This window comes from Dipodomys spectabilis, unplaced genomic scaffold, assembly GCF_019054845.1.
Source record: "Dipodomys spectabilis isolate Male_0828 unplaced genomic scaffold, ASM1905484v1 ptg000038l, whole genome shotgun sequence".
In the NCBI taxonomy this organism is placed as follows: Eukaryota; Metazoa; Chordata; class Mammalia; order Rodentia; family Heteromyidae; genus Dipodomys; species Dipodomys spectabilis.
In genome coordinates, this window is record NW_024870715.1 from 220,339 (window position 1) to 364,517 (window position 144,179).

General features: G+C 36.9%; 1 protein-coding gene and 2 non-coding genes across 6 annotated transcripts; 1 reads left to right on the forward strand and 2 right to left on the reverse strand.

The window, feature by feature from the left end:
* The first annotated feature begins 7,774 nt into the window (after positions 1 to 7,774).
* Positions 7,775 to 7,881, forward strand: LOC122106140. The gene has a single exon (XR_006147126.1). It is a non-coding gene; the product is annotated as a U6 spliceosomal RNA (small nuclear RNA).
* Positions 7,882 to 8,271: 390 nt separating this feature from the next.
* Positions 8,272 to 8,378, reverse strand: LOC122106141. The gene has a single exon (XR_006147127.1). It is a non-coding gene; the product is annotated as a U6 spliceosomal RNA (small nuclear RNA).
* A 25,437-nt stretch (positions 8,379 to 33,815) lies between these two features.
* Arhgap5 (Rho GTPase activating protein 5) lies at positions 33,816 to 100,035 on the reverse strand. 4 transcript variants are annotated; one of them, XM_042677411.1, is made up of 7 exons: positions 99,975 to 100,035; positions 81,680 to 85,565; positions 57,498 to 57,645; positions 46,594 to 46,671; positions 42,614 to 42,745; positions 40,784 to 40,889; positions 33,816 to 36,456 (listed from the first exon to the last, which is right to left on the reverse strand). In XM_042677411.1, exons 2-7 carry the CDS (start codon positions 85,397 to 85,399, stop codon positions 36,129 to 36,131), a joined length of 4,512 nt encoding a protein of 1,503 aa, XP_042533345.1. In that variant the 5' UTR covers positions 85,400 to 85,565; positions 99,975 to 100,035; the 3' UTR covers positions 33,816 to 36,128. The 4 variants fall into 4 exon arrangements, with proteins under 4 accessions (XP_042533345.1, XP_042533347.1, XP_042533344.1 ...); XM_042677413.1 differs by lacking the exon at positions 99,975 to 100,035 and adding an exon at positions 99,547 to 99,713 and having other exon boundaries at positions 57,498 to 57,642; XM_042677410.1 differs by lacking the exon at positions 99,975 to 100,035 and adding an exon at positions 99,547 to 99,713.
* Positions 100,036 to 144,179: the final 44,144 nt, after the last annotated feature.

Consider the following 144,179-nt stretch of genomic DNA (forward strand, 5'->3'; position numbering starts at 1 on the left):
ACAATAGCTTTTACTGATATAAGTATCACAAATGTACATGGGCCCCTGTACCTTCCTCATCAAGTGATTCCTCATTCCTGGCAAAACTTGTTTGGGATCTGGTTTGGGAAGTCCTTTTCTCTCTAGTCTTCCATGTCTCCATTATTTCTTCTACTCATGTTTTTTTCTAAAGTGCCATGGCTTTATCTCTAAGGAAGGGAAGTTCCAATAAGCTTTCTAGTCCTTCAGAGTCTCAGAAGGACACCACCTATATCATCTTTGCATCATTATTAATACTTGACACCTTTCATAGTAGGACTTCAGTAGACTAATGGCCTGGCAGACCTTCCGCCTCTTTCATCATGTTACCAAAGAATAAAAGAACAAATAATAATGAAGAGAAAGAACAGAAGAAGCCCCTATTTTACTACAATTTTTTAAAAAAGAAAAACAAATAATTTGAAAAGGTCCCACATATACAAAAGGAGATTGATTTTTAGACCTATAGATTTTTCATTCCCTGAATTTGATGCTTTGGAATATGGAATTCCTCTAGGGAAATAGTAAATGAAAACTGTCTCTGCTCACAAAGCCTGGCTACACACTAGCTATGAGCTCTTAGCACAGCAAAATACCTCATATCAAAGAAAGGAGTGAATTATGTGCCTGTTTTTATGTAAGCAGTCTGATTTATTCCTAAAACTTTTATCTATTTCCATTTAGCATAGAGTTTACATTAGCAGGACACCAAAGAAAATTCTATTTTGCTCCTCACAAATATCATTCATGCCAGGAAACCCAAAGTCATCACAAAAATGAAGTAGGAAAAAGAAAAGAACATTAGAAAGAACTGAATTTGTCATTAGAGTGAGATTGTAATCTTTTCATATTTTGTATATTTATGTAAAGCATTTTTAACTTTTCTCTCAGACCATAACTGGAAGTTTATTATCTAGTATATAAACTTGTGATTATCTGGCCTAATTGCTAATAAAGGATTTAATAGATCTATAGGCTTCTCCTATTAAGTCCACATTTGATACAAGACTGAATTAGGAGCCTTAAAAATAAGTTCAACTACAGTCAGGCAACAGTTGCTCATGCCTGATATTCTAGCTATTCAGGAGGCTGAGATCTGAGGATCACAATTCAAAGCCAGCCCAGGTAGGAAAGTCTGTGAAACTCTTACCTCCAATTAACAACCACAAAAGCCAGAGGTGGAACTGTGGCTCAAATGGCAGAATACTAATCTTGAGCATAAAGCTTAAGGACAGCACCCAGGCCCTGAGTTCAAGCCCCGAGACTGGCACAATAATAAATAAATAAGTAAATAAGTTTAATTGTATGACTAACTGAAGGGAGTGACTAGATTCCTACTCTGCTCCTAGCTGTGTAGCTTTAGCAAATCTTTAGAGCCTCAATTTCTCATCTGTGCAATTAAGAATTTGTTTGCTATAGCTCCTCCTATCACTGAGGCTCTGGAAGGCTCATTTGGTCAGGGAAAACTCCTTTCTCCCATCAGCCCATCAAGAAAAATGGTTAATTCCATTCATAATGCCTACATACTACTAGCTCTCTTCTAACATGCCAAACAGAATCTTTTTTTTTTTTTTTTTAAGTTTCAGATGGGAACTTTATTTTTTATTAATATTAGTTATACAGGGGGTCTCATGCATGTGCCCATGTATTTACACAATGTACCTTGATTAGATTTGCCCCTTCTTCCAGTGGGGGTCCCACAATCTTCTTCTCTGGGTCTTTCACTTTTAAACATTATGCTTTTTTCCTGATGCCTGTAGTAGCTGATACAGCTCTCCCCAAGCTCCACTCTCTGAGTCTACTCTTTAACTCCTTCACAACTTCTGCAGGATCGTCATTGTTTTTGGCAATTCATAGTTATCACTAAGAAGCTACAGTTTTCTAGTTTCTTTGAAGATGTGTTTAGATTTTGTTCTTAAAATTTTTTGGTTTGTATACTTTTGGAAGAGTAGGCCTGGGGTGGGGAGAAAGTCTGGTCTGAGTAACGATGCTGTCACTGGAACCCCGCTCATGTTGTTTCATACGTTGGCTTCATTTGGAGCATGCGCAAATACAGTTCGGATTATGGACTGCTGATGGGCGCAGCAAGCCACGTGGATCTGCCCGTGCCTGAGGTTGTATGAAAACTTCTGCACTGACTTTCCCGGTTTCAGATTTGGTGTGCGGTGATTCATTTGACTGTCATTTCATTCTAGAGGATTTCCTGCATTCCCTCAGGTATTGGAACCTTTCTCTGTGCTTGTCTATCAGCCTGTGATGCGACCCTTCCTTAGCCTATAGTTTTCTGCGTGCTTGTTCATAAGTCATGGAAGGCATTGCATGAAGTCTTTGCTATACTGTGGCTCCTGAATACCTCCAAAGACCCATGGGCCAAAGGCTTGGTCACCAGCCTGTGGTGTTATTGGGAGATGGTGGGACCTTTAAAAGATGGAGCCTATTAGGAGAAAGTTAAATTGTAGAGGGAGGCATGTTCTGGATATTGCCCCCCCCCCTTTCCCTTCCATCAAACAGAATCTTAAGACTCTCTTGACTGCTTCTATCTTGCCCTGAATCTGATGCTTTAGAATATAGGACTCCACTAGGATAACAGTATATGAAAACTGTCTCTGCTCACACTGACTATGGGCTCTCAGCATAGCAAAACACCTCATATCTAATATTCCATTTGAAGATAGAAAAACAAGGTTTGAAGAACCAAGCTTACTATATATTAGCCAGGTACACCATTGAGAAAGCAATTGCTCTTAAGCCTTCCATGACTCACCTGAGCTAGTGCATGTTTAATGGATTCAACAGTTTCATCCCCCAGTTCTCCTTGGCAAGGAATGTTCATTAGGCTTGCCTAGAAAGATATTGATATTACTAGGGCTGGGAAGGTGGCTCAGTGGTAAAGCGCTTGCCTTGCATGCCTGAGGCCCTGGGTTCGATTCCTCAGCACCACATAAGCAGAAAAAGCTGGAAGTGGTGCTGTGGCTCAAGTGGTAGGTGCTAGCCTTGAGCTGAAGAGCTAAGGGACGGCACCCAGGCCCAGAGTGCAGGTTCCACAACTGACCAAAAAAAAAAAAAAAAAAAAAAAAAGATCATAATTTGCTAGTATTCTGGAAACATCCTTAGAGATTTTTGAAAGATCTCTCATAATACTATATCATAGAATTGCTGGTATTATGAGATAAGATGATACAGGTAAAATATACAAAGTACAGCATATTATTTATCTTTCCCAGTAGGAGGGAAAGATCTTAGAGGAGGTAGATGCAGGATCTTTTAGGCAGCTTATAACTGTAAACAAGTGGTAAAATGGTAGAAGAAGAAGGAAGACCGGTAGCAAAGTAGAAGAAGAAAAACGGATGTGGACTATACCATGAGCACTTTGTAGGAACATTTTCTAGAATCCAGTTTCTTAGCACCCTAGTTGCCACATGAAAACCTTCTGAGATTACTTTCGCAACCTAGAGTCTATAATCTACCTACAAATTCCCCCATTCTATTCTCTAAAGGCAGTAATGCACACACTCTGCTCCCTACTTCTTATGTGTAATTACTACATCGCCTTCCACAATACCAATAGCATCTACATATCTACATTTGATTTCTGTGGTTTAAATGGATCACCAACCACCATAGAATCTGTTTTACAAGGGGTTTGATAACCTCTATGATGTCAAGGCCCATACAAATTTAGTTTTCTAGGAATTTTAGTTAGCATTAAGAGATTGAAACTAAATTCCTCTCACTCTGTACCAAACATCAGCTCCAAATGGATCAAAAATCTTAACATAAGATCTGAAACTTTGAAAGTAGTACAGGAAAACTCTGGAACACATAGTCAAGGTAATTTTTCTGAATAGAACCTCTAATGCCCAGAAAATAAGAGCTATAATTGACAAATGCAACTGCATCAAAAAAGTTTCAACTTAGCAAAAGAAACACCACAACCAAGACTTAACCCACCGAATGGGAGAAATATTTTCCAGTTATTAAACAGATGAATAATTAATATCTAGAATAGACAATTCAAACAACCATTGAATTAATGAATGAGCAAATGAATTAAACACAGTTCTTAGAAGAAGTCAACAAATCCATCAAGAAACATGTTTTAAGTGATAGAGCGTCAGCAATGAGCAAACCAAGCTGAGTGAATGCAATGCCCTCATTAATTTCAAGCCCTACTACTAGAAAGAAAGGTAATAAATAATAAATGCTGGTGAGGATGCAGAGAAAAGGAAATTGCTGGTGGGAAAGTAAACTCATGCAACCATGATAGAAATAAAAATGGCAGCTCCCTCCCCCTCACATATACATACACATATATACACATCTATTTGTATATGTGTACAAATAGATGTGTACGTATACACATGTCTATGTATGTACATATAGACCCATATATCCTTGTGTGCATATATACATGCGTGTATATTTATGCATGTATATACACATGTACAGATACCCACATATGACCCCACCATACCACCCTTGGAAATATATCTAAAGGAGTGTAAATCAATATACAAAAAATATACTTGCTTGTGCATGTTTATCAAAGATCTCTTCACAACAACCAAGATTATGAAACTGGCCAAAGGACAAATTGTGAACCAATGCCACAGGGATACTCACAAGGGATACTCACAAGACACTATGTTGGAAATGAACTTTACAACTTGGGGAAGGAGTTGGGAGCAGGGAAAGTGGGAGAGAAATGAGAGGGATAACAATGTTCGACAAGAAATGTTATCATTCCATTACCTATGTAACTATAACCCCTCTGTACATCACCTTGACAATAAAATTAACTTTTTAAAAAAGCTGTTAATGGAGCTGTGGCTCAAGAGATGTATCATTAGCCTGGAGCAAAAAAGCCAAGGTACTGAGTTCCAGCCCCAGGAGAAGCATAAAATAAAAGAAGTAGTACTGTATTTCCTTCTTAAGAGATTGCAAATTCTCATATATTTAACCAAAGTAAAAATAATTGTTTTGTCAAAATGCAAATAAAGAATTTTAAATATTTCTGAGTGTAACAGAAGCCAGTATAGTTTAGCTGTTGCAAATACATAAAGATATGAGTCTGATATAGGATAATAAAGGCCTAACAGAAACTGGATAAACATGTTCAGTTAGTGTGATATGAACTATGAATGGGAAAGGTGCAACATGGGAAAAGAAAAACAGGAGGAAATAACTGCAGAGGAGAATTTGAAAAAAAGACACCTGTGTAACAGATAGGAGAGAATAGAGTAACAAAACCCAAAATGTTAAGTTTGAATGGCCCTGGCACAGTGTTCTAATGAATGAGGCTCTTAAGACACATACAACTTCATTGACATGCAGAAAATATTCAAAAACCCTACCTTCAAACTGAGATGAGTGCGAAGGAGAGGAGAAGCTACTTTTGCTTATTCACAAGAGTCTACAAAAAGTTTAAGAAGGAAGATGGGAAGGGATGGGAAGAGGAAACAAAGGAGGAGGCCACAATGCTTGATAAGAAATGTACTCATTATCTTGCCCATGTAATTGTAACCCCTCTGTACAGTATTTTCACAATAAAAAAAAAAGTTTAAGAACAGCAGAGTCGGGGCTGGGAAGGTAGCTCAGCGGTAGAGTGCATGCCTTGCAAGCATGAAGCCCTGGGTTCCATTCCTCAGCACCACATAAACAGAAAAAAGCCAGAAGTGGCGCTGTGGCTCCAGTGGTAGAGCGCTAGCCTTGAGCTGAAGAGCTGAGGGACAGCACCCAGGCCCAGAGTTCAGGCCCCCATGACCAGCAAAAAAAAAAAAAAAGAACAGCAGAGTCAAAGGGATGTGACCTAGAAGCCCTCTTCCTCTGGCCACCTGGTCTGGCTCTCAATGATAACCTGATCAGATTTCAGAAGAGTCTCCTCTACAGTGAAAAGACTTGCACACAACTTCACAGTTGCCTTAATAAGAAAGATAATTTGTTAACTTAAGTGACCACATTATGAAAAGCATCTGGTTGCAGGATGAAAAGATCCAGGGATGCAACATTAATTCCTCTTGTTTTTTCTTCATCCTATCCTCTTAATTCTTTGACATGGAATACAGAGGTCTTAAGGATTATCTTCTTGAAAGTCATAAACCAAGAGTTAAAACACACTATTAGAACCTCTACCTGGACAACGTTCATTATTATATTCTAAAACCACTGAGTCAAAGACTTCTGGAAAATTGGGGGGAGGGGAATGCTGGTCTCCTGGGGGTTGAATTCAAGGTTAGTAACTCTACCATGGAGCCACAGCTGTATTTCCAGGTTTTTGCTGGTTAATTGGACATAAGGGTTGTAGTACTTTTCTTCCCAACTTGGCTTTGAACTACATTCCTTAGATCTCAACCTCCGGAGTAGCTGAGATTACAAATGGGAGTCATTGCCCCTGGGTTCCTGGAAGCATTTTTTTTTTTTTTCTGTTGTAAGGCTTGAACTCAAGGCCTGGGGGCTGTCCCTCAGCTCTTTCACTCAAGGCTAGCACTCTACCAGTTTGAGCCACAACTCCACTTCCAGATTTTTGAACGTTTTATTGGAGATAAAGTCTCATGGAGGCTTTACTACCCAGACTGACTTCCAACTGCAGTCCTCAGATCCCAGCCTCCTGAGTAGTTAGGATTACAGACGTGAGCAACCAGCACCTGGCTAAGGCTAAGTGAAGCTTTTATTAAGATAGGGGTCAGGCTGATGCCATAGAACTCAAGGTCAGAGTTTGTCACCATCCTCTTGACATCTATACGTTACACGTCTACCGTTAAAATGTGAGGGGAAGTACCTCCTGCCAGTAATATATGCATTAAATATATATATATGTAAATAACCAGAAGCTCTAACCCTTAACACCTAATCAAAGTTACCCCACTAGTAAGGGGTGCATGAAGTAATTTATTAATTTGGCGCTCTCTCTCTTTCATATATATATATGATATTATGTATATATGATATATATCATATATTATATAGTATATAGTATATTATATATGTATGTATGATATACATAATATATTATATATTATATATGTATATGTCATACATATATTATATATGATATTACATATATTCTATATATAATTTCCAAAACCCAATCCCTAACACCCAAGGATAAATTTTCAAGGAATGAAGGGAATAATAAATTAAATGACAACATAAGGAGTAACTGGCTCACACGCAGAGGTCGGGCCGGCGGGGGACAATAGAGACCTAAGAGTCACCGTCCTAAGTGCAACGTGAGGCCTTGTTTGGGTTCTTAAATGCCATCGTAGAATGACGTGACATGGGAGAGTTACGCTAATTCTTCTACATGACGTAATGACGACGTGATGGCTCTTCTCTACGCTCATCACAGACGTTCTGAGCGCGGGAACGCCGCGCCGCACACAGGTCCTCGGGGCGCAGCGGCAGCCGGGGCAGGGCCGGGAGTCTCATCAGGTTCCAGAGCCAGCGACTGGAGGCGCGAGCCCGCCGTCCCGGCATGCTCCGCGGCGGAGCCTGGAGCCCTCAGCCTGCTCGGGCCCCGTACCCAACGTGCTCCGGGCTTCATTTGCATACACCACCCGATCGATAGGTAAACTTCACAGGCAGGACCTATCGATCGGCACCCCAGACACCACACCTACTGGTGTCGTCAGGAAGGTCTCACAATGTTTCCTAAACTATCTGAAATAGATACAGAGGCGGGTGGCTTAGTCACCCTGAGTAGAAGAGGGGGAGGGTTATTGACACCTTATATAGGCCTGTGTCGAAGTACCGTAACGTGCTCGCTTCGGCAGCACATATACTAAAATTGGAACGATACAGAGAAGATTAGCATGGCCCCTGCGCAAGGATGACACGCAAATTCGTGAAGCGTTCCATATTTTGCTGGGTTCCAGGAGGTCCCGTAAGATCGATCTCCTTTTCCATCTTAGGAAAGTCGCCCGCCATCCGTGCTACTCTGGAGGCGTAGATCTGAGGATCGCGGCTTGAAGCCGGGCAGGAAAGTCCCCGTGCGACTCTTCTCTCCAATGCACCCACCAAAAGCCGGGAGCGGCGCTGTGGCTCAAGTGGTAGAGAGCCAGCCTTGGGCAACGTAAGAGGCGGGAAGCAAGGGGAGAAGGGGAGGAAGGACGGAGGGAGGAAGAAAGTTGTGCTGGCCAAACCGTGGCCCGTGAGAGTCTCCACCGGATGGAGCTGCAGGAATGAAGCGTGCAGATGGGAAGGTGACCTAGGGATCTTGAACGGGAGGTTCTTGAGCTTTGCCTGTGGACTGAGCAAAATATGGAACGCTTCACGAATTTGCGTGTCATCCTTGCGCAGGGGCCATGCTAATCTTCTCTGTATCGTTCCAATTTTAGTATATGTGCTGCCGAAGCGAGCACGCTACCATGGCCGGCCACAGCCCTTATAAAGGCTGGGAGCCTCCCACCTCTTCTACTTAGGGTGACTACACCACGTGCCTTCCTATCTGCCTCCTACGCTTTAGGGACGTTGGTGGGCACGTCTGAACAAGCCGGGAGGAGTTAAGTCTGGTGTGTCGATTGACAGGTTGTGCCTTGCGGCGACAGACCTGTGACCCTCACCTGTCGGGTGAGACATGTAAATGAAGCCCAGAGCACGTTGGGTAAGAGTCCCCTACGCGGGCCCCTGGCCGAGAAAACCGAAGCCGTCGCGCTCCGCTCCGCCGCGGAGCATGCCGGGAGCCTCGCCGGCCGCGGGGGCAGGAGCTTGGGAATCTGCTGACCTGCTGATGGGTCACTGTGGTTCTGGGTCGAGCACGCTCCTCCCAGAAGAGCTAACTCGTTATTGCTATGTCACTGAGACGCAGGCTCTCAAGTCAGAGTCCAGCCCTTCAGGCGATTTTTCCTAAACGATTGATTTACTCCGTTCTGGAACATTCGACACCAAACTACCCACCAGCTCTGTGCGCTGGGCACACAGACTGGTCTAGAACCGCTCTGACCAGTCCTTTCTACGCAGGCGCCAGGAGGAGAAACGTGGAGCGACTACGCCCCTCCCCTCAGGTCACCTGTGTCCTTCTGCGCAGGCGCCAGGGGGCGGGGTCGAAGGCGGGGAATCCCGGACCTGGCGGCCACGCCTCCTCGTTGGTGTCTTTTCCTCCCCAGCACCAGCCAGGTACCCAGCCACCCAACGTCCACCACGCCAAAGAGAGCGAGGTGAAACCCACCTCGCTGGCCAGAAAGGTGGATTGAGGAGTTATACAGTTCACCAAAAGTTGAAAGGCACAATCATTCTTGTACTTTCTTCTACCTCCCTATTTAAAGGACGCAGTTCACTCAGTATGTTAATTGTCAACAGTGTACAGTGTACTCTGTGTGTGTGTGTATTTAGTTATATATATATAGTTATATATGTATAGTTATATATATAGTTTTATATATATATAAATATACACACAAGACAAAGGTGCTGGACAGACTTACCTGCAAGAAGTATAAATTAATATCAGATATTCACAGTTTTATGATCACAAAACTGTTGTGAAAAGTATATAGCCTTACCCGTCTTGTGAAATGAGGGCTAAAGGTCAAAAGCTTCATATTGATGTGGCTACTGTATCCAACGGATTGAAGTGAGGTCAAAGGTTTGCCTGAGCTGCTTGAAAATGACACCATTGATGACAAAATGGCATGTCCATAAGACAGCTAGAAGTTTGCTGCTTTTTTCTCCTTCCTGTTGTCCCGCCCTAACCCCAACGGTGAAACAATTGTTTGAAACAAGATCCACTCAATTTTTAAAATCCAATTTCCCTTATTACAAAAAGAAAATGTGTCAAATCATATAAGAATTCCTGGTATTGCTGAGATAAAGACAGGAGAACAGCAAGCCCAAAAGGACGAATGCTACACCTTTCTTTCTCTGTGTTTATGGTCGTAATTATTTCCTTCCACAGCTCTTGAAAAGTAGTAACAACATGACCTAACCGTCCCCTCCCCCTAAAAAAATTAGGCAAAGCTATTAAAAAAAATAGTAGGTTGGTGTTCAATTTTATGATTTGAGAAATATATAAAACCTCCTCATACTTATTCTCTAAAAATCTTAACAGCTAGACACTTTGTTGAATGATACATAGTTTAAAAACTATTTGGGATGATGGTCAGGGTTATGCCCTTGATATTCATACAAATTGTAAACTCCTTTAGAATCAGACTACACTTTCCAAAGTCACTTATAAACCCTTTGTATTCTGAAAAAAGAAAAAAAATTACCATATGCACAAAAAGGTCATGTAGATTAGCAGGAGGTCATGTTTATTGAGGAATGAGCAATCTTTACAAACCATTTTAAATACCAAATGTTCAGAGAAATAATGAGAGAACATTAAATTTAGAGACATGGAACTGATGAACAATATAGTGTTCAAAGAACTAGAACAGAAATTTTCACAAGTGATTTATACATGACCCCCTGTAAAGCAAGAAATTCCCCTTAGATTATGGAAATGACTTAAATAATTACTTACATATATAAACAGACCCCCCCCCATATGCTCCTTATTTTTTATAGCTGTTATACAACTCTAAAACCAAAGTAGATTTACAAATTGAATGCAAAACTAGAATACAACAAATTCACATTAGTAACAATTTATTGCAGTTTGGCCTAATGAAATCACCACTACTGAGCTTGCTAGCAGAAAGATAATAGTCTCTGGATAGTGCACACAATAATGGGATCTGAGAGTCTATGATGTAAAGAAGTTTAAGAAATGTATCTAAAATTAATGATTTTCTTATTTAGAATTATTTTTAAAGATTTCTTAATTACTAAGAAAAACCCAATGGCTTGGATTCCAGTGGTCAGATCTTTACAAGCTAGTCTGTATGAGTGTTTGGATAAGAAACAAATGACTAGATAAAAAACATAGAGTTACAAAGAAAAAGGAGAGCAGGAAATAAAGAGGTGAAAGAAGGGAAGGAGAAAAGAGAAGATCAAGCCTCTACCTTAAAACTGCCATAAGAAAGCCTCTAAGTGCCAATATATTATTTACAACTTTGAAAGCTAGATTTAACTCAACATGGAATTAGCATAACAATATAATTGAAATTAGTACTAAATAGAGCCAATGGAGTTTTGCTGAACTTTGAAATGGGAAAGATTTTTTGTTTTAGTTTCAAACCGGAGTCAACTGTCAAAGGCAAAACAGGAGCAGAGTTTCTCAATTTGGCTATATTTCAACAATTATTGGCAAGAGAAAAAAGGATTACCAGACTGAGTCTGTGTACTCAAAAATTCCCTCTTAGCCCCAAAACAAGGCAGACAGGTTCCTGTAGTGAAACTAGTTTTTACATAGGCATCATCTTCTGGTTTTTTTAAATAAGCTCAGTGTCACATCTCTGAATGAGTCTAGAAAAAGCGGAATTTCATGAAGACAATTAGATACTCAATTTGACATTGAAAGTAAGTCATTTACAATGTTTCAAAGTTAATTATAGACAAAATTTTATTACTCTTGTTTTCATTCTATTTCCAATTTTGAGTATTCAAAATAGTTAAGCTTTCATTTGTACAGCATGATCTGAAAGCATTTGGCTTTTGCTTAGTGCTGGTACATAATTTACATCATTCAATCTGCCTCTGCACAGTTCTCATTAGCCCCTGGGAAGTACTACCTGACTTGGTTGAATGCAGTTTTCATGGTGTAAAATCAGAGGTTTGAGTTGTTAAAAAATATAAGAAACATAAGTCATTTTGACAAAGAAAAGAAGTTTTGCTTCCATGGACAAGTCATTCAACATGAGGACTGGCAGACACTGACTATTGCTATCCTTTAGATAGTAGGATATACCAACAACCTGTTAAAAAAAGAACTGTCACATTTTTGTCCTTTAGTTCAGTATGATGACCTAGAAAGTATACAAACAGACTCATATGGAAATCTTATCATGAGAGTTATATATCCAGATGTTTCAGATTCCGTTTCACACACACACACTTTTTTTTTCTCTTGGTGGTACTATGATTTGAAGTCAAACATGCTAAGCAAGTGCTCTACCACATAAATCACAACAAAGCCCTAAATGTCTTAATATCTTTAAGATTATTATCCCAATAAAAACTCTAAAAATATCCCTTAATGGAACTGGATGTGTTGCTAAAGTGATAAAGTGCCAGCTGTGAGCAAAAAAGGGAAGTGAGAACTCAGGGAACAACTTCCTGAGTTCAAGCTCCAGTACATATACACACAGTATGCATACACCCTGTGTGTATATATGTGTCCCTTAAGAAAACCCTGGCTATTACGAATTTATCTGAACACTTCAATGGGTTTCAGGTCCTGGATTGAGAAATACTCTATGAGCTGATATAAAAAAATTTAATTTCAGTGTTTATGTATGTATATATATGCATATATACATATATATTCTTTTCTGAAAAGAATGGCTCAAGAATTAAAAACAGAAAAAAAGTTGTATGGCACAGTGAGATCTGAGGAGGATTTTCTTAGAAGAGGACCACAAAGGCATAATAACTATGTGTATCTGATAATATAAAATAATATTTATGAAAATGAACTCCAGGAAATGGAAACAAGAGGGTTTTTTTTCTTTGTTGCTGTTTTTGTCTCCTTTTCTTTTTGTCTTATTTGTTCATTCATCATTTGGAAGGGCTAGGGGAGGGCACAGGGTTTTTTTCTTTGTTGCTGTTTTTGTCTCCTTTTCTTTTTATCTTGTTTGTTCATTCATCATTTGGAAGGGCTAGGGGAGGGCACAGAAATGGTGGGACAAAGGGTGAACAAATGCAGCAGTGATACTCACTAGACACTATGTTGAAAATGAACTATATAACTTGTGGGTGGGGACAGGAAGGAAAAAGTGGGCAAGAGTGAGGGAAATGTACTCTTTATCTGATTTATGTAACTGTAACTCTCTGTACATCACCTTTACAATAACAATTTTAAAATGTTGTGTGGGGAGGAAATAGCAAGAACTAATATTTATCAAGAACTGACTACTTAATAAGCATTTTACCTGCAAGATTACTATACAGTTTACCTACAAGATTATTACATAGCAATGAAAAGAAATATATTACTGGCATATATGGCATGAATGAACTTCATAGATACTGCCCAAAAGGAGTCAAAATTTTAAAAGTACATAAACTATAGCTCCATTGTTATAAGTTATCAACAGCAATGGTAATCTAATGGTGACAGAAATCAGAACAGCAATGCTTGGAAGGGTAAAATGGAGACTTGAATAGAAAATGGTAAAATAACTTTCTTGAATGTCATAAAATTCTATATATTGATCAGCATGTAGATTGCATCTAAGTTGTATTTATTTGTCAAAACACACCAAGTATATATTTGATATCTTAGTATCACCATTGTAAATTATACTGCACAAAAAGAATTCTTAAATAAAAAGAAGAAGGCCTGAGGAAAAAAATAATAAAACAACTGCTGAAGTCTAATAATGAAGAATTTGCTGTTTCTAGCCAGTGTACCATGTTTTCTGGAACTTTATACACATTTCTACTCATTTATTACATAGTTATCCTGTTTGACAAACAAGTCATTTTAGCTGGTAAATGTTGCACTTGTAGAAGTTACTAAATATTTTTCAATTTATGTTAATTATTTTGTTTAGTAAGTATTGACCAACTATATACGTACAAGGAAAGGGTCTTGGCACCAGATGTACTGCAATAACCAAAACTTTATACACTTGGTCTCACAGAGTTTTACTTGAGTAGAGAAAAGGCAAAGGTGTCCAAATAAAAGATCATCTTAAGATGGTGACCAATGAAAAGTAAATATTTAGAAAATAAAATATGCAACAACATTTTACTCACTTCAAAGAATGGATGTGTGAATCACACATGTTAAATTACATTATATTCAACTCCACTATGATTTCAAGATCAATTCTCACATATTTAATCACTACGTGATTAAAACACCATTTGATCTGGTACTGGTGGCTCACATCCTTTAGCTACTAAATAGGCTGAGATATAAAGATCTCGGTTTGAAGCCAACCAGGCAAGAAAGTCCATGAGACACTTATCTCCAATAAACCACCAAAAAATCAGAAATGGAGCTCTGGTTTAAGTGGCAAAGTACCACCCTTGACCTAAGTCCTAATATATGCACCAAACAACAATAACAAAAAATTGAAAACATGAGAACATAAAGTCATATTTCACCCATGCACATTTATAAACCTATTATTCTTTAAAAAAAAAAAAACAGAGATTAACATATGCCAGATCATTACAGACAAATAAGAGTATGTTTAAAGAAAGTATACTAACCTGTTAAGATCTACCATGATCACTCAGTGTCCTCAAGGCTTGAATATCAGTCACTGACTGAGAATTGACTCATGAAAATCAGGCTATATATCATCCCCTCATTAGTCATGTCATGCACAACACAGGAAGCAAAAGTTCTAGATTAAAACTCTTGTAAGCACCTAGTACATGGAGTTCTTTAAGCCATATAATTAACACCATTTCACCAGCTTTTAAGCATCTGTTACTACACAATGTTTATGTTGGTTCTCATCAGTAAAGGGACGAAAGTAGATTCTAGCCATTAGTATTATCTATATTTGGCATCAACAAAAAGCTAAAATTGTAGTAATCTCAAATATTGACTAAAACAGTGTCCTCATGCCCAAGAAGAACCCTACAAGGTAAAATATGAGAAATGAAATTATTTCCTATAATTTTTGTTCCTACTCTGGATTATACCATTTTGAGAAAACAGTATTGTCTTTCATTAGTAACCTTTTTTTCCTTAGCACTCCAAGGATGACACAAGTAACAGGCATGAGTCATTGCCTGCTTGGAAACAGAAACCCTGTAAGCAGGCAACAGATTTTGCAAAGGAGAATAGAAATTAAGCCAAAGAGTACTAAGTTGCCCTGTCTGAAGGAACCAGCTATCTCCTCTACACCATATGCTGATGTCAGCTGAGTCTATTTATGAGGAAAGTCCATATTCCTGTTCGTTTGCCTTGCGAAGTAATGGTGAAAATAGTGAGAAACCATGGATCCAGGGGCTGGGAAGGTGGCTCAGTGGTAAAGCGCTTGCCTTGCATGCCTGAGGCCCTGGGTTCCATTCCTCAGCACCACGTAAGAAAAAAAGCCGGAAGTGGCGCTGTGGCTCAAGTGGTAGAGCACTAGCCTTGAGCTGAAGAGCTGAGGGACAGCGCTCAGGCCCAGAGTTCAGGCCCCACAACCGGACCCCCCCCAAAAAAAAGAAACCGTGGAACTAGTAGACAAATGAGGGAAAGCAGTTCAAATTGAGGACTGGGGCTACATAGTCATTTGAGCAAAAAGAAAAAGAAAAAGGAAACTAAGAACAAAATGTTCATTTATTTAAATTATAATACTAATAAGAAAAATGGCTCCCCTATTACTTTATGCTGTAAGGCTGTTTTATTTTCTTCTACTTCATGAAAATGTATTAAAAGACTTAGTACTCATGTGAATAATAAAACTCAATTAGTTGTATCTTTTGTTTTTTGTTTTTTGTCCTTCCTGGGACTAGGACTTGAAATCAGGGCCTGGGCACTGTCTCTTAGTTTTTTTGCTCAAAGCTGGCTGGTGGTTAATTGGAGATAAGAATCTCACAGACTGTTCTATCCAGGCTGGCTTTGAACCAGAAGCTCGGATTACTGGCACCCAGCTGCTTGTACCATTTAAAGCCAGAGTTTGAGGCTGATGACAAGGGTAGAGAAATGCCTTTTGTCCTATGTCAAGCTAAGAAAAGTCTCACTCCAGCTTAGGAAAAGAATTCCACTTCACCATTGAATGTTACACAAATATACTGATATTTAAAATCATTTTAGCTGGGAGTTGGTGGCTCACACCTATAGTCTTAGCAACTTGGGAGTCTGAGATCTGAGGATTGCGGTTTGAAGCCAGTCCCAGTAGGAAAGTCTGTGAGATTCTTATTTCCAATTAAATCACAGAAAAAGCCAGAAGCGGCGCTGTTGCTCAAGTGGTAGAGTGGTAGAGTGCTATTCTTGAGCAAAAGGACAACGCCCTGGTGGACTTCTCGCCTCAGGACGAGCCAAAAAAAAAAAAAAAAAAAAGTTTTTTCTAGAATAAAGACATTCAGGTCAAAAAAAAAAAGTTTTACCTTTTTTTCCTTCATCACTCTCAGAAAATCAGTAATGATCTCCTGAGTTGGAAATGAAGCTCAATGGTAGAGTGTTTGCCTAATACACGTGAAATCCTATATTCAATCTCGAGCACCAACAAACAAATAACAACCGCAACAAAAACACCTCTTCGTTCAGCTCACATGACTTTTTCTACTATGAGGTTGCTGGAATCATGTTTTGGAACAAGACGTACCTGGAGTGGGATCTTAACTACTATAATCCTGGGTTCTTTGTTCTTGCTCGCCATTTCTTGAACTAAGAATCAAACCTACTTCATACTGTTGATGAAAAGTTAGAATGGTGCATGAACCTTGGCTCAGGCCGAAATTTTCTGAATAGAGACCCGGAAACACAACAAATCAAAGAAAGGCTGGACAAATGGGATTGTATAAGGTTGCAGAGCTTCTGCAGGGCAAATGACATAGCTAGCAAGATCAATAGAAAGCCCACGGACTGGGAGAAGATCTTTACTAGCCATACAACGGACAAGGGTCTCATATCTAAAATATACTTGGAACTCAAAAAATTAAACCACCCAACAACAAATCCTCAAAGAAACAACTGCCCAATAAGTAAGTGGGCGAAAGACTTAAAGAGAAGCTTCTCTGAAGAAGAAAGAAGGATGGCCAATAGACACATGAAGAAATGTTCAACATCCCTAGCCATAAAAGAAATGCAAATCAAAACAACATTGAGATATCACCTCACTCCAGTTAGAACAGCAAAAATCAAGAACTCTAACAACAGATGCTGGAGGGGATGTGGACAGAAAGGAACCTTACTCCACTGTTGGTGGGAATGTAAACTTGTTCAACCACTTTGGAAAGCAGTATGGAGGTTCCTCAAAAGACTCCACATAGAGCTCCCCAATGACCCAGCAATCCCACTTTTGGGCATTTACCCAAATGATCACAAACAAGGCCACACTAAAGCTACCAGCACAACTATGTTTATTGCAGCATTATTTACCATAGCTAAGACATGGAACCAACCCAGATGCCCCTCAGTAGATGAATGGATCAAGAAGATGTGGTATATATACACAATGGAATTCTATGCCTCCATTAGAAAGAATGACATTTCCCCATTTGTTAGGAAATGGAAAGGCTTGGAAAAAATTATATTAAGTGAAGTAAGCCAGGCCCAAAGAAACATAGGTCCCATGGTTTCCCTTATTTGCAATATCTAGTATAGGTATGAGTCAAGCGGAAAAAGTCAGATAATGTGATGTTAGGAAAACGAAACCTCAAATATGTATTTTAATGTTTTTGTTTCTTTCATGCATGTATTTCTAACGCATTTATAAGATTATTTCTTTGTTGCTTTGTATGTCCCTCCCCCACAGTGTAACCCCCGCTTTCACTATATTTGATGTCAGTATAACATGTGGAGGAGATGGGGACAAACAAGTCGTTTAAGGATTCAGGTGGACCTGTTGCAACAATGAGAAGTACAAAATGTCATGTCAAAACCAGCTTTACAATGTCGGTGGGGGGGGGGGGGTATGATTGGGTGGGAGGAAGGGGGGAGGCTGGGAAGGGAGGTGAAGGGTAAACAAAGGAGGAGGCTGCAATGCTTGGTAAGAAATGTATGCATTATCCTGCCCATGTAATTGTAACCCCTCTGTACAGTATGTTCTCAAATAAAATAAAATAAAATTTAAAAAAAAAAAAAAAAAGAATGGTGCATGATACATCCCTGGCTTGTGAAAGATACTCAAATAACTATTCTTTCCCTTCCCCACCATTTCTCATAGTTCTTATCATGCAGTGCCTGGTATCATTAGTTTTCTGGGTATGTTTTATCTTTGCCCCTCATTAGACTACTTCTATAATGATTAAAATGGTAGCTCACTTATGTGTTTGTTTATTCATTTACTATCTCCAGGAGCCCTCCAGACATAGTGCTCTAGACTGAGTAGGCACTTGGAAACGATGTATTGAATATTATTTCTTGTAACTCAGCATACATGTAGCAATTTAGTGAAATGAAATGCTCAGTAATATCTCCTTACTCCAATAAATTGGCTGCTTTTATTTTTAGAAGTGTCATTCTGGAACATTCACTGAAACTGATGTCCTTTTCCGTCAGCAGGATTGATTAGTCTGTTTTCATGATTCTGCTGAGGCTTTGCTTTTGTTCTGAATTAGTTTGTGACATGTGTGTTTAGATGAGCCCAGGGAAAAAGCAGCCACATTTTCCTACCATCTGTGAACTGGGCATCTATTACAAGTAACAACAGATTTCTAGAATATATTGTCCAGTCATGTGACTTAACATTCCAGTCAATGGCAGGCCACAAAAACAATGGTGATCTTAGAAGACCAAAGTGGAACTGGAAGAGGACTCATGGCTGAAGAAGAACCAAGGATGAGAAAATTGCAAAAGAAGAAAAAAGAGGAACTCCCAAGAAAATTCTGAGAAGAGTTTAACAAAAGCTTTTACAGACCTCAGGGAGCTCCTTTAAAAAGTTAGAAAATATGATTCCAACTTTTAAGAGTCACTAATAAAGAAGGATATTGGAGTATTATCTTCTTACAAGCAATCTATAATGGAAAAACAATATGTCCCCAAGAAAACCCCAGTGGACATATTTCTGAAGTGACACCTCCTTAGCAAGAGCTTCAGGCTGGTCCTTCAGGGAGTATTACCAAAGGTCTTGTCACAGGAGATGACAGCATGATATTACACTGAAGACTTTTGTATTCCACAGAGGTGGAATACAGTGAAACTAATAATCCAGATTCTGTATAGGCCTATGTTAATATGTATATTTCTTGTCATTTTTAACAAAAGCAGGTTAAAATGCAAAAAGAATTAATTTATTATTTCATGCAAGTGTAGGGCTTGAATTAGGGGCTTTGCACTCTTACTTAGCTTCTTTGCTCATGAATCATACCTCTACTACTTGAGTCAGACCTCCATTTATAGCTTTTTTCTGGCTAATTGGAGAGAAGAATCTCTCCAGTATGGCTTTGAACTACAATCCCCAGATCTCAGCCTTCTGATTGGCTAAGATTATATGCATGAGCCACTGGCGCGTGGCAATAAAGAGAATTTAATTATAGAATCAGGACCTAAAGGAAGAAAATATTTTTGGACAGGTGTACAATGTGTTGGTTTTAAGCTAACCATATTCCAAAAGAGCAAAGAAACAACTTATAAAGTAAAAGAGTTATGAAAGCTATAGCTTTTGAAGAGCAAAAAAGATGAATAAATTAAATGCAGTGAACATTGTTTATAAAAATTCCACACTATTGTAGAGTAATGTCCTTCACCATCACATTCACTCACAGTTCACTCACTTACAGCAAGCCCACAGCATACCCTGAGAGCTTCATTCATGGGACGTGCCCTAGAGAGGTTACTGCTATTTCTTTTTTACAATGTATTTTCACAAGTACATTTTTCTAACCACAAATACTTGTCAGTGTTACAGTCTTCAGAAATATAACAAGTTTGTAGCCTATAAGCAATAGCATATACAATATAGCCCGATGTGTAGTAGGCTATACCATCCAGTGCACACTGTGATGTTTGCACAGAAAATCAATATATTTCTCACAACATATCTTTATTATTGTGATAGCATATCTATATCTATTTATGTTATATGTAACAAAATAATAGGTTTCATTTTGACATTTCATACATGAAAATTTCATTATTTGACCATATCCACCCTCTATTCAGAAGTAAGTATGTATATATCACTCCTAAGAATTTTAGGGAACTCAGCCAGGTATCAGTGGCTCACATCTATAACCCTAGCTACTTCCGAAGCTGAGATCTGTGAACTATGGTTTGAAGCAAGCCCAGGATGACAAATCCTTGAGATTCTTGTCTACAATTAATCATCAAAAAGCAAAAGTGACTCAAGTGGCAAATTGCCAGCCAGCCAAGCAAGAGTTCAGGGCCCTAACTTCAAGCATCAATACTGGCACAGAGAAATAAACAAAATAAAATGAGATGCTAAACATTAATGAAGAGTGCAAACAATGAAGAAGTAGAAAAATAACACAGAAACTCAAAGCAAGTAGAAAGAAGAAAACACCAGGGATAAAAATAGAAATGAATGAAGCAGTAAACAAAGACTAGTAGAAAGACCCAATACAGTAAAAGATTGATTTTTTTAAACATTAATAAAATATAAAATGCCTGGCAAAATGAATCAAGACAAAGAGAATAAATGCAAGAATCAAATGGAAAATAGAAACTTCGAACTACTTTTTGCCAATAAATTTGAAAACATAGGTGATAGAAATTCATAGAAAATATTACCAATCACATCAGATTAATATATTGCAGAATGTTACATTGTAAGTTCACTAAGAGTTTCCACACTCAATCAAAGGAATCTTCCAAGGAGAATTGGCTGAATTACCAAATGTCATATGAAACTTAGTTCTAATGGTATAGTAAAAGGAAAATATCTGAGGAGTGATGTAAAAAAAGGAATATTGTTTACAAATAGCACCTTTCTCAACCATAGAAGGCCATATATGTCATGGAAGAGCACCTCTCATTTTTATTACTTTATACAACCTCAGAAATCCAGCAGTTTTTGGTTTGGGGGATAGACTTATACCAATTTGATCAAAACTGAAAGAACAGCAGTGTTCAAGTTTACCTCCAAGAACCCAGGATTTGGAGCCTGGCGCTGGTGGCTCAAGCCTGTAATCCTAGCTACTCAGGAGGCTGAGATCTGAGGATCACAGTTCAAAGCCAGCCCGGGCAGGAGAGACAGTGAGACTCCTATCTCCAATAAACCACCAGAAAACCGGAAGTGGCGCTGTAGCTCAAGTGGTAGAGCGCTCGCCTTGAGCTGAAGAGCTGAGGGACAGCGCCCAGGCCCAGAGTTCAAGCCCCACGACCGACCAAAAAAAAAAAAAAAAGAACACAGGATTTGGAATCAGAAAAACAAGATTTCACCCACTGTGTGTTTTGTGTAGTGGGTTTGAAATCTATGAGACAAGAATGTTCACAGAATTACTAAGTTCAATACAGAAAACAGAAAATAGCCGGAAGGAGCTCTATAGTAAGTTCCTGTCCCCTGCTCCTTCTCAGTGTGTCAAAATCACACGTAATGGAAATGCTTCTCCTAAGGTCTGGAAGTTAGGAAACTGGGAAGTTCCAAACTTCACATATGTAATAATCCTACTATGAGGACCAAATGCTTCAGTTTTAGGAGATTTGCCTTTGGGATTATAGAAGAAGTCAATATAAGAAGACAGACCATCAGTGAAGATGATTGGCTGCCAGCTCCCAAATATCTGCCCATCTAGTGAATCAATGTGTGGAAAGATACTTTCATAGACTGGCCTGCTTTATACCTTTAAAGATATATTTCCCCCAGTGAGAAATATATTTTTACCCTGACCAATTATCTTGTAATAAATAGTTCATATTTTGAAAATTAATCTCAAATGTTCATATGGCTATCAAACCACTTTTAGACTTGAGAATTTATTAGGCCTATAATTCTCAAATTTTATATATATATATATATATATCCTACAATTTATATAGATAAATATATAAAAATTTATATATATAAATATATATAAATTGTAGGATCTAAGCTGCTACTGAGTTCTGAAATCTGCTGAGGAGCTACAACTATCACCAGACAATTATGAGGAATACTAAACAAAAAAAAGTCTAGAGAAAATATTGGAAAACAATATTTTTTTACTGTGGGTTCTGTTCAAATAAGAATGAAAGCTGTTGTTCCTTGTAGAAAAACTAGTACTGTTCAGTATGGGGCCAGAGAGGCAATTGTCTCCAATGTTTACAAAATGTGACAGCCCATAACACATTCCTCCACAAAGTGGGTGGTTTCCAATGTTACCATTGTTCAAGTTTGTAAGTCACTTTTTCATACATATGAAAATAGTCTGTAAAAGCCTCCAATGTACTGCCCCAATAGTACTCAATACTCCTAGAACCATGTATAATCATATTCCATAGGAATAACTGACCTTCCAATGATTTTAGTTAAGGTGTCACATCTCTAGTCTGAGATACCTCAGGGATGAAATGAAGAGAATCTTTAAGGTTTCTTCAAACTTCGTAGTACGATGGTCTCATGTCTCCCTTTATTGTCCTATCATTGTCCTCATAATGGATTAAGGAGTGTGGGTTGAAGGTAGAACACTGGCTTACTTACTACATTAGCTACGAGGCGCTTTTACATACACTCCTACTCTCTTCGCTTTTTATTATTCCAGAAAAATCCTGAGATTTTTTTTTTTAGGGCCAAAATAAAATGTATCTCTGCCTCCAAAAAACATAGTGCCAAACAAACAGAAGAATCAATTTTGCCAAAATACTATGATATACTTTTGGGGGTATTGGGGCTTATACATTTATTTGTATTTGACTAGAATGGTTCTGGTTTGAGAAAATGAACATTAAAGTGCCAGGTATCAAGATTTGAAATTTTCTGTTAGAAGAAATTGGAAAGGCTAAAAGGGGTGGAGATACAAGCAAAAAAGATGAAGGAAAACTCTGCCAACACTCCAGTCTGGTTGATATTTCCTGCTAGAAAGCAGATGGTTGTAAAGAGATACTATGCTTTCCAAACGCAAGACTGAAAATTCATTCTGATTTGGCCACAGCTTCACTGCTGTAGATGAATTTTGAATTGAGTTCCTTATAAACTTGTGTCCTAGAATCCAGAATTGATTTTCCTAGAAGTGTCTCAGCTTCTACTGTCATAGAATAGGTGTGATTAGTTCTTGTAACAATGAAAGAAAACTGCAATATTTGTCACTAGTGTTTATTAAAGATATGTCCAGGGTCAGTTAGCTTTTTCCTGCAGGTTTAATGTTACATCACATCCAAGGACAAGTGAATAAAGGAATCCTATCAACGGATGTACGGAAGCTCTGAATTAAACCAAATTGTCCTATCCTAAACTCCACTGTTTCTAGAAATTAGGGCAATGCACTGTCCATTGTGATGAATTCTCTGCCTAAATCCCGACTTTCAGATCTACGTAACTGTTGCATCATTTGCTTCCTTTTTTTTTCTTCTCCTATTTTGTGGCTTGAGTCTTATCCTCAGTAATACTCTAAAGTACTAGAATCATATTCCTGAATTTCAGACCAGTGGCTTCATCCTTTTGTAGAAATCTGTATGACCTGCTTCATCAGATCACGACTTATAATCATTCTCTCTCTCTAAGTGCATCTTCCCTAGGTATCACCTCAAAATGCCTGCACTTTGATGTACTTGGAGTTAATTTTTGTTCAGGATAAGAGATAGGACTCTTAGTTTCAGTCTACTACATTTACATGATCAGTTTTCCCAGAACCATTGTTGAAGAGACTGGTTTTTTTTCTCCAGGGTATGCTTTTGACTATTTTGTCAAAGTTCAGGTGGTTGTAGTAGTTTTATTTCTGGATATAATATTTTATTTCAATGGTATTCGTGTCTATTTTTGCTCCAGTACTATGTTAATTATATATTACATATAATTATATATTAATATAATTTTAAGTCTGGTATTGTGTTACCTCCAGCAATACATTTTGTTCAGGATTGCTTTTACTATTCACAGTTTTTATGTTTTCATATGATTTTTAGGATTGATTTTCCTATTTCTACAAAGAATGGAACTGGAAGTTTGATAGGCATTGCTTTGAATCTATAAGTTGCTTTGGTAGTATGCTCATTTTCTTTTCTTTTTTTTTTTTTTTTGGGGGGGGGGGGGTCCAGTCGTAGGGCCTGAACTCTGGGCCTGGGCGCTGTCCCTCAGCTCTTCAGCTCAAGGCTAGCACTCTACCACTTGAGCCACAGCATCACTTCTGGCTTTTTTTTCTTTTTGCTTATGTGGTGCTGAGGAATCGAACCCAGGGCCTCAGGCATGCAAGGCAAGCACTCTACCACTGAACCACCTTCCCAGCCTCAGTATGGTCATTTTCATGATATTCATTCTGCTAATCGATGAACATGGTGGGTGTCTTGCCAACTGCTGATGTCATCTTTCTTTCTTCAAGGTTTTAGTTGTAGAAATCTTTCACATCTTTGATTATGTTTATATCTAATTTTATTTTTCTTTTGAGGCTATTATGAAATTGTTTTCCTAATTTGTTTCAGCCTGTTCAAGTTCAGTAAATAGAAAAGTTAATGATTTTTTGTATGTTACTTGTATCTTGCTCGTGTTTACCAGATCTAATTTTTTTTGGTGGAATCTTTAGGGATCTTTAAATATAGAACCCTATAATCTATGAATAGGGATAATTTGGTATCTTCCTTATTGGACATTAAAAAATTCTTTCAGTTGTTATATTTGTCATAATTCTAGTAGTATGTTGAATAGGAGTGAGGCAAGTGACACCCAGGTTTTGTTCTTGACTTTAGTGGAAATGATTCCAATTTTTCCCCCTTTAAAGAGGGGTTTATTAGGCTATAGGTTTAACTTTATAGTTTTTATTATGTTAAAGCACATTAAACCTATTTCTAATTTCTTCAGCACTTTTATCATAGAAGAATGTTGACTTTTGTCAAAGATTTTTCTGCATCAATTGAGATGATCATCTGATTTTTGTCCTTGGTCTCTTTCTAAGCTGGATTATATTATTAACTTACTTATATTCTGTGATTTGTTTTGCTGATGCATTATATCTCAATTGTGGTCATCTAGAATAGAGGGTATTTTTTGTACAATTTCTAAGACTTGCTTTATATCCTAAATTATAATCTATTTTGGAGAAAGTTCTTTGGCGAGCTGAGAAGAATGTTTACTGTGCAGCTGCTGAATGAAATCTTCTATATGTCTGTTAAATTGAGTTGTTCAGTGGTGTCATTTAATTGTAAGGTTTTATTTGTTGATACTTTGTCTGCATGGCCTACATGGCCTATCTAGTGGTAAGAATGGAGTATTGAAACTTCCCACTATTGTTGTGTTGTGGTCTATGAGTACTTTTAATTTTAGTAGTATGTTAAGGAAGGTGGGTACATCATCATTCGGAATATATGTTAACAATTGTTATTTCCTTTTTTTCTATTTTCTCTTGAAGGACTGTTTCCTTTATTAATATGAAATGACTTTGTTTCTTCTAATTTTGATTTTAAGTCTATCAGATATTATATAGCTATACCAGCATACTTTTGGAGTGCACTTTATCAGACACCTTTTTCTATACTTCTGTCCTAATGTTTATTTTTGTCAGAAAGATGTGTTCTTTTTTTGTAGACAATAAATGATTGGCTCTTAATTTTTTTTTTTTTTAAATCTGTCGTAGGGCTTGAACTCTGGGCCTGGGCACTGTCCCTCAGCTCTTCAGCTCAAGGCAAGCACTCTACCACTGAGCCATAGCACCACTTCCGGCTTTTTTTTTTTTTTGCTTACGTGGTGCTGAGGAATCAAACCCAGGGCCTCACGTATGCAAGGCAAGCACTCTACCATTGAGCCACCTTCCCAGCCCTTGGGTCTTAAATTTTAATTCAACTTGCTATTCTATGTCTTTTGATTGGAGATTGAAATTATTAACATTCACTGCTATTATTGAAAGGCATTTTTTCCTTTTTTTAAATTTACATTCTTGTCTGGTGAGATTTATCTTCTTCTTTGTGTTTGTTTTCTGTTTTTGTGCTGGTACTGGGGCACACTCAGGGTCAGAGTGTTCTTGCTTGTTTTATACTACTGGCTTTTTCTTGTCTAATTTAGAGATAAGAGCCACATGGACTTTTCTGCCTGGACTGACTTCAAACCATGATCTTCAGATCTTAGCCTCCTTAGCTAGGATCACAGGTGTAAACCACTATTACCCAACCATCTTCTTCCTTATTTTAATGATTACATTTCTCTTCCTTTTCTGTGTGAAGGATACCTTTAAGTATCTTTGGCAATGCTGGCTTAGTAGTCATAATTTAGTTTTTGGTTATCACAGAAGGTTTTTATTTGTCCTTTAGTATGAACCATAGCTTTGTAGGTTAGAATAATCTGAGTTGGTAACTATTTTCATTTAGCACTTGAAATACATCACCTTATGCCTTCTTTGCTTTTAAGTTTTTTGGTAAGTAGTCAGCTGTTATTCTGATAGCTTTGCCATGATATGTAACTTAGCACTTTTCATTCTTTCCTTATTCTGGACACTTCGTGTTTTAACTATGATATTAAATCATGATGTGGTAATTCTTTGCTGTTCTAGTGTATTTGGCATACTAAAAGCTGCTTCCTTCTCAATATATTTTATTTTTTTCTCCTATTATTTTATCAAATATGTTTTCTATCTCTTTAACTTGCAAGGCTTCTTCTTAGTGCCATGATTCTTGGGTTCGGTCTTTTCATAATGTCCTAGAAGTTTTACATATTTTACTAGTATTTTGCCTGTTCTAATTCAACTATCTTTTCCTTGAGCCCTAATCATCTGTCTTCAATTTGATCCAATTTATTGAAGAGAATTTCTACCGTTATTTTTAAGTTGAGCTTTACATTTCGAGAATTTCAGATTGATTTTCACCCACATCTTCATTGAATTCCTCTTTCATAGTTTGAATTGTCTTATTTCGTCCAGTGTTAAACTTGTATTTCCTTTGAATTCTATAGCTGTTTATTTCTAGTATCTTTAGACTAATTCATCATTTTATTCATGTCTTCTTTCATTTCATTCATCATTTTATAATCATGTTTTTGAGTTCTGTGGCCTTACCTGGCTATCCTTAACATCTACTGTGGCATTGTTTGGTCTTTGGAGATGTCATTCTGCCTTGTTTTATCGTATTTCTTGGGATTTATTTATCTGAGGCCAATTTGTTTGTTGGAGATTGTAATCATTTGAAGGTTTGCAGTCAAAGTGTTTACAATTCGGAGGCAGGATTGTGTACTGGGAGGATTTCAGTGTATCTTCTCCCCACAGAACCAAGAGTATAGGTAAGCTTCTGCCCATATGCTTAGGGCACCAGGCCTGTTCCCTCAGCACCACTTGAATAGAGAACTGGTTGGGGTCTCTTGTTTATCCTTGTGTTTGAGTTCTTTTGAGTCGAGTCAGTTTTCTACTTTTGTTCTTCCACTTTGGGAGATTACCTTTTTTGTTTGCATCTAGAAGCCACTGCTGGTAGCACAGTTCTTTTTAATCTGTTGACTTGTCACTCTCCCACTTGCTGCACCGGTCATTCTGTTGTGCCAACTGAGGTAGGGTATAGACCATTTAGCAGGTCCTCTTACTGTGCCTGAAAGTTGGAGGAATAACTCACTGAGTTCTTGTGGAGAACTGACTCAAGACATCCCATCTGTATATCTCAGTTCTTTAGACCCTGCACAACAGTCATTGTATGGGAAAGCTGAGGTTGGGGTGTATTTTATGCTATAGGTCTCAGCCCCACATAACAGCAACTTCCAGTCCCTTTACTACTTGAACTCGTTTGAAATCTCAGCTTGCCTAAGTCTAAACTTCCCCTCCTCTCCTTGACCACTTTTTGTAGCTATGCTTTGATGACTATTCCTTATTTTCCAAACTCCCAGGGTATAGCAGCTCTTGAAATCAGAAATGGCCCTCAGGCAGTGAAGTTGCTGTCATAGGCAGGATGAGACCACCCACTGCTGAGTCCCATCTGAAGACTATCTCTCCATATATGACCATGGTGGCTGCTGGTATACCAGGAGACACTAATCACCAATTATTTGTTTCCATGCTCATGGTTGTATCTGTCTCAAGGCCTGTCATGCAGCTAATGTAATCTATCTCCCAAGCAGCTCCATATCCAGCAGGAAACCCTCTCTCAAGATGGCAGCTCACTACATCTTCAAGAAATAGGGAAGTAATTCGTTATTCTTATTCCAATACTTGCAGGTACAGATTTGTCTCATAGTTAGCTTTGTTTGTCTGTTAGAGGCCACCAGGTTTACCTAGGGGTAATGGTTTCAATTTCTCCTCCTCTACCAGAAGCGCCAGGGTTGAAGCTGAAAACTGTTCACTAATTCTGTTGCCTTTTGTTTTGCCTCTTTTCAGCTCCCTTACTCCTTTCGTGTGGTTCTCAGTGCAAGATCTTCTTCAGCTTTGCTTTTCTGAATGTTGTCTCGTTACCCAGACTCTTCTCTTTCACAATCAGGTAAGAGAAAGGTACTCCATCATCTTTTAACATTCCAATTTCTTGTTAATTCTGAGTGGTGGTACAATGAACATGGGATGCCAATGTTTGACAAACTGGTTTGATTTCATCAGAAATGTTTTTCTATTGTTCAACATTTGTGTCTGTGTGCCTGTACTGGGGCTTGAACTCAGGGGCCCAGCTGGGTGCCCTTAGCTTTTTTGTTCAAATTGGCGCTCTACCTCTTGAGCCATTAACTCCACTTACAGATTTTGGGTGGTTAATTGCAGATGTCTCTTGGACTTCATTAGCTAAGCTGGTTTCAAACTATGATCCTCAGAACTCAGCTTCTTGTTTAACTAGGATTATAAGCATGAGCCACCAGAGCTGGGCTTTTAAGAGTTCCTTGTATTTTCTGGGTATTAACTGGTCTAAGTATTTCTCCTTCTTCTGAGGCCTTTCACTGTATTGTTTCCTTCACTATGCAGTGCATTCTAATTTCAGCTAATATGTTGGCTCTGAAACTTCTCTGGAAGTATGCCTTATTATATGGTAGATATCTAAACTGAAAAACTAAACAATTTGCAAGGCCTTAAATGCTAATTCTTGTCCACCTGTATGTGAAGATATACTTGAGCTCTTTTCCAGAATTCTCAAGTCTCAATTTAAAAATAGGAACCCAAGGAAAGTGTTCCCAAAGCCAAGTTCCTCTGCCTGGGCCTTTTAGTTCTTCCCCATGCCCTGGCTGTAATTCTGTACCACCTTACTAGCTTTGCGGTGGTTTCCAAATTGACTTTTCCAAGCAATTCTCCTTTCCCCCTCTAGATGTCTCAGTTGGGAGGTTGGCCCAGATTATTTAACAAGGAAAAATCTCTTCCTGTTAAAGTCATTTAAAATTGTTAACTGTACAAGCATCTGGCTATTAAGATCTATAGTTCAAGAAGGGTATAGAATCCTAGGAAACGTGGGTTTAGATTTTGTTATTTTAAAGAAGTTGTGAAACTGCTGGCTTAATTTTAATTACATTGGAGCTTAATGTTAGAATATGCTTGTGTACACACAGACCAATCTTGGTAAAATGAAGTAGGGAGTATTTAAGGATATGAATATATGGAATTGGGATCTTTAGAAGACACAGACATCCCAGAGGCTGGCCATAATTCAATAAACAAGATCTTCCATGTATTCCATGGTCAGTCCATTCATATAGCCAGTGAATCTCAGATGTACAAACTCCAAGGCTGACATTATGGTGGGCAGACCAATCTGATTCTTTAGTGACACTCTGTATTTAACACTTTCTATACTTAGGGCAAGTAACAGGTGTAACTTTAGGAATTCTCAACAATACATGCCTTCTGAAAGAAGTCCTGATTACCACTGTGACACTACTATTTCTCTCCATATGAACTTTTCAAAGGAACCCACGTACTTTTTATGTAAGGCCAACATGTGGGAAAGAGTATTCATTAAATAACTGTCAGACTTTTAGACTCACTATGAACATGATTTTTGACTTTTAAGGTAACGTGTTTGTGGCTTCATTAATCTATGTAGAATTCACAGAAATACGCTGTAGGAAAGAATCATGTATAGTATGTGAAGATCCAACTACCTTCAAAGATTTTTAACCCATCCTTTAGAAATGGCCTGTGAAAATAATTCAATAAATACTAATACATACAATTGCGCGTGTCATATATTCTAACATATATACATCAATAGTTTGAACTTTGTGCTTCCAGGGTTTCATTGCAGTCAGGGCTGCACTGTTGCTTGACTTTTTTGCTCACAACCAGAATCATGCCTCCAGTTCCAGCTTTTTGCTGGTTAGTTGGATTTTTCTGCACAAGGTGACTTCAAATTAATTCTCTAGGGTTTAGCCTCCTGGTCCATCTATGATTACACACATGAGCCACCAGGGCTCAGCTTTTTTAAGTCCCAAGTACTGGGGGGGGGGGGGGGGGCTTAAATTCAAGGCCTTGAACTCTTTGTCCATTTTGCTCAAGGCTTGCACTGTATCACTTAAACCACAGCTCCACTTTCAGCTTTTTGGTAGTTAATTGGCGTTAAGGGTCTCACAGACTTTCCAGCCTAAGCTGGCTTCAAACTGTGATCCTCGAATGTTAGCCTCCCCAGTAGCTAGGACTACAGTAGGCATGAGCCACCAGCACTCAGCTAAGATCTTAAAACAAACAACAAAACCTTCCAAATAGTGATTTCTTAACAAAACAAAAAGTCCTTTGGAGAAGTGTCAGAATAAAGGGTACTATGGTTTTGTCAAATTTTAGTCCACTACATACCATCTTGAATTGTTAAAACTATCCCATGTTGATAAAAATTAGCTTTCAAGTATACTAAACCTGTCAGGGACCAGCAGACTATGATCTGTGATCAAGTCGATCATACTCATAATTTCTATGTTGTTTATGGCACTTTACACATTACAATAGCAGTTCTATGTAGTACCACGACAATCTTATGGCCTGTAAAATATTTATCTTTACTGGCTGACATTTCCCAAGTTTGCTTTTTTGGGGGAAGGAGGTGTGTGGAGTGCTGTACCAGGGCTTGAAATCAGGGCCTGGGCATTGTCCCTTTTTTGCTCAGGGATGGTACTCTAGCACTTGAATCACAACTCTGCTTCCCGCTTTTTGGTGGTTAAATGGAGACAAAAGCCTCACATTCATACTCAAGTCGACTTTGAAACCTTAATTCTTAGATCTCAGCCTCCTGAGAAGGTAGGCTTAACATGTGTGAGCCATCAGTGCCTGGACAAGTTTGCTAATTTCTGATGTACATTATGAATACTTTAGAAAAATTTTAAGGCAATCCAACAATCATTTTGTAATTCAACAAAAGGTGAGCTTTTATTTTTAAAGTTCATTGCTAAAGTAATGGTGGCTCATATCTGTCTGTGACTCCGGTCATATAGAAGCTGATATAGGGAGGATTATGGTTTGATACCAGCCAAGGCAAACAGTGAGATCCATCTCAACAAATAAATTGGGTATGGTGGTTCAGGACTGTAATCCTAGCTTCATGGGAGGTATAGGGAAAGACCATGGTAGCTGAAGCTGGAAGTGTTGCTCAAGTGTAGAATACTTGCCTACGAAGTATTCAAACCACAGTACTGAAGGGATTAAAAAAACCCTTCAAGTATTATAATTAAAAAATATTCAGTAGCTATGCCTAGTTTCCAACAAATGAAAAGTCTAGCGATGAAACCTCTAAGAACTGTTTCTGGGAAGATATCTCAAGAACAAATCCTTCCAGACAGGTACTCTTACTTCATTTATGTATTTGAAAATAATCTGAGTTATATAGAACTAATAAGTGTTGGATAGTGTATACTGATTCTTATTTTACTTACTATTTTAGGAAATCAAATACTATAAGCCTGCTTCTTGAACACCTAAGACATTTATTTGGATAAAAAGATACCAAATATCTGGAGAAAAGGAACGTCAGAGCTCCAAATCTAAAACTGGTAAAATCTTAAAAAAAAAAAATAAAAATCACAGCAAGTATTTAGAATATAGGACAAACCATTTACAGTTAAGGACACAAGAAAATGATCTGATGAGAAAAGACTGACACATTTAAAACCAACTTGGGTATAAATCCTAATTACTTATATTGAAATAAAACAATACAGAAATTAGAAAAAAAATTGGCTGAAACACTAAGAAAGTTAAAAACTATATGTTAAGTAACTATTAAGGCTATTATTAATTTTTTCAGAATAACCATGTGAAATAAAAATGTTAACTTTCACTGTTATAGATTAGCTTTTAAAAACTCATTCTTACTGTGTGGGCAAATTCCACAAATGACTCATATTACACCATTTAACTAAGACCTCCTGAAAGACAAATTGTGTTTTGTCTGGGGGTCATGTTCACAGGATGATGATTAGGTTCAACTAGTGAAAGCTCCCAAATAGATATGAACTGCTCTATGTTGATCACATCAAATATAGGATATTAGAATGAGATATTAATGCACAGTCTTCAAAAATGTACATACAGATGCTACCATAATAAAAAATGATTTAAGAGTATTCCTTTGCCTTATGATACCTCAAGAACATTTATTTTCAAATATTTGGCAACCTAGAAAGGCAAAGAATTTCAAGAACTCAAATATAATAAAAAGTAAACATCTCCCATAATGTATTAAAACAAACATTTTCCTCTAAAAATTATTTGGGCTGGAAGAATGGAATGGCTCAGATGGTAGAATGCCTGCCTAACAAGCATGAAGTCCTGAATTCAAGTACTAAACACTGACAAAAAAAAAAATAAATTACATAATTAAAAGCAAAATAAAAAAAATTCAAGCTAAAAAGACCTCATCAAATCCATATAATCTGACAGGTCTAGCATATACCCATGAAGTTTGGCTTAGAATTTCCAAACCATGAAGAGAAAAAAAATTTACATTCTTTGACATTAGGAGCTCTGCTGTAAGTAGAACAAGCTTAAAAATATTTCCAATGGTTCAAAATAATGCTTAGCCACACCTCAAAAATTCAGATTTAGGTAAAATCTTAGAAATTATACATTACCTCATTTTCCTGATGACTTATATCCAATATTTTCATAGACATCAGAATGAATTTTAATCTCATTGTGAAGTGAAAGCTAATGATGAAAGGGTTCGCTAATAAAATTCTCATTATATTGACTAAACTTATCTTATTTTTCATATTTTACTTGAAAAATTAATGTTCGCCTTTTATAAAAAAACTAAATAGAGGCAATTATAAATTAAAATTTATGTGCTTTCTTAATGTCTTATTCATAGTATTCTACATTAAGAGGCTTCACTGACAATTTACTGCAGCATCCTCTGGGTGAAGCATATCTGTTATAACAAAGAAACAAACCACTTTTGACTTTAAAATTATATATATATTTATATTCAGTTGACAAATAGCATCACAATTATTACCATATAAAAAAACTAAAAGTCACTATGGAACCTAAGGCCTAAGTTCTTATTTCAATCGCTCCCTTTTATTTATATCTAAGAGATATTAGAAATTAGATTCTAGTACCTCAAAAAAATTCTAAAAAGGTCTATATTATTTATAAACAATGTGGAAAATAAAAGTTGCTTTTTGGCTAAATTAGATTGCTGTTACCTAAAGTATTTACAATTTTGTTAATGTTAAGGGGGAAAAGCACTACTAAAAATATAGTATGAAACAAAAATATTCTGCCTGCATTTTGTCTGTAAATTATTTGTATTTCCTAAGTGTCTGTTGAATAGAATTGACCTCTAAAATGCTACTGAAAGTTTGAAACAGTACCACTATGCATTTTATACTGTTAAATCTAGATAGTGTTAAGTCCAATATTGTAATAACTCTAAGCACTGAACTTTAAACAATGGCAATGTGTGTAGATGGAATTTTATTTACTATTGTAAAATGCCTTAATGTTTATCCATGAGACTATTCGTTTAATCTTTTAATTAGTCTCATATATAGTATGTCCCCCTAAAATGTGAAATGTTTCAGTAACTCATCGGAAAATAATTGTTACTCTGTTCTTAGAATTATTTTTTCTAATATTTAAAAACATTGCTAAACCCTTGGCAAAAACAAACACAATTCAGTGTAACAGACTGAGCTTTAAATTGGACTTTAATTTTTAATAACTGTAACCTATTAATTGAACCAAATGTAGAACATTTAAACGACTCACTATGAAGTGTGTCAAATCAATGATAGAATGCATAGAAAGCAGAAAAAAAGTTTTAGGAAAGGTGTAAGGTGGTTAAATGTGGAAAAGGATAAATGCTAATTGTAGTAACAAAATGGTACTAAATGCAAATGAATGTTAAATTAACATGGTATAAAAAGAGAACAGCTTAAATAAACTGAATTCACATATTACAATAGCCAAGTTATGATAGACTGAACCAAAGACAAGAACAGTTCTGAAAATTCTCTTTTCAGCCTACTTCCAATAGAAATAGTCAGGCTTTTTTTTCCCTGTACATAGTTTGATGCTTTGTCTATACCATATATAGTAGAAAAATAAATTCTTTAGCAACCTAGAAACAGTTTATAAAACTCTTAAAGTTTTAATTTTCTTTGCCAGACATGCCAATGTTAAACTGACAGCTATAAATTAAAGCTATATAGACAATAGGCATAAGTAATATAGAACAAGTTAAGAATACTACATTTACCGGATATTTTTTTAAAAATTACTGTACTTTCTTAATTCCTGTGTGCTTTGCAATAGGAATAATAGGGACTTTGTTTTCTTAGAAAAGATAATATAACATGTAAGATTATAACACAAATAAGATAATTTATAATATACATGTATTTCAACAGCAGCCTGGTTCATATTGACATCTTGGTTCTGAAGTGAAAACTGGAAGTACAATTCTAGGAAATATTTTAGGGAAAAAATGAAGTAAATCAAACTGTTAGGAGCCTTGAATCTCAAAATCATCTATTTACACACACGGTAACTTTAAAAACTGCAGTATGAAGATTATAACAATAACCAGTTAATTTCTTCTTCATTACGTATCTAGTAATGGAAATACCTTATTTTCCCTTTCCAGAAAAAAAATTGGTGGCTTGATAATGAAAGAATTTTAAATGAAGTCAAACAAAATTTACCTGTGCTACCAGTACTGAAAAATTTTTCCTGTAACTTAGTGCTCTGGTTGTATCTTCATTAACAAATGTAACTCTAAAAGCAGCAGTCATTTATAGCAAATCCGGTACCAACATCAAAAGAAAACAACTGGTTTAAAAAATGGTGCAAAAGCCATTTTGGATTTTAACACAACACATCACAGAAAAGATATGAATGCAAGTTTGTGATTTTATATATACACACTCCAATGAGTCTGTCAGTACCCAAAGTATTTTTATTGCTATATTAGCAATGGATATTTTGGATATGTTCTTAAGGGCCACATAAAAATAGATTCAGGGAACAGATTAAATTGAAGTCCTAGATTAAAATTTGGTTTAAAGAATTTTCTACAACAAATTTTATGTTTATGTATGAAAAGTTATATAACCTTATATGAAAATGTCATGAAGCATTTTCTACACTATACTAAATGTATTCCCTAAGAGGGAAAAAATTAAAACATCTAAAATATATTAGATTAAGATTATAAGACCATCATAGATCTTTTGAACATGCATCTGTTTACAGAATTAACAGTATACAAAATGGTTCTTTTATTATAGACCATAAAGAAATGGGTTGGTGATAACTACCCTTTGTACCACATTATCAACTCACTTTAGCCACAAGCATGTCCTTGGTATATGTGTAAAAGAAAAAGGCTCATTTATACCTCATCAAATTATCCACAGGTTTACTTAGAAGTACAAATGAAGGTGCAGAAATGTGAAATGTTACATTTTTTTTCTGTCTTTCTTTCTTTCAAACAACATCCCAAGCATGGCATAAGTAGCCTGAAATTATAAAATACTTAACTGGGCTTTTAGTTATCTACAGACTGCTAGAATGTAAATTAAGATACCCAAATTAGCACATTGAGTAACAAAACCAGCCATAAAGCAGGCTGAGAAGCATTAAATGTTTCATATATGTGAGTCTTTAAATCATTTAATTTCTATAGAAAAATTTTATTCACAATATAATGTGACAGAAATTGCCACAGGAATGATATACTGATTGCAATAAGGTTGCATGCAGCAGCAGCTTTGTATTTTATAGCTATTTTTGTTTATAAAAATTAAACCTCTCCAGTCATGCTTACCATATGGTCTTTGATTTGTAATGGAGGTGAATAAGGAATATAATATAGCTCAAAGAGAAAATTTCATTTTAAATGTGAATTATTTTTATGAAATATGAAGTATACTACTGAACCCTGAAACATGCATGTCTAGACTTTTTTGTCCAATTTCAGGCTGTATGCAATCAGTTTCTACTTATATAATACCAAGAGGATCTGTCTGTAATTGTGGTTGAATCAGCTGAGGTTGCAATGGTGGTGGTAACTGAAGTGGCACCATTGATTCCACTAATTGTCCAGGGTTTGTAGGTGGTAGAGGAGCCACAGCATTCACAGTTTCTATAATTTCTCCATTATAAAAGAAAAACTGACACTGTTGAATGAATGTTTCAACAACAGATTGATGGATCTTAGTAGTAGACAGAAACTCTCGATTTTCAAAATCAGGTCTCATCAACGTTGGCCAAAAACAGATGGATAAGTTGTCTGCTGTCATTAGGTTGATTTTATTTTGCTGACTGACCCTGAAAATTATGAAAGGAAAAAATACAAATCAGAACTCATTACGTAAATAACAGAATCCCAAAACTAGGAAAGGTTTTAGATTATTTAGAAAATATTACATTTTATTTAGTGTTACCTTTTTTTAACCTTTACATTTAGAACCTTGTTTTTCTTGGTATTTTACATTTAACTACATTTTAAAATAGAAGACAGCAATAAAACTCTTGATTTTTTTTAAAAATGAGATTGCCAGTAGTTTAGCATCCCATTAAAATTTAACATATAGAAGTTTTAATTTGCCTGGGAAACTCAAACATATCCCTCCAGGGTAAGAGGGCCAGAAGAAAAAACTAGTAGGTTTCCAAATAGTTCATTTGAATTCGTAGACTACTGTGAGATATTAAAATAAACAGTAGTATGCCATGTCTTTAAACCAGATTTGGGTGAATCACTTTACCATAATCCACCTAACCAAAAATATTTTACTTTTAAAATTATTTCTAGTAGTCCATAAAACCATTTTAAATCATTACCTTGTATAGTATTATAGATTTGAAAAATAACTCAGTTTGTAATACACTCTATCTTTAAATTACTTGAGTTAATAATTTACAAATGGCCATACATCATTATCTTTCATATCAAGAAATACAAGGCAAATCTCACACTGTAATTCAAAATTATTAAACTGGAGGAGATTATTGGGAGTCTATACAATCTCCTTATTTCAGACATAAACACACAGTCCAGAAACAAAGGACAGGAGAAAACCCTTAAATTTGTATATTAAAAAAAAAATAAATCAGAAGCAAAAGAAACTCCTGGCCAGGTGCCAGTGGCTCATACTTAGAATCCTTGCTACTCAAGAGGCTGAGATCTGAGAGTTATTTTAAAGCCAGCTTGGGCGGACAAATTCAAGACTCATTTCCAAATTACCGGCAAAAGCCAGGGCTCAAGTGGTAGGTCAGCTATGAGCAAAAAAGTTAAGCTAGAATGTGTGGAGCTAAAAACTAGTACCAGCACATACAAAACAAACATTCTATTGAATACTAAAGTTTCTCTGCAGTAAAGTAAGTGGCCTAAAAAAATGTTCTGAGCCAGACTCCTGGGCTTATGCCTGCAATCTCAGGAGGCTGAGACCTGGAGAACTGAGGTTCAAAGTATGACCAGGTAGAAAAAAGGCCTCAAGACTCTATTGCCATTTATCTAGCAAAATGCCAGACTGGAGGCATTGCTCAAGTAATACAGAGCCAGTAATGACCAAAATAAGTTCACAAGCTGTGGGGCTAAGGAAATAGCAAAGTGGTTGTAGAATGTTTGCCAAGCATGTGTGAAGCCATGGTTTTGATAGTTAGCACTGGGTGGGAAAAAATGTTCTGTGGTAAAAGCTATTATATTCATTGAGAGACTTACTGGAAAGTCAGAATAAAGTCAACTTTTGTTAATAGATGGTAGGAGCTATTAAAGGCAGTTTGGCATTCATGTAGCAGGCAAGTAATAGGTACTGGAAATATCTGAGTACAGTTTCAAGTCTAACTGAATAGTTAGAAAGTACAGAGGAAAGCTACTATGTCAGTTTGAAATGAGGGTGGCTAGAGAAGGCTTCAAAGAGGGCAAGAGATGATGTTTTAGTTACATCAAAGGTGATGGATGTGGGATGAATGGTATATAGGTAGGAAAATTCAGTTAAAACACAGTTAATTTTAGCATTTATGAAAACCTCTTAGCAGGCCTGTATAAACTGCTGAAAAATATTTGTTGTTTCTGATTCTGGGGTAACTAGTGGTTACCTGCATTCCTAACAAATTCCCAGGTAATGCTGCTGCTTCTGTTTTGGAGCCATACTTTGAGAACTATCTGAGGTAGTCACGTCAATATATGATCTTGATATCCTTAGTCAACTGCTATTAAATTCAATACAGCAACACTTAGTTCATGTATGGGGCAAAAGAAATTTAAATCACTATTGTTAAACGGCTTGGATTCTTTTGTGTATGGGGTGGGAAGAGTATTTGGGGCTTAAAGTCTTAACTCAGGGCCTGGGTGCATGTCCCTGAACTTTTCGCTCAAGGCTGGTGCTCTACTACTTGAGAAAAAGTTTCACTTCTGGCTTTTGGTGTTTAAATAAAAATAATCTCACAGACATTACTGCTCCAGCTGGCTTTGGACTGCTATCCTCAAATCCCAGCCTCCTGAACAGCTAAGATTACAGGCATGAGCCACCATCTGAAGCCCAGATAATAGTATTCAATCATAAATGGTCTTTATAGAATACTTAAAAAATATCCTCTGGCATCAAAATCAAGAGGAGGAAAATTGGCAATTATAATAAAAGCTACAAGAACAACTGTAACAAAGCTAGTTTCCTAAACAAGAAACAGTAATACGGCAGTGGTAAGGGAAAGAAAATGGAGAATAGGAAAAAACACGCTTATTGTAGTGTCGGAGGCACTGACTCCCAAGGCCCCATCTAAGCCCCTGTGTGCCGTGAGGGTACGTGCTGGCATGCATTCCTCTAGGGGAGGAGGACACCCTTTCCTCCACGTGGGGCAAAGGTCCGATGCCAGTGCCACCAGATTCAGGTGATGGTTTTCCAGAAGTGCTATTCATGCTCCTCCTAGTTAATTGTGTAGACTTATGCCTCAAGATTCCTTTTGTGTTTTTTAATGGAGTCCCACCTGTACCTTGCTTCCTCTTTTATTACCTTGAACAATTCTTTCACTGATTAAAAGTTGCTAATTGTCCACATTCCCCAAGAACTGTTTAAGGTCAACTTTCTATCCCGTGACTGTCCCATGACTACAGACTTACCTTCTATGCCCCTATGCCCTATATAAGCATATGATGTTTTAATAAACTTTGTCTACACCCGCATGGTATGGTCCCTTTCTTCCTACCAGACACCATGTTCCCAGGTCTCCCTGTGTGAACAACAACACTGAAGTTTAATTAAGCATTCCTTTTATACAGACTTAGGTCTGATTGTATTATTCTGCTATACCTCCAGTGAATCTCGGTGTAAATCATCAGCTTTTTAAAAAAATAAAGTATGGCCCCAGTTTTTAGCCTCTTTGCTGCTCCTCAATACATCAGATATATTTTGACTACATTGCTTGTTATGGTTAGTTATCACCAGAGCTAAGAGCAGTGCTGGGGAATAGTAAGTAATTTAGAAAATTTTGATAGTGGACAAATACTGAATATGCCCTCTTTTCCCCAAATCATCTTAATGAGGTTGAATTATTTCAGTCAAATAATATATTTGCAAATTAATCCTATATTCCACAAGTAAGGTATCCTACAATATCCATGCACACTGTTATCATAACATCAAACACCCAACTTTTCAAAAAAGGAAATTCTAAGTCTAAATACTGTATGCTGAGTAGTATTTTCTTAAGAGGAATATAAATAATGAGAATGCAAATTTACATGAAGACACTAAAGTAATAATAAAGCTTCAAACATTGGTTAATACTCTTTTAAATAGCATGAACTAAAATGTGCTCGATTGAGCCTTGATATTATTAGTTAAAATAAACTGCAGTTTATAGTTTTTTCGCACTGAACCCAGGGTCTCATACATGCTAGGTAAAACTCTACCATTAACCAGAAAATATTACAAAATATACATTTGCAATTCCATGTTATAAATACTAAGTTGCCAGAGCAATTTTGTGAAGTGTTATCTTTCCCACTTGTTATATAGACAAAAATAAAGATAGGAAGGTAATTCTCTCCAATGTAACAGAACTATTAATATTACAAGTAGACCCTTGCTTGATTCCATTGCCTGAAACTTCTAATCATTAATGCAACAGTGTCTTCACTTAATACTAGAAGTACCTTTTTACATTCAAACATAAACTTAAACAAATCTAGTGATAATACAAAAACTTGTGACCTGTATTTCAAGTAACTGGGTAGGTTTGTAGTAAAATATTTTTGTGTAATACCTAAACAAAACTTTACACAACAGCTAAACAAAATAGAAGAGGCAAAATGAATTACTTAAAAATTGGATTGATTCTAGTTTTTCCAACTCCAAATAGATTGACGTGGTTATTTAACTTATTTTATAATGAAAATTCTAAGAGTCTATAGAAGTCAATACTAAAGACAAAATTATATTAGGTTATCACATATAACTATTACATGTATAAAACCATAATCATATAGCTTTTTAGGTATAAATAAGAAAATACAGATAATCATTAAGGAAAGCCAAAACTGAACTATGCTTTGACTGTTGCTTTTTTGAAAAAAAATCTTCTAATTACCCAATTAACGAAATTTACATGTTTGAAATCTACAGTGAATTTTATACTGCAAAAACAAAACAAGTACCTGTTCAGGTGTGTTATCACGTATCTGAATACCTCATAGTTTACAGGATGAAATTTCTTAACAATTTCTTTCAAGACGTGAAGGCGTTCTATTTTATCTGGAATTTCTGTGAAAGTAGCAAAAATCTGCATGATACTCATATATTTAAAATACTTGATAAAAGCTTCTTGCTAACACTATAAAAAAAATTAAGGATGTTCTTGAAGCATATTAAGATAAGTAAACAGCAACAACAAACATAATGCCAAAAAACCCACTAATCTAAATTAAGAAATCATTTCAATGAACATTCCCAATTACACCATCTATTCCAACAGCCCTATTATAAGTAAAGCTATTTACTAAAGCCCAAAGTGATTTAGCATTGATAAAAGTGTATTAGTAATTGACTTTATGTATTTTATAAAACTATTACTAATGTTCACTAATATTAATCACTGATATTATGTAAGTTAATCAATCTGAGAAATGGATTGGTAAGTCTTTTAATAGTCCTGGTGCAAAGAGTATATTATTTCAGACTATACAATTACTTAGTAGTGAGAACAAAAGACAATATTTAACTTATGAGCATAGGCTGTCTTCTATAATAAACCTTTTAAATTAGAATTTTATGTATTTTTAGTGTACCATGAAATTGATGTAAAAATAACTTTCAGTTCAACAGCCTTTCAAAAACAGTGGTAGGCTGAATATATATGGCTTTCTTGTAATCTATCAAAAAAATAAATGTCCTTTATAAACAGTATAAACATTTAATATAGTTACTCTCCCAGTTTAGGCAAATTATATCATGGAAACTGAAACTTCTTCCTGAAATAATGGAAATAAAAGACTGCTTTCCTATTCTTTGTCATTTGAGGTTAATGTGGACATTACATCATCATGGGAGTATAATCAAGTACTTAAAATTCTCATTTGTCACAATTTACTTCTATTGTTATGTACTCTATATGTTCCTGGCTTATTGTTTTCCAAAAATTACTTCAGATGTAAAGCAAACATAAATTTGATTAAAAAAAGTAAAGATACATATATGTTGACCATATAGGATAGTATTTTACCGAAGTCCATAACATACATTTATTTGAAGCATTTTTCTTGTAATACTTTTAATTTAGAATTAAAAATACTTCAAATTTGGGAGAATAATTTTGAAAGAAGGTAATTATGGTTGAAATAGATTGTTTGCAACTATGAAAATACAAGGAAAGCTACTGAAATCGTTTTGGGAAGGGGAATAGGAAAGCAAAAAGACAATGAGATTGAGTATAGATTATAAGCACACGGAATATAAATAATGTGTAACTATTGTAAGCTAATAAATAAAAAATGCTAAAAAGTAAAAACACCTAAAAAATATAAATACCTCAATGTATACATTTAATTAACTTCTCAGAGTACTGATCTGGCAGGATATCTAAAACTGCATATTCCTGGGTTCCATCAACGGGGATTCTAATTTTACTTCTAAGACAGCTGATTTCCACTCCCCCCCCCCCCCCCCCCCACACACCAATATCCTGGGGCTTGAATTCAGGGCCTGGGGCAGAATCCCTGAGTTTTTGTGCTCAAGGCTAGTGCTCTACCACTTTGAGCACAGATCCACTTCTGGTTTTTAGGTAGTTAATTGGAGATAAGAATCTGCCTGCAGGACTGGCTTTAAACTGCAATCTCCAGATCTCCTGAGTAGCTAATTTTACAGGTGTGAGCCACAGACACCCGGTGACAGCTGAATTTTTATAGTTAAAATCCTAGTGCATGACTGACTTCAATTACAACTCAAAAATTACTATATCATCCTTCTCAAGAAAGTAAATTTATACTTACTTGCTGCTGCCAATAGCTCTGGATGGAGTGGATATGGAATTAAAGGATCTGGTAGATCTGCAAAGAAAGCTTTAAGAGCTCCAGCTACAGCATTTACTGTCACTTCCATTGATACTAGACTGATATTATGATCTATAAGACAAAAGTAAAATTTTACCTTATATAATGAAATTTTAATTTATTGTAAAAGTTAAGCTCAATAGGCACCTCTAGATTAAAAGATTTGAAATTTCTCACTAGATCCTGTTCTTCAGAGGTTGACAGACTATATTGATCAGGGAAAAGAAAACCAAGCAAGAAATTGTTTTCTTTTTAAAAATACCTATCTTAATTTCTTCTGCTTCCACAGGCATCTTTTAAAGAATCCATAAGAAACCAGAAAGAAACTAACAATTTTCTAAAAAGTCTAAATTTAAGTAACTGTCTTATCAGTATACTGAACTAAGAGAAAAAAAGAATGGAACACACTAAAGGTGTGTCATAAAATGTATCTGAGATTAATAAATCATTTAAATCTAAGATAGACTAGAAAATAGAAAAAATTCCCATCACCTAGAAACAATCATTGTTTATAATTCCTTTAGTTTTTCCATCACTTAAAGGAAAAAACAAATACCTATTCTATATATTCTATACTTTATTTCATCTTTAAGGTATTATCCAAGCTTTAAAAAACATTTTGTTTATACTGGAAAACTGGCAAACAAAGTTAATGTATGTAACCCAGAATCATCAATTAACACTATACTTCATATAAGCAGGTTTATTTATTTATTGCCAGTCGTGGGGCCTGAACTCTGGACCTTGCTGTCCCTCAGCTCTTCAACTCAAGGCTAGCTCTCTACCAGTTGAGCCACAGCACCACTTCCGGCTTTTTCTGCTTATGTAGTGCTGAGGAATCGAACCCAGGGCCTCATGCATGCAAGTTAAGCACTCTACCACTGAGCCACCTTCTCAGCCCAAGCAGGTTTATTTTTGACCCATCAGTATTGGGGTTTGAACTCAGGGCCTTGTGATTATAGGTAAGTACTCTACCACTTGAGCTATGTTCGTGTGTGTGTGTGTGTGCGCGCGCGCGTGTACACCACTTGAGCTAGACTCCCATCCAGTGTGTGTGTGTGCGCGTGTGTGTACACCACTTGAGCTATACTCCCATCCAGTGTGTGTGTGTGTGTGTGTGTGTGTGTGTGTGTGTGTGTGTGTGTGTGTGTGTGTGTGTGTGTGTGTGCGCGCGCACGCGCACATGCACGCGCACCACTTGAGCTATACTCCCATCTAGGTTTTTTGGTGTGTATGTGTCTCTTAAACTCAGGAGTTCACATTCTTGCTTGGCTTTCTTGCTCAAGGCTGTTGCTCCACCACTTGGCCATTACCTCCAGTCTGCTTCTTTGCAGGTTCATTGGAGACAGAGTCTCTTAGATTTTTTTGCCCAAGTTAGCTTTGAACCAAGATTCTCTCATCTCAGCCTCCTGAGTAGCTAGGATTGCAGGCATGAGATTTCACTTTTTGTACAGGCAGCTTAAACTGACTCTCCTTTTTATGCCTAATTATGCCTCCAAGTAGCTAAAATTATAGACCCAACTTATTGGCTGAGATAAAGTCATGCTAACTTTTTGCCTGTGATGAACTTGAACTACAATGCTTCAAACCCTGCCTCTTGAAAAGTTGGGATTACAGGAGTGCTCCTATACATAAATAATTTCAATAGTTAAAAATGTTTCCTCAGATTGATTAACTTACATAGTATTAGTGATTAACTAGTCAACATTACTAGGTAGGCAGTCTACTGCTCAAGCCCTGCCTCTAACCAGCTTTGATCTGCCCAACCTTACCCCTGTGTAGCTAATTGACTATGAGTTGAAATGAAGATCTCACAAATCTTTTCCCTGACTAGCTAGGGAAAATCTTCCTGTATCTCAACCTCTCTTAAAATTCTTCACATGCATTATTCACACTTAATGTGTCTCAACCCTTTGCACAGATGAAGAAATTGAAATTTAGAAAGATAAACGTACCTGATACACAAAGAAAGAAAGTGGCAAAATTAGAAAACAAAATCAAAGAGTCAAATTCAAGAGCTTTGGAATTAACCACTATCCTGGCCTTCATTACCAGAAGTGAAATATATAAATTATAAATTCTACAGTTTCTCTAATGAAGATTTAAAACTAAAAAATGGGCTACAGCATTCTTTGACAACACAGCTAGAGAGTATATACATACATACATATATGTATCTATACATATATATACCACCATATATATATATATGTACCACTCAACAACTTGATATTTTATCATGGTATCAAACATATATTATTTTACATGACTAACAAAATTAAACATTAATACTCAGGAGATTTGCCTCTACCTTCCCCTGTCCCAACTACAAACAATGCTGCAGCAAATGCTCTTTATAAGCTTAAGCAAAGTCTTTTCTAACATAAACTCCTTGAAGTAGAATGTCTCTAACAAAGTTATTTGAATTTTAATATATTCAAAAACTGCCTCTCAAAAGTTATACATAACCAGTGTATATGATACCTATTTGCCTACAGTCTACTAATAACCTTTTTCACTCTGATAATAAATACAATCTTAAGACTAAGGACTTTTTCAAATATTTACTAATAGCTTTTTTCTGCAATAAACTGTTTTAGTAAAGTTATTCCACATCCTCCCCAAGAGTGCATTTGTCATGGATTTTATTTATGCTTTATTTATATCCTCTTACAGAATTTCTGCATCTTTGGGTAGTTCAGACATTTTTGGTTTCCTATCAAGTTTAGGCTTTTCCTACTCTTAACACTATAAAAATGCTCATTTTCATTCAAGTGTTTTTGGTTTTCATTCATACATGTAAATCCTTGACTGTATATGTAATTTATTTATGAATAGGCAAATCAGTTGTTTTTACTCTTAATGTTAAATTCCTCCAACATTATGAAAAAAATTTTCTCACAGGCCTTTGATATACAAAGACGCTAATCCATTGTAAGTCAGTTTACTGCCTTCCTAATTGTGTTGATAGATTATATAACATTTTATATTTATATGTGAATTGATTATTGGGATAAGAGTGTAAAACATGAGGAAAAATGGAGAGTACCTGAGCCATCATATACCGTATCCTTCCTCAAAACAGTGTTTTATAGTATTCCTTGCAGTCTTAGGACATGAAATAGATTCTGATCATTCCTAAAACAAAACCTATATATTTGCCTTCATACTATTTTATTCTGGGCTTATGACAGACTCTGTTCCAAGAGTGCTTTTAACTATTTCCTTTTTTATGGAAGAAAGAAGATGGTCTCTCTTTCTCTCCTTTTTTTTTTTTGGTCGGTTGTGGGGCCTGAACTCTGGGCCTGGACGGTGTTCCCTCAGCTCTTCAGCTCAAGGCTAGCACTCTGCTACCTGAGCTATGGAGCCACTTCTACCTTTTTTTGCTTATGTGGTGCTGAGGATTCGAACCCAAGGCCTCATGAATGCAAGGCAAGCACTCTACCATCGAGCCACTTTCCCAGCCCTAGAAGGTCTCTCTTTTGCCTTCATTCTTACATTACAAATAAGAGGAATACAATCTCAGCACTTGAGAGGTGAAGGCAGGAGGACTGAGGAGAACTGCAAGTTCAAGATTAGCCTGAACTTGTGATGTTCCATACTGAGATCTCTCTCTCCCTCATATATATGTGTATGTGTAAGAAGAATACTATATTTTCTCAAACTGTTTCTGTCTTTCATTTTTATCCTATTGTGTTATATTTCAACTTCTTGTAATTGCCTAGAATCCTAATGTAAAGACAACTTTCCTAGCTCTCCTGTCCTTTACTGTGGCACCTACAGTCTTTAATACTTCAGATAGTACTTTGAAACTCTCTCTTCTTAGCCATTCATATCTTTTAGTTTTAAATACAAACCACAAAACTCCAATAAGGGAAACATCTAAACAATGATTTAACTTTACACAATAGTCATCTTACCTTGATCAAACTGCTTTTGAATATTGTCTTGATCAGTTTTGTTTCCACTAACACGATACAGTCCTTCAGTACATAATCCTATGAGAAAAAAAGAAATACACACGTTTCTACAAATACATATATGTCCACAATGTATTTAATTCTAAATACTGGTATAACAAAGAATGTACTTAAGCTTAAATCCTTATTAACTTACCAAAAACAAGATAAAATATTTTTCAAAATATTTTTGATTATTTTAAAATAAGCTCTCAATGGACCATTTCTTATTTGAAACCATTTAAGATATCCAGCTTCAAACAAAAACTAAGTATAACTCAAAACCCTGAGGGGGAAAAACACACACACATACACATGACTTTTTGAGATGAAATTACTTTAAAACCAAGCAAGTAACATTACACATACACATACACACTCTATAAAAGTTTTTTTTTTTGTTTGTTTTTTGTTGGGTGGGTTATGAGGCTTAAATTCAGCGCCTGGGCCCTGTTCTTGAGCTCTTTTGCTCAAGGCTAGTGTAAGTGTACTACCACCTGGAGCCACAGCTTCATTTCTGGTTCTCTGATGGTTAATTAGAAATAAGGGCCTTTCCAGGGGCTGGGAAGGTGGCTCAGTGGTAGAGTGCTTGCCTTGCATGAATGAGGCCCTGAGTTCGATTCCTCAGCACCACATAGGCAAAAAAAAAAGGAAAAAAGCCGGAAGTGACATTGTGGCTCAAGTGGTAGAGTGCTAGCCTTGAGCTGAAGAGCTGAGGGACAGCGCCCAGGCCCAGACAGAGTTCAGGCCCCATGACCGGACCCCCCCAAAAAAAGAAAGAAGGGCCTTTCCTGTCTGACTGGCTTCAAACCACAATTTTTCTAGGTAGCTCAGATTACAGGCCTGAGCCACCAGCACCCAGCAAGTAATGTTTTTTTTTTTTTAGTTCTTAGTTTTATAGTCAGTTCTTTATCTGAGAGCTTCCATAAATCCAAACATTTTATTAGTTTGAAACTAGGCAGTTCACAGATCTATTTATAAAAGAAGTGAAAACTTTGGTGAATAACAACTCCTTTATACAATTAAAGAAATTTAAAAAAATTAAAATATGGGGAGGGGGGAAATAGGCAGGTGAGGAGGGAAGGGACAGTAGGGGAAAAACAAAGGCGGAAGTAACAATGCTGGATAGGAAATGTACTCATTACCTTATTCATGTAACTGTAACCCCTCTGTACACTATTTTTACAAAAAAAAAAAACAAAAAAATTCAAACATGTTGATTTTGTGTGTATGTATGTATGTATGTGTGTGTGTCCTGTGGCCTGAACTCAAGGACTGGGTATTGTCCCTGGGTAATATCACTTAAGCCACAGCCCCATTTCCAGACTTTTGAAGTTGAAGATTAATAGAGCCTCATGAACTTTCCTGACCAGGCTAGCTTTGAACTGTGATCCTCAGATCTCAGCATCCTTAGTAGCTAGGAGTATAGGCATAAGCCACCAGTGCCTGGCTCATATACTGATTTACTAATTTTGTTAAGTATAGATAGCATAATGGTCAATTTTATATGTCATATGGTTAAGTGACAACAGTTATTCAGTCAACAGTTAATCTAACAGTGGACTGACTTAAACAGTTAAAAAACAACAGGAATGGGAGGGGAGTGGGGAATGGTAATTGGGGGAAAAAAAGTGTTTAAAAAGAAATGTACTCATTTCCTTACTTATGTAACTGTAACCCCTGTTCATCACCTTCACAATAAATTTTTTAAAAAACACACAACATTAAATAACAAAATTAGGGTTTCCTGGAGGAAGAAGAAATTCCTCCTGTGTTTGTAACACTAGGTTTCGTTAAAGAGTTATAGCCTAGTTCCAAAGTGTCCTTTTCCCTCTATGTCATTTATACTACCTATGTATGTTACCTACAAAATGAACTACATCTCATTATTCTCTACATAAAGTTTTTCTTCCTTTTGTGAATTCTATTATTAGTTCTTAATGCATACAGCTAAAACACCCATGTCTCAGTGACACTTTCCCTCCAACTCTAATTTCTTCTTTTTTAGAACCATCAACACTTTATCTGTAACTACAGTATTACCAATAACTACTTTCTATAATGTACTTAATAGAGTATGTTCTACTCAATGGTAAATACATTAACAGTCCATCTGGTCCCTGAAAAAAACACACAAAGATACAAGCATCTACTTACTTTACTTTAGTTATTTCACCCACCACTGATGTGTTGGAACAACACATGATATTCAAACCAATATATAGAAAAGGCTATTAGTATTTATTCTTCCAATTCAGTTTACCAGAAATACAGAATTAAAAAAAAAGTCTCTACTTCTTTATAATGCAATTGCAATAGTGGGGCATTCCAGATGAGTTATATTCATGTGGAAATATAAATTTAGGTAAGTAGAAGAATGCCACATCTACTTAGCCTGATCATGTATGTGATCACATATTATAAAGAAAAAAAATTGAATACAAAGAACTACAAGTGGCCACTGTCAAAAGATATCATAATACCCTAACAATAACATATATAATTTCTTTAGAGGAGAAATACCTCAATTTTCTAGATTTAGCACAATTTTTGTAAACCCAAAGCTCATCAGAAACTGCAAATTTTTTAAAAAATGAGATTAGCAGCAGTGAGAGGTATGTCTGGTGACAAAACAGGATACTGAAAACCATAAAATGCAGGAAAATAAACTAGAGAGTTTAAGTGTAATGTAAGAATGTCTTGAATTCTGAAGAAGGCACACTTATAAAGCCAGTAAATGTATCATTAAAATACCATTCTGTAGGGCTGGGAAGGTGGCTCAGTGGTAGAGCGCTTGCCTTGCATGCCTGAGGCCCTGGGTTCGATTCCTCAGCACCACATAAGCAAAAAAAGAAAAAAAAAAGCCGGAAGTGGCACTGTGGCTCAAGTGGTAGAGCACTAGCCTTGAGCTGAAGAGCTGAAGGACAGTGCCAAGGACCAGAGTTCAGGCCCCATGACTGGACAAAAAAAAAAAAAAAGAGTAAAATACCATTCTATAATCTTAGCTACTCAGGTGGCTGAGATCTGAGAATCATGGATTAAAGCCAGCCCAGGCAGTAAAGCCTGTAAGATTTTTATCTCCAACTAATCACCCCAAAGCTACAAGTGGAGCTGTGGCTGAAGTGGTAGAGTGGTAGCTTTGAGTGGAAAAAACTAAGGTACAGCATTTAGGTCCTGTGTTCAAGCCCAAGGACCAGCACATAAATAAACAACCATTCTGAAGGAGGAAACACTTCTAAACTCTATAAGGCATTAACACTAAAGTCAGACAAAAACATAGAAAAGCTAAAAGACAAAATCAATGTCAACAACAATAAACCTAAAGCTCCCCAACAAAATGCTAGGAAAATGAATCCAACAGATTTTATATGTAACACACATTAATAGAAGAAAAAATATCCACACAATTATCTCAGTTGATACACACACACACACACACACACACACACACACCTACCCAAAACCATTATAAAACAGGTATAAAACATACTATGGGTTGAATTATCTCGGCCTCCAAAACCTCAGAAGGTTAACTATTTGGATATAAGCTCTTTGATGGTATAGTAAGTCAAGATAAGATCCTACCAGCTGATACTGATGTTATTTTTTTATTTTTATTTTTTATTTTTGTTGGGCCGGGGCACTGTCCCTCAACTCTTCAGCTCAAGGCTAGCGATCTATCACTAGAGCCACAGTGCCACTTCTATCTTTTTCTGCTTATGTGGTGTTGAGGAATTGAACCCAGGGCCGCATGCATGCAAGGCAAGCACTCTACCACAGAGCCAACTTCCCAGGCCTATTGGTATTATTTAAACCCAATGTAACCAGTATCCATAAAAACCACATGCTAAAGGCAGTGGAGTGATATAGCCACAAAGCAAGGAATAGGACTAGAATCAAGAACAAGGAAGGATTCTATTCAGTTTCACAGAGACAGATCCTGCTGACATCTTGATTTTAGACTTCTAGCTTTTAGAACTATGGCAGAATAATTATTACATGTTGCTAACTATGCCTCTGTATGAAATTTTTGTGCTTGTTAGCGTTTTGGGGCCCCTCTCTTTTGTATAGCATGTTAAAGATTATGAACTTTCCTTCTCACTCTAATGTTGTCCCTGAGTTTTATAAACATAAAGCTTATATCTACACATTGACAATGTCAGGGCATTGTGGTCATATGTGCAATACTACTGGCCTTTTATATATTCTAAAGGCATCATAAGATTCAATAGGCCTAAAACAAATTCATCATGAAGTTGCCAAATCTGTTTTCACACTCTAACTTCTTAATGGAATACCAACTACGATTACCCTAATAATCTGAGGCATTTTTTGAGTCCTCTTTTAAGTCCTCTTTTAATCCTACACTTACCTGGTTTGTTTTTTTTTAAATCTTAATTCCTGAAAGTCAATTATTCCCTTTTCAGTTTCTCTTTTCCATACTACTACTACTACTACTTTAAAACTTACAGCAGTATTTCCTGACTGGAGCTTAGCACTATTATTATACATAGAGGGACATAAGCTTCTACCATGAAGGATTAACTGCTATAAAAATTGTCCTTCAGCAGTAAACAACTAAACACTAGAAAAACCATACATAACATATTTTAGGTACTGAACAGGCAGCTTGAAACTATGATCCATAAGGAAAAACAAATGAGGAAAGCTGTCTGAATGATCCAACTTATGGCCTGGAGTGTTTAAGTGATAGTAAAAGGGAGATGAAAACCCAGCAGATCACCAGTGTGGAAAGGCTAAGAAGGCTAGAATTTGTGGCACAGAATACAAAATGGGGTAGAGGGGGGAGACATATACAAAAAGCCTCAGATACATGTAGATATATGTAGAAAAGCCCCTGGAATTTTTGTTGAGTGTTGCACATATAGTTCCTGAACCCAGAAGCTGAAAATTATTCTTGAAATATCTTTTAGTAATAGGGCAATAAGTAAAATTCGCTGCATTACTGTAGGTCTAAGTAAGTTTCAGAATAAAGGCCACTCTAAATCGTGAACATTTTAGCGAAGTGCATCCAATAGCAATATATAAAAAGGATAAAACACTATGATCAAATGGTGTTTGACATCTGAAAATCAACTGACACAATTCTCTATATAATCTCTATATAAACCGTAAAAAACACAGGATGACCCACTGCCAAAAAAAAAAAAAAAGGTAAAAAAAAAAACCCTATTACAACAACTTAGTGTGGGGGGTAGAGAGAGGAGTTGGAGAGGTGTGGAGGGAAGGGATGGTAGGGGAAAAACAAAGGAGGAGGTAACAACACTCAATAGGAAATGTACTCATTACCCTAACTATGTAACTGTAACCCCTCAGTACAGTATTTTTACAATAAAAAATATATACATAAAACTATTACAGTAATATCAACAAATGCAGAAAGACCACATCACAAAATCAGCACTCATGTGGGAGAAAAACCCAGCAAATTAGGAATGTTAAAGAGTATTTTCTCAAGCCAACAAAATGCCTAAAAATAACAACAGGACTGAGTATAATTCAGTGGCAGAGGGCTTCCTCAGCATGTGACAAGGGACAAGCACTGTTAAAAAAAACCCAAACACACACAACAACAACCCAATAGCTAACCTTATACATATACTTTATTATAAAAATTAGGTACTTTCCCCATCCTAGTTAGAATGTCAATTATCAAAAAAACTATTACAGATGCTGGCGGGGATGTGGCCAAAAGAGAACACTAATACACACTGTTGGTGGGAATGTAAACTTGTTCAACCACTCTAGAAAGCAGTATGGAGGAGGTTCTTCAAAAGACTAAACATAGAGCGTCCCTATGAACTAGCAATTTATCCCATAAACCACAAAAAAGACTACACTAAAGCTACCAGCACAATCATGCTCATTACAGCGTTGTTTACCAAAGCCAATGGTGTGGACGAACAGATCAAGAAAATGTGGTATATATACACACAAGGAATTATCTGCTTCCACCAGAAAGAATGATATCGTACCATTCATAAGGAAATGGAATGACTTGGAAAAAAATCAGATTAAGTGAAGTCAGACCCAGAGAAAAAAAATCGCTGCAAGTCATTTAATGTTGCTATCTATGCCTCTTTATTAAATTTTTTGTGCTCATTAGTGTTTTAAGGCCCCTCTCTTGTATAGCATGTTACTTTTCTTCTCACTCTAATGCTGTCCCTAAATTCTATAAACATAAAGTATATATATATATATATATATATAATGTCAGAGAGAAAGATTATGTAGGGAGACAGTAGAAAGCATCATTCTCTTCTATGCCAAAGAAACATAATTTCCATGGTTTCCCTCATTGTTGTAACTAGAAAGTGCCTATCAATGTACAATTAAATACACTGGATGGTAAAAGAGAAGAAATACACATGGACATAATAAATTATACAGAACTCTAGACATTCAAGGCCCAAAAGCTATATGCAGATGATGATATAAAATTATGCTTATCAAAATGAACTCCAAGAAATGGTAACAAGAGCTTTTGTGTTACTTTTTTCCTCCTTTGTTGCTGTTTTTGTTTCTATACCTTTCTATATCTATCTATACGAGATACACTTGTACGCAAGTGTATCTGTTTTGGGGAGGGTAAAGGGGAGTACAGAAATGGTGGGACAAAGGGTAAACAAATGCAGGAGTCATACTGACTAGACATATTGAAAATAAACTATAGAAATTGTGAGGGGACAGGAAGGAAAAACTTGGGAGAAAGCTAGGGAAGGGGCGACTGTTCAAAACCAAATGTACTTACGTAACTGTAACCCCTCTGTAAATCACCTTTACAAGAATAATTTCTAAAAAAATTAAAAGTTAAAAAAAATAGGTGCTACCAATAGTCTATATCTTAAGTGTGAAATGGTGGTTACAGGGCCATAAAGCTATCAAACCTCATACTGTACAATTAAAGTATATAAAAGTTATTATATATAAATTATAATAAAAAGTAATAAACTGACTCTTAAAACTACCATTCTATTTTAAGGTTGTTCAAAAAAGTTTAGCTTTTTGAATTTCATTATAACAAGAACAATGTCATTTATATCACTGTATTTCAGAATTTATAAAAAGAAAAAAATATTGCTGGGCATCTAGATACTGCTCACATTTAGCTACTTGGGAGGATAAGAATAGAAAGACTACTGTTTTGAGGCCAACTCAGCATACAACTGTTTTGGAGGGTTGAACTGAGGTTAAAGGCCATCCTGAGCAAAGAAGAATCTATGTCAATGGAGGGTGACCAGATATAATGATGCACTCCTGCCATCCTAGCAATGACAGGAAGCCTAAAATAAGCAGTCTGCCATCCAGGTGTATATATAATAACAGTAAGTAAGACCTTATCTCAAAAATATAAACTGAAGGGCTGGGAAGGTGGCTCAGTGGTAGAGTGCTTGCCTTGCATGCATGAGGCCCTGGGTTCGATTCCTCAGCACCACATAAGCAAAAAGAAAAAAGCCGGAAGTGGCACTGTGGCTCAAGTGGTAGAGCGCTAACCTTGAGCTGAAGAGCTGAGGGACAGTGCCCAGGCTCAGAGTTCAGGCCCCAAGACCAGACCCCCCCCCCCAAAAAAAAAAAAATATATATATATATATATATAAACTGAAGCTAGAAATGTGTCTTCGTGGTAGAGTGCTTGCCTAGCAAATGAAGCCTTGGATTATTCCTCATAAACAGAAAAACCAGAAGTGGTTCTGTGATTCAAGTGGTAGAGTGCTAGCCTTGATCAAAAGAAGCTCAGGTTTAGGGACCAGGCCTTGAATTTAAGCCCCAGGACTGGTGCAAAAAACAAACAAACAAAAAATATAAACTGAACAACAGGCCAGAAGACCTGGTTCAGCACAAGAGTGTCTGCCTAACAAGTATGAGGCTCTGAATTCAAACTACAGTACCACATGAAGAAGCAAAGTACAATTTTAAAATAATGGGAAAGCAGGAGAAAAATGAGGGAAAGGGTAACAAGTTTGACAAGAAATGTACTTATTACCCTACTTATGTAACTGTAATCCCTCTGTACATCACCTTGACAATAAAAAAGGGCAACTGCAAGGTATTTTCATGACTACAAGTAAAAGTCTAAAGATGGCTATGCTATATATACAGTCCACATTGGGAGTTGCCAATTGAAAACTGGTATGTTTTGTTTTTTAAAGACAGCTTTGCAATGCAGTCCAGTCTGGGCTTCAATTCTTGCTTCTTCAGTTCAGTCAGAGCCTACCCTGCTGAGATTACAGAATGTATCACCATATTCAGCACATAAATGGAACTCTTAAGCACTTGGAAAATTTGTGCTAAAACTGCCTAGCAGCTTTAAAATTAGTAATAAAATCAAGTTATAATACTACAAGAGCATTGGAGCTTTTTTTTTTTCTATTCTTACTCTTATAGTACCTCAGTATATTTCTATCAATGCACTTAAGTGAACGAACTACTTATTAGCTGAACTGGACTAATTTAAGCTGTAGTAAGAGTTAGATCAGAATTTCATTTTATCTTGCACCTGAAATTGATTTGCTTCGAGCCAAATCTTTCAATCATTATGAAAATATTCTAGAAACCAAAATTCTTAAATATAGTAATAGAAATTTAAATTATATTAATAAGTAGTAATTCATAGTTATTTTCAATCCCTAAAGTTATTTTACAACCATTCATTCATATCCACTAGGCTTAATTACACTGCTGAAGAAAATGAGAATTATTCAAATCCAAACCAGGAAAACCAATACTATAAGAATCTTTGAGCCGGGTGCCAGTGGTTCATGCCTGTAATTCTAGCTATTCAGGAGGCTGAGATCTGAGAATCATGGTTCAAAGCCAGCCCGGAAGGAAAATCCATGAGACTCTTATCTCTAATAAACTACTCAGAAAAAGCCAGAAGTTAGTCGGGTGCTGGTGCCTCATGCCTGTAATCCTAGCTACTCAGGAAGCTAAGATCTGAGGATCTCGGTTCAAAGGCAGTAAAGTCCGTGAGACTCTTATCTCCAATAAACCACTAGAAAATCGGAAGTGGCGTTATGGCTCAAGCCATAGAGCACTTGCCTTGAGCTGAAGAGTGCAGGGACAGCAAAAAAAAAAAAAAAGAAAGAAAAAAGAAAAAGCCAGAAGTGGTACAGTATCTCAAGTGGTAGAGCACAGCCTTGAGTAGAAAGAGGTTCAGGGACAGAGCCCAAGCCCTGAGTTCAAGCCCCAGGACCAGCAAAACAAAAAGGAAAAAACCCCCAAAACAACAATAACAAAAAACAAGAAGAATCTTTGTATTTCTTCTGTACTAAAGATGAACAGTCAGGTGCTAATGGCTCAAACTGTAATCCTAACACCTTTGGAGGTTAAACCTGAGGAGTGAGGTTCAAAGACACCCCAGGCAGAAAAGTCCATTAACTCTAATTTAAATAACCCAACAAAAAGTCAGAAATGGAAGCGTGATTCAAATAGTAGAGTACCACCCTTGAGGAAAAAGCTAGGCAAGACCATGAGGCTCTGTGTTCAAGCTCTAGTACCAGCACACACACAAAAAAGTAACAAAAATACAAAAAAGAAATTTGCCCAAAACACATCTCTCAAGTATTAACTGAATGAAAAAGAATAACAATATATACAATGTAGGCTCTATAACACTTAGTAACTCAAGGAAGAGGATACTTGCTATTTCAACTATAATACTAATGAATGACAGTATTTCCCCAAATTCCACATCCTTATTGAAACTATAAGTTCCTCACCAAATAGACAAACCAGTGAGTGTAGAACTCAATTGATAATTGAAAGGGCAAGGCACACAGAGGAGCAAAAATGAGCTTGATTATTTACTTCAGACATGGGTATACTATTTTTAGACAAAACAATGCTTATTTATCAAAAAAAAGTTCATTAAGTACAAATAAAGCTAAAACTGACAGCTCATATTTTTTACATCATTTAAAGTCTGTAGTTTGTTCAATCACTAGTTTCAAAGTTAACCTGTATTCATTTTAAATATACCCAAGCATAACAATCTTTGACCTCATTCCTTACCTTTGACTGTCAAACTGTTTTTCATTTTAATTTATATCATGCAAAATAATCCTAAGAACAAGCTTATTATTAAAACGATATCTGCACATTCTCAATATTTTAACTCAAACCATGTAAAAACCACAATAGCTGGGACTAAATAAATAGTAATGTCACAAATACAGTGAGCTGCTTTTGTGTACCTGTAACTGACTTAAGTTTTTTTGTGTTTTTGTTTTGGTGTTGGTAGTGGGTCTTGAACTTTGAGCCTGGGCACTGTCCCTGAGCTCTTCAGCTCAAGGCAAGCGCTCTACCACTTGAGCCACAGCGCCACTTCTGGTTTTCTGGTGGTTAACTGGAGATAAGAGTCTCAGAGCTTCCTGCCCGGGCTGGCTTTGAACCGTAATCCTCAGATCTCAGCCTCCCAAGAAGCTAGGATTACAGATGTGAGCCACCAGTGCCTGGCTTGACTTAAATTTTAAGAGGAAAAAAAAATTTCTTGTGTGAAACAGTTAACTAGTATTAGATTGAAAATACTGAAAACTTTAAAAATTACTGATTCAAATCAAATGACCTAATAATAGCTTAATATAGTAATGAAGTCATTCTAAATTCTAGAATTAGGTAAGTTTAAAACTTTAGTTTTCAACTTAGCAATTTATTAGACTCATGAGAAGACCACAAAACTTCTTTCAAATATCAGATGGTTATATTAAGAGTGAATACTCAAGACTATGCTAATGACAAATATAAATCTCCTTCAAATTTTAGCCTATCAACTCCCAAACATGAGACAAACTGTTGGTGAAACAAATTTTCAAATCAATTCTCTTGTGTTGGTACTTCTATCCTACCTGTATCTTCAATAAATTCCACACATTTTTCAACAAATAGTGGTATGGGCTTCTCAGCTGTAACCAGATCCTGGAGGGGCATCCCAAAGTAATTACTTTCCCAATTTCTACGTGTTGGTGGATTGAAGTTCTTAATTTTCTTTTTCTGCTATAAGAAAACATATTCAAGTTAAAACTATTAGTATTAATTTCCTTCAGATTATCAAGCAATGTAAATACACACTTTTGGATCAAAAGAAATATTTAAAAGACACATCCAATCAATGCCCATCAATAAAGGCTTGATCAAATTCTGAGCAATGGACACACGAAAGCCAACAAGGGTGGGGGGTGAACAGCTGACTAGATGGAAAAGCTCTTTTGCAGCTAGTAAGACTAGATAGGTAGAGACTAGAAAGATTATGTAGGGGGACAGTAGAAAGCATCATTTTTTTCAATGCCAACTCAAAGGACAAATTAGGAGTAAGCAATGTCCAGTTCAGTTTGTGTGGTCTGTTAATCTGGCCTTTGAAGTACATACAATAAGCTTTTGTGTAAATCTACATTTGTAAGAACAAATAAATTATGATTGATTATATAGTAAAGTTAAATAACTCTATTTAGTACCCCCAGTTTATCCTTTTTTCTAATTTTTTCTTATCTACTATTTCTTAAATGCCAACATAATTTTTGCAAGAATGCATAAAACATTTTCACAATAGTAAAAAACAAAATTAAGAATTTTCAGAATTTAAGTTAGTATTAGAGAGAAAATGGATTCTTAATTTGAATTGTCTGAATACAAATTGCTAAGTCTGTCTCAGTATAGATATTCCATTGTATACAATCAGTTTAAGAAATCTCTGAAGCTGGGTGCTGATGGCTCACGCCTGTAATCCTAGCTACTCAGGAGACTGAGATCTGAGGATCATGGTTCAAAGCCAGCCTGGGCAGAAAAGTCCGTGAGATTCTGATCTCCAATAAACCACTAGAAAACTGGAAGTGGTGCTGTGGCTAAAGAGGTAGAGTGCTAACCTTGAGCTGAAGAGCGCAGGGACAGTGCCCAGGCCCAGAGTTCAAGCCCCAAGACCAATAACAACAACAAAAGTCTCTGAAGTATAGGGAAATGAGAAAGTTGTCAGAGTTTTTTTTTTTTTTTTGGGGGGGGGGGAGGGGCAGATCTGGGGCTTAAACTCAAGGCTAGTGCTCTACCACTTGAGCCACAGTGCCACTTCTGGCTTTTCTGTTTATGTGATACTGAGGAATCAAACCCAAGGCTTCATGCCTGCTAGGCAAGTACTCTACCGCAAAGCCACATTCCCAGTCCAGCTGTCAGAAAGTTTAGGAGGATGTGAGAGCATTTTTATTGATACCTCTGGTTCCCTTTTCAGTTTAGTTTTTCTGGAAACTTTTATTGTCTCTGGTATAAAGCAGAAATCTATTCATACTGGTCCTAAGTATCATTACTTACAAAAAACACTATTTCTAGTCACAGAAGTAGAGAGGAAAGAAGAAGAGAGGGCAAACAAGCACACCATCCAAGGTTTAAAAAAGTTCTCATCTTAAGTTTCCCATTTTTTTCTAGGAGTTTTTTTCCTTTGGATAGTTCATTTAATATTCTTTTTTAGGGTATCTTCAATACTTAAGTGCTTTCATGTTCACGAGCAGTTACCTTGAACCAAAGCCCTTTCCATTTCAGATTGTTCCTCCCAGCACAGAGCTCATGAAATCTTAACTTCTAAACCCTCATATACAACATTATCTGGTTTAGCTTATATACACAGACTAAACACAGTATATGTAGGTGCTTTGAATATTATCAACAGGATACTGGAGTGTTGGCTCAAAATCTCACCCACCTAGTCAAATGCTCTGGATCCTTATTCTTTATAAATGATCATCACATCACCAAAATAGAACCATGTGTAAGAATAGAAAGGAAGCATCTATAACTTCAAAGCAGAGGGTAAAATGGCTGACACTTTTTCTTTTCCCTTGGAAGCCTGCTTCACAATTTGCAAACTACAAGCTGCATCATTTTTTATTGGAAAAGTGAAATCTAAGGCAAAAATGACTCAAGCAACCCAAAGTTATAAGAAAAGCTAACTAGTTACTTAGTTGTAACTGTGTCAACCAAATCTTAGAAACCTGTCTTTTCAGTACTGCTTCTGGGAATCAATCAAAACTCTGGAATTAATGACACTATTCTATCATTACCCTTTGGGATAAAGAAGAAAAAAAGTGATAACTAAACCTTACCTAGGAAACCACAAATACTGGCTATCTGTGCTTGCTTACCAGCTGGCTTACCACTTGAGACATGACTCTAACCCTGTAACCCATAGTTCTCAACTCACTTCAGGTGGTTCTTTCAAACATAGGACTATGAGTCAGGAATGAGTTATTCTGTGATCCATCCCTCAGCCAACAGTTGCCAACTACTACAAGTTTTAAACTTATAGCAACTCAAAATGATTGATGTAATTTATAACCTCTTTTATAAATTGAGACTAGTTGGTTACTAAGTTTCTCTGAAACACAAAAGAAAAATGAGTAGTACGATGTATTGCTTACACAGATGATTTCTGACGAACCTTTAGTCAGGAATGTCTATAATCAAATACTTATCTTTTGAAAACAAGATCTCACTTATCAACTACTTTCATGAGTTCATCTTAATTTCTGCTTAAATATAAATATCCAGTCTTTGTTCTAGAAACTTAAGCAAATCTCATGTCTTCAAAAGCATACCCAAAGTAAAATAAACATCTCGTTTGCTAACAATATAAACAATATTATCAATTAAGTGTCCAGCAGATATAATTCTCAGTAAATGTAAACAGGATCAGGAAGAGGAATATAAATAGCAATTCCAGAATATGAAAATGCTCCTGTTACTTCAGTAATATCATAAATATCCTCAAATAATATTCTAATTGGTAACATTATAAAGCATAGCTATGTGTAGTAGCTCTCCCCTCCAGTTTCTCTGGAGGCAGAAATGGGGAGGAGAGCAGCATTAACAAGCTCTAAGAAAAAGTTGGTAAGATCCTATCTCAAAAAAACAATCTAAATCTATGTGAGATTTTAGGGAAAGTAGGCTTCTGCATGGCTAGCAAGATCAATAGAAAGCCCACGAATTGGGAGATCTCCACTGGTCATACAACAGACAAGGGCCTCATATCTAAAACATACCTAGAACTCAAAAAATTAAATCCCCAAAAAACAAGTCCTCAAAGAAACAACTGTCCCATTAATAAGTGGGGTAAAGAGAGACTTCTCTGAAGAGGAATTAAGAATGGCCAATAGACACATGAAGAAATGCTCAACCTCTCTAGACATAAAAGAAATGCAAACCAAAACAACAGTGAGATTTCACCTCACCCCAGTTAGAATGGCTATGATCAAGAAACCTAACCACAGATGCTGGAGGGGATGTGGCCAAAAGGGAACCCTACTGGATTGCTGGTAGGAGTAAACTTGTTCAACCACTCTGTTGGTTGTATGGAAGTTCCTCAAAAGACTCCACATAGAGCTCCTCTATGACCCAGCAATCCCACTTCTGGGCATTTACTCAAATGATCACAAACAAGGCCATACTAAAGCTACCAGCACAACTATGTTTATCACATCATTATTCACCATAGTTAAGATATGGAACCAACCCAGATGCCTCAGTAGATGAATGGATCGAGAGATGAGAGAGAGGAGAGAGAGGGGAGAGAGGAGAGGAGAGGAGAGGAAAGAGAGAGAGAGAGAGAGAGAGAGAGAGAGAGAGAGAGAGAGAGAGAGAGGAGAGAGAGTAAGTAATGGAATTCTATGCTTCCATCAGAAAGAATGGCACTGCCCCATTTGTTAGGAAATGGAAAGACTTGGAAAAAATTCTATTAAGTATGCCAGACCCAAAGAAACACAGGTCCCATGGTTTCCTTATCTTCAATTAATAGCATATGTCTAAGATAATCTTATCAGACAAGCAGAAAAGATCAAAAGCTATGTATATATGACCATATAAGATGATGCTAAGTGAGATGAACCCCAAGATCGGGACACAAGAGGTTTTTTCTTTGTCACTGTTGTTTTTAATGTACTTTATGATTTTCTTTGTTTCTTTTGTATGTTCTTCCCCCATGGTATAACTCCTGTAGTCACTATATTTCATTCCAGTGCCTTGCATCTTATATATACATTTTTCTAATTTGGGGAGGGGAAGGGAAATAAAATGCTGAAACAAGGATACAGGTTGACCCACTGCAACAATGAGATGTACAAGACACTATGTTGAAAACCAACTTTACAACTTGGGCAGGGGGAGGAGGAAGGTTTTAGGAAGGTGGGGTGGGAAGGGATAGAGGGGAAAAACAAAGGAGCGGGTAACAATGCTCAAGAGGAAAGGTACTCATTGCCTTACTCATGTAACTGTAAGCCCTCTGTACAGTATCTTTACAATTAAAAAAAAAAAACAAAACCAGTCTGGTGTGATGGTATGTTTAATTCCAGTACTGATGAGGCACTAGTGGGGGGATAACAGTCTGAGGCCAACCTGGGGAAAAAGTGTTGAGATATTATTTGAAAAAAGGTTTGAGGAGTGGTTTATGTGGTACAGTGCCACTTTAGCAAATGTGAGGCCCTAAGGTAAATCTCTAGTACTTAAAAAAAAAAAAAAAGTTTTGTTTCTGAAGTCCACACACTGGTAACCAAAAAACATGAACAAATCTTAAGCCCAGAAAACCAAACCAGGAAAATTAATTTTTGAAATAAAAAAAAAATAAAGAAATGGGACAATAAGAAATGTAAAGAACCTGAAAAAAATCTATCTATAAAAATCTCCTTAGAAACAGCAAGTAGAAAATTTACCTATAATTAAATCACTAAGAATAAAATGGATATTGTACTGTTTGTGGTTCTTTTTTTTCTGTTTTTCCTTTTTGGCACTGTTTTTAAAATTCTGCATCCCTGACTTGTATGTAAGTTTAATTGGGAAGCAGAAGGGGAAGCATAGAAACAGTGGGGCAAAGGGTGAATTAATTCAGCAGTGATACTCACTAGACACTATTTTGGAAATGAACTATACAACTTGGGGGCAAGGTCATCAAGAGGGAAAAAACAGGAAATGAGGGATGAGATGACACTGTTCAAAAAGAAATGTACTCAATAATTAGCTTATCTGTTATCACCTTTACAACACAGTATTTTAAAAGGAATAAAATGGAAAAGACAGCTAAATTACTCTATTATACCACTATTGTAATACATAATATAACCAAAGTATATAATCAAATATATATAAATATATAAGTAATATATACTTATATATTAAGTGGAGGTTTGCTTCCATTTGAAAAAGTTGCAATCTTTCCTCTCCTTGCTAGATGTTGCTCCAAGATGCTATTATCTTTGGTAGACAAGTTATGCAGTAGCTGGTTTCAATTCTTCTCTTTTCTTTTACTCTTAGACACTTAAAGTGCGTCTGTCCCTCTCAACATGACTCTAAGCCTGATCTTATTAAGTTCACTAATTCTTGTTTGGCAATGGCTAGGTTCTCTGTTCTCAGCTTACTTGACTTTTAGCAGTATCTTTCTTCACTGGACTTGGAAGAAACTTTTTTTCTCCCCTCTTTAAGTTTCTCAGTCTCTTTTGTAATGTGAGTATCTGAGCCCCATTCCCTTGTTGCCTTTTCTTCTCCATCTATACTCAACCCTTTGGAAACATTATCTACTCACCAAGCCAAATTAATACTCTGAGTTTCATTTCAAAGTCTGATTTTTTTCTTAATGTGTCCAAAATTCCTGTCTTCCCTTTTCATCTCATTTTTTAAAATTTATTCCTTTTAAGTCACATGGGTTTAAGATTTTGAGTCATACTTGGTCTCTTCTTTTCCTCTCATATCCCATGCCTACTAACCATTAAGCAAGTGGATAGATATAAACTCCATTTCCACTATCTTTACTGTAAACTCCTTAGTCCATAAAGTTACCATCCCTTAATGTATGTTAATTACTGCATTAACTGCTTATACCTTAATTCCCTATTGCCCATTCTCAAGAGCAATCAGAGAGACTGACTTTTCAACTAATGGTCTGCAATGTTATATATAATCTGTATGTCTTCCAATGTCCCTTTACATTCTGACTTCATTCTACTTCATCATTTACTTCAAAGAACCACAATGCTTCCTTACAATTTTAACATGCCAAAAATGTTTTTTTTTACTTATGACTTACACAACGGCAGTTCCCTTTATTTTCTTAATGATACCCAGAATGACCAGCCTACTAGAAATAGCAATATTGATGTCTTCTCTAGCTCCAGTTCCTCTTGCTTTTTCTCCCCACACACTACATAATTCACTCATGTCTCATCTTTTCTTTGGGGAGAGGAGGCTCTTCCTGGTGTACCACAAGCTTCACACAAAGGAAGGAATTTTTATCTATTTTCCATTATCTATTACCAACGTATTCCCAAAAATCTGGAACAGTATGTGAAACAAATAGTACAAATGGTCCTAAAAGATATTTGAGGTCTCTTCTTAAATGATGAACTCACTATGTACTAAGAAAGAAAGACAAGTAACAAATAGTGAATCATCAGAAGAAGCAAACAACCAACAGTCAAGAGAAAATACCAGGCTAGTTTCAGAGTTCTCAGTAAAATTAGAAGCTAGAAGACTCCTCTACAGGGACATTCATAGGAAAAAGACAGGTCAAGAATTCTTTATATGGGGCCAGGTGCACACCTGAAATGCCAGCTACTAAAGAGGTAGAAGCAGGAGTATCAAGTCCACAAGCAAAAGCACAAAACCACATAAGAAAAATTAAAAGGAAAAATACTGAGGATATAGTTCAAGTGTGAATATTTGCAGTAAGTTCAAACCCAGTTCCAAAAATAACCAAACAACAACAAAAATACCCAAATTCAGCATGTCATTTAGGCATAGGTAACTACCAATTATAAATTTTTAGAAAGCTATCAAATATGCAACAAATTTTGTTACAGCATTATGTAAAATCATAAATATGCAACAAAATAAGTATCAAAAAAGAACTTGTATTTGGTGAATTTATGCTATAAAAACATAAAAATGAACACTATATACACTTAAATATAAAACTAATTTTAAATAACTGCAGTCTGGCAATGAAATAAAATATAATCTGTAAATGGAGCAAGTCAACCTTCTCTTACCATAAGTTCCAGAGAATTTTGGGCCTGCACTTTAAAAGGAGTAGGATTCAGCTGATTCAACATATTCACGGAACTGAGTCATGTACGCATGCACTACCTTAGGTAATAACCTTGACACTAGGTATGCATGTACTGCCTTATGGAACCATAGTTGTTGACCAGATGCCTATGGAGAGTACCCACACCACTAGAAAACAGGATGTGACGATGGTGCTGACCCAGGAGGGGGTGGGGGGCAGAATGATGGTGCTGGTGGGCAGAATGTGAACCTATGGACAGAATGAAGCTATGCAGAGTCCGTGAGTCTTTGCTGGGATGAGTCAGCGAATAGGATGCTATTATGCTGTGTGCTGATGTTGCTGTTTGCTGATGAATCTGGTAAACAGGAGAGCTTTGAAGAAAGCATGAACATCCACCTTCATCATGTCTTGAATTTCTTTAGTCTAACTGACTTGGAAAACATGAAAACTCACAAATGATATAATTTTTCAAGTTACAATGTATAAGAACTTTATATTAAGAGCCAGGCGCCAGTGGCTCACACCTGTAATCCTAGCTACTCAGAAGGCTGAGAGCTGAGGATCATGGTTCAAAGCCAGCCTGGGCTTTTTTATCTCCAATAAACCACCAGGAAAAAAAACTGAAGTGGCACTGTGGCTCAAGCAGTAGAGTACTCGCCTTGAGCTGAAGAGCTGAGGGATAGCACCCAAGCCCAGAGTTCAAGCCCCATGACAGACAAAAAAAACAAAAACAAAACTATAAAGAACCAAAAGCTATGACCTATTTAAAAATGGAGTGATACAGGGTAGTATATGAAATAATGTAGGTTAGTGAATGATGACAGGGTATCGTGACATACTGTTTGTGGGGAGGGGTTAAAAATGACAAAATGAAATAGGGCTTTGTACATAAAAATAAACTGGCAGGGCTCCAGTGGCTCACACCTGTAGTCCTAACTACTGAGGAGGCTGAGGTCTGAGGATTGTGGTTTGAAGCCAGCCAGGGCAGGAATTTAATGGGACTCATCTCCAATTAACTGAAATGGAGCTGTAGCTCAGCTGGTAGAGCACCAGCCTTGTGGCAAAAAGCTATAGGACAATGCCCAGACTCTTAGTTCAAGCCCCACTACTGGTGCAAATAAAAAACAAAACTATATGTGAATGCATATTTCTTTTTCTTTGCTAATGATAAATACATTAAGAGAAAAAAGAAACTTAAGTATATAAAAATAAATACAAATGAAATAAATTATCTATAAAAGCCTGACTTGGTATAAAAACAAACCCAACTAACCAGAAGCTTCTTAAAGACAGTGCTAAGAAAAGAATAAAATGATGCCCAACTTAACAAATTAGGTATAGAAGGATTCCCTTTTAACATAATAAAGGCTATAATAACAGACCCATAGAAATATCATATTGAATGGGAAAAAGCTGAAAGGTCTAGGTGCAGGTGGCTCATACCTATTATCCAAACTACTTAGGGAGGCTAAGAACAGGAGAGGAGGAAAATGTGGTTCAAGGCCAGTATTACAGAAAAGTTAATAAGACTCATCTCAATCTATAACTGGGCACAGTGGCATAGCATATTAACTCAACTCCCATATGTCACATGACATATGGGGAACTGAGATTGGGATGATCAGGTAGAAATGTCTGAGACATTCTATCTTCATGGAGAGAAACCATGATCCCAGAAATGATGGGAAGCCCAAAATAATCATGTGCTCTGGAGTGAAGCAAAAATATGTTTGGAGGCATAGCTTAGTGAAATTGCACCAGCCTTTAAAATATAAGGTCAAGCTCTAGGACTGTCTTTCCACAAAAAGCACAAAACTAGCTAAATGCATTTTCTAAGATCAGAAACAAGACAACAGTGTATATTCTCCTCAACCTTATTCAATCCAGGACTAAAACTTTTAGCCAGAGCAATCTGGCAAGGGAAAAAAATAAAGGGCACACAAATAGGAAAGGAGAAAAGTCAAATTACATCATTATTATTTTATATAGAGAAACACTTAAAGACTCCAACAAGCTTTTAGAAGTGTTGCAAGAATTAAGGACTAGGATACATATTTAGTATATAAAAATCAGTAGCTTTTGTACACATCAGTAATAAATTTGCTGAGGACAAAATCATTAGAGTAATCCCATTCACAATAGGCACAATTAAATAAAATATCTAGGAGTAACATTAATGAAGAATATCAAAGATATTCTTCATTAATATATTTCTATCAAAGAAATTATAAAAACACTTAAGGAAAAGTAATTGAAGGAAAAAGATGGAAAGACCTGCCATGTTTAATGGGTCAGAAGAATAAACATTGCTGAAACACTCAAACCACTCAAAGTGAATCTAGAGATTCAATGTAATCCCTATAAAAATAGCAATGAGAAAGGGGAGGTATGGCTCAAGTGGTAGAACGCCAGCCTTGAATGAAAATGTCAAATAAGAGCCTGAGGCCTTCATTAGCACTGGCATAAAACCGAAAACAAAACAACAAAACTACCCGTTGACAGATGGTAGTTAATGCTTATAATCCTAGCTATTCAGACAACTCTTATCAGACTCTTATCTCCAATTAACTCATAAAAAAGCTAAAACTTGAGGTGCTGTTCAAGTGGTAAAGCACCTCTATGAGTAAAAAAGCAGATCCAACAGATGAGGCTCAGAGTTCAGGACTTAATAGTAGAGCATGTACACACACACTCACACTTACACACACTCGCTCACAAACACACAAACACACACACACAAAACCAATGATCTCTTTCATAGAGCTAGAAAAAAAAAAGTATTAAAAATTTATATAAAAGCACAAGATACTGAAGACCCAAAGCAATCTACAGCAAAATAAACAAAATGAGTCATTACAATACCTGATTCCAAGAGATATCACTAAGCCACAGCAACAAAAACAGCAAGGTCCTAGCATAAAAGTCAAAGGAACAATGGAATAGAATAGAGACTTCAGACCAAAAGAAAAAACATATACTACAGAAAGGAAAACTTCCTCAATAAATGGGAATGGGAAAATTTGATTTCTACTATCAGAATATCAAAATTTCACCCTCATCTCTTCACTTGTAGAAAAAAATCGCAAAACACATTAAAGATCTAAATGTTTGTCCTGAAAATACTAGAAGAAAACACAAAAGGAGCTGGGCATGGTGCCACATGCTTGTAATCCCAGCAATATTAGAGGCTGAGGCCAGCCTGAGCCTTCAAGCTACTAGTCTGAGATACATTAGCATGACAATGTCTACTTCTAAAATAGTATCTAGAACACAGTTAACTTTCTCTCTTTTAAGTACTAGGATCAGGCACAGTATCTCTCTAGCTCATAGTACATACTTGGTAATCTTTGAAAGAAGTAAACAAACTAAGCAATAACTTCAGGAATCCTTATAGTATTGCTAATTCATTTATCAGCTTAAAAAAAGTTTCATTTACCTTATTTCTTCATTCTCTTCAGATTCACTAGATAATATGTCCAAGCTTAGGCATACTAACTGTTTCAGGATTCACCAAAAACAAACAAACCAAAACCAAAACTCCACTTGTTATGAAGTTACAAAAATAAATAGCCATTTCTCAGTGAATTCATTTGGATAAAGTTAGGTATTTTCAACGTGTAAAAACAAGAAAATTTGGTGTGTATAAAACATGCTAGGTTACTATGAAAGATACAAAAACCAGTGAAAATTAATGCCCTCAAGTAACATACACTTTATAATGAAGAAACATCACTTCACTACCAGATATGTAGTAACACATATGTAGGAAACAAACTAGGAAAACAGCACATGAGACCTTTGTATTATGTCATATTCAAAGACATATGTAATATGTAATCTAAAATAGTATGCAAATGTCAAAATAACTAAATGTAAGGCTTAAGCCCAGTGTTTAAAAGGTAAATCTTAGTTGGGAGCCAGTGGCTCACACCTGAAATCCTAGCTACTCAGGAGGCTGAGATCTGACGATCACGGTTTAAAGCCAGCCTGGGCAGGAAAGTCCGTGAGACTCCAATAAGCCACCAGAAAACCAGAAGTGGCGTTGTGGCTCAAGTGGTAGAGTACTTGCCTTGAGCTGAAGAGCTCAGGGACAGTGCCCAGGCCCAAAGTACAAGCCCCATGACTACAAAAAACAAAACAAACAAACAAAAAAACCCTGTAAACTTTACATATAAGAAGGGAAGTATTTAGGAACATTTCTGAAAGTCAGAAGGTCTATAAGCCATTTATTCACCTAAACTTTTGACTGGCTACTATATGTAAGGATAAGGACACTTTTGTTTACATTTTACTACATATTAAGAACTTAAGACGGTGCACAAGATTTATCCTAAAAACATTCCAACATCGCTATTATTTGACATTTCTGGAAACTAAAACCCCACAATCACACAAAAATCTATACTTAAATGTTCACAGCAACTTTATCCATAAGTGTAAAAAAAAAGCTGGAGACAGGAACCTATGCCTTCCAATAATTTAATGGAATTGGCTTTACATTATTACTGTAGTGTCATAGACACATGTAAGTGTGAGAAACTTCAGCAAACTAAATATACATATATACAAGTAAAACTGAGAAACTCTAAATTACACCTGTGGATTCTACTGTCATACCTCACTCACTGTATTGATACAAGATGTTCTAACATTTGGGAAACTAGGAAAATAGCACATGAGCTCTTTGTATTATATCATACGTAAAGACATATGTAATATGTAAGTAACTGCAGATTTGTAAGTCTGCAATTATCTCAAAATAAAATGTTAAATAAGAAAAAAAAACAAAAGTCAATGCAATAATGCAGGCAAGAATGCCAACCTCCATAGGACTCTGACAGTAGAAAAGAATCAACACATTTTGAAACAAAAACAACAACAAAGTCATATGTTAAAGAGCAATAGTATGTAGCTCTGATCTACTTTCCTAAAGGCATATTCATACTCAACATGGGAATTAAAAGCTACAATCTATGAGAGAAAAAAAATTCTGGCTTTCCCACTAACAGGTACAAGCAAGCCATGTACACCCAACTACTAAATATTTCCTTAAAGACTATATTCTGCTGAAAAGGTCAGATAAGTTGATATTAGGGGAACGAACCCCAAGATAAGTATTCATATGTCTTTTGTTTTTTTTTCCTTTCATGCAATTGTTTCTGACATATTTATAAGATGATTTCTATGTTGCTTTGTATGTCCCTCCCCCACGGTATAATTCATGCTTTCACTGTATTTGATGTTGGTATAATCTGTGGAGGGGAAGGGAAAAAACAAATCGTTTAACTAGGGATACAGGTGGACCCATTGCAACAATGAGATGTACAAGTCGTTATGTTGAAAAAACGAACTTTACAATTTTGGTGTGGGGGGGAGGATTGGGTGGGGAGAGGGGGAGATTATGGGAAGGGATGAGAAGGGGAAACAAAGAGGAAGCAACAATGCTTGATAAGAAATGTGCTCGTTATCTTGCCCATGTAGTTGTAACTCCTCTGTACAGTATTCTCACACACAAAAATTTTTTTTAAAGACTATATTCTGCTATACCAAGGTATCATAACTTCAGCATTTTGGGTAGCATATAATCTTATTGTAGGAAATAGCCAGTGAATTTTGAATGTTTAGCAGCTACCCTTACTTTTATTGACTAGATGCATTCCCTATACCCACTTGTAACAGCTAACACTGTCTCCAGACATTGCCTCCAGACTTCCCTGGAGGGCAATACAGACTCTGGTAGAGAACTACTGTGTTAAGACTTGGATCAAGAACAAATCCAAGTTTGATAAGTTGGTCTTTAGGAAGGACATGCAACCTTTAAAGCTCTAGTTAAAACTTTGTGCATGTGTATTTTTCCAGGGAGTATATGCAAATTTTTCCTCAGATTTTTCAAAAGCTAAAACAGTTTCCAAGTATGTTGTGGTAACTCCTCCAAATAACACCTTAATAACAACTATATTTTAAAAAATCCTAAAATAGTTAAAAACAATTATTTTATATAAAGTATGCAAGGTGTACTATATAGACAAAATTAAGATACAATCATAAAGTTCCTTTGTCATATCCTCATATTCTGTTCTAAGAACTAGAAACATCAAGAATTCTTCACTAAAAGTTACAAATTAAACAGTCTCTTTGAGAAATCAGCTGGCGTGTGCGCGTGTGTGTGTGTGTAAAACAGAAATAAAATGATCTAAAATAACTCTTGGAGTAGAACAATTTGTAGTATACCAGATTTTGTAGTCCATAAAATTGGTAATCCATACATTTATCTTGCCTTGAAATAGTAACAACTATCAATTTATAAAAACGCAATATTCTGTTATAGGAAGTACCTTCTTGACACATACAGATTATATTCTTAACAATTATAATTAAACTTATTAAAATAATCTATTAGAACACAAATCAGAAACACACTCGAGAGCTGGGGTATGGCTTAAGTGGTAGACTATCTAGCAAGCACAAGGAGCTGGGTTAAACTTCAACACTGCTTAAAAAGAAACCTACATAAATAACTACTAAATAATTAGGATGTGGCTCAAGCAAAAAGAGCACTTGCCTAGCATATGTGAAGCTTGTGTAGAAACAGCAAACTTAGGCATAGATCTAAGTGCAAGTAAGTACACTATCTATCTGTACTTATATAGTACCATAAATTGGTGTGGCCGACACAGAAATGCTATTCAAGAAGCCAATTTTAAGACTCCATCCATCTGTTCTTCCATACGTTGATTTATTCATTCACAAAATCTGTGCTGCCCAAGCTGGTTTCAAACTCTAGAGCTCAAGTAATCTTCTTGCATCAGCCTCCTAAGTAGTTTATTGAACGAGTTTTCTTGACTCAAAATAAACTGACATTCAACAGACCCTTTATTAGATCTATTATTAACAGTATAAAACCAAGACCACAGTACAAAATACTGTGCTAGGGAAAGGGGATGAACTTTAAACAGGATATAAATCTTACCTATAGTATCCTATAGATTCTCATTACCCTATTTGGAAAAAAGCCAACTTCATCCTGAACTTCACCTAGATAAAAGCTCAGAACTAAGTTCATTAGCATAATTCCATTTCTCTGACCAGAGGTTAGACAGAGCTTAGGATTAAGAAAGACTAGAAAAGATGACATTTGAAGAATTTGACATTTGAAATTTTCTCATTTTTCTTAGCGTACTTTCTATATAAAAATGACTCTCATTCTGTCCTATTAAGTTACAATTAATACCTTTAATCAACTCCCAACTAATTTATGCAAGGTAATTCCCCGAAAATAAGGTCTTTGTTAAATGAGAACTTCTTGATCAAAGTGTAAGCCTGCCCCACTGGATCTGGAAAATTTGTCTTTCTACAGTAAGCAACCAGTGCTGGGCACAGCAATTTTTTGTTGTTGTTGTTGGTCATGGGGCTTGAACTCTGGGCCTGGGCGCTGTGCCTCAGGTCTTCAGCTCAAGGCTAGCGCTCTACTACTTGAGCTACAGAGCCATTTCCATTTTATGGTAGTTTATTGGAGATGAGAGTCTCATGGATTTTCCTGCTGGGCTGGCTTTTAACTGTGATCCTCAGATCTCAATCTCCTGAGTAGGTAGGATTATAGGTGTGAGCCACTGGCACCTAGCACATCAATTATTTTAAAATGATATTTTACTTAATAAATACTGTCAGGTTTTAGAAGTCATAAATCAAGCTGGGCACTAATAGCTCATGCCTGTAACCCTATCTACTCAGAAGACTGAGATCTAAGGATCATGATTCTAAGCCAGCCTGGGCAGGAAGTCTATGAGACTCATCTTTACTTAACCCTAAAAAGCCAATAATGGAGGTGTGGCTCAAGTGATAAGAGTACTAGCCTTAAGAGAAAAAGCTAATGGACAGTACCCAAGCTGTGAGTCCAAGCCCCAGTATGGCACCAAAACCAAAAAAAAGGCACAAGCCAAATAACTTTAAACATAAGGTTTACTACATTCTACATGACTTACATATTAATATCTAACTTACACTAACTTATCCACTACCATAGACCTCCAAAGTATTTTACTCTGTACCTTAATCAAGCTAACAAAAGTGGAGTAGATACTGAAGAAAAAAAAATATATATATGGGTATGCCACTCCCATCTCCACTAACCAGTTAAGAACTGGCCATTTCTTATTAAGAACTGGCCACTTTCCTCATTCAGTTTTTCTTAAAGCACTTCTTTCTTTTATAAAACCCAATCAGTAGGTCACAGCCAGCATTTCTTTTTATAGTTTAACAGAAAATCAAAATAAATTACACAGCATTGTGAAATTTCATTTGTTATGCAGAAATGCTTATATATGATTATTTATGATTTTTAAAAACAATAATGATTGTCTTAGATATTTGTTCCTGAAACACTAAACTCATTTTGGAATATAAAACGGGCTGCTAAGCATGAAAATCCTTCTTTGGCAGAAATGGCAACTATGTTCAGTTTAAAAGAAATGGACCTGGGCTGGGAAGGTAGCTCAGTGGTAGAGTGCTTGCCTTGCATGCATGAGGCCCAGGGTTCGATTCCTCAGCACCACATAAACAGAAAAAGCCAGATGTGGCGCTGTGGCTCAAGCGGTAGAGAGCTCGCCTTGAGCTGAAAAGCTGAGGGACAGCGCCCAGGCCCAGAGTTCAGGTCAACCAGCAAAAAAAAAGAAAAAAGAAAAAAAAGAAATGGAGCTCTAAGTCATCTTTAGATGCCAGTAATACCTGTAAGTTATGATTTTCCAGATAAGGAAATCTGAGAAAAAGATTCATAGACTATGGTTCCCACCTTAGACTCAAAAAATAAAAATAATGCTCTCAAAGGAATTCATAAACAGAATGAAAAGTCATAGGAGTATTTAATTTTAAAATGAGTCAGAAAATGAATCCAACAAATGGGATGATTGTTATGAAATACAGAAAGAATACAATGAACTATTTCGAGCCTGCCTCACACTGTAATACCGTTTCTTGAGCAATTCTACATGCCAGGCACTTGAAGTACATTCCCAGTTTCTATCACAATTCAAAACTACATAATTAACTCCTAATTTTTATAGGAGTTAAGCTAAGAAACGATCAGTCATATTATTTTCAATTTACAGAGAGCTGAAGAATAGGGGCTTTTTCATCCTAGAAAAATGCTCATTCCTGAGCCATACCCAAGTCCCTCTAGTTTATTCTTAATATGCTTCTTTAGGATTATCTCTTTTATTGAGCCATCAGCACTGGCACTTCCTCAAAGATCTAAGTTAGGGTTGGAGGTAGACTCAAGTGGCATAGCACCTGCCAAGCAAGCATAAGAACCTGGGTTTAAACCCCGAATTGTTTAAAAAAAAAAAAACTGTTAGGCAAGCATCGATATTCACTCCCAAGCGATTTTCATCCATTAACATGTCTATTTAATTGTTTCCTAAATATGAATCTCTTTAACTCAACTGCCTATTTGACATTTTCACTTGGACTCCAAACAGCTCAACTTACCAACTTCAAACCTAGCAAGTTTCTAATGCTCTATTTCATGAATAGCATAATTATTGAATTGAGGAAGTCATAAACAAGACAGAAACCTTAGAAGTGTCTTTCAGACCTCTTTATGCAATATATTGTCAAATCTTTACAAATTTGAATTACCTTTCAAATCCATCCCATTCTCCTGTCCTTCCTCCAAGTACTCTAAGCTTTTTTTTTTTTTTTTTGGGTCCGGTCGTAGTGCCTGAACTCTGGGCCTGGGCGCTGTCCCTCAGCTCTTCAGCTCAAGGCTAGCGCTCTACCACTTGAGCCACAGCGCCACTTCCGACTTTTTTCTTTTTGCTTATGTGATGCTGAGGAATCGAACCCAGGGCCTCAGGCATGCAAGGCAAACACTCTACCACTGAGCCACCTTCCCAGCCCTACTCTAAACTTCTATAAATTTTCCTAAGACTACTGTTAATATACTAAATTAGGTCTTCAACCTATCTAGTCTTCAACCCATTCTCCATACTGCAATAAAGCCATCTCAAGAAATAAATCTAGTTACTCTCTACCTTCAAATTACTTTTAGGCTAAATATTCACTGTTAACAGGACTCAGAATTTGGTCTTCTTATTCTACTTATTCTAATAGAATGCCAGAAAATTTTACAACCTGGAGGCCAAATCCAGCCTGTCACCTGTTTTGGAAAAACTTTATTAGAACACAGACGTGCTTATTAGTTTACATGTTACGGATGGCTATTTTAGCACTACAGTATCAGATCTGACCAATTAAGCAGAATGTATAATCTTAATGCCTAAGATATTTACTGGCTCTTTACAGGAATATTGCTACCCTAGACAAATAACAGAACAGTGACCTCCTTTGATATACTATGTTCTCTTCACCACATGTGGTAATAGCATGGGTGTGCTGTTCATTCAGAATTAAATAATCTCAAGTCCACTCTCCTGATAGATCTTTGTAGCTAAGATCTATCCAGAGCCAGGTGCAAGTGGCTCACATATGTAATCCTAACTCAAGTCTGAGAATTGTGGTTCCAAGACAGTCTATCAGAGAAGTCTGCCATATTCTTTATCACCAATTAACCACCAAAAAGCTAGAAATGGAGCTGTGGCTCAAGTGATAGAGTGCTAGCCCTGACCAAAAAAGCTCAGGGAGTATCTAGGCCCTGAAATCAAGGGCCAGGACTGGCGAAAGAAAGAAAGAAAGAAAGATAGGAAGGAAGGAAGGAAGGAAGGAAGGAAGGAAGGAAGGAAGGAAGGAAGGAAGGAAGGAAGGAAGGAAGGAAGGAAGGAAGGAAGGAAGGAAGGAAGGAAGGAAGGAAGGAAGGAAGGAAGGAAGGAAGGAAGGAAGGAAGGAAGGAAGGAAGGAAGGAAGGAAGGAAGGAAGGAAGGAAGGAAGGAAGGAAGGAAGGAAGGAAGGAAGGAAGGAGCCTTGCAACTCTGAATCTTGTCTAAATATGCTAATGGAAGTCAGTGTTCCAAGTTTCTTAGGAACTCTCGGAACTTTCAAAGAAACAGCACAATCTATACTTCAGTCTGAGAACATCAAGTTCTCTATAATGCAATATATTTATATACAGGAAGACAAGAGCTCCACCATTTGTTATGTCTTTCATGCCTTTCAACAGTGCTTTTTTGATTTTGTTGTGGCAAAAGTTTACATATTGTAGTCATTCCTGGTGATCTGATAATTTGCCATGCTTCTGCTAAGGGCATCGTCCTTAATTACTTTTTCAAGTTATCTGCTGTTGATATATAGAGACACAAGTACTTTTTTGTTATTCATCTTTTAGCTAGCTTATTCTGCTAACCAAACTACTATTGATCATGAATTTGCCTGTATAGATCCTTCTAGAGGATCAGGTTCAAAACTAGCCAGGGCAAAAAGTCTGTGAGACTCCATCTCTAAAATAACCAGCATAAAGCAGGGCGGCAGGCATGGCTCAAGTGGTAAAGCACAAGCCCCAAGTAAGCAAGCAAGCCAAGTAAGCATGTGGCAGTTTAAACTCTTATTAGGAAAAAAAAAAATCTGTCCCTAATTTAGTAGTCTGCCTATAGTTTTATTAACTTTATAAGCATGACTTCTACAGTCACTTTCATATTATTTCACCTTTAATGTGTTTTGAGGGAAAATAAATACAATTTTCTAATATTAAGTGATTTTTTTGCATATGTAGTTACAAATCCAAATTGGATAAGTTCCCCTGTGTATACTGTTGGATGTTTTTGGCTATTAATAGTCCACAGTCCCTTATTTAAAAACCCTTGAAGCAAAAATGGAACGATCTAAATTGTAGGGATAGTAAGATTGGGAAAGATGGGATAAAGGAGAAAAATGGAAGAGAAGACATTGACCAAGATGTACTACACTTAGAAACTGATTTGTTGAATTGAAATACCTTTGTACAACTACTTAAATATAAGTAAAATAAAACAAAAACCCTGGAGCAAGATAAGCTTCATAATTCAAACATTCTTGACAGCAGCAATGATGTATAGTTCCAAAACTGAACATTATGTAACAAATTCAGCAAACTAGTATCAATGCATCATATACAAACATGAACATTTTCCCAGTGAATTACTGTATTATTCACTCTTTGACTTTGTCTTGTTTTGTCATCAATGTTGCCAAGTTTGTCTAAGCTTTTCAAAGAGTCAACTTGCTTGCTCATGTAGCCTCTGAATCTATCACTTTCTAACTAATGTTTATATCTACCTCCAAACTAGATTACGTAACACTAATCTCTTCCTTCATTGCAACTTGAATTCTAGAACAGCATTCCTTTTGGCACAAACTCTGCGTAACCAACTAATTTTAGTTCTAAATAGTTTTTGTTTAGAAAAGACCCTCATAAATGTAATGTTATTTCAGTTATTCGTGACTAGGGGAGCTTCCTTATCATACTACTTGTCAGTTTTATGCCGCTATACAACTGACTTTCACCATGTAAAATATCCTTAAAAAATAAAAACAAATGCTTTTCTTTTTCATAATGTTCTATAAAACTAGAATCATACTTTCCCTATCCTTAATGTTCCTTAAACACCCATGTACATCCAGACTATTATAAAAGAATTATTTTTTGTTCAACAAATTTACCATGTTCAAAGCATTGTTCTAAACAAATATTAATTTATTTCTCAGAGTAGCCTTAGGATTACTTCCACTTTCCTAGATGGAGGTACCGAGAAATTATATAGTAATATAGGCAGTTAAGTGGATGAACCTGAATTCAGACCCCAGAAAACTGGTTTTAAGACAATGGGCCTCTTCACCATGTTATAGTCTTAATCACACATCTTTCAATTGTTCTAAAAGTATTTTCTTAATCTTGACCAATCACAGGATCAGTCTACCAAGTTAACATTTTAGCTTCTTGAAATATAAGTTCAATTACTCAAGTCCAGTTTACACTATGGAAACAATTTTTACAGGGCTAGAGATGTAGGTCAGTGGCAGAGTATTTGGCAAGCATGCACAAGGCCCTATGTTAGCTTCATACCATGTGTGTGTTGGGGCGGCGGGGCAAGGGGTGATTTTTAGGCAAACTAAGTGGTATAACAGTGCTCTCTAGGCATTCTACAATGAATAAAAAATGTCATAGAGAGATGTTAACTATATAGATATACTTAAAGCAATTTTTCAATGTTCTTAGAATTCAAAATATAATGCCTAAGCTGAAGGCCAGTGGCTCAGACCTCTAAGCTTCTTGGGAGACTGAAATCTGGAGGGTTGTGGTTTGAGGGCAGCCTGGACATACACACAAGACTTCTCTTTTCAGTCAGTAACCAGGCATGGTGCCATCCTACCAAATAGAAGCTGAGATTGGGAGGATTTCATCAATGGAAGAAGCTGGATATGGTGGCATGCACCTGCTATCTTGGCTATGATGGGAAGCATAAAGCGAGCAAATCATAATTCAGGCCTGAGCCCAGGGGATCCTATTCTCAACATAACTAATAGTGGAAAAAAAAGAAGATTGGAAGCCTGGCTTAGTGGCAGAGTGCCTGTCTGCCTAGCAAGTGTAAGGTCCCACGTTTAAACTCCAGTACTATCAAAAAAGGGAAAAACAAATGTAATACATGAATCTGTTAAAGCAATGTTAGACGAAGCTTCTTTTTATAAGATAGATATTATATGCATACATATATAGAGACACATACACTTTTGTGCAAAGCAACTAAAAAATTGAGAAAAAAGAAAGTTGAGAATGTGACTTTAATCAACTGAAAGTAATAAAAGTATGATTTAAAGCCAATTTATGGCTGGGTGCTGGTAGCTCACATCTTAAATTTTCATTACTCAGAAAGCTGAGTCCTGGAAGATTAAAGCTCAAAGTCAGCCCAGGCAGAAAAGGGCAAGAGTCTCCCTCTCCAAAATAATCAGCAAAGAACTGAACTGGAAGTGTGTCTCAAATGGTAGAATACCAGTTAAGCAAGCAAGCCCAACAAGTATTAAGTCCCCGAGTTCAAATCCTAGTACTAAAAAGAGAACAAAAGGAAAGAAAAGAAATCATTTACCATGTTAGTATAAATGATGAAAAGACTGACACAAAGTGCAAAGGTATTAAATGTTTATGTTATTTGGTTCATCTAAGAAGCCAATGACTATAAACAGCACTGTTATTTTATGTGCCTCTGAAAAGGAATTTAAAAAAACTACACATCATCTCAATTATGACTATGCTATCAACTTTTGATACATCCAGATTTCACATCTGAAAAAAATAAAGACTTTAAAAGGGGCTGGGAAGGTGGCTTAGTGGTAGAGCGCTTGCCTTGCATGCATGAGGCCCTGGGTTCGATTCCTCAGCACCACGTAAGAAAAAAGAAAAAAGCCGGAAGTGGTGCTGTGGCTCAAGTGGTAGAGTGCTAGCTGAGGGACAGTGCCCAGGCCCAGAGTTCAGGCCCCACAACTGGACCCAAAAAATAAATAAATAAAGACTTTAGATTCAATGAAACATAGTTAAGTCACTATATGGGACCAATCAGGTCTGAGGAAGCTGAGTTCAATTCAAAGAACAGTAACATTAAATTCAAGAAAAGTACTATCTATACATTAACTGGGATTAAAGGTCATGCTAAAAATTCCAGAATATAAATCTGGCACATTCCTTGCCCTCAAAGTGATCAGAGTTGAGCAGTTAACATTAAATAACTGTAGTACTAATGAATCTCTGAAATACTCAAGTTCTTTCAAGCTAGTAATTACACTGTTGTATATTTATCCTAAAAGAATTCTGAAGAAACAAACTTTCATGAAAACAGATCACATTTTTTAAAAATGACAGCAAAATGAAAAATCTGGAAATCTGATCAACCATTTTTATTAAAAACTTGAAAAACTATATGGTGCCTAATTACCTGTGTATCTTGGGACAACATGGCTATACTGTTATTAAAACATTTTTGCTTAAGGAATACTCAATGAAGTTTTTGATGGCAGAGAATGCAGTATCTGCAACTGAATCTCAAACAAATACACTCACACTATTAAGCAGGGGAGCAAACTGTGAACAACTGATAAATCTGGATTAAGGATATATAGGAACTCCTTTACTATGCTGTGTGTGTGTGTGTGTGTGTGTGTGTGTGGATATTTAGGAACTCTTTTATTATGCTTTGTGTGTGAGTGTGCATGCACGTGCACACGTATGTTGGGGGGAGGGGAGTGATTGTGTGCATGTGTTTGTGCCAGTACTGGGGCTTGAACTCAGAGCTAAGGCACAGTCTTTTAGCTTTCTTCCCTCCACGCTGGTGATTACCACTTGAGCCCAGGCTGGCTTACTACCATCTTCAGATCTCAGTTTCCTGAGTAGCTAGGATTACAGGGGTGAGTCACTGGGGTCAGGCTCATTTAGTGTTCTTGAAATTATCTACATTGAAATTATACCTAAAGCAAAAAAACCCACCAAAATAATTAGATTTGTGAGCAAAACTGGCAACACATATACATGTAATTTAAAAAGGGAAATACTATTGATTCTCAATTTTTGTTAGCGTTTGGTAGTTTTAGTAATATAGATTTAATTAAATATTCCTTATCTGAAATGCTTGAAGTGTTTCAGATTTTAATTTTTTTCACATTTTTACAAAATTTTAGTGTATATTTGCATATACAGTATGACATAGGGATGAGGCATAAATATAAACACTAAATTCACTTATGTTTCATAAATGCCTCATACACATACAGTAATTCTGTGCAACATTTTTAGCGTACCTGCATTTTATTTTAACTATGTAAGGTCAAGTACAGAGTTTTACACATGTGGTGCTTTCCACATATGGCATGCATCATGTTGGGGTTCAAGAGTTCAGATTTTGGAGCATTTCAGAGTTGGATTTTCAGATTTAACATGCTCAACCTATAAATGCAAACTAAAGAAAAAACACTCATGTTTTTGGAGTGGGAGCACTGCCACAGATATTTTACTAATAGTAGTATATATCATTAACAAGTATGTCTAGGTAAGTCTTAAAAGTATTTATATACCTACTCTAAGGAATAGTGATAAAATAAATACTACAGCTCAAACTTTGAAAATAAAATGTATTTTATTCAACTATAATGCTTTATAATGCTAAGTTATTGTACATAGGAAAAGCGTGCAGACTAAGTTTTCCAAAATATTTATCTTATTTGAGCCTGATTAACAGTAATCAGCTATAGGAAATATGTATTGATAATTTACAAGACTATACACTTAACTGATGAAAAGTACTAAACACAAGTTTAACAGAAATGTATGTTTACACTTTTAATACTTAATGCTATCAGACGATTTAACATCTATTAAAAATATAAAAGACAGAAACCAATTAAACCAGAATTCTACAAATGAAATTTCAGAAACTTATGCCTCAAAATACAAAAGACCTTCCTAGAAGTGTTAGTAAAGCTCCACAACTATAAAACTGTTACTATTTTATTCTAATTGTATCCCTGAGTGAAACAGGTATATCAAATTAATATTGCAAAACTGGTGGTCACAATGGAAAACAGAATTACAGAGGAAAAAGAACAAGTCACCTCATATCTGAGCTTCTACAGAAACAAGCATTCACTTCAACTTTTTATGCTTACGTATATGAAGGCAAACCTGCTCTAAGTAAAATAACAAAAAGCACAGAAATTATGAAAATAACTTTCTCTGGAAGACATTTGTAAAACTCAACATGTAAGGATTACATTTACCAAATAAGATAGCTTTGTAACAAATCTTGTCAGATTTTTTTATCCTTAAAATATACTTTTTTTTCTTGGTGCTGGTTCTGGGGCTTGAGCTCACAGAGTGAGCACTGTTCTTGAGCTACCTCATTTAAGGCTAGTAATCTACCTCTTGAACCACAGCTCTACTATCAGCTTTTTGCTGGTTGTTTGGAGATTAAGAGTCCCAAGGATTTTCCTGTCCAGCCAGTACTATCTTGAACCGCAATGCTCAGATCTCAACCCCCTGAGTAGCTAAGATCACAAGTATAAACTAATTATAAACTTATCTAAGGAACTTACCTTTTTATCCTCTTTTACTTTGTGGGTTTTCTTCTTCAGCTTCTTATCATCTACCTCCTGGTCAGAAGTGATAGCAGGATTATCAATTCCACCTTTCCAAGTTTCAACAGGAGAAAGTAGTGGATCTTCTTCACTTCCACGATGTCTTCCTTTTCTTTTTGTTTTAGAAGTAGTGAAAGCCTCATCATCACTTGCATCTGAATGTGTTCTTCTATAATATGACTTGGCTTTGCTAAATAAAGTTTTAGATTTATATTTGTATTTTGAAGGTCTCCGTTCCCCATGACCCTTTGAGGTTCTATCTGAAAACCCATTTTCTTCATCTCCTTGGGTATTATTTACAAATGAGTTTCGAATTTTAATAATTCGATTTTGACTATCTTCTGGAACAACATAAATCTCATCAGAGTAGCCCTTCTGTTTGAAAATGGTGTCAATGGGCTCCGCATAGTTATCTGAAGAATCCATATCTTCAGGATGTGCCAAAGGGACCCGAGAAATCTGTTTTCTTGGATTTTTACCAATACCAGCTTCAATTGTTTTTAAAAGGTTTGGATCCAGTTTCTTCACATTTGTCTTAGGTACAACTGGTTTAGGTTTAATAGGTGGAGGCACTTTATGGTTGCGTTCATGATCATGACAGTTCGGGGTGCTATGAATAGGATATTCATTTCCTTCCAAATCTAACCTGTATCTGGAACGGTCACTAGGTGTTGGAAGCAACTGTACATCATCCCCAATTGGACTATAAGGAGGTGGTGCTTCGGTGTCATCATCTGAATCAGGGTAGTTGTTATAGGGAAAACAGTCTCTGGGGGATGGTAGAAAAACATCCTCACTTTGATGGGCTGATTCTCTTGTATTATCAGACAAATAGGAATTTTCTATCATATTTTTTTTCTCTAGGACATCACTAAAAAACAGAGTAAAGACTTCTGTCTGCCGATGATACTGAGATAAAGAATATAATGCTGTAAATTTAGCAGTGATCTCAGTTGCAATATGTTCTCCTTCAGTCATTAATTCTTTGATAGCCTCATTTTCAAAAAAATCTGCTTGGCTGTCAGTAACTGCCACCAGTTGTACAGGAATGGTGTCCTGAACTTCTGACAGAAATGCTCTAAGCATTCCCATTGATGCTTTCCGTTTTGCAGAGTAAACTAATATATACCCATGAACCAGTTCATCTTTCCTTACTCCAATTGAGGAGTGGTACGATAATATTGTGATCTGTATCCGCCTTCTTTTTTCACCGATAATTTTGTCAAGCATTAGGGAATTATTCTGCCCAGCTTGAGCAGCACTACAAGAATGAGAATCAAGGAAGGGTGATAAAATAAGATCTACACTAAATGGATCACCACACATGGCACACATGACAATTCTCAAGTCAGCTTCTGATACATCTTTATTGGTAGGAACTGGGCTTACCACATCCAAATTGTGTTTAACTGATTCCAAGACTCCTCTTAGAGCTTGCTTTATTTGGGATTCATTAAATTTACGAGGATATGTACCAGGAGGTACATCTACAAAAGGACACTGTAACTTGTTTGCCAACTGCTGTCCTTGGTGCCTGAGAATGGGTAGATTCTTACTAATGGAATCGCGCTGATTAGCCAAAATTAATGTAAATGGAAGATTAGCCATATATGTATCTTTTCTGATCTGAGAAGCTTCAGTTCTCACTTTTCCAATAAATTCCCCAATCAAACTCAATGACTCAATGGAATTAAATACACAGAAGCACCCATGTGGTTTAAAGGCGGCAGTCCATAATTGACTCAAAATGTAAGGCGATTTGGCATCAACTGGCCGAAGATCAAGTTCATAAATTTTTCCATCTAAGGCATATTCATCATCAGTGGATTGCGTCCTTATCTCATTTGCTAGTTCTTGGGCAAGACCATCTTTCCCTAAAATGAAAAGGTTAACTTTATCTATATTGGTACTATCATGATATAAGCGTAGGCGTCCATGATCCAACTGTAAAAGACTACTGGCAAGTAAGTGCTCCACTTTAATGTCTGTACAATTTTGGCCACTAAGGCATGTTTCTTTAGTGGGATGATAAACAAATCCTATGTGTTTAAGGAGAAGCGATTCCCTATCAGGTGCAAGTTTCTGTAAAGCTTTGTACCTAGGTTCTTCACTCAGAACTGTATGAATTTCACTCATTTTATCTGAACTTGGTGTTGCATTAAGGTCTAAATCATAAAAAAGTTCAGAATGCTCAAAAAGCATTTCCTGGAACTCTTCTTTGGCTTTTTCAACTATCTCTCGCTGATGCCTACCATACACCTCTTTGCTGTCAGCCTCAGTGATGTATTTGAAGGCTTCATCCTCCATAACAAAGCACATAACTTCCTCCCATGGCTGCCCAGGTGAAATGAACTGAATTTTTTCCAAAGTCTTCTTAAATTTTTCCTTCATTTCAATTCGCCTTTTCTCTGATATTAGATGTTGTACATGGTTCTGATAGACCTTTTCAGCTTCTAAAGTGCCCAAGAGGTCAAATGGGATTCGTCTATCATTTATTTTGTCTATATGGTCAGTTTCATCCCAAGGTGTTTTTTCTAGCACCACAAAACATAACTGGAAATCTGCTCTTTTCTCCATTAATTTCAAAGCTTCTGACCAATTCAAATGTTCTATCTCCTCCAAGTTTGGCAAAAGAGTATTAAAAGCTCTTGGTAAGGTATTTATATATTCTTCTCTTCTTTTTCTTATATGTTCCTGTTTAAGTTGTTCTATATGTTTTGAGAACGTATTTCTGGCCTTTCTTGTTCCCTCTAAGTTGATGTATTCTTCATAATCAGGATGATTTTTTAATTTATTACTAACAGTTTTCCAAGTTGCATGATAGTCTCTCACCGTCTGCACAAGTTTTTCAAACTTATCTGTTGCTGTGACAACAAGTTGTCTCTGTGTTTTATAAGCATCCAGATAGGGAATAATTTTAGGTTTGCCACGAGTTTTATCCAACATTTGTACCAGTGCAATGAAACATGTCTCAATGTTGACATTAAATCGTGCTGATGTTTCCACTACAAGAAGGTTCTTTTTGTTTGAAGCAAATGCTTGAACTTCTCTAAGATAATGATCCACACATTCGTCACATTTAGTTGCTGCTATTATTACAGGTTTTTTTGATTTTGATAGCTGGACAAAAAGGTTATTGACAAATTTAAGTTGATCATCAAATTTCCTATTACATCCTTGACTTACATCAATGCACAATAAAAATCCATCTACATTGAGCTTCCCTTCTGGCATTTGCTTCTGCTCAAAGTCTTGCTCCAAGCCAAGTTGATCAGTGCAAATATACATCAGTTTTTCTGCTGACTGTAATTTAGTGGCAGCTGCACGTTTTATATATGGTTGCAAATTTGTACTCCGATGAGGCAAGAAAGTCTGGTCATCAATGAACTCTGTCTGTTCAATGACATGAATTTTGCATTCTACTCCATCTTCACCACTTTGTATTATGTCACCCCAATATAAAAAGTGATCATTGTTTACTACTCTTCCTCCAAAGTCAATGGTGCTAAGCACAGAAGTATGCTCTGGATAATATTCATCTGCTTTTGAGCGTACAAATCTATTGCACAAACAAGACTTTCCAACTCCACAGTTACCTTTGTCTTTTTCAGTTCCAGAGAGTCCAACTACACTGATAGTATAGGATGGGGGACGAGGCTCTTTGTTTTTTGCCATCATAACTTTCTTCTCATGTCTCTACATTCATAAAGGTAACCACATATGCTTTTCATTCTGAAAATAAAGTCATCTCAAAATACAGATCCTGAATTTCAAAATTATATTTGGTTCTTCATATTTCCCTCATTTCCTCAGAAAGGTCTTCAAAATCAGATGGATCATCTCCCTAGAAAGATGGAAAAAAGACAAATTTTAACCAAGAATTACATATAACAAATGCTCATGCAAAATTAATAATTCTAGGGGCTGGGAAGGTGGATCAGTGGTAGAGTGCTTGCCTTGCATGCCTGAGGCCCTGGGTTCGATTCCTCAGCACCACATAAGCAAAAAGAAAAAAAGCCGGAAGTGGCTCTGTGACTCAAGTGGTAGATCGCTAGCCTTGAGCTGAAGAGCTGAGGGACAGCGCCCATGCCCAGAGTTCAGGCCCCACAACCGGACCCCCCCCCCAAAAAAAATGACTAATTGTAATGTCAATGTATCTTAAGAAATGTTTTAATTTACCCATAAAACGAAAATAACCTCAAAATTTAAGGCAAATCTACAAAACTTTAATGTAATGGATCACAAACTTTAAAATGAACTCATAGTAATCAAACGTGAATTATAGCTCTGCTCCTTCCAATGGGGTTGACAAACAACTAATTCTTTCCACTCTTAATATTACTGCCTTCTATGAGGCTATGCTGATAGCTAAAATGTACTGGTTATTTTAACAATTCCTTTACAAATTTACTCAATTTTGCTTCACCATGCCAAGGACTAAAACCCAAGTCTTATGCGTATTAAGTACTTTATCACCAAACTGTATTCCAATTTTCCTTACTTTTTAAAAATGAAGTACTACCTGCTTTCTGAATTCCCTAAGGCAGAATTCTGTATAAATTTAACAAACTTCTAGAATTAAAAGAAAAACTTTTCAATAAGTTTCAACATTTCTGTAAAATCTATGAAATTTTCTACCAAATTCTATTAAGGCTATGCAAATACTTTAACAGGAAACAGAAAAAATGGGTAAGGTCTGTAGATATGGCTCAATAGCAGAGCGTAAGTTTAGCATACACAACTTCCTGGGCTTGATTTCTAACATCAGAAAAAAAAAAGAGGAGGAGACACAGAATGATACAATGACAACTATTAAATAGGTCAATAGATCTCAAACTAAAAGACTGATTTTTATTTCCTATCTATAAGGCCAAGTGTACAACACAATACGTGGACTTAAAAAAAAAAATCCATGCTCATGCCAGTAATCCTAGCTACTCTGGAGGCTGAAATCTAAGGATCGCAGTTTAAAGTTAGACAGGGCAGGATAGTCAGAGACTCTTATCTCAATAAACTACCAAAGAAGCTGAACATGGTTATGGCTCAAAGAGTAGAGCACTAGCCTAGAGCAAAATCTCAGGGACAGAGCCCCAACCTTGAATTCAAGGCCCAGAACTGGCACTGGCACAAATACACACCCACACTCACATGTATCTATACTTCAATTTTTTTAGATTCAAGACAAATTAAAATTACTATAAAGTTGTTTTTAAATTCTCTTGATTCACACAATGTTGGTTGAGGTTGGAGGCCTCCCCTTTTGCCTAGGCTGACTTCAAACCACAATCCTACTGATCTCTAACACCAAAGAAGCTAGGATTACATGTCTGTACCACCGGCACCAAGCACTAGGTGTAGCATTAGTAAACTGGTTTCAAAATTTATTATTTACTATTTGGTGGCGATGGCAAAGCCCTAAGACCTAAAACATGGTTCTCTCATCTATAAAACAAGGGTATTTACTTATTTTCACAAACTAAACAATTATTTAAAATGTGAAGTACCTAGCAACTAAAAGGGATGTAATAAATACTGGTTCCGTTTCTTAATTTGGTTCTTGGAACTATGGGAAGCTGCGTAAAACTTATGAAAAGGACGTAATTAAAATGTACAATCTGACAATATAAATATAATAAAAGATAAAGGAAATGGAGGCAGTCTCAACCAATTCTATTAAAATTTTAAAAAATTTTAGTCTGAATACTCTATCTAGCACCAAGTTTAACATTCTTTACCCAAAATATGCAAAAGAACAATTACACTATTTATGTTTGCAGAAAAGCATAATACATTAACTGGGTAGTAATTTATATCCACTAACTGAAATTAGTTTATGAAAATAACTGTTTTCTAAGGTAGTTTACTAGATTATTCAAATATTGTATGCTCACAAGGCAGCTTTCTAAAATTAAAAAAATTGCACAAAGAGGAATAGAATTGAAAACCCAGAAATGAACCTACAGACCTATAGCCATCTAATCTTCGATAAGGGAGCTAAAACAATAGAATGGAAGACAGACAGCCTCTTCAGTAAATGGTGCTGGCAAAACTGGTTAACTACATGTAGAAAACTAAAGCTAGATCCTTATATATCACCCTGCACCAGAATCAACTCCAAATGGATCAAAGACCTTGAAGTCAAAGCAGACACTCTGAAAACATTACAGGATGGAATAGGAGAAACCCTGGGTCTCCTTGGCTCAGGCCGAAATTTTCTGAATAGAGACCCGGAAACACAACAAATCAAAGAAAGGCTGGACAAATGGGATTGTATAAGGTTGCAGAGCTTCTGCAGGGCAAATGACATAGCTAGCAAGATCAATAGAAAGCCCACGGACTGGGAGAAGATCTTTACTAGCCATACAACGGACAAGGGTCTCATATCTAAAATATACTTGGAACTCAAAAAATTAAACCACCCAACAACAAATCCTCAAAGAAACAACTGCCCAATAAGTAAGTGGGAGAAAGACTTAAAGAGAAGCTTCTCTGAAGAAGAAAGAAGGATGGCCAATAGACACATGAAGAAATGTTCAACATCCCTAGCCATAAAAGAAATGCAAATCAAAACAACATTGAGATATCACCTCACTCCAGTTAGAACAGCAAAAATCAAGAACTCTAACAACAACAGATGCTGGAGGGGATGTGGACAGAAAGGAACCTTACTTCATTGTTGGTGGGAATGTAAACTTGTTCAACCACTTTGGAAAGCAGTATGGAGGTTCCTCAAAAGACTCCACATAGAGCTCCCCAATGACCCAGCAATCCCACTTTTGGGCATTTACCCAAATGATCACAAACAAGGCCACACTAAAGCTACCAGCACAACTATGTTTATTGCAGCATTATTTACCATAGCTAAGACATGGAACCAACCCAGATGCCCCTCAGTAGATGAATGGATCAAGAAGATGTGGTATATATACACAATGGAATTCTATGCCTCCATCAGAAAGAATGACATTTCCCCATTTGTTAGGAAATGGAAAGGCTTGGAAAAAATTATATTAAGTGAAGTAAGCCAGGCCCAAAGAAACATAGGTCCCATGGTTTCCCTTATTTGCAATATCTAGTATAGGTATGAGTCAAGCGGAAAAAGTCAGATAATGTGATGTTAGGAAAACGAAACCTCAAATATGTATTTTAATGTTTTTGTTTCTTTCATGCAAGTGTTTCTAACGCATTTATAAGATTATTTCTTTGTTGCTTTGTATGTCCCTCCCCCACAGTGTAACCCCCGCTTTCACTATATTTGATGTCAGTATAACATGTGGAGGAGATGGGGACAAACAAGTCGTTTAAGGATTCAGGTGGACCTGTTGCAACAATGAGAAGTACAAAATGTCATGTCAAAACCAGCTTTACAATGTCGGTGTGGGGGGGGAGGGGGGGTATGATTGGGTGGGAGGGAGGGGGGAGGCTGGGAAGGGAGGTGAAGGGTAAACAAAGGAGGAGGCTGCAATGCTTGGTAAGAAATGTATGCATTATCCTGCCCATGTAATTGTAACCCCTCTGTACAGTATGTTCTCAAATAAAATAAAATAAAATTAAAAAAAAAAATTGCACAAAAAATCCAGAAAAATAAAAAAATAGATTCTTAGCAATTCACAATTTAAACTTAAATGTTTTTAGAGATAGAATACTAGTTACCAGTGCCTGGAGAGCATATGGAGAAAGAAAAATTAGATAGAGTGGTGTTTATAAGGATGAAGCTAGATAGTAGAAATAGCTTCTAACATTCTATAATACAGAAAGACAACCACAATATTTCAAATTAACTAACTTTGTATATTCCCAACACAAAAAATGCTTGAAGAGATAGATGTGCCAATTATTCTGACCTAATCATTCATTATATATTGCATTCATGTACTAGAAGTCTTTGCTGAATCTCATAATTTAAAATATAAAAATTTAATAATAAAATGTGCCTTCACAAAACATTGTTGCATTCATTAACAAACGGTATAATTTTTTTAAATTCTTGCTTTTAAGTTATCATATTATGTCAGGAAATTTCTATTCTTTTCTTTAAAAAAAAAAACGAAACTTTTAATTTTCTATCCTTTGTAATTTCCTACTTTTACTGTGATACCTGATCCTATATATCATCAGGTATGGTTCAAAATTACTCTGAAAGCTTTGTAATTTTCCTGCTTCATCCTGCTCTCTTCTCCTTCATTCAAATCAGGGCAGCCAAATGCTCTTTTTAAAGCAGAAAGTAGAATCTTCCATCCTAAACTTTCCAGTGTTCTTTTTTTTTTTTTGGGGGGGGGGGGGTCCGGTCGTGGGGCCTGAAGCCTGGGCACTGTCCCTCAGCTCTTCAGCTCAAGGCTAGTGCTCTACCACTTGAGCCACAGCACCACTTCTGGCTTTTTTTTCTTTTTGCTTATGTGATGCTGAGGAATCGAACCCAGGGCCTCATGCATGCAAGGCAAGTGCTCTACCATTGAGCCACCTTCCCAGCCCAACTTTCCAGTGTTCTTTTTTTTTTTTTTTTTTTTTTGGTCCGGTTGTGGGGCCTGAACTCTGGGCCTGAGCGCTGTCCCTCAGCTCTTCAGCTCAAGGCTAGTGCTCTACCACTTGAGCCACAGCGCCACTTCCGGCTTTTTTTCTTTTTGCTTATGTGGTGCTGAGGAATCGAACCCAGGGCCTCAGGCATGCAAGGCAAGCGCTCTACCACTGAGCCAACTTCCCAGCCCCTTTCCAGTGTTCTTAAAGTAAAAGATAAGTCTTTTCAAGGACCTACCACTACAAGGCCTGCCCTTTCCAGTCTTTTCTTGTCTAGTCTAATACCATTTTCCCCACTGTCACATATCCTAAGGAACACATGCTAAGCATGTTCTTGCCTTTGTACTTACTTTCCCCCATACCTCCAAAGATACTACACAACTTATTTATTATTCTTCATTAGCTCTGGCTCTCTCCTCACTCCACTGTAGATTTAATAAAAGGGCCAGAAAGGCACATATCTATATTCATTCTATATCTAAGAGCCTATAGAGCAGTGCTATATATAAAATGGTTCTCAATAAAGCATAAATCCTTAGTATTAAAACAAAAAGTATATTAAAAAATGAAGGCATCATAATGAAGACAAACTCTGATCTATAATGATGTGTTCAGCCAGAATAAATTTTTATTTTAAGAAAATGAACGTATAACCCCAATATAGTTTATTCAGAATATCTGGCAATATAAAGACTTTAAAAAAAAATCTATTTCTAAGACATAATTACACTGAAGGGGCCTTTTCATCTTATCCATTATCTTGTCAAAATAAATATTTTTTATATAAACAAACACTCAAAAAAGACATAAACTCAAATTATCATATATATTTCACAATATAATGCAAACTTTTTTAGTAGTTTAAGAATTCATATAAAGGGCTGGGAAGGTGGCTCAGTGGTAGAGCGCTTGCCTTGCATGCCTGAGGCCCTGGGTTCGATTCCTCAGCACCACATAAGCAAAAAGAAAAAAGCCGGAAGTGGCGCTGTGGCTCAAGTGGTAGAGCGCTAGCCTTGAGCTGAAGAGCTGAGGGACAGCGCCCAGGCCCAGAGTTCAAGGCCCCATGACTGGACCCAAAAAAAAAAAAAAAAAAAAAAAATTCATATAAAGACTCTATATACTAAAAGAATATGGTAATTCAAATGTTACTTTTCTAACTGCTTATTAAGAATGGCAAATTCATCAATAATGTGGTAAGAAAAAAACCTGACATTTGAGCATATGTATGACAACTAAGTAATTCAACAAGGCAATAATCACATTCCATATTTTACCTTTAAACCAAGATACCTACCACAAAAGCACACAGTATTTGGATTTAAAGGAATCTAAGTCATCATTCCTATAAACTAGTCTTAGATAAGACTACAGTCATGTGAATAAAAGAACCTATAAAAAATTTCCACAATTTATGTAGTGACAAAATTACCTGAAAGCAAAGGAATTTTGTTTTCCTTTTGTACTGAATCTCCAGAACCCAGAGGGCCTGATACACAATGAATGCTCAACAAATATTTGATGAATAAATGAGAACCCTTGGTCCTAAAACCATTCAACAATCCTAAAGTCACAATTACAGACATAACTAATAAAAAGCACATACTGTTATGGGTCAATAAACTCTAACATAGCATATATTAATATTAAAAGTTCAAATTTTAAAATCTACAGTGTATTAATACAGATTATGAGTTTATAATGTTTATAAGCCTGAAGATTCTGTGAAAATACTTTCAGAAGGCTCCAAACAGGCAGGACTCTGGGACCTTACCAAGCTCTACTTTTATCTATTTTTATCTCCTGAAATTTCAAATTACCATTTGAAAAGTTTCATTGTCAAAAATATGTCCCAATCAAGAGTTATACAGCTTTACTGCCTATTATTTATTCATCTATACCTTCCTCTAATAACATGATCCCTAGACCTGGGTATGAGATATTCCAAATTCTTCCTAGTCCACTCATTCAGTGGTAAAAACGTAAGACCCAAAGTTCATTTTCACCTAGAAAACAATATGTACATGTTCAGCAACTATCTGCTCAGCCTTACATCAATGTGTATGTGTTTGTGTATGTGCACAGTTATGTGCACTCCAGTACTGGGGCTTGAACTCAGGGCCTGGGGACCATCCTTTAAGTTTTGCTTTTTTTTTTTGCTCAAGGATAATGCTCCTTGAATCACAGCTCCACTTCCAGCTTTTTGGTGGCCACATCTCCATTTCCAGCTTTTTTGTGGTTAATTGGAGATAAGAGTCTCAGACTTTCCTGCCCAGGCTGGCTCTGGCTCCCTCCCAACTATGATCCTCAGATTTCAGCCTCCTGAGTAGCTAGGATTACAGGTGTGAACCACCAGTGCCTGCCTATATCAATTTTTAAAAGGTTCAAAGGCATGTAGAGGTAAGTCCATTAAGAAAATATTATGAATAAGCTCATCATCTTTCCTCAATCGGAGTCCTCTCCATCACTGTGCAGAACTAAGTGGAAGATGGGCATAATTTGTCATTTAATATTGTACTGCTATTCAGAAGAGGAATTATTTTTATTATGTAAATGACTCGGGGTAGGTCCTAACAACTTTTTGGTGATAAAAATATTAACAGTTCAAATAATCAGAGGAAGGGGAATAGAATTAAAATCATAGTTTTTTTTAAAAGATAGATGGTGGGGTTGAACAGCATTTTTACCCACAGTATTTTTTTTTTTTTGGTCAGTTGAGGGGCGCTGTCCCTCAGTTCTTCAGCTCAAGGCTAGCGCTCTACCACTTGAGCCACAGCACCACTTCTGGTTTTCTAGTAGTTTACTGGAGGTAAGAAATCTCACTGACTTTGTTGCCCTGGCTGGCTTTGAACCGTGATCCTCAGATCACAGCCTCCTGAGTAGCTAGGATTACAGGCGTGAATCTCCAGTGCCCGGCTTACCCACAGTATTTTTAAGAATCTTTACAGTACCACAGCTGAAGAGATAAAGGCAATAAGCTACACTATGAAGTTGATAACACATTACAAAGGAGAGATAAGTACAAACTGGAATAGATCAGGCTTTAGAAAACGGTTTTTCTAAATCATATTAAGTGAAGTAAGCCAGTCTTGAAGAAATTTAGGTCCCATGGTTTCCCTTATTTGCAATAATTAGTGTACACATAGGATAATCTTATCAGATGAGCTGAAAAGCTCAAACGCTGTGATCATATAAGATGATGCTAAGTGAAATGAACCCCAAGATATGGACACAGGAGACCTGTCTTTGTAGTTGTTTGAAATGTACTATGTGATTTTTGTTGTTGTTCTTTTGTTTGTTCTTCCTCCAATGATTTTGGTATCCTGCATCTTGTATATACAATGGTCTAATCTGGGGAGGGGAAGGGGAATAACAACAGTGAAGAAAGGACACAGAATGACCCATTGCAACAATGATACCTACAGGACAGTATATTGGAAACGAACTTTACAACTTCGGACAGGGTGAGGAGTAGTGTGGGATGTGGGGGATGGAAGGAATAGTGGGATAATAACAAGGGAAGGGGTAACAATGATTGACAAGTAATACACTCATTGCCTTACTCATGTAACTAACCCCTCTGTACAACATCTTTACAATAAAATTTAAAAAAACTTTTTCTATAAAGGGACAGGCAGTAAATAGTTTGGCTTTGTATGCTATAGAGGTCTGTCACACAACTTGACTTGGACATCAAAGTGTAAAAGTATTAAAGTAAAAGTAATACTTAAATGAATGGATATGGCTGTGTAAACTTTATTTAGGGATAAGATACTTGAATTTCATATAATTTCTCAGTTTACAAAATAGTATTCCTGTAATTTTGTTGCCAAACATTTCAAAATGCAAAAGCTATTATATGAAAATAGGTATTAGCTTGCCCCACAGGCCATAGTTTGCAAATCCCTGCAATACACTGAATTTCAATAAATGAAAGGAATGAACCTTGAAAATAGACTAGGTTTGGTTTTTTCAAGAGAATTCATTTCAACTGTGTGAACAGGGTATTGACTGAGCACAGTAGCCATACTGGAAAGAAAGCTGGATATGGTGACAAATGTCTGCAATCCCAGCACTTTGGAGGTTATGGTAGGAGGATGAGGAGTTTGAGGCCAGCCTGAACTACATAGAGCCTGTCTCAAACAAGCAAAACCCTCCAGTGCTGGTAGTTCACTCCTATAATCCTAGTTACTCAGGAGGCTGAGTTCTGAGGACTGAGGTTTGAAGCCAGCTGGGCAGGTAGAAATCTATGCGACTCATCTCCAATTAATGACCAAAAAGGAAAGAAAGCTGAAGTGGAGCTGTGACTCATGTGGTAACAAGCCAATGCTGAACATAAAAGAGACAGTGCCCAGGTCCAAAGCTCAAGCCTCAATCACCAAGGCTCTGAGTTCATACCCCAGTATCAGCACAAAAACAAATAAGCAAAGAATTGTGAAAGAAATATGGCTAGATATAAATTGTATAAGATATATACTCTTCAAGGACAAACAAGAGTTTAGAACCTGTAATAAACGGCTTAGTTTGAAAGTAAAATGTAAGAGAAAAATCTGGTTGGGCACAAAGTGTAAGAAACAAATACTGCAAGCCATAAGAATTGAAAAGAGCAATCCAAGACGGAGCTTAGTGACTGGTGCAAGACGTAAAAGATAAAAGAAAAATGAATGTTTCTTAATGAAAAAGTAATCAGTTTGAGCAACAGATGGTGCTATCACCTGGGTTTCAGGTATTATTTCTACAGACAAAACATATACTTCAGAAAATTACCTAAGAAGTCACTAATACTCTTAGAAACATGTAAACTGTTATATTCTTGGTTAATACAAACACCTGAATTTTCCAATTCCAGATCATAGAAATGTTACTTTTCTACTAGTTACATAAACAGTCAACAAGAAAAAAACAGGCATCATCTTGGCTCTGAAAAAATAAGCATATAAACAACAAACATACTTAAAACATTAAGAGGATTAACAAGAAGACATAATATCCTATATCAGAGGCTAAGGCTTCCCCTGCCTCCGAAGACTAGCAATTTCAAATAGAGCTAGAATAGACAGTTATACAGGTTTGTGAAGTTTACCTCAAATATTTCAATTTGGATCATAGGTACAAACTTCTGCTCCTACATTTTTACCTTGTATTTTTTTCTCATTTGTCAATCTGTCCTAACACTTCCCAGTACTTTTTTTTTGTCAGTCACGGGGCTTGAAATGAGGGCCTGGGTACTTGTCCCTGAGCTTTTGTGCTCAAGCTACCACTTTAAGCCACAGCTCCAATTCTGATTTTGTGGTGGTTAATTGGAAATTAGTCTCATGGATTTTTCCTGCCCAGGCTGGCTTTCAACTGCTGGGCTGGCTTCCAACTGCAATTTCTAAGATCTCAGCCTCCTGAGTAGCTAGGATTATAGGCGTGAACCACCAGCACCCTGAACTTTCCAGTACTTTTGATTCAGTCACTAACAAACCTAAACTTCTTATGCCCCCTCACTATCCTCACCCTGTGCTACTTCCAAGTCCTATTTCTTTTAAGTTACCTTACACCTAATTTTAAATTATAGCTCATTTATTCTGTATTGAACTGGCAATGTATTCCTATTTTGTCATGGTCCCTCCATCAAAGCTATAGGCTCTGAAAGGAGCTTTAAGAGAGAAACCTAGGCTGGAAAGGTGGCTCAGTGGTGGAGTGCTTGCCTTGCATGCATGAGGCCCTGGGTTTGATTCCTCAGCACCACATAAGCAGAAAAAGCCCAAAGTGGTGCTTTGACTCAAGTGGTAGAACTCTAGCCCTTAGCTGAAGAGCTGAGGGACAGTGCGTAGGCCCAGAGTTCAGACCTCACAACAGGCAAAAGAGAAATCTTATACTTTCTTATTCTACTCATAGTGCCTAGCTGGCTCACTTATAAAAAATTTGCTAGGGATAATGAAATAGGCTAAATCTAAGAAGAAACCAGAAAAACAAAACCTCACTTTTACTATTAAGTCTTCATGATAAATGCTAGAGAACCTAACCAGGTGACACATCTTAGCAATATTCTAGACATGAAATCACAAATAACTTTTTCCCCCAAGTAATAGCTGTAATTCTATGGAATAAACCTACAAATAAAGTCAAAAATTAACAATGTGTTTCACTGCATTGCAGATAATCAGCTTCAAAGAATGAAGAAAGACAATCCTTGATTCTCTTACACTCAAAGTCCTCTTACACTCAAAATGTTTCTTCTTTTGTGAAGAACTGCCAAAAAGGCTACAATAGAAATAGTTGTTCTCTTTTCTACATCTCATTGTACTTTTATCTATTTACTCCTTTATAGTTGCCACCTCTCTCAACTAAGCTTTAGCTATCCTTAATTTTTGTATTTTATTTATCTTTGTATTCCTAGGGCCATGTACATGGACAGTGCTAAATAAAAGTCACAAAATTAATGAATAACACATCATGGGTTTAACTTTTTTTCTTAATGTGGATAATCTTCACAGATAAAAACAAAAGCAGCCTTGGTTGCAGAGCATGGCTTGTCAAGATGCTTGTCTCAAGGAATCTCTATCCTGGGGGGGAAAAAAACCTGTAGGTATTTTAGGAACTGAGTTTGAAAAATGAAATAAATTCATATTTGTCTTAGCATTATGCTATTTTTCTTAATTTCTAATACTTTTCCTAATTTGATAAAATGATTTTTTTTTAAAAAAAAGCATCTCAACTCCAACTACCAAATGATGGAACATTTTATTAAAATTCCTTCACAAGGGCTGGGAAGGTGGCTCAGTGGTAGAGTGCTTGCCTAGCATGCATGAGGCCCTGGGTTCGATTCCTCAGCACCACATAAGCAGAAAAAGCCAGAAGTGGTGCTATGGCTCAAATGGTTAAGGGCTAGCCTTGAGCTGAAGAGCTGAGGGACAATGCCCTGGCCTAGAGTTCAGGCCCCATGACCCACCTCCCCCAACCCCCAAAAAAAATTCCTTCACAATTCTTTCAGAAACCAAATTTCCCTAGCGTACTTTAAATATATCTTACAAACCTAAAACAGAACACTATATAACGATTCATGATTATATTACCTTATTATATTATATTGCCTTTGTGATCTGCAAAGAATAAGTATGGGTCATATATCTCAGGGAACATTAAAATCGTATCTCTTTAAGTTGTGATAAAACATCTTTATTGTGCTACTTCATATTTGAAAAGTGAACATCAAAGGCAATGTTTTCTCTATGTCCTGATAATGCTAAAAACTTTAGTACTCTTCATGAAAGTACTTAATAAGGGTACTTCAATTTAAAAACAATGAATTATGAGACTTAATTTATACTGTACCGTATTTCAAATCTGTAACTTCTCAAGGTCAAAATAATCTGTCTTCTCCAATGGAATAAAAAAGGAGACTATTTTCAAGATATTCATGTGCCACATGACAGATTTAAGAGATTATTTTGCAGCACATTTTTAAGAAATTGCTAACACTGGACACTATTCCACTCCCAATGCTCCTAATAGTGTACAGAGAATGGTAAAATAAGACACACTGACTGGGGTTAAATATTGTAACCTACACAAGCCAATCAAACCCATAGTTGTCTATAATATATAATAATATTTACTATCTGATTCTCCTTGTCAGTGCGATCAACAGCTCTTGAACATAATGTGTTTAGTTATAAAATGTAGTCTTCACATGTTTTTGGTGGCCCACACGTGCTACTCTCTTCTCTGATGTTTACCAGATAACTAGATATGTGGGTTAATTATAAAGAACCGATATGTATCTATACACCACAAGTATATGTAGAAAAATTCTAAGAGTTCCATTTTACTATTAAAGTGTAAATGAACAAGATTTGATAGTAAAAACGTTTCCAAACACATCTTACTAGTTTATCCTTAATCCAAAACATTTTTCTGAACAGTTACACCTAGACGTATTTTCTGCTAGAGATTTTAGAGAAATCTACCACAAAGTGAGATCACCACTCCTAAGAAACATCCCCTAACATTGTTTAAACTGGCCACTGGTTTGAGACTTAAGTGGATTCTCCAACACCTGTAGAAGACAGCATATTTGTAAAAACTAGTAAATACAGGAAAGTAGCTCCCGGCGTTACACTTGAACCTTTTGAAAAATGTCACCGTGCCCGATTTATCACAAAAGAGAACAAATTATCGATGTTAAGTTTTCATTTTAGAAGCACACAGGCCCTTGTGTATTTTAACTTAACACTTACAAACACTAAAATTCTCATTTATTAAACACTGGTCCAAACTGCTTTCCTATCAACCACATGATAAAAAGTATAAGCATCTCTCCTACAACTTTCTCGGAATTTTCCTAAGCGCCCTAGTATAGTTGGCCCTCACTTCGGAGCACCTCTCAGCCCCGGGCTGCACGCAGAGCCTCCCTCCACCTCCCTTGCATTTCTAATAAAGCTGGAGGGAGGGTGCGAGGGAGGGAGGGAGCGTATTTATGTGTGGATAAGTGCACGCGCGCTCCCGCGCTGCTCCCCACCCCCACCCCGATACTTTTCTTTAGTGGACAGAGGGAGAAGAAGAATCCAGAGGTTACTGCAGCGAAAACTCGAGATCCAAGCCCCAACCCAAGTCACAGACCCCACCGATCGGGTGGGTCGGAGGTTTTAGCTGGCGCCGGGCAACTTCTCACCAACCCCACTCCCGGCTTCGGAGCAGCAGATGGGAATTCCGCGGCCAGAAGAACCTAGGGAGGAGCCGGGCCGATAAGGAAAAAGTGAAAGGGCCGATCCCCGGGCCAGGCTTGAGGTTTAAGTTTGCAGCCGAGGTCGCGTTTCCGCCGATCGGCGCCCACCCGTCGTCTCTCCCCGCACCCCCCCCCCCGGCCCGCCCGCCCCAACCTTCCTTTTCCAGGTGGAACTCGTTAACACAACGAGCGCCCCGCCACCTTTCCTTCCCCGCCAGCCCTTTCCAGGCCCGGGCAAGTGAGGGCGGCGAGGGGGAGAGGACGCCTGGCGGGGCCGGCGTGAGGCCGACCCCAGCCCCGTCACCTGTAGAGAGAGAGAGAGAGGGAGGGAGGGGGGACGGGGAGGGGAGGGAGGGAGAGAGAGAAAGAGGGAGAGAAAGAGAGAAGCGCCCCCTCCCCGGCCTCTCTGCCCTTCACGCCGACCGTCTTCCCGCCGCGACCGCCCGGCCTGAGGACCGAGCACGGCGCCAGGCTTCTCCTCGGCGGCCGCGGGGGCCCCGGCCCGGCTGAACTGGCTCCGGCCGGCGGCGGCGCGAGGGTCCGTGGCGTGACGGGGCGGGGGCCGGGAAGGCCCCGGGAGCCGGGCTCTCAAGGTCCCTACCTAACAGCGTCGGTCTCCGCCGTCTCCTCCTCGGCGGCAACGGCAGCGGCCGCGGCGCTGGCGGCGGCAGCAGCGACATTCCTGGGGAGCGCTCCCGCCGCCGCCGCCTCCTCCTCCTCCTCCACTCTCGACTCGCCTCTCGTCCCCGGCGCGCTCACCGGGCGCCGAGAAACCTCCCGCCACCTCCACACACACACACACACACACCCCTCACCCCCGCCCTCCCCGGCACACACGCCCCGAAACCCGGATCCCGGCGGCACTCGCGGCCGGGTAGCCCTCCCGCCCGCTCGGCCCGGCCACCAGCGGCGGCCCGACCCTCCCCCGCCGCGTCCCCCTGCGCCCGCGGCCGCGCCGGGCTCAGTAATGGCGGCCACTCGGGTTCCCTCGCGCTGACGGCTCTCTTCTCCCTCTCTCCCGAACTTTACCTCAGCATCTCTTCTCGGCGCGCACCGCCGGAACGCACGCGCGCGCGCGCACGGCCGCGCGCACGGCCATGCGCGCGCAGACACACACACACACACACACACACACACACACACACACACACGCGCGCGGCTGGGGGCGGAGCGGCGGCGCAGTCCAGAGTCGGGTGCGCGCCTGCGCGCGCCCGCGCTCCCCGCCCCACAAATCCGGCTGCTCCCCAACTACCGTCCTCGCCGCCCTCACCTCGCGACGCCTCCCTCCCTCCCGCGCCGCGCGCACGGCTGGGCCCCGCCCCTGCCCTCGTCTCCCGGGAGCCCGGGAAGGCGCGAGCAACCGCGCCGGAGGGAGGGGAGCGAGCGCGCGGGGCCGCGTCCTCGCTCGCGTCCCCACTCCCCCATTGGCTCCCGCCCCTCCCCCGTCTTCCTCCGCCTCTCCCGCCCATTGGTTCGCTCTCCTACTCCATTTCTTCTCACCTTTTCCCGGTTACCCATTGGCGTGAGTGTCTCTGCTCCGCGTTCTCCTTTCTCGGCGCTCCGCTCCTCCTCCGTCCCCTCCTCCACTCTTCGCCGGCTGCCCGACGGCCGCTCACGGCTTTCTCCCTTTTCTTTTCTTTCGTGCCGGCTTTTTGGCCGTAACTCAAGAGCACGCCACGACCCCGCGAAGGAACTGGATGTGTTCGCGGCTGCGAAAGATGGCCAGGGCGCGCATGGCCGGTCGGTGCGTCCTCGGGGGGCTCCGGGGGGGAACCTGCGCCCGCGCCCGCCCGCTCGCCCGCGGGGACGGGCTCTCCGGCGGGAGTGCTCGGGGAAATCTGTCGCCTGCTGGGGACCTCACCCGCCCAGGACCTGGTGCTACCCTCACCTAGAAGCCAGAACTCCACGGGAGCGGCCAGAGGAGTCCACTTCTCCATCCACACCGGACTGGGCTTGTGTAGGCCCTAGATTCTTCTGGAAGTTGAGCGAGACGTCCAGATTTGGGGTGGGTTTTAGGGTGACCCAAAAGAACCCCTGCCCACACCTCTAATAAGTTCCACGTTACGGTCTGTCGGTCACCTGCTTTCATGATGCCATATATATATATATATATATATATATATATATATATATATATATATGTATAGTGTGTGTGTTTTCAGAAATTTCACAAGTTTTGGAGTACGCTGGGTATTTCTCTTCTATGCATCGACACTGAATGGCAGAGTGTATACACCGTGTGCAAAGTACCGTCTTTTTGCTATTGAAGAAACTAAGTACTGTGACTCCTCCAAGGTCATCAGATTCTTACATAGAATACTCTTCAAAATGATTGCCTCCAGATTAAAAAAGAAAGAAAAACACCAATCCACCCCCACATCATTGTTCTAAATGATTTTTTTATACATTTGAAAGAATTAATTGGGGGTTTCTCTTTGGGAAAAATTTATTTCTTGCACTGTAAAGTTGATCTTAGAAAGTTAACATGTAAAAAAATAATTCTAGAGAATTCATGTTACTCTATTTCTTATGCTGTGTTACATAAGGTACTGAAGTTGGCCAAGGTTGCTTTTTAGTGCTATAATGGTGCAGCTGCTGCCAACCAGAAGTACGTTTACGATCTGTCAGTAAAGAAAACAAAAACTGCCGGTTGGTAAGAATCTGTTAGAAAATATTTGTCAGTAAATCTGTCACAATATTCCAGCAGAAATTCTGTTCGTTCGTTCTTTCCCCCATGTCCCTCCACTGTCCATATTTCTCAAAGGTAAATTGAACAGACAAAAGCACCAAAGACTAAAATTCGTTTTTCTGCCTCTTCCTTGTATCTGAATGATGTCAAGCAAAAGAGTAGCTGCGTCAGTTACAATGTAACCGAAAAGGAAAAGGACACTGAAGAAAATTTGCAGTAAAAGTAAAAACTAAGGGTAGAAGAGGGGGAGAAAAGGATATTGGGAAGAAGGGCCCCAAACAGCAAAATCTGATACCCTATACTCATACCATTTATATGAGCTCGAAAGCCAACATATTTAAATGCTGTTTAAAATCTCTACTAAAAGCCTTTAAAATTACATAAAGTCTACTCATTACCTGACTTTATGATATGATAACCCCCTTCTCTGTACAACACCCTAATAAACAACAATATTAAAAAACAGAAGTAGGGGTAAAAAAGGAAAAAATTACACGGTCAATGAAAAGTCATAACCTTAGTAAAATATTAAACACTATAGCATGTCCACCCTGAAATGATTTTTAACCATGGACCTTCATCATATAACCCCAAGGCAAATAAATTGGGGCTTTAAAGGAAATATTAACATGAAAAGGCATAATTTTCAGTTACAGGGCATGACATTGAGGAGAAAAAGATTTTAAATCTCATTTTGTTAAGGCAATAAAAATGTTTTTTATTTAAAAAAATTCATAGCTGACCTTTTTGTCCTACATCATCCATCCTGATTTAAAGGGTCTGGAAACTAAGAAATTCTCTTCTTATTAATACTATTAGCTTAAAGGTATTTACTGGTACAAGTAAGCTATTATTTTTAATCATTTTTATGTTACTCGCTTTTCTCCAAAAATCAAAGCATTTGTTTTCCTGTACCAACAAATCTGAAAATGGGAATTGGGGGCCAAAAGTCTGTGAGTGTTGATGTTTGTGTATTTACAAGTAAAAAGCATTACAACGCAGAATGGAAAAAAGGAGTAAACGTCATTTCTTAAACTTGATCAGGAGCCACTCCTTCAGAGACAGAAACTTTAGAACATTCACCCACCCACATAAAGGAGATATTCTGAGAAATAAGGAATTTATTCTTTATATTCATGACTGCAAACATAGAGGAGATGGAATAAATAATACCAAGGCCTCTCACATCAACATCTCTAGAAAAAATTTAAGCACAAGCACTTGTTCTGCTGTGCTGGATAATTAAAATCACCCAAAGCTTTGTTCTTCACTTACCCTGAAAAACTTGGCAAAGGATTAAGATTTCAGTCAAGCATTTTAGGTTTTTAATTTAAATATTCTCCACAAATTTCTAGCTGAACATATTCTAATAAAGTATTAATATGCATGATCTTTTTTGGATCAAAAGAGGTGACAGTTATACAAAAAATGTTATAGTAATCCCTCAGTAATGGCAATATCCAAATGAATGAATGTAATACGACTTCAAAAGAATTTACCCTACCGAAGCGGCTACACCCCCTGCTGGAAAGCTTTGATCATAACAACTTTGGTTTTTGTAGCCTCAATAGAAAACAAGAAAAGGCAAATGGAGGACCTTTTCAATCATGACAAAATTGGCCAATATATTTTTTCTGTCGATGGGCTTCTGGAAAATGAACTGCCTCAAAATATCATCTTGATTATAGGAAAAACACAAAAGACAGAATAATGATACATACTACTACTCAAAGCCTTACTAGATTATTGTCTCATTTCCTACTACATTTCTCAACTCATTCCCCACCCTTCCTAGCATCATCATCTCTTGTCTAGAATTCTATTTCATACAGGTAAAGCTACTGGCAAGGGGAAGTTAAGATAAAGTATTACTACTGCAGGTGTGTGTGGGGGGGGGGGGGGAGGGAGGAGAGTTAGAGGGCACAAATAACAGTATACCAATAGCACCCTAGTAGCCATTTGCTGAGTTAAGGTGCTTAAGGGCTTTCTTCAGATTTGTTTTATGATTACCAATGGTATTTTCAACATAACGAAAAGGTGCTAATTATGCTTTGGCTGTTACTGTAGAAAATATTTTGACAAGAGTTAAGGTAATAGTGAGCATGGGACTGGAACAAGAGGAAAGTAATGCATTGACCTTCTTGGCATTTTGTTCCACAGAGCCTTGTTCTGTTGATTTTCCAGAATGGTATTTTCAGACTGAAATCCCAAAGATGGTATCAGACTCTAGCGTCAAAATGTCATGTGCATACTACTCTAGTTCTAGGACATATCTAAAACAGTGAAAACAGCACTCTTTTGAAACCATTACTATTTTATAAAAATTACTTGTAATGTAGACTCTTCTTAAAAGAATAACAATTCATTCAGGTCCCACCAGCACAAATACTTTAATTAGACAAAAATCTTCAAGTTATTTCCTCTCACAAAAGGAGGTATTGTTGGGCCATCTGGACCCTCCATTGAGTTTTTATGAAAGATCACAGCTTGAATTTAATCAACCCAATAAGGTTAACCCTATAAAGCTAAAAAATAATTGCAAGGGTTGCTAACTGAAGGACTTCAATTTTTCTTTTGACTTTATTACCATTGTCATTTGTAAATCATTTCAATAGGAAAAAACTTGTATTGTTTGAGTATTTAACCACAGGAACATTATTCTAATTTTTGTAAAATTCCCTTATTTTCACTCTTTAAACCAAATTTGTATTACGAGTTTCTCTGGATAGGAATCTCAAATAAATGTTTGTCTCTAAACAATACTAGAATAGAAGATCATTAGTCAAAAGCTCAACAAATGTTTGATAATAATCAGAAACACTTTAGGTTTTATAGATTTCTGTGGATTTACTGCTAACAGAAGGATTTAGATTATGTTTTGAAGCACCAGCTGAGATAATCACTTTGGAAAAACAAATCATTTAAAGAAATTGCTGAATTGTGAAAGTTGAGTTGGCTGTCTTACCACAAGAAGAACATCCAACACTTCTTCATATAACATCCCTCTCTAAGGAAATGTGAGTTACTATTAACAAATATCTGTAGGTCTGAAACATCAGGGAACATTCTAAAGCACTGGTACAATAGAAGAATGTCTGTATCAGCAATAAGATAGCTAATCACTCTACAATTAAGGCTAGGTCAGTTTTTCCAATTATTATAAACTAAAATAGATGATAAAGATTTACTGTGCCTGTCTATGCTTCTGCATTTTTTCCAAAAATATCATGTCTACTTTTCTGGTTCAAGAACATATACTTCTATATACTTCTATACTTCTCAAATGACATTGTGACTTTTCTGATGGACAGCTTCCTTCATGTAAATCTATTAGGTAGTAAAGAATAATAACGGTCATATTCTTTTCCCCATTTAGATTTCCCATCCTTTGTGAGCACATGAGACTGGCTTATGTTAAATAACTTCCTTTGTTTCTAGCACTAGTCCCTATAGGAATGGACATTAAACAATTTCTTTTTATTCTCTGCCACAAAAGTATTTATTAGGAATTCTGAGACTTTATAAACATGAAAAAATAAAAGTGATGTGGTACACATTTATAGAGCTATATGTACCCTACAAATCAATTTTTATACAATTTTTAAGTTGTGTGTGTGTGTGCGCGCGCGCTAGGTTGTGGGGATAAAACCCAGGGCCTTATAAACACTAGGCAAACCTTTTATCATTAAGTCCTAACCCCAACACTAGAGGCAATTATTTAAAATGTTGTTTTAGAACTATATATTCCTTGAAGTAGAAAAACAGCTGTAGTTTTTTTTAATAGAGAATGCAAAGTCAGGCTACAAAGCAATAAAGGCAAGATGATTTTTGTAAAATGAAAATGTGTGAAAACAAGATGACAATATTATTGACCAACATGTTAATAGAGATTTAAGCTAGATGGTGAAATTGTATATAAGGTTTATTTTCTTTTTATTTTTCTGTATTTCCTAATTTTCTGCAATGAGCATATTATTTCTTCTATCAATACATTTGAATTTTAGTAGAATTGAGCATAAAGCAGAATAAGGTAAATTGCTTAAAGCAACTGAACTACTTGGCACAGATATGTTTATCTTCTCCTTTGCCTACCCTTTTCCTCTTTTTCTTATTCCTTTTTTGTTTCCTTTTAGTTTATTATATTCTTTCTTCTTTGTTTTTCCCTTCCTTCCCTCTTTCTTTTTCTTTTCTTTCTTTCTTTCTTTCGTTCTTTCTCTTTCTTTCTTTTTCTCTTTTCCCTCCTTCCTTCCCTCTCTCCCTCCCTTCCTCCATTCTTCCCTTCCTCCCCTCGCCCTCTCTCTTATCTCTTGGACACTTACAGGCCACCTAGGGCATTATCACCTTCTGTTTACAGCAATCTCTAATATATGGGAATAAAATAGTCTAAGTAAAGGTATTATTGCCACCACTAGACTCTATTGTCTTTGGTGACTTTTTGTTATTGTTCTTTTTTTCTTTCTTTAAAAAAATATTTGCTATTGTTCTTAAAGACCAAAATATATCAAGCCAACAACATACATTTTATTATGTTTAATGGCTCTTTTTATTTTTAAATGTGTAAAGCTGCCAATCAATAGCACTGTGAATATTGCAAATGATGTGTTTAGGTATAGACAATAAATACTTTATATTAATATTGATAAAGCTAAGCTCATAGTGTTATAGGCTGTTATTTCCCTTTGGGTCAAATACATTTCATTTGGATAACTTCCCACCTAGATTTGGTGACACTTGTTTTACCTTTTCATTCTACCACCTCAAATAATTGAACTTTTCCAAGTTGGGGCATTATAGAGCTATTCTACCTCCACATATTCCTTAGCACAGCACAATTTCTGACCAGTTCAAAGAAAAGGTGAAGATGGCCTCACTGAAGTGCAAAGGAATTTACATGTACAAATTCGTTTATATGAGAAAGACCATTGAGCTGGGGAATCAGGATACCTGAATTTTATCTGTGGTTCTACTTACTGTTGTGATCTTCAAAAGTAATTGCATTTTCCTAAACTGAAATTTCCTCATTCAGAAACTAGTCCTTTTGCCACACTAACATTATTTAGTTGAAGTTTTTTGTATAGTCTAGTCCACAGACCAGACTTTACTTCTTGCTAGGTTGCACTTAATTTAACACACACCCACACCCAATACCTCACCTAGGACAAAGCCATTACTCTTAGCTTCAGCTTCCCTTTTGGTTTTGTTTGGGGATCTTACTCCACGCCTTCCTCAAAAGATGAAAAACAAACAAAATAACACAGACCGAGAGAAATCCTTCATTCTGCTGAAACCAAGTAAATTTATGTTCTTTCAAACTCCTAAAATCGATTTTTCATTGGATTTGGATTTCCAGACTTCTCAGACCTCTTGTACCATTCTGTTATAAAGTTATCTGCTCTGTACTCTCTTTGCCAAAGGGTGCTTTATATTTCTAAGTCCATAGTTTTGAAAACTCCACAAATTTATTCATCCTTTGCCCTCCAAGCAATACTATCCAAAGCATGCAATAGCTCATTCAAGGTCTTAATAACCCTCTTTGGTAAATCAGGCCATGTTTATTCTCCCTTTTGTTGCTTTGTTTTCAGTCTTCTTTCCATCCTTAGTCCAGACAACCACTAATCTACTTTCTTTCTCTACAAATTTGCCTATTCTGAACATTTCATATGAATGAAATCATACCATATGTGATCTTAAGGATTTGGCTTCTTTTACATAATCTAATACTTGTAAGATTCATATATGTTTTAGCATGCTAGACCTTTCTGTTCAATGTGGAACAGCATTCCATTGCATGAATATGCTATTTTTTTGTTTACCCATTCACTAGTTAATTGATATTTAGATTACTTTCACCTTTTTTGAGCCATTATGGGCAATGCTGTTATGAATAATTATATACAAATGTTTGCATTGATGTATCTTTTCATTTCTCTTGTGTAGAATTGAAAAATTGTAAGATAAATTTGTTTAACCTTACAAGAAAATGCCATATACCATTTTATATTTTCACCCGCAATGTATGAATGTTCAAAATTCTCCCCAACACCTTTATTGTCTATTTTATTATAGGTATAAATTGGAATCTCATTACAGTTTGAACTCACATTTCCTTTTAGGATAAGATATGTTACACATCTTCTGTGCTTATTAGCCATTGATAGCCCCTAAATCTTTTGCAAATTTTCAAATGGAATTGGAGTTGTGACTTAGAATTGAGTTGAGTTTCTTTGGATCTCACACTTCCCAGGACCTAGACTTTCGTACCTGACTGATCTGGCTTTGAACTGTGATCCTCAGATCTCAGCCTCCTAAGTAGCTAGGATTATAAGCATGATCCACCAGGGACCTGGCCAGTTGAGCTCCCTCTTTAGATCTTAATTCTTGGGCTAATTTTTCAAAAATCATTAAAGTTGTTCTTAAACTAAGTATTAACTTTAATATTCCCTGCAATACCTCTCAAGATTCATCTCCTTATATGTTAGTAGTACTTCTTTCTCCTAACTTGCAGAAATAATATAAAAGTTACAATGTAATTGAATAGAATACTCTCTTTTTAAAAGCATTTTTAGAGCCATTCCATTTCTTTGGCAATAAATGGTTGTTTAGACTTTTCCTATTTTTCCTTGTTCAAACAGGAGAGCATACTGCCAGTTTTTCTATTTGAAGTGAAAGTGAAGAACAGTATGCAATATGCTCCCTGGCCCACTTACAATTAGGATCACTATCTCAATAACATGAGCCTTGAGCAAGACTTTTGAGGCCTATCTGTCAAAAGGGAGTGACTACGACTAGCCTTCTCATTAGAATCTAATTCATTTTCAGTTAGTGTCTTTGAAAGAAAATTAACTCTTTTAAGCCAATAGAGTATAATTTTCAAGCAGTTCAAACTGATCTTTCATTTGTTGCCTCAGAATACTGGCTTGCCTTTTAATGTTTTCAGTACAAAGCAACTTGTTGGCCCCAAAGAAATCATGTGCCACAGTGATTTAGGGATTAGAAGGAAAAGAGGTTACTGTCGTTTGGATACTCACTTCTGACTTAACTATATGTATGTCCACAGTGTGGCCTGTGGCTTTGTTACTGTGGTACACATCCTGAGTGTCATCCTAATTCTAATAAAAGAGCTCTGGCTTTCACAGTATTCTTTATGTTTGCCTTGTAACAGAACAGGCTGCTGACAATCTTTGAATGCACCAGAGGGTAAAATTTTTCACTTTCCCAATCACCTCAGCAGTTAACTCACAATAATTTACTGCTGAAACCCACCATTTGAATAAACCTGTTTAACTAAATTATCACAATAATGGATATTTGCAAAAATGTCTTTTCTGATCAGTTGTCACTATATATACTACCAGCTTAGAACCCTGGCTATTAGATTTTTCATAAGACATAGAGAATACTCTATAAATTAAAGAGGAAATGTCCTCAATTGAAAATGGAGTCTTTATACAAAATAGAAATATTTTAGGAATATTAACAACCCACAAATCAAGAACCCTCTTTAGCTACTTCTACTAACTCCTTTCTTCCTGTGGATTATTTACAGATAGGCTATATTTAGGATTTTATATATTCTGAAAGTTCCCTGTGATCCCAAGTTTTCCAAATACAAAAATGTAAATAAATAACCTGGAAGAAAACACATTAAATTATTAACAGTAGCCATTTCCAGATAATTTTCCAAAAATGAATTTATTCCTTTTATGCATTTTGTTATATTCCTGAGGATTGTTTAATTCCTGAGAATTTAATTCCTGAGAATTAAAAAAAGTGGTATTACTCATGCTAATTATATCTTTTATCCAAAACATTCCTTAAAATTACACTAAATGGGACAATGTCATCAATACAAGTTTTGAGTCTTAAGTAAATTTTCTCAAATTACTTCTTTGAGATGTTCTTTCATCTACTAATTGTCTATTTGTACCCAGTTTGTGCAAAGACTCTGCTCAGACCAGATATAGAAAGATGAAAGACATGATTCTCGCCTGCAGCAAGCTCATTTCTTGTTTTAGGACTAGATCTTAACTAAGAAGTAGGCCTAGCGATTACATCTTTTAGTGAAAAACAGTCTTCCAACTTCTGTTACAGTATAAAGCTACATCTTTTCAATTTCTCATTAAAATATAGCCAGAAAATATGATAGATAGATGAATAGATAGATATATAGGTAGATAAATAGATAGATAGATAGTCTTCTGGAGAGGGACAAATTTGAATTGATAATTTCTCTCTTATCAAAATGATCAACGACTTATTAAAATCACATTTGTGATGTGACAACAATTCACTCAAATCACTTTTATGAATCACCAAAATCACACTTTGAATGTTAAAGATACTTTGAATCAATATTGGCATCTTTCTTTTCTATTGTCAGGTTTGTCATCTCATAGTTTTGGTTTTCTATAGTCTTCAAGTTAGGGCCATGGCACCAAGTGAAATAGAGGCCTTTCTGAGACTGAGTGAGGTCTTGTTTTCACTGGCAGAAAACCGTTTTTATTTCGGTTTCTGTGGAATTTGGAAGTCTGCAACTCATCCAAAATAAGGGCATTCCACAAATTCCATTTCATAAAAGCCATGCCTCCTTCATATACGGTTTCCATTTTCTTCAATATAACTCAGCTTTGAGGAGAACATTCCAAGAAAAGTGATAAAGGGGGGAGTTTTAAGACAAGCATAACACAGAATTTTTACACAAACAAATCCTCCTGGTTATATTCATAATAGTAGCTGTAGAATCCGTAGTAGTAGTAGTGAAAAAAAATTTTAAAAATCACGATACAGTTAAATACTTAAAATATCAACACTCTAAGGTGAATTTAGAAAACTCTGGCCTTAAAATAAGTTAGATTCAATACTAATAACTATATATAAAACCATTGCTATATATAAAACTATTGAAACCAAAGTAAGTTTTTCTATGTGGCTGAATTTTTTTAATCTAAAAATCTTTTTTTTTTTTTAAATACAGAGGCTGACTTGGAACTCATTCCCCCTAAATGCAAAGAAAAACAGAGGGGAGGCCGAGTGCTGGTGGCTCATGCCTGTAATACTAGCTGCTCTCAAGAGGCTGAGATCTAAGGATCACAGTTCAAAGCCAGCCCGGGCAGGAAAGTCTGTGAAACTCTTATTTCCAATAAACCACCAGAAAACCAGAAGTCGCGCAGTAGCTCAAGCGCTAGAGCGTTAGCCTTGAGCTGAAGACAACGCCTGGGCCCAAAGTTCAAGCCCCACAACCGACAAAAACACAAAACAAAAACAAAAAAACCCAGAGAGGCACATTCTACTTTGGAGAGGCGGCCTGAAGGAAGATACTGGCTACTTTCTTATGTAACAATGACATGCTGCTATCTTGCTTCTGAACACAGCTCATGACAGCTCTCTACATATGGAAGATATGTTTCTTGATATGCTTGTAATATGAGAGTTAATAGGGATAAAGAGACATGTGTCCAAGTGGAATGGAACCTACAAAGGGAACAGAACATTCAGGCTGTGGATGTCTAGCAAGTTTATTGAAAAGAGTTCAGGTCACGTCCCATATTAGCACGTGCACACACACACAAACTATCACACACACACAGAGACTTAAAAAAAAATCTCATGGCACCTATGTATATTTGAAAAACGGGAGACTATATTGTAAGTCTGCACACTATGCTTGGTATGCATACTGGAAGCTCCATCCCAAGTCAGTCCTTGAAGGGCTCTGAACCCACATGTTAGATTTAACTACAGCTGATCATTTTAGTACCTTAATATTCTCATCTAAAAATTAAGAAGGTTAGACTAGCCACTTTTTCGACTTCTTTGAGCTTCAAATTTTCTTTAATTATATCGGGTCCTTTCTTTAGCAACAATCCACAGCTGGATTTAGATGTCAGTGTGTAACAATGTTAATGTGCTTTTCTTTTTCTAAATTTTTAATTATTTTAATTTTATTGTCAAGGTGATGTACATAGGGGTTAGTTATATAAGTCAGGTAGTGAGTACATTTCTTGTCGAACTTGTCACCCACTCCTTCATTTTTCTCCCACTTTCCCACCCCAACCCCCCAAGTTGTACAGATAATTTCCAACATATTGTCTTGTGACTATTGCTGTTGCATAGGCTCCCACTTTGTCCTTTGTCTCACCATTTTGTTGTTCCCCTTCCCTTCCCTAATTCAGATAAACGTATATACAATAGCCAGGGTACCAAAATCAAATACAACGGGATAAACCATAAGGGGAAAAAACATAAAAGGAAAAAAATCACATAGTACACTAAAAATAACAACAAAGAAAAACCTCTTGTGTCCATGTCTTGATATTCAATTTGCTTAGCATCATTTTATATGTCATAAGTACATACCTATTGAGCTATTCTGCTCATCCACTAAGATTATCCTAGATTTATACTAATTATTACAAATAAGGGAAACCATGGGACCTATGTTTCTTTAGGTCTGGCTTACTTCACTTAAATGTGCTTTTCATGGTAGAAGAAAAAATTTATCTACTTGAGGCCAGATTGGGCTATGTAGTGAAACTGTCTTAAAACACCACCAAATAACAAGAACAATCTATACATTTGTATCTTATACATTTATGTTTAGGATATGTTATAAATAGTATGCCATCTTTAATATTCCATTTAGTCAATGTCTTAATCCAATAAAGATACCATAGTCTGGGTAATTTACAAACAACAGAAATATGAAAACATTGACGTCTCTCCAATAAATAACATAGTAAATTAACAACAGAGATCAGAACAGTTTTCTCATTAATAGGTAATTTTTACAAAGCATACTAAAAACCTGTTTATATTTTCTTCATAGTAATGAGTAAGTTATTGAAATAGCAATTGTAGGTGATTTTTTTCTCCAAAACTACCATTCACCTAATTTCCAATGACTATTAATTTTGCATTCATGTGGTTTATACCACTTGATTATAAATAAGGTGGTAATGCATTAGTATCATGGTTCTTATATACTTTTTATTGATACTTTAAAATATTATGAATTTATTATTACTTATGTAAATATCACTTTCAGAAACATGTTTGAGGAATTTAGTAAAATTAGAATAACTGCTGTTCTTAATAAATTCTGGTAAATTATTAGAAGAAATTTCAAAAAAAATTTTATGTTTAGAAATTTTTATTAGAAATTTCAATAATAATTAGTCATATTTTAATTTTAATGTATAGGCCTATTTTATATGTTCACTTTTCTTAGCTCATGATTTCAGAGTTATCAAGCATCTTTTATTTTACTCTTTGACCATGTTTTCCTGTGACTTTGTATAAAAAAACTAATGACTTTACACACAAATATATACTACTATGTATATAATCTCTAATAGATAATAATATATAATAATAATATATAATATAATATATATAATAATAAATGCCTTTGACTGATCATTTTGAATCATGAGTGGATATTTTAGGTGACCACAAGAATATTTCTATTCCTAAACATTCTATCATTATAAAGTTGAATTATAGGAATTTTTTTTAAAGGACAAAGGAGAACGCTATGCAACAGGGATACTAACAAGACAATATGTTGAAAATGACTGGTACAACTTGGGGCTGTGGGGTTGAGAGGGATGGAAAGTGGGAGAAAAAATGAGGGGGGGTAACAAATTCAACAAGAAATGTACTCACTACCTTCCTTATGTAACTGTAACCCCTATGTATATCACCTTGACAATAAAATTTAAATTTAAATTAAGAAATAAAATACTGAGCATGTAACGATGAACACATTTTCATGCCAACAAATAGAATAGCCAGTATTTTAAGAGCAACTAAGCACCCAGTGCTTTCAATTTGAGACAATAGAACTACACTCTAGATTAAATCAATACCAGCTTAACAAGGGCTTAGTATGTTTGCATTTCACACAGGTATTTTAGAAGATCACATTTGAGTAAGAAGCTAAGGAGTCATGTCATGAGGAGACAAGCATGACAAAGGTCCAGGGGGTCACTGGCAGGGAAAGAGAAAAACAGAGCATAAAACAGGAGAAACTTAAATCCAGAACTTCCACACAACCAGAAGTGTGGTACTATGACCTCTGTCACTTCATTCCTTCCTTCTATGTTTCGTTCCTGAGTGAAACAGGAATACTGAACCACATTAAGAGGTCACTCCCTTCACAGTTCACTTGGCTGTGTAGAGATTGATGCATTCTTAGAAAATGACTCTTCAAACCAGTAGAATAGTTTTGCATCCTGATTAAGCACATGCAGATTAAGGATGCTGAGCAGTCTCTTCCAAAAGCTCTCCCAGGATTGCTAGGCAGAGTCAGCAGAGAAAGATCTTCCTAAAAATACACTGAGTAGGAAATGGTTCAGATCCAAACTGGAAAGTGCTGTGTGAGATAATTAGGGTCAGAAGCAACCAGTCAGGAACTCATAGGGTATAAATAGGCCCTTGATTAGCTGCTGCATGATGAAGGTGATAGCAAAAGTAATTCTAGTCACAGATACAAATAAAAAGTTGAGAAGCACTACTAGTTTTCAAGGCTAGAAGAAAAAATTTTAGAAATTAATTTCAGTTTTACAGAATCACACAAGAAACAGTTAAATGAAACAAGATAATGTCCTTGTTCAGAAATTAATTTCATGCTAATCAAACTCAAATTTTCACTAATCCTATTTCAATTTAATTATTTTTTTAAAAAAAAATCCTCCACAACTATATTTTCCAAATGCCACTGTTGAGCAATTTCAACGGAATATTTGGTTCTGAAACAGGTCTTATCATTCTTATGCTCATCCTAACAAATAAAATAAAGGAGTTAAGATTCATTTCAGTTTACACCATTTCATAGGTTTCAGCTCATTCGACCTCATCACTTTGAACCAATGGTGCACAGTTCATCAAATCAGAGGGAGAATGTGTGGTAGGGCAGATCTGATCTCATGCTGAGGAAGCAAAACAGAGAAAAAGGAAGAGCCAAGGTCCTAAAATCCTCTTTAAGAATACACCTCCAATGACCAAACGTCTTCCCAATAGGCCCCACCCCTTAAAGATACATCACATCTCAAATAGTACCACAAGCTACCAACCAAGCCTTTATTTGTATAAGGACCTTTAAGATCCAAATGAGGCATATAAACCAACTATAACTCTCCTTTATATAATCACATCAAAACATGTAAGTATTACAACTATAGCTTCAATACAGAGTTAGAAAGTAGATTGGGACCTTTAATCCTTCCTTTCTCCACCAGATGAAAATACACTTATGATATCTAAGAAAGAACTTCTTGTTCAGTCAATTATTTATTGATCCATTTATTTAATCATCATTTATTTACTTGGTGCCCCATGTTGATCTTGGTTCTAAATATATGAAGATAATTAATCTCCATCCACATAGCTTAATGTGGATAATTTCAGACAACCATTATATTCATCATGGAGGAATACAGTCCACTGCCGTAAAAAAATATATATATACTTCCTTGAAGTTATAACTACCCAGAAGCTGAAGGAATAGAAAGAAGCAATCACAGCAAATAGAGTAGGTAAGGACTAAGGAATAAGCACTTGTGCATAAGGTGAGGAGGATGGGGTTGTTTGAATTCTGATTTGATTTTATTTCATTCTGGTTTTATTATCCCCTATTTTCTTTAAAAATGAAAAAGAGGTAAAAGAAATGGCTTGTGACTACACTAGACTGCTGCTCATAATTTTATTGCTGCAGGCCAGAGAAAAACTTGTTGGATGATGGCTTAAACATGGGTCATTTGGAAATGCCTCTTGTATTTCTTCTATATTTCTTTTGTGCTTTTTCCCATCCTATCCTGTCTGTTATGGCCACAAAGGAGAGTTGACCTTCTTCATCACATGTATTGTTAAACCCGTGCTACAGTATCAAAAATCAGAAAAGTTTAATGTAGAAAAAGGGTCCCTTTTGTTTCCATGTCTTGGAGTTAATTTTCATATGCATCATTGTATATTTTCATATGCACTTAGCTATTGAGCCTTGCGATCCTCTCCTAAGAATATCTTCCTTTGATCTTGCTGTGTGAATGTTTAGAATCCTGCTTAATTTATCATGCCTAAGTGTAATTTTTTGTCTTTTACTATCCATTGGGTTTACTTGTAGATTTATAGGCACATTCTAATCATTACAAATGAGGGAAACCATGCAACCTATATTTCTTTGAATCTGGCTTATTTTGTTTAATATAATTTTCTCAAGTCTTTCCATTTCCTTATGAATGAGTAATGTCATTCTTTCTGATGGAAGCACAGTATTCTATTGTTTATATATACCACATTTTCTTTTCTTTCTTTTTCTTTTTTGCCAGTCCTGGGGCTTGAACTCACTGTCCCTGAGCTTTTGCTCAAGGCTAGCACACTCTCACTTGAGTCACAGTGCAACTTCCAGCTTTTTATGTTTATGTGGTACTGAGGAATTGAAACTAGGGCTTCATGCATGGTAGGCAAGCACTGTACCACTGAGAGGTATCTGGGCTGATTCCATATCATAGCTATGTTAAACAATGCTGCAATGAACACAGTTATGCAGGTGGCTTTAATGTAGCCTGGTTGGGTAAATACCCAGGAGTGGGATTGCTGGGTCATAGGGAAGCTCTAAGTTTAGTCTTTTGAGGAGCCTCCACACTGCTTTCCAGAGTGGTTGAACAAGTGGGCATTCTCTCCATCAGTGAGGTAGTGTTCTCTTTTGGCCACATTCCTACCAGCATCTGTGATGGTTAGTTTTCTTGATAATGACCATTCTAACTGAGATGAGGTGGAATCTCAGTGTTGTTTTGATTTGAATTTCTTTTATGGCCACACATTGGATATTTCTTCATGTATCTAATGGCCATTTTTACTTCTTCTTCTGAGAAGTTTCTCTTTAAGTCTTTAGCTCATTTACTAGTTCGGTGGTTCTTTCTTTGAGGATTTGTTTTTTTTGGGGTGGGTTAATTTTTTAAGCTCTATGTATATTTAGATATGAGGCTCTTGTCTGATGCATAGCTAGTAAAGATCATCTCTCAATCTGTGGGCTTTCAATTTATCTCACTAGCTATGTCCTTTGCCATGCAGAAACCTCAGTTTAATACAATCCCATTTATCCAGTCTTTCTTTGATATTGTGATTCTGGATCTTACAATCCCTGCCAAGGAGCTCTAGTGTTTCTTCTATCCCTTTCTGTAAAATACTTATGGCCTTTTGCTGATTAATTGGAGAGTCTCTCACACTTTTCTGCATAGGATGGTTTTGAACTGCAATCCTCAGATCTCAGCCTCCTGTGTAGCTAAGATTATAAGTGTGAGCTACTAGCACCAGTCTGATTTGAGTTGTGGTGATAGTGGTGGTGGTGGTGGTGGTGTGTGTATCAGTGCTGGGGATTGAACTCAGGGCCTGGGCACTGTTCTTGAGCTTTTTTGCTCAAGGCTAGCACTCTACCACTTGAGCCATAGTTCTACTTCTGGTGTTTTGGTGGTCAATTGGAGATAAGAGTCTCACATACTATTCTACATGGTCTGGCTTTGAACTGTGATCCTCAGATTGTAGCTTCCTAAGAAGCTGGGAGTACCACCAGCATCTGACTAAGGCTGACTTTTTTTTTTTTTTGTCATCGGTCATGGGGCCTGAACTCTGGGCCTGGGCGCTGACCCTCTAGTGTTTTACCACTTGAGCCACAGCACCACTTCCGGCTTTTTCTGCTTATGTGGTGCTGAGGAATCAAACCCAGGGCCGTATGCATGCAAGGCAAGCACTCTACCACTGAGCCACCTTCCCAACCCCAGGCTGAAAATTTTTAAATGAATACTTCATTTAAATAATTTACTTCTCCTTGAATGTGGTACAAGATGAATAGACATAAACTGAAATTGAACACAACTTTGGAACAAATCTTATGAGAAAACCCCAAATATTAAGATACCACTAAATTTTTTGGCTAAATTAACAAAAGTGACACAAGGAGAAAAAGAAACTCTATTATATTGCTGGTGGGAATATAAACTAACACAATCACTTTAGATTGCAGTCTGGAGATTCCTCAAAAAAACTAAACATAGGGCTGGGAAGGTGGCTCAGTGGTAGAGTGCTTGCCTTGCATGCCTGAGGCCCTGGGTTCGATTCCTCAGCACCACATAAGCAAAAAAAAAAAAAAACTAAACATAGATCTTCCCTACAACCCAGCCATACCACTCCTGGGCGTCCACCCAGAACATCACAAGCCAGGGCATCATAAAGACACCTGCACATCCATATTTATTAGTGCACTATTCACAATAGCTCCATTGTGGAAACGGCCCAGATGCCCTACAACAGTGGATCAAAAAATGAGGTACCTATATACAATGGAAATTTACACAGCCATTAGAAAGAATAATATTACATCATTTGCAGGTAAATGGATAGAACTAGAACAAATCATGTTAAGTGAGGTAAGCCAAGCTCAGACAGACAAATGGCACATGTTTTCTCTCATATGTGGAAACTGGATCTAAAAATACACTAGAACATGATAAATTATATAAGATGCTAAACACACACAGTGAGACCAAAGGAGGACTTTCCTAGGGGAGACACACAAAGGCACAATGCCTACATGCCTCTGCTTATATTAAATAATATTTATCAAAGTAAACTCCAAGAAATGCAAACAAGAGATTTTTTTCTTTACTGTTGATTTTGTTTTCTTTCATTTTGTCTTAATTATTCATTTCTATATTTTTGGGAGAGTTAGTGAGGAGCACGGACAGGGTGAACAAATGCAGCAGCAATACTCACTGGACACTGTGTTGAAAATGAACTATACAACTTGTGGGTGGAGATAGGGGAAAACTGGGAGAGAATGAGGAAAACGTGTGATGGTCCAAAAAGAAAAAAACTAATTACTTGACTTATGTAACTGTAATCCCTTTGTGCATAACCTTTATAATAATAATAATAATTTTAAAAAAATGAAACAAAAATTTTTCTTTGTCTTCCTTCAGCTTAAGAACCTAAGGCTTCTTTTTTTTATACATTTTTTATTGTAAAAATACTGTACAGAGGAGTTACAGTTACATGAGCAAGGTAATGAGTACACTTCCTATCCAGCATTGTTACCTCTTCCTTTGTTTTTCCCCTACCATCCCTTCCCTCCCACCTCCACAATTACACTTCCCCCCACTGCCCACTCTCACCCCCTTCCAACCTACCTAAATTGTAAAGTTTGTTTTTCAACATGGTGTCTTGTGCATTTCATTGTTACAATGGGTCTCAAAGTTGGGGAGGGAAAGGGAAAAAATGCTTAAATAGGGATACAGATTCACCCTAAGGCTTCTTTATAATGATATCTCAATATGTTTGAAGGTGCAGTTAAAGCAGAGCAGAATTACCAACTGATAAAAGACAGTAAAGAATAACAAAACAAGAGCTATCATAATGTAATAAAATAGATTGTTCTCGGTAGTTCTTTAACAAATCAGTTCTACTTCCATAACTGTATCCATTGCTACACTGTTTTTATTAGTGAAAAAGATGAAGAAGAAAAGTTCTTATTGAAAGAGGAAAGGTTAAATAAATTGTGTTATATCTAATATGGAATGGCATGTAACTATTAGAAAGAACAAATTCTATTCATGTGTACTAACATAAAAATTCAAATATATGACTAAATATAAAGAAGAATGCTGAGTAATAATATAATAAATAGTATATGTAGCTGGAGAACATTTATCTGAACAAATATATGTCTGCATATGTATATATATATATGTATATATATACTTAATATATGGGAAAAGGTTTGGAAGGATGTATACCCAAAGAAAATGGTACAGAGATAGCAAAGAAAATTTTGTTACTTCACTTGTTTTTATATTATTTAAATTTTTTATGATGAAAGATTTTATAGAATTAAAAAACCATACACACACACATACACACACATACATTAATTATTCGCCAATTGTTAACCAAGGGACAAGAATAACAATAGCAATCAATACTCCAAAACAAAGATGGTCTGGATCAATAGCTCATATTAGGGAAGAGGTACTAGAAGCCTAATTTTAAAAATATATCCTTAAATGGTAATAGAAATGGGTTTCAGTTCACCGTGTCAGTTTGTGAGTACAACAAATTTTGATCTATGTCACCTCTTTCATAATTCCCCCATTTCTCCCTCAATTTACATAGCTCCATTTTCTCATATGTATACATCGAATATTATAACTGCATTTGCCCATCTTTCCTCTCTCTATTCCTTTACTTGAGAAGGCCGAAAAGTATCTCTCAGTGTCACCTTCTTGTTCTTTTCTTGATGTCAGATATTTTCAGATACCAAATTGTATAATCCCAAACCATAACACCTCTGATTGGTATGCATTGCAACTTTAGACTACACAGATTGTATCTTTTTACACAGTGTCAAGTATGTCACAGAAAAAGACATTAAACACATGCATTTTAGGTCACAGAACAAGTAGATTGCAGACTGCAAAGTTTTTTCTAAGTGGCACATCAGAGTCCTGAAACATGGTGAACTCCACATTTTGCAGACAGAAATGACACATACCATCAAAATCACAGCCCAGTCTCACATCTGTTACATTTTTTTGACAAGCAATTTTCATTCAGTGATGCTTATTCATTGGCATAAAACGAAAAGGATATTTATGGGATTTTTCATTTCATTCAAAACTGTTAAGGCATATTCAAATATACTTCTATAATACTGGATCTTCTTAGAAATATTAAAATTAATAAATCCCTAAAGTACAGGGATGCTTGATTGATGGTACTCAGTTTGCCTAGTACTTACTGCTTCCTCTCTTTCTCTCTCTCTTTCTCTCTCTCTTCCCTTTTTACTTGTTTTCCAATCCTTTCTTTCTGTCCACTTTCCTGCTTTCCATAAATATTCACTAAACATCAATTATATTTCAAGTATGTTCCTTGCTACAAATCTACAGCTGAGATTTATATAATCTCTGCCCTGGATGAGCTCACATTACAGTGTGTTTGACTCATACATAAACAAGTGAATCTGAACAAAACACAATGTTATAAACAAAATTCTTATCAGAAATAAAATAACATTTGTTTGACATCTACTACCCATCAATCACTACATTACATATTTTAAGTACATAGACTATTCAACCATTACATTTAGTCTTTATCTCACTATTTACAAATGATTAACTTGAAATGCAGAAAAAATGAAGTGTTAAAAAAAATCTCAGAAGGGGTGACATCATCCAAAAATAAATGTACTCTAGTACCTGACTTATATAACTGTAACCTCTCTGTATATCACCTTTATAATAACAATAAATTTTTTAAACCTCAGAGCACCTAAAGAAATAATCAGCAAAGGTATTAGGATGCTAAATTATAAGCTTAGCTATAACAATTGGCTTTTCAATACCTGCTCCAGGACTAGAACCCAAAATTCATACACCTGTTACTAAAGCTCACCTTTAAAAATAAAGGGGCACATACAGTTCATTACAAAGAAACATGGTGTTTGGTTTGACTTTTGAATTTCAAATACAAAAAGACCACTGTATCTTTTTTGTTTTTTGTTTTGTTTGTTGGTGTCTATATTGGGCTTGCTCTCAGGGCCTGGACACTGCCCCTGAGCTTTTTTGTTCAAAGCTAATACTCTATCACTTAAGCCACACCTCCACTTCTGGCTTCTTTTGGGTGATTAACTGGACGTAAGGGTCTCTGGACCTTCTTACCAAGCTGGCTTCAAACTGTGATCCTCAGATCTCAGCTTCCTGAGTAGCTAGGATTATATGAATGAGCCACTGGTACCTGGCTAACAGCACCATTTTTAAAGTTACTTCAGAATAAAATTATTAATAGCATAACTGAATTTCCTAAAAACAGCAGCATTAAACTATATATAGAAACTGGGGGACTTAAAAAAATGTTCCCAGATTTCTTATTTGATCTCTATTTTGCAAAATTTCTTTAATTTCACAACTTATAGACATCCTCAAAAATACTCTTATTTTCTTCCTTTTAGGGGGACAGAAGGAGACAGTATTGGAATAGCTCTATAGCCAAAATACCCAGAGATCTAAATGCCTTATAATGTTTGCAAATAGTGTCTAATACGATTGCTAGGCATTGGAAGGAGCTATTTTTGGTATTTTACAGCTAGTAAGAGTATTTAAATGATGGCAGAAAGAACAGCTAATACATCATCATTCAAAATACTATAAATTTTAGCATCTCTCTTTGTCAGTAAAGATGAAAGGTAACATGCCTGTTCACTTCTTCCAACAAATATGTATTAAATCTCTATTGTGTTCTGGCTTTGGGCTAGATACTAGAGATATGAAAATAAAGTAGCTCACAGTCAAACAAAGACAGATCAACAGAGCTGTAAAGCTATTACAGTGGAGATATGTAAGCAGATAGCCCAGTTACCATGCTCTAGACACAATATTATGTATTTTACATGGATTACCTCATTAAATAGTTAAAACAACTCTGCAACATAGGTTCTGCCTTCATCTTCCAAACAAAGAGAATAAGACTGATAGAAGTTAAGTATTTACCCAAGATCACACAACCAAGTGGCACTGATGGGACTGGGAAGGTGGCTTAGTGGTAGAGTGCTTGCCTTGCATGCATGAGGTCCTAGGTTCGATTCCTCAGCACCACATAAGTAGAAAAAGCCAGAAGTAGTGCTATGGCTCAAGTGGTAGAGCGCTAGCCTTGAGCTGAAGAACTGAGGGACAGCACCCAGGCCCAGAGTTCAGGCCCCATGACTGACAAAAAAATAATAATAATGGCATTGCTAGGTGTTTGTATTTTAATCATCACATAATATTGATATGATACGGATATAAACAAAGAGCTATTGGAGCTAGAAAGACAGAAAAGGGAGTTAATAATTGGAATTAGGTAGTTCAGAGATGTTTTCAGGATAAGATAACATTTAAGATTTACCTTGAAAGAAGAAATAATGATTATTCACTGGCTGGAGAAGACAGAAAGGGCAATCTAAGGGTTGAGAAAAATATATGCAAAGACATGGAGAAATAAAAGGGCATGGCAAGGTTGAAGAAAAAGTTCAGGATCAGCAAGAAATGAGTCAACAGATCTAAAGCTAGATGAGGAAGGTTTGCATACTTTGACAAGGAGCTTATGTTTTCTTCTGCAGGCTGCCGAAAACTAAGACAAGAGTAGAATAAAAGAGGTGTGTGTGTGTGTGTGTGTGTGTGTGTGTGTGTGTGTGTGTGTAGCAGAGAGAGAGAAAGAGAGAGAGAGAGAATATGCTTGTGGCAATGTAGAGAGCAGACAAGCATATAGTCTACTTGTGGCCACAATAGTCTGAGAGAGAGAAAAGAAAGGATGCCCTGAGATGCTAACTCTGGAGATGTCCAGGTACTCAGGCTGTCTGTACTATGCAGGATCCTGAAAGGGTAAATAAAACTAGGTAATAAAAGAAGAAATTGTATACACTTTTTGTGTGTGTGTATGTTTGCCCTATTGGGCTTGAATTCAGGGACTGGGCACTGTCCCTGAGTGCTTTTACTCATCTAGAATCCCACCAGTTGAGCCATAACTCCACTTCTGGCTTTTTGCCAGACAACTGGAGATTAAGAGCCTCCCAGATTTTCCTGGAAGGGCTGGCTTTGCACAGCTGACTTTGAGTAGCTATGATTATAAGCATGATTGGCACCTGACTATACATCTTTTATATGCCATGTTATACTAAGAATTTTTACACAGATATCTCAGTTGGTTCTCACAATGGCCCTGAGATTTCACTGTCCATTTTGTAGAGGATTCCATTTGTTGAGAGAATTATCTAACTAAGGGCATATAAACCATAACTAGCAGAGCTGGAGTACAAACCAGCAAAGTAGGCTTTTCTCCAAAATCTATAGCCTTTCTACAGAGAATATGTTCAAGGACATTACAGTAACTCTAAAACCCTGATTTTAAATAAACTACGTTCAAGAAATAAAATGTTAAAGCAGAAAACAGAAGTAAGAAAACAAAGGGTCACATAGCAGGTCTATAAAATGCAGGACTAGTTGGGACTTCTTAAAAGAATATGTTCTCGTTCACCTTTGTTGGTACCCTGCCAACAGAAATTTCTGGAGATGTATATGTAATTTGCATTTGTGGTTTTGGAAACTTCCCAGGAAGCTGTGATCTGAATAAAAGGATGTGATATTAAGGTAAAAATTACACTCAGTTCTACCTAGCAACCCAATTCCCAGAATCAACATTATTACCTAAATGATTTTGAGTAGGCTTTATGAATTAATATGTATGCACGTACAGACACAAGCATGTGCATGTACACACATACAAACAGGGTTAATTTAGCGAAACTAGCCTAGTCGGCTGCCTTTAGGACCTGTTCACATCACATTCCTGTGACTGAAAATCCTTGATACCATGCATCAAGCTTCACAATGCCATGGCAAGGTGCCATTATACTATTATTTTCATTTATTAACTTTTGCAAGTGCATTAGAAAAAATAATCCACATGGTACACATGCTATATAAATATGAGATGTTGCTCTTTCTGTTTTTACTATTCATCATCATCATCATTGTTGTTCCAAACTAATCAATTAGCCAGTATTAGTACTACCAGGGTAGATCCTGAATCCTAGCAGTGGGAGGAACCTCAGAAGACTTGGATGAAAAAAAATATGCTGTTATTGCACACTGTCTCAAAGTTTAAGAAGGATTTAGGATGTAACTCAGTGATAAGAGTCCTGCTAACATGTATGAGGCCCTGCGTTTGATAGCCAGTACCATAAAAAGAAAAGAATAATCATTTATGGGAAGAGAAAGCCCTTTTCAGACAATGCGATTCATTCAACCAAGCCAAATATAATCCTGTGACTTTCTTCTTCCTTTTTTTCTCTTTTCTAGTCCATCTGAGTGCCAATGTTGATACACTGGAAATCCCAGGTGTGAAAACAAGGGAAAGTGTGGAAGAGAAAAGGACCAGGCCAAACAGCCTCCATCCCTGCTCTGTACCCTCCTTCTGGAATCTGACTACACACAAAAATGGTAAACATAAAGTCTTCCTCTCACCACACTCACCTTTATGTGATGTTCTGAGTTGTTACCACCTTCCAAATCCCACTGTTCAGCTCAGTTGTAGTTGTCTTTCCTTCCAACCAGAAGATGCCTATTACCTAGGATATAATGTTTTCAAAAGGAAGAATCCCAAGCTGGGAGCATGTTAAAAGAAAATCAAGACTCCTAGCTGTAGTCTCTAGGCAGACACCTTCTCATTATGTTTTGAGCACAAACTGAGGAGCTTTGCGCTCAAAGAATCCCTCCACACACCCACCACCGATGAGCTAAACTCATGCCAGCAAGCCTGGAGGGCATGACCACAGAGGTGGAATTTGACCTACTTCATACTTGGGCTCTTTCTCGGTAGGATTTTAATGATTTTCCTTAAAGCAAATCTTGGTTTCCCTAAAAAGTAAAGAAGGAAACAAGATTCAAAAATAAAAAAATGTGTAAATATCTTCTTATTATAGCAATCTGATTACAAAACATTGTTTTTGCATGAGAGCATTTCAAGTGGATGACTATCATTTATAAGAGCAGAAAGAGGAACCATTGCCAAGAAAAAAAAAAAGGTAAGTTAAACTCAAATTTTTCAGAAAAGTGTTATCTTGGCCAGTGACTCAGTCACTTTCCTTCAAACCAAAACTTTTTCTAAAACTAATAGCATACAAGGAAATTGGATGCTTTGAAATACATTTCTTCTTTTCTCTTTCCTCTTTCTTTTGGAGGAGACTACTGAATGGTACCATGGCCAAGAGGTAGGCAGGAAGTAACAGTGAAGAACAGGAGGAGCAAAGGACAGAAATAATTCACCAACCAAGCAGGCTTGAAACAATAAAGAATTCAGTGTATTTCTACTTTTTATAAGATAAGGGGGAGAGGCATGGAAATAACAGTTATCTTAGTCTAGGTAATGACAGTAATTAATAGTTGCATGTCTTTTGCTATGCCAGGCTGAATGCCTGCCAGGTATTTTATATCCATTATCTCTCAGCAGTCCTATAAGAATAGCATTATTCTTATTTTAAAGAAGAAAAATTGGAGGCTCTGAGAATTCAGTAACCTGCCAAGGTCCACATAGCAGGGTAGTAAAACCAAATTGAAAACCAAATCCAGTGCCCTTCTATTTTCATCACAGGGCTCCTGAGTATCCCTCCTGAGAATTCACTGTAAACAAATTAGATGTTGCTCACATGAAAGTATATTATGTTATTATGCCACGTTAAAACATAGTAAACAATATTCCAATAAATATGTAGGATAATATTGGCCTATGAAATGCAAACCTATGCACACAAAAATAACCTAGAGAGATTGTTTAAATTATGTATTCCCGGATTCCAACCCAAGAGACTTAGATTTAGTAGGTCCAGAGAAAGATCTGAAATAATCTTTCTCTGCCTCCCCTCCCCTTCATTCATTCATTCCTTCCTTCCTTCCTTTGTTCATTCGTTCCTTCCTTCCTTTGTTCATTCGTTCCTTCCTTCATTTTTTCTTTCTTTCATCTCACTCTGTAGTCCTGGATAGCCTCAAGCTTGTTATCTTCCTGCCTCAGCATCCTGAGTGATGGTATTAAAGGTATGTACCACCATATTTTTAATAGCTAGAAGGAAGCTACATTTTTAATAGGCATCTAGATACTTAATATAAGTCTCTGACTACACAATGAAAATTAATATTACAATCTCAATTTTCTAATTCTCAATTTACTCTTTCCTTGTCACCTTATTCATTCTAAGATATATGAACTATGCCAATGAAATGCTCTTATGTAGATGAAAAAAAAATACAACACTGGTAAGGAAGCCTGAATTTCTAGGTAAAAATGTGTTGCTAAATTTGGGAATGCATACAATTCCTTTAAATTTGTGGACTTATTTTTTTTCACAAGTAAAATGAAGAGTTTCTAAAATCACAGATCTAGGATTTTGTTTGACTGAAGAAAGTTAAAATTTTAAATAAAGTATGTTAATAATCCCTACAGTCTAAACATTTCAATGGTGAAATGTAAGCAGCAGTCTAGTTTCTTTATTAATTCACAATAATACTACGGTGCTTCAGAATATCATGAATAAAGCCGGGTGCCTGTGGCTCATGCCTGTAATCCTAGCTACTCAGGAGACTGAGATCTGAGAATCACAGTTCAAAGCCAGCCTGGGTAGGAAAGTCCATGAGACTCTTATCTCCAATAAACCACTTAGAAAACCAAAAATGCCACTGTGGCTCAAGTGGTAGAGCGCTAGCCTTGAGCTAAAGAGATGAGGGACAGTGTCCAGACCCAGAGTTCAAGCCAACAAAGAGAGAGAGAGAGAGAGAGAGAGAGACAATATCATGGATAAGGAGAAGAAAATAGGAATCCAAAAAGGAAAATAGTTACAACTTAGTTATATCATTAAAGCAATTCAGTTGTCAGCTTAATAACTAATTTCCTCAATCACATAGTTGTATTTATATCTAAGAATGCTTCAGGCATATAGTATTTCAAATCTTAGAAATCAAGTTATTATATTATCATTCATTCTAACTTTCAATAACATCTCAGAGTTCAAAGCTACTTTTAAGTTTGTTTTAAAAAAACGAAAGATAGTCCTTGATTTACATTAATATGCTTCATGATCCTACAAACACAAGTTAAGAATTGCTGAGTTACATCTTGGATAAAAATGTTCACAGAATGGTACATTACATGGTTAGTGTCCATGGAGACAAACGTAATAAGTGAAATGAGTCACACAAATGAAATTACAAGTTACAAAAGAGAAGGAAGACCCTAGCAAAAGGGTTACATGGTTCCAACTCAGTGAGGAAAATCATGAAATAAACTTGTTGCATCTTTAGAAAATAGTGTGTATGTTTACATCCTTTAAAATAGTCCTCTTTACTCTCTGATCTAGTAACACCTTCGTAGAAAGCACCTATTTGCTTGTACAAATGCATTAACCTAGCAGCAGAATTTGGCTGAGCCGGGTGCTGATGGCTCACACCTATAATCTTAGCTGCTCAGGAAGCTGAGATCTGAAGATTGTGGTTCAAAGCCAGGTGGAGAAGGAAAGTCCATGAGACTCTTATCAACAAATCACTCAGAAGTGCAATGGCTCAAGTGGTAGAGTGCTAGCCTTGAGCAGAAGAGTTGAGGGAAAGCATTCAGGCCCAGAGTTCAAGGTCCATGACCAACAAAAAAAAAAAAAAGAAAGAAAGAAAAAAAAAAAGAATTTGGTCAAAAAGTCAATGAAAAGATACATTACTTCAGGGAAAATCTGAATCAAAAATAAAGAAACAATTCACTCAATTATGAACTCAGTTCAGCTATGCTACTTATTGAAAAGTTGAAGGAAACATTAATCTCACATTTAGACTGTGTACAATATTTTCTTTAACATATTCTAGTATAATTTAACAGCTTTTATTTAAAAAAGAACTTTTCAATTCAATTGATACTAGTTTTATCTTCAAATCTTTCAATTATATCACATTCCCCAAAGCATCATATTAAGTAAACAATGCATTCATAATCTCATAGAATTTACAGCATAGTAAAGTCACTCAGGAAAGCATACTGAAATTATTTTGCATGTTTCATAAGGATAAACGTACTTTTGTATATGTTTGATAATTATTTCCTTCAAAAGACATTGGAGAGCTTGTAAATTGACTTTGGCTTCTTCAGTTTATAATTTTGTATCATCTAAGAAAGATAAAATGTTTTCTGCTACAGCCAAAGAGTATAATAGTTCAAGAGTCTATTTACTGGTATTAAAAGGTAAGCTCAAAAGTTAAAATGAAAAAGGTTACTTTTTTAGGTCAAGAATTCAATTTTTAGCCTCGCAATGTAGCTGGGGTCTATAAGGTTACTACTTGGGAGATAGAGATAAGGGGATTGTGGCTTGAGTCCAGCATTGGCATAAAGGTTTATGAGACTCTATCTCAACTAATGGTGTGTGCCTGTCATACCACTCTACGGATGAAGCATAATGGCTAGGTGAAGTGGAAAGCACCTATCATCTCAATGACGAAGGGAAGGCCAAGTAGGAGGATTGGAGCCCAGGTCAGCCTAGGCATAAAGTAAGAGCTTCTCTTGAAAACAAAATACGGAAGGACTGACAGAGGTGTTAAATGCTAGAATAACTCTTGGTGAGCACAAGTCCCTGAGTTCAAACTCAGTACCATAAAAGTTTTAATTTTGAAAATACTCCACACTAATTATCATTAATATCTGTAAATTCTGACCTAAAAGACCAGGAACTTATTTTTTCCATGATTAAAAAAATTCTGGTCAATGGCCTTTAATCCACATGTAACTCAAAGCATACACTCAGAAACAAACTACCTCTGAGCCATCGAGTCCAGGTGGGCACCGAGCTATAGAAATGCAAAGTCAGATGCTTCTGCTGTTTGATTTTCCTGCATCTTCTAAAGTGAAAAAACAGCTCTGTAAGCCTGAAAAAGGCTGGTAGAACTACAAACCTCTTTTTACCAATACAAGAAAGAAGGCTATGCCCTCAATAGACCATAGTCTTCTATGACTTTCATAAATCATTGAAATGTAACATAGCCTGTGAAACTTGCATTCAATGGTCTAGTTCCTTAGAAGTCTGGGACCTATACACACACAGACAGAGGAAAATAGACAGGCCCTTGCTGGACATGTATCTAATTTGTTCCAAAAACAAATAACACTTTCAAGAATTGTTCTTTATGCACTCAGAATTCTGGTATACTAAATAATCTGAATAATGTAATAGTTCTGAATAATTCTAGTGTCTAACAGGCCAGAAGAAATATCAAAATAGATGAAAGGAACTAATTATAATGGCAGCTAATATTTATCAAATATTTGACATAAATGATGTTGGTTAATCTTTATAGTAATTCTTTGAGGTAGGTGCAATTGTATATTTTACAGACAAGTTAAAACTGGTCTAAGGTTCATCAGCTAGTGTGAAGTCCTGAGTTCAAAACTCTATTACCAGCAGAATCAAAATTTAATCCAGGAAGCTGGGTTCCAGATCTGACACGTTTAACCATTATGGTATGCCAACTGCCAGAGGTGAAGAATAAAAGGAAAGTCCCTTTTGCATTCATGAGGCCAGCTCAGCAGAAAGCTTATCTTGGCCTGTTACTAGTTATCAAGGAAATGAGTCATAGATCTCAGGTAAGAAACATAAAATATTCAATGAGATTTGAATAAGGAATTTACATTTTTACTTATGCTACATTTACTACATTGACAGAATCTTAGTTCTTTCAGTATTTCAGGAGTCATACTGTTAATTTTAGAATGTGAAGTGTGGAAGACATCCCCTTTCCAAACTGTTATTCTTTTAATTAAAGATGTAAAATTCAGCTGGGCTCCAGTGGCTCACCTCTATAATCTTAGCTTCTCAGGAGGCTAAGAACTGAAGATTGTAGTTCAAATCCAGCCAGGACAAGAAAGTCCATTAGACTGTTATCTCCAATTAACTACCAAAAATCCAGAAGTAGAGCTGTGGCTCACGTGGTAAAGCTCTAGAACCAAAAGCTCTTGAACAAAAAAAGCTCAGGGACAGTAGTGCTCAGGCCCTGAGTTCAAGCCCCAGCTTCAGCACAAAACAAAACAAGGATAGAAAGAATGGGATTATGGTTTCTATAAACACATTCCAAATCCTAAAGTTCCATCAAGTAGTTGAGGAAACCGGAGCCGGTGGCTCACGCCTGTAATCTTAGCTGCTCAGGAGGCTGAGATCTGAGGAGGGCAATTCAAAGCCAGCCCAGGCAGGAAAGTCCAAGAGACTCTTATTTTCAATTAACCACCTGAAAACCAGAAGTGGTGCTGTGGCTCAAGTGGTAGAGTATTAACCTTGAGCTGAATAGTTCAGGAACGGTGCCCAGGCTGAGTTCAAACCCCACAACTGACAAAAAAAAAAAAAAAAGTGGAAAATGGGTAAGTAACTCTCTAGCTAGACTTTGTAAGTGGCCATTCTTATTCATATCAGAATTCTCATTCACATTACTCTGGTTGAGAAGACCTCACTACCTTGATGTGCCTGGAAGAACTTTGTTGCCATCTCTGATCACAGGATTTAGAATGTCTCAGTAGTAGTACCTTCAGTCTCATTTTTGTTTGTTTGTCATAGGGCTTGAACTCAGGGCCTGGGCACTGTCCCTGAGCTTTTCTGTTCAAGGCTAGTGCTCTATCACTTTGAGCCACAGATCCACTTCCAGTTTTCTAGTGTTCAATTGGAGATTGATCATGGACTTTCCTGACCATGCTGGCTTTGAACTGCAATCTTCAGATCTCATCCTCCTGAGGAGCTAGAACTACAGGTGTGAACCATCAGTGCTTGGCCTTCAGTCTCATCTTTAGGGGACCAGTTAGTTTCCTGGCCCTAGAACAGATGCTAAGAAATCCCAGAAACATTTGTAGCATCTTAGGGGCACTAAGTGCACACTATTTTCTTCCCTCACATTTCTATTTTGAATTGTGTGATTCTGTGTTATCTGCATTCACACAGATCTCATGCCTTTGGAAAGTGACAGTGACCAAATTTCCTAATTTATTTATTCCTAATTTATTCCTAGTTTATGGTCAAAAGAGACAAAAAATTACTGAAAAAGCTGGATATGTTAATGTTTTTTTTATAAATTATGTAACATATAAAATTTCCTAAGAGTACAAGAGCCTTTTTGAAAGGCAGCATTCACATTTGTAAGCACATTGTTATTATCTAGATACAAGTTCATCCTATGTTTCATGAAATATTTTTTATTTCCTTATCTGGTAATAGTAATTTTTAAACATGTGGTCAGATTAAAAGGTTAGGCAGATGGCACTTTGAATTTTTTATGTAACTAAAAGGAATGTTTACTCTGCTTAAGAGGAGTGTTGACTATAAAGGCACAGGCTCCTGACTATTTCCTGTGATATTTTTTTCTCACTGTCCTTCCAATTAGTCAGTCAGAGTGATGTTTCTCTAAACATAGTCGTTTATTTTTCTCTAAAGGGTTTCCTTCTATTCCATCCAGAAAGATAACCTAGAATATAAAGAAGGCCTTCTTCACCATACCCACCACTATACCATATTTATGATTAATTGTAGCTTCAATGAATGATGAAAGAAAAACACATTCAGTTTTGTTGTTCTCATATAAAAAAGTATTTGTTGCAGTTTGAGTCCTGGCCAAATTCTATTGTTTAGGCAATAATTAGTCAAATTATACCAATGCCCAGTAATCATAACAGAAATCATATAACTGTAATTTACACCAATGACTTTGGACTCAGGAAAAAAGAACTTAGGGTATTTAATTGCACAATGTAGTACCATAATTCCCCATATACCTATAAACTTGAAGTTTTCCTGTTAGCCCATGAATTTACAATATCATGCACCTATACATTTCTGAAAGTAACAAAGCTATGATAAATCCTACAAACTATACAAGTAGAATTTTATTTTAAACAAATTGGTCCATTACTATAATAAAAGACTCATAAATAATGACTTTAGATATTTCAGAAATATAAACAGATTTTGCAGCAAACATTTCAATTGAATTGTTTCAAGAAATTGGGTCTAGTTAAAATGATTGAATGAGTAACATCTTTTCTAATCAAGAAAGGCTGAATCTGTTCAATACCCACTGCCATCCAGTTCACCTTAAAAAACAGAATGGGTTAAGCATCCAAAAACAAACCTCAAGTTGGATGGCTTACATCAACAGAACGACGAATGAAAGACTTCTTCCAGCACAGTAGGCAAATTTTCCCTTTAATAAGCAGCCAAGAAAAAAGCAATATTTCAATGTTTGCTTTCGGTCTCTGAGGGAGAAGGTTTCACTATGACTTATTTTACTTTCTTTTTATTCTGTCCTATTTTCTTGGCTCTCACAGTCAGCTCCAGTAGCAACATGACAATACCACTTTGCACTTGCCGAAAGCGCCTTTTCTCTAAAACTCTCGGCTGTGGTCTATGCGAGGAGAGTATAAAACAGGGGAAATGATGCAAACATTGAAGTCCATCTTCTCTTACAAATGTTTTCAGGACCCAGAGTCATCTTAACTGAAGACTGGGATTGAAAGACATCCCTAAAAAGCAAAACAGACAAAAGAAACCTTCCAAAAAAATCATGCTTAGTATCCTTGAGGCCTCTGGCAAAGATGGACCTATTATCTTGAGCTGTCTCACATATAAAATAAAGCCATAAGGAAGGGTAGCTAGCCCACATTTTCTAAAATAGAACTTGGAGGGCAAATCACATTGTTGGAGTTCTGAAAAAATAAGACTGATGTGGATACCCAGAAAGTTCCCATCTCCAATGCATGCTTCCAAAATAGGCAGTACTCATTTTTTTAAATGAAAAAACATATTTGCCTAGGGAAGAAACATCACTAAATTAAAGAACGTTTCAAAAAACTTATCAAAAGATGGCTAGGCTCTCTCTCTCTTTCCATACCTCTGTATGTATCTATAATATGTAAGTATTTTGTTTTTTTTTTTTTTTTTGGTCCAGTCGTGGGGCCTGAACTCTGGGCCTGGGCACTGTCCCTCAGCTCTTCAGCTCAAGGCTATTGCTCTACCACTTGAGCCACAGCGCCACTTCCAGCTTTTTTCTTTTTGCTTATGTGGTGCTGAGGAATCGAACCCAGGGCCTCAGGCATGCAAGGCAAGCGCTCTACCACTGAGCCACCTTCCCAGCCCCTATGTAAGTATTTTGTAATAAAAGTTCTTTATAAAATCGAGTTCTATTATGCATATTTCAGACGACTATCATACAGCAGAGATGTTAGACTCCTCAGATATGAGCAAGGGGCTCGGGGATTTTCGAGATCTACTCTCATCTCTTTATTTTTAGCATTAAAAATGACCTTCAAAATTTAGAGCAATTTCCTCTTCACATTCTGTCAAAGATGGAAATAATTCTTTTCACAGTTTATCAGCTAATTAGAGGAGTTGGTTTATAGGGACTGGAAATCTCTCATCTTAGTTTTTTAATTTAATGAAACTGAAACAAAAATGTGAATAATGATGATCTACTCCCCAAAAGTAGGGAAAAATTAATCAACTGAAATAATCTGAAAAGGCCTTTCTTGTAAACGTATTTCTTCTGTATTAAGAAAATAGGAATTTTCAGAAAAGTACAGATCAGAACATGCAGTATATATGTATTTAAAACCATCTTGTTTCTATTTTTTTTAATACAGATGCACACAAACAAATCAAAACCAGCAACATATGGAAAGGATGATATATCATAACAAAGGAATTCAAGGCTAGCTTAACATGGGAAAATCAAGCAATGCAATTCATTATATCAACAGATTAAAGAAGGAAAATTATATGATCGTGTTAATATTCATACAAAAATATGTGAACAATTCCACAGCCATTTATGATATTTTCAGCAAACCAGAAGATAAAGGGAAATTGTTTAATTTAGCAAAGAGTATCCAAATTTCCCCTCCCCCAAACCCACTATAGCTACTATCATATGAAATAGTGAAAGATTGCTCCACAAGTTCAGGGAAAAGGTGAGGATATGTGTTCTTACAACTCCTACTAAACATCCACTCGTACCAAAGAAACTAAAACTAAAAAATATTGAAGGTCTTAGCAAATAATAAAAGGTGGGAAGCAGAAATGAATGCATACAGATTGGAAGTAAAAAAAAATACATTCTCTATCTGAAGCTAAATGAATTAAGACACTCAACATTAAGGGTAAATGCAAATAAAAAATACCATGACATACAAAACTACATACCTATTTGACAGGCTATCGTAAATGGGTCATACCAAGTGTTGGTCAGGATGCAGAACAACGGAACTCTCTGCTTGATGATGGGAATAAAAAAATGGCATATCCACTCTGGAAAGCAGTTGGGCATTTAAAAAATAAAGACAAACATTTATTCCTAGGTATTTACCCAACAGAAATGCAAATTTATTTCCATGCAAAACCTCTGAGTTTTTTAAAAAGCCTTTATTCATAATTACTTAAAACTGGAAACAACTCAATTGTTCTTTGGCTAGTAAGTAGAAGCAAACTATGGCATATGTAGGCACTGAAATTATCCCTCAGCAAGGAAAAATAAAAGAAAAAGAGAATAAATCAGTGCCTATCAAGGGCTAGGGATTGGAATAAGAGAAAGGACTGAAGACAGGACTGTAAAACACCCTTCCCCCCCCCCCAACACACACCAAGATGTCACTGTTTTGTATGTCTGTTGTGCTGGTGGTAACACAATGATGTATGTGTGAATGTTTGTCAAAACTTACAGAATGGCATCGCAAAAATGTGAATTTTGCTGTAAGCTAATATAATTAAACAGAGTAGGTTAGCACACAGACTCAAACAGAAAAATCTAGAAGTCCATATACCAACACATTGATGGTGATTATTTCATAGACATGGTATTGTGAATGATTTAAATTTTCCTCCTTGTCCTTTTCTGAAATTTAAAAATGATCCCCAATCAATGTATGTTATTTTTTTTCTAGGAGGCAAATAGATAGAGCTCCATTCCTCCATCTGTTGAATTAATCAAGACTGCAAATGCCTCCTGAAGACCTTTTTGATCACAGCTTTTCTTCCCTTCTTCCCTTCTTTCCTTTATCCTTGGCAACAATTTCAACATGTCAATCCTTTGTCCAAAAGCTGCATGGGTTGATTAATGCCTACTGCAGCAATCCTTAATTTCTTTGCTTTTTTTTTTTTTTGAGTCTCATTCTGGAATAAGTTTGAGTAAAGATTTATTGACTCCTTATTATGTCTCAGGTTCTGCTAGGTATTTTATATAAAATACATTTTTTTTCTTTCTTTTTTTGGGGGGGTCCGGTCGTGGGGTCTGAACTCTGGGCCTGGGCGCTGTCCCTCAGCTCTTCAGCTCAAGGCTAGTGCTCTACCACTTGAGCCACAGCGCCACTTCCGGCTTTTTTCTTTTTGCTTATGTGATGCTGAGGAATCGAACCCAGGGCCTCAGGCATGCAAGGCAAGCGCTGTACCACTGAGCCACCTTCCCAGCCCTAGAATACATTTTCTAATCCTAGCACAGCAACCTTAAATTATATACTTTTTTTTGGCCCTCATTTAATAAATTGAGAAAGGAAGTTGGGTATTTTGGAGTCCAATTCTTAACCAACATGGCAGAGTGAAGTGGTTGGGGAATATGACATCTGAAAGAAAGTTACCCAGTTTCCAAAGCTTGACCCTACCTTCTAGCTATGTGATCTTGGGGACATTCTGAAGATTCTCTAAGTCTGTTCTGTAAGAATAAAATAAGAATAGACAAGCGCTATGGCTTCACATCTGTAACCCTAGCTGCTCAGGAGACTGAGATCTGAGGATTGTGGTTCAAGGCCAGTCCAGAATGAAGAGTCTATGAGACTCGAATTAACCACAGAGAAGCTGGAAGTGGAGCTGTGGCTCAAGTGGCATTGTGCCAGCCTTAAGTGGAAAAGCCAAAGGAAAGTACTCAGGCCTTGAGTTCAAGCTTAGTACCAGCATGCAGACACAGAAACACACAGACACAGACACACACAGACACAGACACACACACACACAGACACACACACACACACACACACACACACACACACAGAATAAAACAATGATAACAGTAGTAATTACTTCATCAGTTGCTTAAGGATTAAGATATATATTATACATTTGAAGTGCCTAGTACATAATAACATGTCTTGTGCTTTCTTCTTGGCTCTAGAAGGAACCTTCAGTTACCATCAGAATGATCATTCAACTATTAAGTAATAGCACCAAACTCTCTTGCCTCTAGGTCTCTGATCTAGTTTCCTAAAGACCAAACATCCTCCATTTTCTTTCTTACTATCTATCCCTACAGGATTCAGCTTCAATTTCCCTGCATTTAAAAGAAAGTTGCTTTATATATTTCCTTGTGGATGGTCACAAGTTATTTTATGAGCATTACTTTTGCCTTCAATTATAATGGTCATCCCGTAAGATACTTACTAGGCTTATGTGGTTATTTAAACTATAATTGATTTAAATTAAAATAAAAATTTTCTTATTACACCAGTCATATTTGTTCAAGTGGCTTCTATTTTGAAGACAACTTCAATATAGGCAATTTTCTTCACCATAGAAAGTTCTGCTGAAGTGTGCTAGCCTAAAATACAAACAGTAGGAGGGCAAGAATTAGAGATAAGGTTCTGGAAACTCAACTGGGCCAAACAGTATGATTACACAGGGTGAGGGCAGTTGTGTATTTGTATTTGTTTTATTGAGTCACCAAGGGGATTCATAGTTGTCAGGAATACTAAGTTCAGATGGATCATTAAACCTAGAGTGCAAAATACTGATTGATTAAACTATTCATGCAATTTTAACTTTAGTTTCTAACAAGCCAGCCCATCTTCTCTTTTTTTTTTTAGGGATGCAAAAATATTCTGTCAATGATTCTCTTCCATTAAGAGCTGATGTTCCCTTATGGCACACGCAATTACACAGCATCTCAAATGTGAAACTGCCTGTGTTTAAAAAACCATTGCAAAACCTTACCTAAAATAGTTTTCTTAAGAGAAAAGATGCCATGTGCTAGGCAGATATTGCTCTGATGGCTTGAAGCATTTTAATAAAATTAAAATGTATATATTTACCTTGTTCTAAAGGTGAAGAATCAAGGTCAACTGATATAGCCAATGTCATCTTTAGGCATTGCTACCACTACTGGATCCAGTTCCCTCTGACAACTGAGCCCCATCTTATTCTCCCTTAACTAAATATCAGATTTCTCAATTACTTTCATACCCTTAGGATATTTTGCACCCACTAATGACCCACTATTTTGAGTGCCTACAATTTGTAAGCTCCCTGCAAGCTGAGGCTAGGGAGCCTCTTCCACCTCTCATGTAAATCTCAGTCCTATCGCAATTGATTCACCCTCCCAGAGAGGCCAGATGAAGCTTTCACCATCTACTGAAGTTGCTGAAAAAAAAGCAGGTCATTAAGAGATAAGACATAAAATAGGCAAAACTGGATTTCCCCCACCATATGTTAAGAGGTTTCTCCAAATTATAGCACACATAAAAATGCATATATCAAAAAGGAGGTTGAATGAAAGTGGCTTAAGGGATTTGATCACTGAAATACTCATTCAAGATGAATTGTGAGCTCTGTGTGTGTGTGTGTGTGTGTGTGTGTGTGTGTGTGTGTGTGTGTGTGTGTATGCCAGCCCTCGGGCTTGAACTCAGGGCGTGGGCACTGTCCCTGAGCTTTTATGCTCAAGGCTAGTATTCTACCACTTGAGCCACAGCTCCACTTCTGGAATTTTGTTGGTTAATTGGACAGACGAGTCTTCAGCCAGATCTGGCTGGCTTCAAACCATAATCCTCAGATCTCAGCTTCCTGCGTAGCTATGATTACAGGCATGAGCCACTAGCATCTGGCATGCCAAATATTTTTAATATTCAAATAGTTCAAGTTTTCAAACAAACTATAATTAAGACTTGAAGAAGAAAGTTATTCTGGAGTATATCATCATTAATGTCCCAAAATAATAAAAAAAATGAGTAGATGTTAGTTCCAGAAATTGATATTAGTAAAATGAACCTGATTATATATTTTTGGTATTCCCCAATAACTCTTGGAAATCATAGCATAAATAATTGGATCCAATTATTAAAACTGAGAAACTTAACAGGGCACAAGATTAAGGTTTATGAACATTTGGGTCAACTTCATTCCCATTCATTTACAATTATTAGAAATAATTTCAGCTGGGCTTGCACTTTAACTTCAAGAGGATTCCTTAACTGACAGCAAATTTACAGTGTTTCCTTAGTGTAGCAAATTTGTTTGACTTTTGGTCTTTATGCTGACATTTTGATAAACTAGTACTCAAGTTTCATGGAGAAGCAGCATGCTAATAATCTATGGCAAACATTTGCAAATAAAAAAAGTAGAGATAGTGGGATAACATAGAACTCTTCAGTACTACAAAATCAGTACCAACAAATATTTATTGGAAGCTTCTTGGCTGATCCACATGGAGATTCATTTCCTCTGGGAGGTATGCTGAATCTTCATTAAACAGATTGGGGTGAAGAGAAGAAATCGATGTAGAGGAACACAGAGTATGAAAAGGAGGTAAAGAATTGGGAAAAGGGGGAAAAGTCAGAGAGAGAGAGAGAAAGAGAGACAGAGAGAGAGAGATGGAGAGAGACAGAGAGAGACAGAGCGTGAGACAGAGAGCCCATGACTTGGAGAGATGAGCAGAGAGAGAGAGAAAGAGGAGAGAGGAGAGAGAGAGCCCTTTAATTTAGAGGTAGTTGGTGTTAGGCTAGGACTTTGGAATAGTAATCTATTGGAAAACCCAAGCAAGAATGAAACAAAGGTGAATACACTCAGCTGAAATTGCCTGGTTCAGTGGTCCAGTCAAATTTCTTCTGGTTTTTCCACCACACTGCACTTGTACTTTCCGTTCAGGCTCAGGGGCTCTCTTCTGAGCTCCATTCAACCTCAGAGTCATCACTCACACAGTTTCAATCATATCATTCTCCAGAGAGTGACAAATATAAATTCATAACCTCCAAGGTTTTCATAACCTCCAAGGATCAGGAAGTTATTTTTCATTTGAAACTCGACTGTTTGAGCTGCAGCTACTCAGGTAGTTCTCAGAGCCTAGCATTTCATTAATGGCTATAAGAGGTCATTACCACAGACACTTGTATTAGTCAATCCACCCTCTTCACTAGTGAAGTAGGAGGTGAAGATGTTGTAAGACTGATTCTGAGGGAATGACTACAAGGAACAAGAGTAATATGATTTGGTGTGTATCTGATGACATTGGCCTATTTGGTAGGCTAGAATATACTGAATATCCTGGCACACTTCATTTTAAAATGCAGGTCAATAACATTAACTGTGCTAGTGATTCTCACTTCAACATACATCAGAATCACTTGGACTTGCAGGCTTGTTAAAACAAATATTGCTTGGCCCTCCCCCAAGGGAGACCTAGTATGTCTTGGAACCCATGATGAGAACCATAATGTAAGTAATCTCATATAACTTAGGAGGGGCAAGATAGAAGAAGAAAGACTGATAGGTTAATGCATGCAGAGAGGAGAGAAGATTCGGGCTCAAGGCCAGAGCTTTTGAAATTTGAATGTGCCTAAGAGTATAGATTCTGAAGGGCCTTGGCCTGAGATTCTATACTTCTAAATTTCTCAGGTGATGTGGTTGTTGATGCAACTGAGTTTCCAGACTCTACATTTACCAGGACACTGTTTCTCCAAGTATTATAATCCCAGGATTGTGTGAGGTAGTAAAGGGAATTGTTACCGGTACAGATTCCTAGGCCCACCCTTAGACATCCTGACTATAGCAGAATCTCTGAAGTGAAGTCTGAGGAACATAGGTTTCTGAGATTCATATATAGATTGATGAAAAGAGGTTTAGGGACAGGGGTGGGGCTTCTGGAATCAGTACTGGATTTCTAGGCATTGACTACTGATTATTTTCTGCTCTTCATTCTACTACCCTTTTGTTGGCTGTTGATATCACAAAATGTAAAGAGGATCTTTAAAGAAGAGCCCAGTGGCCCAAGTGCTAAATGCTTGTCTCAAAAGCTCAATGCCTTGAGTTTATGTTTCAGTACTACCAAAAAAAAAAATAGTGGAACTTTCCATGATCTATTTTGTTTAGCATTAGCAAAAACGAAGGAAAAAATGAAAACCATAGGCTATATTTAGTGTGTGGGAGGGTACTGGAGCTTGAACTCAGAGCTTGAGCTGCTTAAGGCTAGTGCCCTTCTACTTGAGCCAGAGCTCCATTTCTGGCTTCTTGGTGATTACTTGGAGATTAGAGTCCGATGGACTTTCCTGCCCTGGCTGGCTTTGAGCCAAGATCCTCAGATCTTAGCCTCTTGAGTAGCTAAGATTATAGGCATGAGCCACCAGCACCCCAGCTAAAACAATCTTCTGTGTGTGTGTGTGTGTGTGTGTGTGTGTGTGTGTGTGTGTGTGTGTGTCCTGGTACTGGGCTGAACTCAGGACCTCACAGACTAACTTAGCTTTCTTTACTCAAGGCTGTCACTTTACCGCTTGGGAGCCACTCCTCTAGTTTCGATAGGCTACATTTTGAATTCTTTCAATAAACTTATATTATTCTTATCTTACCTATTCTCCATTTTATAGACAACCACAAATTGTTGTCTAGACTTCTTTTGTTAGTAGTAAGTGAAAAATGTTTTTGTGATGATTACTTAATATATTGCTAAACCTAGAAGATAAAAACTGTCTGCCAGCAAATGCCATATTGAAGTTTCTTAAACACTACAGAAAATAAAAATTATTTACAGTTAGCATTCCACATTGGCAAACAAATCATGCTATTAAAGATGTATTTGCATATGTTATACTATATAAAGAAGCATGCAAGTATACGTGCAAACCTAGGCATAATTAATCATTTCTACAAATGATTAATACCCCTTTTCCCAGTCTTATCCTCTAATCCTCAGCTGTTTCCTTTGAACACAAAAGTGTATTTCTACCTCCCTAGGATCCCAGCCCTCCCTTCAGCATCAGTTCTTGTGTTTGTAATTACATTTAAGAAACGGAATCAGAGGATACATGTAAGGAATGAATTCAAAGGCATAACTCCTCAGAACAACTGAAGATCTCTTTATCAAAACAAATACCAGGAAGAGAAAACATGTGGGGGAGGTGGCAAAAGGGAGAGCACAGGAATGGGGGGAGAAGGGATGAGCAAATGCAGCAATTGTATCCAATCTACATTATGTAAAACATAAGCTATATAACTTGTGAGTAGCGACAGAGGGGAAATGGGGAGAGAACCAAGGAAGGAGTGACATTGACCAAGAATCAGTATACTCATAACTTGACTTATGAAATTGTAACTCCTATGTACAACTATATAATAATGATAATGTAATACTTATAAGAAGAAGAGAGAACCAAGAAGAAGAGAGAGAAAGAAGGAAAGGGAGGAAAAAGAAGAAAGAAAGAGAGAAAAGAAGGAAGGAAGGAAGGAAAGAAGGGAAGAAGGAAAGAAAGGAAGGAAGGAAGAAGAAAGTAAACCACTGGAAAATGATTCTATGCCCTCATCCAAATACTAAGAAAATTAAATTTGAACAGCAGCAAATATGAACAGTTGCTTCTAATCCTTGTTCTTAAAAGACCATCTATCTAGCTTTCTAAAAGTTCAGATTCCCCACCACCTCAAGATTCAGATTCAGTAGTCTTCAGTGAACCAGGAAACCTGTAACTTTCTAAAACATCCAAGTGATGCAGATGATCTGCTATATCTGAGCCCTACTGGCATACACAGAGGAGTTTTGGCCAGAACCAGAGAACTTCAGTAATACTATAGTTACTGTTTTTGTTATTCATAATGATATTAGTTAATATTAATTAAATACTTCCCATGTGTCAAATATTTTACTAGGTACTTAACGTATATTATCACTGAATTATCACAATAACCATCCACTCTAGATGAAGAAGTTGTCTTAGAGAAGTAACTTGCCTAAAGCCACAGAGACAGCAGCAAGGCAACATTGAGTTTTTATCACTGAGTAGTACGTTTAAAGCCATTCTGTTTTCTCATTTGAAGAGGAAAGTGTTGGACTAGGTACTAGATCACATCTAAACTTCTTTCAAGTTTCTACATTGACTTCTGAAATTGAATTGAGCTGGAAAAGAAAGGTTTGTGTGTGTTGTGTGTGTGTGTGTGTGTGTGTGTTGCATTATGAAACTCAAGGTATATTACTAGACTTCCCCTTTTTTCCTATTTTCCATTTCACTTGTGGCTCCTCACTTCCCACAGAACAGAAACCCAAGATGAGCTCTAATCCCCCTCTCCTGCTTCCTCTCCGGGCACTCAGGGCAGACCTCCCAATCCTCTACTTTCACTGGGTTACTCTTGTGCCCTTGCTCAGTGTTCTTTCTGCCCAATCTTCTATGCCCCCTAATTACTTGATGAAATAATCCAGCTAACCAATACACCAATTCCTTTGTGAAGTCATCTTCTTTTATTTTGTTGTTATTAATTTGGAGGAAGCACTAAGGATTTAACTCAGGACCTCATGGCTTGCTAAGCAAATGCTTCATCTTCTAAGCCCCGTCTCCAATTCAAGACATCCTTCTTTGCCTTGTCAGAACTCTTTTAATATTTTTTGGACATGTTTAATGGCATTTTTAAATTGACATAACATTAGTTGTACACAGGAGGTTTCATTATGACATTTCCACACATGTAAATGATTCTTCCAAATCACCTTCACTTCCTGTGTCACTCTCCTCCATCCCATTCCTAATGCTTAAAACAATTTGAATAGATTTCATTGCTCTTTTCAAATCTTCAGATTAACTACATTGACCATATTCATCCCAATTCACCTTCCCTCCTCCCGCTAGCGTCTACCCCTCTATCGAACCCTGTTTTACTTTCCTGCCGTTCATTTTTTTCTGTGTGTATTCACTGCACTGAGAGTTTCATTGTGGTATTTCAGATATGCATATATGATGTTCTGTTCACGATAACCCTTTCTATTGCTTCCTCCCTCGGCCATCAATCCAAAATTTTGTGCTGCCACATTACTACAGGCAGAGTGAACTTAAGTCCTAGCTCTCAGGAAACTTCAGTTTCAAATATCCTATAAGTTCATCCACGTAAGTATGTCAAATACTTGGTTGCCTTGAGAAGCATGGTAACTATAGTATTGGTATACATCTGAACAAGGGTAGAAAGAATCTAGAAGAGAATCTAGAAGTCTCTACTTGATATGTTTGTTCTTTCATTCACAACCATCCATCCATTTAACCATCCTCACTCATTTATTTGCATATATGCCAAATTATAGACTCCAAATTTAAATTGCCTATACCTAGCATGTTAATTAATTAATTTGTGTTGAATTGATATTACCTGTTTGTGTGTGAATCTCTATTTAGATACATCCTTTGCAATTAGCTTCTTTTCTAGCTCTGCCTATCTTGGATAAAAATGGTTGCTTCTGAAGAAGTAGTAAAGTAGCAAAGGAATGCTAGCTATAGAAAACAAATAGAAGGATAAAAAATGTTAAATTTGATTAGTGCAAGCGACTGGCATAATAAATGATACAAGGCTGACATTATGCTTTGGTTAAAAGATAATGATGAAGGCCAGGCTCCTCAACTGGATCTGTGCCCAGAACTGTTTGTTCTAAGCCCGAAAAATTGTCAGACAGCATGTAACCAATGTGACATGTATGCCTAGGTAGAGGTAAGCAAGAGGTTACAACAGGCTGTCCAGAGTCATCCAATTTTGCACAGCATAGGGAGGTGGCATTCATGGCAAAAAAAAAATTTGGTGGACATCTAAAAGAGATTTTTGTGCCCTTGGACACCAAGAGAACAATATACACAAAGGGGAATTTTCACTCAAGTCTGAATAGGCATTGTTGCTTGGCAACTGGCAGCAGTTTCCACTGACTTCCTAAGGCCCTCTTAGGCATCTCTCCTCTGTATTGTGACAGATCCCTCTATTAACT

Bases quoted from the DNA above. Each gene is read 5' to 3' on its own strand.
- Arhgap5 (XM_042677411.1), bottom strand. From the start codon at position 85,399: ATGATGGCAAAAAACAAAGAGCCTCGTCCCCCATCCTATACTATCAGT. The intron at 46,672-57,497 runs GTAGGATAGAAG...TTTTTCTCATAG, and splicing joins GGAATTTATTGAAGATACAG to GATTATGTACTGAAGGACTG. The intron at 36,457-40,783 runs GTACTTGTTTTG...CATAATTTTCAG, and splicing joins GTGATAACACACCTGAACAG to GGTCAGTCAGCAAAATAAAA.